This window comes from Anoplopoma fimbria, chromosome 11, assembly GCF_027596085.1.
Source record: "Anoplopoma fimbria isolate UVic2021 breed Golden Eagle Sablefish chromosome 11, Afim_UVic_2022, whole genome shotgun sequence".
Taxonomy (NCBI): Eukaryota; Metazoa; Chordata; class Actinopteri; order Perciformes; family Anoplopomatidae; genus Anoplopoma; species Anoplopoma fimbria.
In genome coordinates this window covers 2,108,937-2,253,115 of record NC_072459.1, presented here as the reverse complement: position 1 = coordinate 2,253,115, position 144,179 = coordinate 2,108,937, and the positions used below count along the sequence as shown (strand labels likewise).

General features: G+C 41.7%; 3 protein-coding genes, 1 pseudogene and 1 gene segment (V, D, J or C); 4 read left to right on the top strand and 1 right to left on the bottom strand.

The window, feature by feature from the left end:
- Positions 1-20,235, top strand: part of LOC129098492 (immunoglobulin gamma-1 heavy chain-like) — a 34,121-nt pseudogene extending 13,886 nt beyond the window's left edge.
- A 95-nt stretch (positions 20,236-20,330) lies between these two features.
- LOC129098491 (Ig mu chain C region-like) lies at positions 20,331-25,132 on the top strand. The segment is given in 9 exon segments: positions 20,331-21,321; positions 21,570-21,866; positions 21,962-22,273; positions 22,390-22,674; positions 22,804-23,130; positions 23,313-23,630; positions 24,030-24,317; positions 24,516-24,664; positions 24,849-25,132. Coding segments are annotated over 9 exon segments (2,274 nt in total).
- A 9,041-nt stretch (positions 25,133-34,173) lies between these two features.
- Positions 34,174-47,592, top strand: LOC129099008 (nucleus accumbens-associated protein 1). 2 transcript variants are annotated; one of them, XM_054608160.1, is made up of 8 exons: positions 34,174-34,580; positions 37,770-37,923; positions 38,986-39,255; positions 40,253-40,874; positions 41,121-41,288; positions 42,121-42,226; positions 42,409-42,506; positions 43,520-47,592. In XM_054608160.1, exons 2-8 carry the CDS (start codon positions 37,798-37,800, stop codon positions 43,828-43,830), a joined length of 1,701 nt encoding a protein of 566 aa, XP_054464135.1. In that variant the 5' UTR covers positions 34,174-34,580; positions 37,770-37,797; the 3' UTR covers positions 43,831-47,592. The 2 variants fall into 2 exon arrangements, with proteins under 2 accessions (XP_054464135.1, XP_054464134.1); XM_054608159.1 differs by having other exon boundaries at positions 41,118-41,288.
- A 5,444-nt stretch (positions 47,593-53,036) lies between these two features.
- Positions 53,037-54,067, top strand: ier2a (immediate early response 2a). The gene has a single exon (XM_054608104.1). The coding sequence runs from the start codon at positions 53,200-53,202 to the stop codon at positions 53,662-53,664; it is 465 nt and encodes a 154-aa protein (XP_054464079.1). The 5' UTR covers positions 53,037-53,199; the 3' UTR covers positions 53,665-54,067.
- Positions 54,068-59,506: 5,439 nt separating this feature from the next.
- On the bottom strand, positions 59,507-129,793 carry cacna1aa (calcium channel, voltage-dependent, P/Q type, alpha 1A subunit, a). The gene is given in 52 exon segments (XM_054607580.1): positions 59,507-60,148; positions 60,151-60,324; positions 61,605-61,728; positions 61,730-61,886; positions 62,376-62,589; positions 65,787-65,900; positions 67,738-67,870; positions 67,979-68,088; positions 70,100-70,203; positions 71,180-71,287; positions 71,849-71,963; positions 76,279-76,375; positions 77,873-78,000; positions 78,285-78,435; positions 78,610-78,707; positions 78,980-79,045; positions 79,240-79,356; positions 80,905-80,907; positions 82,623-82,706; positions 84,246-84,356; positions 84,778-84,942; positions 85,106-85,307; positions 85,404-85,544; positions 85,691-85,851; positions 86,170-86,269; positions 88,074-88,082; positions 91,890-91,996; positions 92,153-92,212; positions 92,524-92,653; positions 92,907-93,042; positions 93,160-93,509; positions 93,711-94,342; positions 94,555-94,723; positions 95,551-95,601; positions 98,129-98,235; positions 98,362-98,429; positions 98,688-98,805; positions 99,227-99,299; positions 99,418-99,549; positions 99,644-99,756; positions 99,918-100,030; positions 100,562-100,768; positions 101,622-101,705; positions 101,829-101,873; positions 102,784-102,899; positions 103,071-103,174; positions 104,747-104,934; positions 105,440-105,592; positions 106,214-106,305; positions 113,497-113,636; positions 114,146-114,251; positions 129,465-129,793. Coding segments are annotated over 52 exon segments (7,548 nt in total). The 5' UTR covers positions 129,791-129,793.
- Between the last annotated feature and the right edge of the window lie 14,386 nt (positions 129,794-144,179).

Below are 144,179 nucleotides of genomic sequence, written 5' to 3'. Positions count from 1 at the left end.
GTGGAGTTTGAGTGTGTTCAACAAAACTTTCTAATGAAAAGCAGGGATGTAGAAATATTGACAATTATGTTATCTTACACAAATTGATGCATCAGGCAACGTGGACTTAAAATGCAATAAAGTTTCAATATAAAACGCTAACAATGCACTGTATCAGGTTTTTGTATGGGCATGTGGCACTGTGGATGGGATGGCAACCACAGTGATATGTGTTAATACAAAAACCTGTCCTGAATTTTACCAAAGTCACTGTGCCTCAAAAAAGAAGATAAGACCAGATCATTTCCCAAAATCATTGGACCCTGAAGAAAAGGTATACTCAATGGCATTGTGGGAGGTTAATTACAGTCTTGTACAATTCTATTTCATTCCTTTTTTTCGGTTTAAAATTGGAACAAATCCGGAAAAGTTTGACTAAAATGTAGGCCTGTTTTATTAGAATATGTCATTATCATGATTGTGTAGGACTTTAAAAACATGATCAAATAAATAAATAAATAATAAAACAGCATCAGCAGGCAGTCAATGGCCTTAAAAAACAGGCAATAAAAGTGTTTTGAGAAACTGTGAATCACCTCAACCACGAGAGGCCCTTCACATAAAATAATACACAGTTTGCTGCAGCAGCAAGATTAGCTGTGGACAGACACAGAGGTGCACAGTCACTCACAGACACTAACATACACAAAAACAATTGCATGATTGTCCTGGCGGAGATAGAAAGAATAATAATTAAAATGAATATAAAATGTATTTAAACATCAGGGAACATTTGCACTGCAGATTCCTTTTAAATGATTAAACCTTAACAATTCTTGTTGAACTAATGTGAAAAACACACGATAGATAATGTAACAGCATGTGCATGGTGGAGTTTTTGTACGGAGTTTTATCACAGTGCAATTTCCAGCAGTGGTTATGGCAGCACAGTGATACATCATGAGACAAAAACCTCCTTTCACTGAGAAGGAAATGCTGTGTATGGTGCTGATACAGAAAAAAAGTCTGGAAGTAAGACTGATTTCTGCTGCTGGTACGTATCCGATAAAACTCTTAATAAACATGTTTAAAGACTGAGAATAATGTAATATCATGAGCTTAAAAGTGATATCTCTTCCATGGGGATCAGGTTAATATTCACAAGGTGTAAAAAAAATCAGCAATAATTAGTTAATTCAGATTAAATTTGGTAAAATTACAAATAAAAAAAGATAAAAAGTAGGATGTTCTTTCAGGTTTTCATAGTTTTATTGTAGAAAGTAACTGAAATATAGTGAATATTCCTGCTGAGTACAAAGAGTACAAAATACTATCCATGAACCATATCAGGCAAAGGTTTTTGTTTGTGTATCTTGCACTGTGTATACGGGGGGAACTGGCCACAGTGAAATATGGTAATACAAATACCTGTCCTGAATTTTACCAAAGTCACTGTGCCTCAAAAAAGAAGATAAGACCAGATCATTTCCCAAAATCATTGGACCCTGAAGAAAAGGTATACTCAATGGCATTGTGGGAGGTTAATTACAGTCTTGTACAATTCTATTTCATTCCTTTTTTTGGGTTTAAGAATAGGAACAAATCCGGAAAAGTTTGACTAAAATGTAGGCCTGTTTTATTAGAATATGTCATTATCATGATTATGTAGGACTTTTTTTGAAAAAACATGATCAAATAAATAAATAAATAATAAAACAGCATCAGCAGGCAGTCAATGGCCTTAAAAAACAGGCAATAAAAGTGTTTTGAGAAACTGTGAATCACCTCAACCACGAGAGGCCCTTCACATAAAATAATACACAGTTTGCTGCAGCAGCAAGATTAGCTGTGGACAGACACAGAGGTGCACAGTCACTCACAGACACTAACATACACAAAAACAATTGCATGATTGTCCTGGCGGAGATAGAAAGAATAATAATTAAAATGAATATAAAATGTATTTAAACATCAGGGAACATTTGCACTGCAGATTCCTTTTAAATGATTAAACCTTAACAATTCTTGTTGAACTAATGTGAAAAACACACGATAGATAATGTAACAGCATGTGCATGGTGGAGTTTTTGTACGGAGTTTTATCACAGTGCAGATTACAGCAGTGGTTATGGCAGCACAGTGATACATCATGAGACAAAAACCTCCTTTCACTGAGAAGGAAATGCTGTGTATGGTGCTGATACAGAAAAAAAGTCTGGAAGTAAGACTGATTTCTGCTGCTGGTACGTATCCGATAAAACTCTTAATAAACATGTTTAAAGACTGAGAATAATGTAATATCATGAGCTTAAAAGTGATATCTCTTCCATGGGGATCAGGTTAATATTCACAAGGTGTAAAAAAAATCAGCAATAATTAGTTAATTCAGATTAAATTTGGTAAAATTACAAATAAAAAAAGATAAAAAGTAGGATGTTCTTTCAGGTTTTCATAGTTTTACTGTAGAAAGTAACTGAAATATAGTGAATATTCCTGCTGAGTACAAAGAGTACAAAATACTATCCATGAACCATATCAGGCAAAGGTTTTTGTTTGTGTATCTTGCACTGTGTATACGGGGGGTGGACACAGTGATATATGGTAATACAAATACCTGTCCTGAACTGAGCCACAAAGTCACTGTGCCTAAAGAAAATGGAAATATTCACAAAACCAGGCCATTTCACAAATTTATTAGACTACGAAGGAATGTAATATCCAATGGAATAGTTGAAGGGTAAATGTTTGTTTGTTTGTTTTTCAGTTTTATCCTGGAAACCCTTTTTCTTATGCTTTGTATCAGCAAAGATTATTCCACATACTGAAAAAAGCAATAACAATATTTCTACGTGTTTGTTTCATTGTATCATTATCATATTTGTGAAGCTCTTTTCTTGAGGCAGTGTCTTTTCACAAAGATAGTGCCAGTGTCAGGTAGTTTCCTAAAATCACCAAATTTTGAAGAAAATAAATGTTGCGCTCATACGGAAAACAAGTAGTTGAGAGTGTGTTCAACAAAACTTTCTAATGAAAAGCAGGGATGTAGAAATATTGACAATTATGTTATCTTACACAAATTGATGCATCAGGCAACGTGGACTTAAAATGCAATAAAGTTTCAATATAAAACGCTAACAATGCACTGTATCAGGTTTTTGTATGGGCATGTGGCACTGTGGATGGGATGGCAACCACAGTGATATGTGTTAATACAAAAACCTGTCCTGAATTTTACCAAAGTCACTGTGCCTCAAAAAAGAAGATAAGACCAGATCATTTCCCAAAATCATTGGACCCTGAAGAAAAGGTATACTCAATGGCATTGTGGGAGGTTAATTACAGTCTTGTACAATTCTATTTCATTCCTTTTTTTCGGTTTAAAATTGGAACAAATCCGGAAAAGTTTGACTAAAATGTAGGCCTGTTTTATTAGAATATGTCATTATCATGATTGTGTAGGACTTTAAAAAAAAAAAAAAAATTGAATAAATAAGTAAATCATTTAAAAAAAACCATAATCATAGAACTTTTCCACTTCATCATGCGACAAAACAAAAAGAAGGAAAAGCTTTGCATGGTGCTGATACAGAAAAGTCAGAAGATGAGACTGCTTTCTGCTGCCTTTTTACAACTGTTGTTAAGAAAAGCAAACGTGTTTAAAGACACACACAAAGGCGTGTGTGAGGACATCATGAGCTCTAAAGGGACAGTTCCCTTAGCAGAAAGGGGAATATGCCCATATTCACAAAGAAAAAAAGAAAACATCAACTATAAGGTTTCAACGGGTATAATTTCAAATAAATTGTAGCAAAAGTAAAAAAAAAAAAGTTCATGAAAAGTTCTGAAATATAGTGAATACTCATGCGGAGTAAAAGGAGTCAAAATAACTGGCTACATATGTTTCATGATTGCCCCTGCTGAGAACAGTAAAACTAGCAAAGCTCCATATCAGGCAACAGTTTTTGTAACAGTATGTGACACTGTGTATGGGGGCAACCACAGTGATATAGAGTAAAACAAAAACCTGGCCTCAACTGAACTGAGGCACAAAGTCAATATGCTTCAGGAAATAGAGGAGATCACATCAATTCCATATGACTATACTCAATGGACTGGTGGAAGGGTAAATAGCATTCTTTTTAAATAGTTATTTGTCCATTATTTGTCTGCAGAATGTAGATCAATAACAATATTTCAATAAGTTTGTTTAATCATATCATTATTGTAATTGTGGTGTCCTTGACAGGATTGTGTAACAATATGACCATATAAAAAATAAATACTTTACTTTTTAACTAATATGAGAAACACTATAGAAAAGAAACAGTGTGTCAAGACAGGCAGTGTGCAGGGTGGAGTTTTTGTATAGAGTTACATCACAGTGCAATATAGCAACAGCCACAGCGATACATCATGTGACAAAAACCTCCTTCCACTGAGAAGGAAACGCTGGGAATGAGTCTGATACAGATAAGGGCCGATCTCCACCAGGTGTGTCTGCAACGACCACGTCTGAGTGAATGAATTCAACCCTGGGCTGTAAAGCCGCGTTCATTCAGACCCAAACAAGCAACAATGTATGCAAGAAACTGGATCAAAGATGCTGTACAATACACTTCATACAATCTTGCCAAAAACTAAATTAAACTCACCAAGCTGTCTTGTACAGCACAAAAAATGAAAACTGTTTTGGGATGGTTAAGAGCAGTGAGTGAGGCATCAGCAGGCAGTCAATGGCCTTAAAAAACAGGCAATAAAAGGAGTTTTGAGAAACTGTGAATCACCTCAACCACGAGAGGCCCTTCACATAAAATAATACACAGTTTGCTGCAGCAGCAAGATTAGCTGTGGACAGACACAGAGGTGCACAGTCACTCACAGACACTAACATACACAAAAACAATTGCATGATTGTCCTGGCGGAGATAGAAAGAATAATAATTAAAATGAATATAAAATGTATTTAAACATCAGGGAACATTTGCACTGCAGATTCCTTTTAAATGATTAAACCTTAACAATTCTTGTTGAACTAATGTGAAAAACACACGATAGATAATGTAACAGCATGTGCATGGTGGAGTTTTTGTACGGAGTTTTATCACAGTGCAGATTACAGCAGTGGTTATGGCAGCACAGTGATACATCATGAGACAAAAACCTCCTTTCACTGAGAAGGAAATGCTGTGTATGGTGCTGATACAGAAAAAAAGTCTGGAAGTAAGACTGATTTCTGCTGCTGGTACGTATCCGATAAAACTCTTCTTAGGAAAAATAAACATGTTTAAAGACTGAGAATAATGTAATATCATGAGCTTAAAAGTGATATCTCTTCCATGGGGATCAGGTTAATATTCACAAGGTGTAAAAAAATCAGCAATAATTAGTTAATTCAGATTAAATTTGGTAAAATTACAAATAAAAAAAGATAAAAAAGTAGGATGTTCTTTCAGGTTTTCATAGTTTTACTGTAGAAAGTAACTGAAATATAGTGAATATTCCTGCTGAGTACAAAGAGTACAAAATACTATCCATGAACCATATCAGGCAAAGGTTTTTGTTTGTGTATCTTGCACTGTGTACACGGGGGGTGGACACAGTGATATATGGTAATACAAATACCTGTCCTGAACTGAGCCACAAAGTCACTGTGCCTAAAGAAAATGGAAATATTCACAAAACCAGGCCATTTCACAAATTTATTAGACTACGAAGGAATGTAATATCCAATGGAATAGTTGAAGGGTAAATGTTTGTTTGTTTGTTTTTCAGTTTTATCCTGGAAACCCTTTTTCTTGTTTCTTCGTATAAGCAAAGATTATTCCACATACTGAAAAAACAAGATACAGTAATGTGTCTCGTTCACATCAAGTAGATATCATTTGTTTATAGTTTTACTGCACAATGTATAGCAATACAAATATTTATATGTGTTTGTTTCATTGTATCATTATGATATTTGTGAAGCTCTTTTCTTGAGGCAGTGTCTTAAATAGTGCCAGTGTCAGGTAGTTTCCTAAAATCACCAGACTTTGAAGAAAATAAATGTTTTTTGGACTAGTGGTGCATTCAATTAATGAGGAAATGCATGATTTTCAGTTTTATCCTTCATTCTGACAAACAAATATAAAAACTACTACTATTTTGATGTCAGGCTTATTAAAGTATGTTGTAAATGTGAAACCTTGGTCACAAAATTAAGGATCTGCTACCAATAACTTTAAGAGTACATATATACTTACACACATATTGTTGAATTCAAATAAAGTTCAACTTTAATTAGATATGCTATCATAAGATAAACGAACATGTCTGCACATTTTTGACTTTTGGTTATCAACATCCTTACTGGTTAATATTTATGTAACACAGAGGAAACAATCTTCACCACAACAGGTGCTTCCCCATCCTGTTAACAAACTGAAACTTAAGACTGAGAGCCTTAAGGCTCACAAACCAGCGCTGAATAACCTTCATGATAATACATTGCACAAAATAAGGCCAGAGAAAAGGATTTGTACGTTTTCAACATAAAAATAATTAATCAATTCTAACTGATACCATTTGTTTACACCAAAGCATAGTCTGACCCAATACCATTGAGTAACAACAAATTAAAATGAGTATCAGAAGCACTAAAAGTATGCTGGTTAAAAACCATAGTAACCGGAAGAGCTTTGTAAAAGAAATCATCCTGTTGAGTTCGAAGCTGGAAGGTTGGTTTTGCAGCTTCAGTTCTGGCTTGATATCCCAACCATTAATGAAACAAATATATTTAAAATGATTTCAAGATTTCAATATTAAATGCTCCATTCAGAAAATGTGATTAGCACATAGCAGCTTTGGCTATCATACTTTCATGTCATAACATAACTTTTAATTCTTCTTAGATACCCTCCCCCCACCCAGACCTCCCTGCCGCTGCAGCCCCCATCGTCTGCACCCCCTGTGGATTACCCCCCCTCTTCTTCCTCCTCCTCCACCCCCTTTTCCACAACACTCGGCTCCCCTCCACACTCCTCAAACGCTGCACTCCACCAACACCCCACCCCCACCCCCACTCCAACAACCTACAGCACACAGCCCCCTTCCCCCAACGTGTCCCTCTCAATTAACCAGGTGAGAAAAGAACTGAGGAGAATAAAGGTGAGAAAAGCCACGGGTCCGGACGGCATCAGCTCAAGGCTCCTCAGATCCTGCGCAGACCAGCTGTGCAGGATAGTGGAGCACATCTTTAACTTGAGCTTGAAGCTGGGGAGGGTACCACAGCTATGGAAGACGTCCTGCGTGGTACCAGTCCCAAAGACCCCGGGGCCAAGGACTTCAGCAGCTTCAGGCCGGTGGCTCTAACATCCCACCTGATGAAGACCCTGGAGCGGCTGGTCCTTGTGCACCTCCGCCCCTGGTGATCTCATCTTTGGACCCTCTTCAGTTCGCCTACCAATCTGGCATCGGGGTGGATGACGCTGTCATCTACCTGCTACAAAGATGCCTTTCTCACCTGGAAAAGGCTGGAAGCACTGTGAGAGTCATGTTCTTCGACTTCTCCAGTGCCTTCAACACCATCCAGCCTTTGCTTCTGAGGGACAAGCTGGAGCAGACCGGGGTGGACCACCACCTCACTGCATGGATACTGGACTACCTCACCAACCGTCCACAGTATGTGAGGATAAGGGAGTGTGAGTCAGATCGGGTGTCCTGCAGCACGGGGGCCCCACAAGGAACCGTTCTGGCTCCATTCCTCTTCTCCATCTACACATCAGACTTCAAACACAACTCTGCTACCTGCCACCTGCTAAAGTTCTCTGACGACTCTGCAACCGTCGGCCTCATCTCCGCCGGCGATGAGAGGGAATACAGAGAACTGAACCAGGACTTCATAGGATGGTGCCAGAGGAACCGCCTCCAGATCAACTCTGGTAAAACCAAAGAGCTGGTGGTGGACTTCCGCCGGGGAAAACACTGTCCTCCGGAACCAGTGAACATCCAGGGACAGGACATTGAGATTGTGCAATCTTATAAGTACCTGGTGTTCACTTGAACAATAAACTGGACTGGACTAATCATACAAAGGCACTTTACAAAAAGGGTCAGAGCAGACTCTATCTGCTGAGGAGACTGAGGTCCTTTGGAGTGCAGGGAGCACTCCTGAAGACCTTTTTCAACTCCGTGGTGGCATCAGCCATCTTTTATGCAGTGGTCTGCTGGAGCAGCAGCATCTCAGCAGCAGACAACAAGAGACTGAACAAGCTTGTCAGGAAGGCCAGCAGTGTGCTGGGGTGTCCACTGGATACGGTGGAGGTGGTGGGAGACAGGAGGATGATGGCCAAGCTGTCATCCCTGATGAACAACACCTCCCCCCCATGCAGGACACCCTGGCAGCTCTGTGCAGCTCCTTCAGCCACCGGCTGCTTCACCCCCGGTGTGAAGGAGAGTCAGGTTGCACAACCAGCTCTGCTCCCAGCAGACCACATGACCACATGACAATAATAACATGACAATAAAAACCTGTGCAATACATTACACATTACACTGTGCAATAATAGTTAAAAAAGTTAAAATAGTTAAAATAGTTGTTGTTTTTTTCTCTGTCTGTAAATATAATATTTCAGTTATTGTTGTTTTTTTCTACTGTTTTTTTTATTGCTTATTTATAATACTTGTTTTATTTTATTTTTATTTTTCATTTTTTATTTTTTATCTTGTCTTCTTCTACTATGTCTCTTGTGTGCACTTTACTCTACGCTGTTGTAACCTGCAAATTTCCCCGCTGCGGGACTAATAAAGGATTATCTTATCTTATCTTATCTTATCTTATCTTATCTTATCTTATTTTATTTAAACAAGAACTTATTTTCGTTATGTCTTTTTATATGACAAGAGACTTCTAATTATTAGCGATAGCTCCCTTTGACCTTACAGCCATTGATGATACAAGTCATGAAGTTGTAAACGCTAACTCGATACGGTCTCTTTTGGCTATTACTGAGCTCAGAGGGTTATTAGGTTGAATTATGTTGAAAGCACAGTGGATTTTGAGGCATCTAGCGGTGTGGTTGCAGATTGCACCCAACTTATTTCCACTCCGCTCACTCCTTCCTGTCCAAGACTGTGGTAACATGAGCATCCCGGTGCAAATCATAGTAACGCCATTTGCCACGCTCAAAGGCCATCCTAATATTATAACACTACATTAAGAGCAACGGAAGTCAGACAGCGGTTGTAGTTACCCGCTCTTTGGTAGTGACCAAGGAAGAAGAGTGTATTGTTGTGTATGGGTGTGTCTTCAGGGCCATGTTTTCGCTACTGCAGGTTTACAAGCGTGTCGCAAAGCTACTGTGGCCTTCAGGTAACGTAAAACAGCCAAAGGCTCAGAGCCAGTGTTTGGTTTGTCAGTTCTGGGCTATTGAAGAAAAATGTTGGTGAAACACAGCCAGAGGCTGTATATAACAAGTGCAGAGTCAACGAGACGTCACCCTTTGGTTGGTGGACTACTGTTTTGAAGCCTACACTGTAAAGAATTTTTCCGTTAAATGACGGTAAAGTGCTGGCAGCAGAGACGCCAGCAACTTACTGTCTTTCTACAGTAGTCATAGTGTTGAACAATTTCACAGTCTCTTACAGTAAAAATTAATGCAGTATATTTCTGTGATTATTTGAATTTACAGTAACATTCTGGTTAGGGGTTGGATATCTTTAAATTCAGTTTACTGTAGACAGGCCAAATTGATAATACAATAAGTAGATTAGCATATCTAAAATATCAATCTGCAATGCAGTTAACATTAGAACTTTATGTTCTGTGGTCTACAGACATATGTATTATTATGGAAATTATGCAACATATGCAATAAACAACTTAGAAAGGATATAATTCAAACAAACTTTTATATAACAGGGCAGTTTCAACATAAAAAAAACCAACACTTGGACGACCGATCGAAACAAGCCAAAGAGGTTTTGAGTAGCAAAATAAAAACTGTGAGATAGGCTTAGTTTCCCTTTTGAAAAAGTCCTGTGAGGTAGGCTCGTGTTTTGCCTCTTAAAGGAGTCCTTTGAGCTAGGTGCATCAGCAAGAGTCTGGGTGGTGGTGGACAGTCCTAATTCCAAGAGGATTCTTCTGGGTCAGATAGAGATGAGGATCACCTTGCTGGTCGGTGTTCATCTCCACATATTAATTCCAGTGTTGATATTGTAAAACAGCAATAAACAAAAAAAATGACAAAATAACTCAATGATAACAATGCCAAATCATTGCTTATGAAGCTGATAATGCCAATGTCTCTTGTGGCTCAATGTGGCAACGTCAGTCTGTCAAAACAACATATGGAGTGAGAGAGAGTTCTTTTAGCGATATGAAGTCACATTTAAAGTCAGGAGGTTCTTCAGTAGTGTGGTTACGTGTATTGACGGTGATAGACTTCTTCTGGACGATCACACCGTCTTCTTATAGGCAACTTTGTCCTTTGTTCCTCTCTTTGGATTAATACCAATGAAACGTCTAAAATCACAATAGTCTAAGATCAGAGACTGAATGAAAACTATTAGGAACACTTTGTAGTCTTAAATGGGTAGTTTGGGTTTTGTAACACAAGGTGATATTACTACTATAATCCCCCCACCATTCACACCTTCAAGTTTGTTTAGTGTATTTTTGTGGCATTGGAAACTATTAACAAGGGGCAAAAGGATATCAGATAGCTAGCTAACAACCACTGCTACAAATCTTAAGAGCATTCTCACATGATAAACCGTTAGCATTTGATTGAAGACCGTGAATCCAAAATGCACGTAAATATTAATGTTTGAGCTGTTTAAATCTCAAACCTCATTGGTTAGTAACATTTTAAAATCATAGACTGGCTAGCTAGACAGCTTGCTGAGCATCATTTTGATTGACAAATTGTTTACAGTGTAGAGTTCGGCATCTTGGCAGTCAGAATCTTGTTTTTTTGCCATCTTTTTGCAGTTTGACGGTTGATGGCAGCTGAGAGTGTTGGGAATGACATTAGTTTTGCAGGTTGTTTGTGATAAACCAGAGAAGCAATGACTCTCTCCACAAAAATATTTTCCATGCAGACAAATTATAGTCATCATTAACATTAACATGTAATATTTCCGTGTTTCACCACAAACTTGTGTATTTAAAAAGGATTTAAATTTTCATCGAAAACATTTTTGGACGTTGTTACATTTATATACAAACTGTTGAACATGTATTTACAAACTGCTTGTCATTTGTGAACAACGTTCTTTGAGACTCCCCTGATGTCCCTCAATTCATAAATGCATTTTCTATTCAACAGGGAATTATCTGTAGCCAATCAGATGTCTCCTCCATTTTCAATCAAACACATGAGCAGGCCCCCAAGAGGGATGTTTTGCTTTTACAGTTTTTACCATCTTAGTTGAAATTGTTTTGGCACAAAAAACAGCTGAGGCTAACAGGAATGCAATCCGTTGCAGGGGTTCAGACAAGAAAAGTAGAACAAATAAGAACTTTGACCTGCTAGGGGGAATCACCAAAGTCAGCAGAATTCATCTTGAGATAAACACGAAAAATCTGTATCAAATGTAATGGAAGTGACACATTTCACTCGAAACCACAAATGTCTACCTTATGGTGACCCTAAAGGTAAAGTCAGGGGATCACCAAAGTCCGTAGGATTCCTCTTGGGAACTTGAATTTCTGTACAAAATGCAATGACAATCTCCTCAATAGCTGAAAAGATATTTTATGACCAATGAGGTGGACAAATCAAACAACAGATCATCATTGACAACCATATAATCAGAAACACTAAATCACACATCTGCAAATCAGCCCAGCCTGTTCCTGTATTATGTAGGCTTGTTATGTGTGTCTCATGTAACTAGAACTTGAAGACAGGCAGTGCTCTTAATGCAAAGAGCTGGATTTTTCTTTTTGTTGAAAGCACATTTTGGCCTAAAAATAAAGTTAGCCATTTTGTTTTTATTGTAAATTATAAGAAATGTTGGTTGATAGTTTGAAGTTTAGGGCCACTGACCAGTTTATTTGAAGAGATGGGAGTGAGAATGTGTTGTTTTTTTCAAATGTATTCTATTAAGAATAGATTAGACAATTTATAATTGCTCATCGATGCAATTCATCATTACACTCCTAGTCACTGAGCTTGTGAGGAGTGTGTCATTGTTAAGTCTTTCTGTACAACTCATAACTTTATAAATGTGATTTGATGGTCTTGAGCTGCTAACAGCTCAGGAATTACTATTTGTGGTTCGGTCATTGTTTAAGATTGAACAAAAAATTGACAGCAGTTGTTACGAATGTGACATCGTAGCATAGCCTCAACTTGCAGGCTGTTTACTTCCTCAGAAAAAATGAATAAATAAATAAATATAAACAGTGAAATTCTAATATGACATATATGTTTTATGAGAATACAACCTGCTATAAGGCCTCCTATATGCAATATTTGCACTGACATGTAAAAATTGCAAATCTCTCAGTTTAGCTTTGACTGTTAAGTAAAGGTGTGTATCCTTTAAATTTGTTTAGATCCAATTTTCACATTTTTTTCATGTTAAAATATGTTAACTTTCATAGTTGTGTTCTGCACATTAAAACTTAGGGAATGAATTCTAAAACATGTGCAATTTGTTGAGCACTGAAATATATACATGGTGTGCAGGATAGTTAATAGGTTAATGTAAAGTAATTTATAGAATCAAGTCCATGCAACAGGAACTGGAGCTGACAGGGGGTCTGATACAGAGGAAGTGTTTACTAACTGTTGGCAACTCACATGTACTTTTATATAACCTAGACCACAGGAAATGTATATCTCAAGGGATGTGGTTAATAAACAGCACAGTGGGAATTGCTCTGCCAGTGAAACATGAAGGCTTCCCTGGTTTAAATTGTGTTGTTAGTATTTGTATTAGAAGATCACTGTTATATTTCACTGTGATGATTACTTTGACTACTGGGGGAAAGGAACACAAGTCACAGTGACTTCTGGTGAGTAAAAATCTAATATATTTTGAGTGAAGACAATTCTATGTTTTTTTTCTGGTTTAATATTCAATTTATGTAGATTTTAACTGCGCTTAAACTAGGATGTAATAGACATAGAAATGACAGTAACAGCAAATAGGATGGCAAAACGATCAGGGTAAACGGTAGGTATGCACTAGTTGCAAATTTCCCCGCTGCGGGACTAATAAAGGATTATCTTATCTTATCTTATCTTAACTGAATAAGTACAATCATTTATTAGATGATAGAAGGTGTTAACTATTTGTGCACTAAAGAGCTATTGGAAATCAGTCTAATAGTTATTTGCTTCCTGGGGAAAAGGAACAATAATGACCATCCCAGGTAAACAGGTAAAATATGCTTTGTTTGTCTTCATATTGGCAATTCAATTGCCATATTTAGACCTCAGTTTTTGTATGTTGGACGTGTTGACATATTACACTGTGACGCTGCTTTTGATTACTGGGGGAAAGGCACAATGGTAACAGTCACATCAGGTAAGCTACTCTTTTTTTTCTTTCTCTGACGTAAACATTTCGATTTATAAACAGTATTGATACCTTTTTTGTGACACCGTGCAGTTCCCCAAATTTTTGGGATACTGAATGTTAAATGTGTTATAAATTGATGGAATCAATTTAAACTTCGGTGGTGAATATCATGTTTAGTTCCATCTTTTGAAACCTTATATACAAAAGTCCAGGTTAATATGTCAGAGGGTAGATCGTAATGAGATAACCAACCATGGAAAGTGTCAATATCTGGGAACAGGTTTTTGTATGCAGTGGTTAATAATTTGTTGAACTGTGACTATGGTTTTGACTACTGGGGAAAAGGCACCATGGTCACCGTCACCTCAGGTATGGAATCTTAATATTTCGTATTAGAGAATGAAATTCCTGATCACATTACTTAATTATTTATGATCATTTTCATGTAGCCACAACTGATCACCATTGCTTGGACAGTAAACATTATTTTGTAGCTTGACAATGACTTTGTGAAAGGCTTGAAACTGTTTACTTCAGTCGGAAAGCAAGTCTTTCAAAAACTGCATATTATAGTTTGATTTCAATCGTTGCCAAAACCAGACTTTATGACATTAAGTAATGGGATATTAAAGTGATGAGTTTTTGTGAGAAGAGTAAACTGACTCTCTTAACTGTGACAACTGGGCTTTCGACTACTGGGGAAAAGGCACAATGGTAACAGTGTCATCAGGTAAGATTTGTTCCATTTAAAAACGACATCAGGGTACGTTTGAGTGTTATATTTAAGTTAACTTCTCACATGTCAATTCTCACTTCAAAAGTAAAATGTTTTAATATAGCATATCTTCTGTAAAAGTCGGACAGCGATATTTTAAGTATAGGACAGAATGGTTGATATTTGCGGCAAGTATATATTACTTTGTTTATTCTTTTTTATATTGTATTTTTAGTCGTGGGATTATTTCAATATAAGGCAGACGTTTTGCGCTCGCTATTAGATGTAGCCTTTTAATACAACCAGCTACGTAGATTCAGCACTGTGCTACTATGATGCTTTTGACTACTGGGGAAAGGGTACAACAGTAACAGTTTCATCAGGTAAGAATACTCTTTCATTTCATAGATAACTGCTGAATTTGACATAAATGTTTTTGTAACAATATGACTGCAATAATGCCATCATAATGGATGGTTACTGACTTAACACTTACATTCCATCAATTTAAAAGAATATACTAATGAGACTGTCAAAGTTGTGCATTTAAAGTAATTTACCATTTTATATACAGAATAACCTAAATAATTACAACAAATAATATAATTGAGGGAGGTTAATTTGGTGAAAAAAATCATCTAATGACATTTAGAACCATAGAGGTCGGGGTATTGAGAGCATTTGGAATTTCCACATTTAACAAAACTGTGCCTTGTTACACTATTGACTCGTTCAACTCGAATTTCTTCCTTCTGTTTTAACTAAAACTTTGTGAAAATGTCTGTTATCTTGAATTTTATTTTTGAATTATAATTGCACGTTTGTTTTTTCCTTTCTTAGTCACTTCTTCCGCACCAAATGTGTTTCCTCTGATACAATGTGGTTCTGGGACTGGAGCGACAGTCACTCTTGGCTGCTTTGCCACCAGCTTCACACCCTCCTCACTGACCTTTGCATGGAACAAAGTAAATGGTGATGCCTTGACAAACTTCATTCAGTACCCTCCGGTACTAAAGGACAACCTTTATTCGGGAATCAGTCAAATCGAAGTGAGCAGACAGGAGTGGGACTCAAAGAAGGCTTTCCGATGTGTCGCGAAACATGCAGCAGGAGATGGAGAGAGAATTTTCGTAAAGCCAAGTAAGACTCATGGTTTGTCATATATAAATGCCTTTCTGTAGATTATTTAATATCTAGTAGATTAACAATGTGGACATATTAACATATTCTATAATTGCAACAATATCAAGTTTGTTTTATTACATTAATGAATTACAAAAAACTGTTTAAATTTGGTAATTACTGATAAATGATATACTTAACCTACTTAATTGGGTGACTATTGCCAGTAAATTGAGGCAGAGTTCTGTATAAAGCAGAATATCCTCAGTCAAAAAGTTTTACATTTCACAGTGCAATATTTTATTCACACAATTCATGTTTTATTGAACAGAATTGAATTGAAAGTTTAATAATTGCGTAAAAAGTTTAATAAGTCTACTAAGTCTAAGGTTTTAAATTAATCTCTATTGTTTGGTTTTATGCTTTTTTCTGAGCAAAGTTATTCAAGGCAGCTTCTACTACATCTCTGTAAATTTATACAAAGCCATTATGTTTACACAATTGAATTTATAAACATAAAAGAGAGGAATAATTAGTTTAAATATTTAAGAAACAATATACTCCAATCTGTCATTTGAAAGGAACATCAACACACAGAAGAGCATAACAATAAACTGTTGCTAAATGAAATAGCGTTACATATCTTTTTATACTTTTGGTTTTATAATAGGCCTCACAGTCAAACCAAACAGTGAGGTGGAACAAGAAGGCTGAAGCTCTGCTGCTGATTATACAATTCTTTGCTTATATACTGTATGTCCTCTGCACTCGTCTCACAACAGATTAATGCAATGTGTTCTGCTTCTTGCCATCTATTTGCATAATCCTGGTTCTTCTTGATGTCAGTCTGCCCCCAATTCCACTCTTTGTTGATTATTAACATTAAATCTGTGTTTGCTTGCCCGAGCAGTCAATGTATATGCAGAAGCGAGCATTAAAGCTCTGCTGTTCTATTATGTAATTTTTTTACTCTGAAGATCTTATTTTCTCTTTATTTTTTCTTCACAATTTAGTAACAAGCTACAGTAAGTGTTAATCTGAGGAGTGTAATGACAATGTGCATTTGTGCAAGATGCACAGTACAAAGAAAGCAAAGTCTATAGTAATTCTAGCTTACATGAGCATTTTAGCACATTTTTCACCGTTGCTTCTGCATATATATAAATGATTCCCTGCTTCTGCATACATATATATATTTGTGTATATGTTTGTTTTTCAGCTGTGCCTATTATTTTGCCAACTCTTAATGTGTTGGCCTCCTCTGGTGAGGAAAACGAGGCTTCCTTCTCCTGCTTTGCCAAAGACTTTTCACCAAACAGTTATGAGTTCAAATGGCTGCTAAACGACAAGGAAATCCCCAACAAAGTATTTCAGACCAACACCCTTTCTCCTGCGGAACCAGAGAATGAGAATGGAACTAAACTGTTCCGTGCAGCAAGTTTTCTCAGGCTGAAATCCACTGAGTGGGTTATTGGCAATGAGTTAACATGTGAGTTCAAGGGGAAAGGTGCAACATTCGTGAATTCATCTGTGACTTACAACCAACCATCCATTTGTGAGTACATCCTACTTTTTCTTCAACAATTTGAACATGAATGTCATTGCATTTTCTGTTTTGCAGCTATTTCTATTCAATAATTCTTCATTAATTCCTTACTTAGCAACTGGATGTCCTGAAGCCGATGTGGACATAACGTTTGAAGGCCCCTCAATGGAGGACATGTTTTTAAACAAAAAAGGAACCATAAAATGTAAAGTCATGGTGAACAAACCATCCGTTGAAATTATTTCATGGCAGAACCAGCATGGAAAGCCAATACCTGGAGCCTCAATATCCCCCCCTAAAGGACACAGAGGCATGATAAGTGTTCCACTTGACATCAATTATGACGAATGGAGCCAAGGGACAAAGTTCATCTGCAGTGTTGAAAATGCCAATTGGTTTGAGCCACTTAAGAAATCCTATGGAAGGATTACTGGTAAGAAAACAAAACAGCAACTGTGCACTAAAAACCTGCATTTAATTCCTCTTGTTGTGCCATCAAATATGTTATAAGTGTCATTTATAAGTGTATTTTGAAACAGAGATTTTTTACAGTACTGTAAGTACTTTTATCTGTGACAGGAGCTCTAAATGTTCTCTCACGCTTGCAGGAGGAGCAACTCAGCGACCTTCAGTGTTCATGCTGCCTCCACTAGAGCAAACTAGAAAAGAAATGGTGACCCTGACTTGCTATGTGAAAGATTTCTACCCCGGGAGGTTTTGGTGTCTTGGCTTGTTGATGACGAGAGAGCAGACTCAGCATACGAGTTCCATACCACAGAGCCTGTAGAAAGCCAGGGATCCTATTCTGCTTATGGCCAGTTAGCTCTCAGCCTTGATCAGTGGAAAAACAATGACATGGTGTTTAGCTGTGTAGTTTACCACGAGTCCGTGGCTAACTCAACTAAAGCTATTGTCAGGTCCATTGGGCACAGAACATTTGAACAAATCAACATGGTCAACCTCAACATGAACATCCCTGAAGCAAAGTGCAGGCCTCAGTAGATTAATTATGTGTCGCTGTGTCTTCTGTTGTTTGTTGTTTGTTGCTTGTGATATGACATTGTGATTGTCTTTTTAATGCAGATTCAAAATCAAAATAAAAAAAGCTCTTTGCAACTCTGTTGTCTGATGTATGTCGCATGCTGTTCATGTCTTTATTTTATTTTCAGCAACATGTTCGTTGTCAGTGTAGTGTCACAGTGCTTTCCTAATGCAACACTAATTAGGTGTAGCTATTACCATGTTTGATAACAATATATCAAACTTACCACATCATACTGTATTAACTAGAATTACACCACCACAACCCACTAACTTTAGGCAACACTTTAACTAAATATATTTTCTATCTGTTCATTGTTATTTGTAGACAGTGCATTGTTTGTATGACTTGTCTTTGTGTATGTGTTTCCTCCACTGGGTCTTGCACCCCTTTCACAAAAAAAGACGATTGTTTAAGGTTTAATTCCAGCTCTGTGGTCTTTCCATCAAAAGATGAATATATTAATTCACAAGCCAAGTCATGCCTGCCACACCATTAATGGGGACTTTCAAAAGCAATTCAAGATCATTGTAGGACGACTTAAATCAACATAATCAACATTTTAGAGGGACATGCAAAACAATTAGGTCTTATGATGCACTAATAACAACGTAATAAGTAACAAGACAAATGCCAATACTATTCTTTTAATTTGTGGTTGCCTATTTCATCCTTGGATTGATTGACTAAACTTATTGATTTCCTGATTAGATCCACGCTGACCTGCTAGGTTATAAAGAACATTACCCTACTACAGGACATTAATAGAATTTTGTCATTGATACAGTTCGGTCAACGACTCATGAGCTACTGTTCAAAGCTTTGTTTGTCCAAAGTGTTAACTGAATAATTACTGCACACTACATCCAGATTTCTACCAGTGGTACAATGGAACAATGGATGCAGAAGAAGATAACATGGGAAGCACAGCCCTCACCTTTATCCTTCTCTTCCTCTTCACTCTGCTGTTCAGCATTGGAACCACTGCTTTCAAGGTAATGATGAGTTTTTCAGTTAGAGTGTTAGAGAAAAAACAACTGAGTAAATAGTTGTATGTATTTCACACGACACAGATGTGTTGGCAGAAATCTCCTCTAGGAAGAAGAGTGACAAAAGGTTCATACAGGGCATCGCTATGATGAGAATAATCATCTACGGCAGTAAATAACGTTTGACCACATATTGTATTATAACTACTTTATTTATCGTGGCAATTTTAAAGATTTTAATTTAATGAAAATTAAAATGAAGTCACTATCTATCACTGAAGGTGGCAACACAATGGTGATTGAGCCTGTGTATACCTCCATTGTATACACAGAAAACGGAGTACACAATTTTAAAAACTTGAAGCTCATGTAAGAAAAAGACTGGACTGAATCATAAGGATTGCCCCTTCAAACTTTTTTACATATTGCATTTTTATACTCAATTCTAAAAGTGTCTGCAACAAAAGCTACTAACAATAAATAAGATAAGATAAGATAAGATAAGATAATCCTTTATTAGTCCCGCAGCGGGGAAATTTGCAGGCTTACAGCAGCATAGAGTTAAAGTGCACACAAGAGACATAGTAAGAAAGACAAGATAAAAATAAAATGAAAAATGAAAAATGAAAAATAAAAAATAAAAATAAAAAACAAGTATTATAAATAAGCAATAAAAACAGTAGAAAAACACAATAACTGAAATATAATATTTACAGACAGAAAAAAACAAAACTATATTAACTATTATTGCACATGAGACATGCATGTTAAGGAGGTGAACACAAAAACAGCAGTGCTTGTGCAATTTAATGCTAAGCAAATTGTAAAAATGTAAATAAAAGTCACCTTTGTGAAGCACAAAGTGTGACACAGACTATACGAGAGAGGTGTTGAATCCACTTATTGGTAACCTTTGGTATACAGAGTTGACACCAAGTTAAAGTTTTGGGCCCAAAATAAATGATTTAAAACTTCACGGCTATTATCGTGAACTGAATTATATTTTACACATGTTGGTGTAAATTTGGATCATTGGTTATATAGGCTAAATTAATTTATCAAAGGACTACAACAAACAGAAGGCAGTTGTAACATTTTGTTTATTCCATATGTTGATACATTTATTTTATAATGTTACTAATCCATATATTTTTTTCTGTCTTTACAGGTTAAATGAAACAAGGTGAAACCTTTGCTTAAAAAAAAATAATTTCATTAATTTCTTCTCATATACTCATAGTATCATGTAAGTAATCACAATTGTTCCTTTTCATTTTAAGTTACAAGAGCTTTCTGTCTTTTTTGAAAATAAATCTTGAAATGAAGATAACATTGATGTTACAGTTGTTTCTTCCATTATTTTTTCCTACAAAATTGTTCCTACTGCCTGTAGTCTTACCTATAAACGATCACTAGTAATACTCACAACAGTACTTTATTTATTTTTTTCAAGCATTTTATCTTAATTCTGCACTATGTTCTTATGTCCGTCACCTCCCTAGCACCTGGAATCATCAGCCCATGTTAAACTTAATATGAAAATGTGGAGATTTACAGTTGGTAAGTTCTCGGGTCTAATATTAACAGAGCCGAGAACTGAAACCCGAAGCAATGTCATTATAAGCCATGTAAAATCTTTCTGAAAACATGTAAAGTGATATGAGACATTCAAATGTGCACTCTGTTGCTCTAACTGACACAGCCACACCTCACACCTGGTGTCAGTGATGCACCATTGCTCCTTGCATTGTTTCACTTCTGTAATTTGGTACTTTTTTGGGACCTGGGTGTTACTCAATGCTTCCGCTTGCTGCTAGCCCCGATCACTCTGTCCTGCCATGCTGCAACATCTGTGCAACAGCCTCAAGCCTTGTCTCCACCTGACTATAAGACACCAGACACTGTAAAAAGTACAACTCTGCCATCTAGCCTAAATACAAAGATATTATATTTAGAATTGAGACAACACAGGTTACCTGATCAAGATCTGAAGGTATGTAAAACTGAAGGGATGAAATCCGCTCATATTTTAAAAATGTGTACATACTATGTTTAAAATGAGGCCAGTAAAGACGTAACTTTCTCCTCTTTATCTCAGAAGAGCGGGTTGTGTCTCCAAGCATCACAATGAGCCCTGTCTGGGCGGGTGAATTCGGGATCTCACCAGTCAAACTCATCTGCGCCATAAGAGACTTCTTTCCAGACAATCTGGCCTTGGAGTGGAAGCAGGACAGCCAACCACTAAACATTGTGCCAATCCAAAGGAAGCTGCAGAGTATGAAGGAGAGTGACAACACCTTCAGTCTAATCAGTGAGATTGAGCCAAATATGACTGAGTGGGCACAGGCCTCAAATTTTACGTGCAAGGCCAATCACAACAATCAGGAATTTATGAAAACAATAAGTATTTGTCAATGTAAGTATGAATCGCTACTGTCTCACAGCACAATATGGAAATGCTGATATATGTATCATTAATGGTTTAGGACAAAAATCACACATAATTTCAATGTTTTGAATTAGATTAACAATTATGACCAAACACTTTTTTTTTTTTGCAGATCATGCAAGATATGATGTCAACTCAGTCTTGAAATATAAAAAAAGTTTGCTACATGCAGGAATTTGTGCTGCTTCATTAATCTTTACCTTGTTTCCTTTCAGCAATTTCAAGGGCCCCTCCTTCCATCCATGTGGAGATTCCCAGCTTTCAAACAGTAATGAATGCAGAATCCACCGTTAAAGCAACATGTTTGGTCCGCACTGTTCTTGATGCCAAGGTGACCTGGCTGATGAATGACACGGTCACAGAGGGTAGCACAAAGAGACGGGACAGAAACACAACTCATTTAATCAGTGAACTGACCGTTTTGTCAAGTCAATGGAAACAACTCCAGTCCATAACATGTAAAGCTGACCATAAGTGCTTCTCATCCACCAAGAGGACTGTGAATATTGCAGGTAAGACAACTATACACCATGAAAATCAGGTGTCTTGTGACAGCAAAGTGCATTAAATAATCCATTCTGCTTGGTTTTCTTCCTGTATCATCCAGGGCCAGAAAATACATCCACAATGGTTGTTATCAGGAGATCTCTCAAAGATTTGCTGAGAGGAGGCAGTGCTGTGCTGGAGTGTGATGTCACAACACCCTCATCACATGACCTGTACATCACCTTTCAAGCCAACAATGTTGACATCTCTGGCAGACAGTATGTTGAACTTCCTGAAGCCACAGGCCTCCTTTCAATCAGTAGAAGTTTCCCCGTTCCTTCAAATCAATTGAAGAAAGACACAAGTTTCACCTGCAAAGTGAACCAAGGATTCTCCAGCAGCTTTGACTCAAACTCCACAGGCAATTTTTTTGGTGAGAGGAGTAACTCTTCTTCCCTTAGTGGCAGTTGATTTCATGTTTCACACTTAATGTATCTGTAATACACACATTCATTTATTAATAAATGCACTGATTCATCTCTCATTTAGTGGATCCATCAATGGAACTTCTTCTGGCCCCCAGTGAAAAGTCAGGACCTCAGAGACTCCTATGCTTTGCCTGGGGCTTCAACCCGCAAATTAAATGGTCTTCTGAGTCCCAGAAAATACCTCCATCAACTTATGACATCAGCATGGGTGAAGATGGACGTGTGGCTGTAACCAGTCAGCTTCATGCCTCTCAAAAGGAGTGGAAAACAGGGAAAATCTTCACGTGTGAAGTATCTGACAAGTCTCTGAATAAAAATAAGAGAAAGGACATCAGCCTCTGCTCAGGTAAAATGAAAACATAATTGGTAGTGAATGAATACATTCATCTTCCATAAAGCATTAGACCTTTTTGCTGATAATCATTATTTGATGGATGTTGCATTTTCTACCACTATTGTCACATTCTTTTTTCAGTAACTCCTGCATCATCTCAGATAGTTGGCGTATATGTTCAGGGCCCACCACTGGAGGAGCTTCAGAACAAGGGACCAGTGACTATCACCTGTCTTGTGGTCGGCCCTTCTCTTGATGATTTCTCCGTCACCTGGAAAGTAGTTGGGAACAATCATGCCCTGAATGTCCAGAAGGAGCCTCCAGTGAGTCACAGCAATGGGACAGAAACTTTGCGGAGCTCCCTCAGTGTGTCAGCGGAGGATTGGCATGCATTTAAACAAGTGTCTTGTGAGGCCAAGCACCGTTGTTCCAACCGGGGCTACAAGGACCATGTAACCAAAAGCAGAGGTAGTGGTGTGCAGAAAAAGCATGGATTTGTTTCTTTGTGATTGCTTATAGCTGTTTCTGAATTATATTATTCATAATAACTTAAATGATGTTTGTGGAGGTTGTGAGAGACTTAATGATGAGATTGAAATGGTAAAAATGTAAAGCTTAATTTCCTTTTTCTTATTTTTGTGTTTCTCAAGAGCTGTATCCACCAGCAGTGAAGATAATACAACCAGCTGCCCATGACCTTTCTACCTCAGACGTCGTCGCATTTATTTGCCTCGTCTCTGGATTTTTCCCGTCTAATATATTAGTGTACTGGGAGGAGAATGGCCAGAGACTCCCTTCAACTCACTTCATCAACGGTCCAACATGGAGATACACAGGGAGCAGCACATACTCAATGAGCAGCAGACTAAACACATCAAAAACCGAGGACAGGCAGTCTACGTATTCTTGTGTTGTCAGACATGAGTCATCTGAAACGCCTTTTGAAAGCTCCATAAAGGACGTGTTTGGTGAGCTGTCAATTAGCATTAAGTAAATTACAGTTTACTGGTGTAGATCATTTCATCGTAGATAGAGATCAGTATTGAATCAGGGCCAATACAGATTTATTTAATTGATTGCATGAGCTAAAATAAAGACAATCAAATCCTATCTGATACTGTATACTACTGTGTTTTGTCCACCTCAGTCTGCCCTTAATGTTAGTAGCTCAAAGGCAGTAGTGTAAGCACCAAGCTAAAGTAGAGAAGAAGTAGAACGCCTTTAGAACAATTGCTCTCACATGATTCAATTGATAAAATGTGTCTCCTAAAGCATTTAAATACAAATGTTCCTTATTTTTGTCTCGCTCCATAACCTTTCCCAAAACAAATGTATTAACAAAAACCTTTCATGGCTATTTCCTCCAGCCTCGGTGACCTACAGCAAACCTTCAGCCACCTTGCTCCAGGGCTCCGGTGAACTTGTGTGCCTGGTCTTCGGCTTCAGCCCTGCATCCATTAACATCACTTGGTTTCTTGATGACACCAAGGAACTGTTGGACTACAACACCAGTGAACCCCACAGAGGCCCAAATGGAAAGTTCAGCATTCAAAGCCACCTGCGTCTGTCCCAAGTCATCTGGTTACCTGGTGCAACCATCACCTGCAGGGTGACGCATGCAAACGTCACCCTACCCCAGAATATTTCTAAACCAGGTGCTAGTTTGTTCATTGATCCACATCTTTCTTGCACTTTACAGATTGCACATATTATGTTAACCACCTATTTCACACATTTCTGAGTAAGTTTGGTAACTGCATGGATTATTTAATTAATATATCTTCCAAGCTCCCCTTCCAGTGTAACACAGTCTAGTTAACTTTTAAATCTTACACGTTTTAATTCATTCACAGACTCCTTGGAGAACTGTGATTTCCTAGATGACATCATGCATGCTGAAGTGAACGAGGACACGGGTGTGGAAAGCTGGTATATGGCTTTCACTTTCCTCATTTCTTTCCTCATCGCCATTATCTATGGCGTCTTCGCTACCATGATGAAGGTAAGATACAACAGTATTGGTATGATATTTAAAAGTAATCTTCAAGTAACTCAATTGTAATCTCTTTATGCTCAAAATGATATGGTTTTAATTTAGCTTATAAATATATATATATACATATAACACAAACTAGATCAAAAATGTCACCAGATCCTGACACATTCCCTATGTTTTCTCCTTTTAGACTAAATGATGATGATCCCAGTACCGATCCCATTTCCTGATCCAAATGTGGACTTTTAAAGATTTTAATGGCGTTTGGCTTTTGTAGTTTTGAAATGTAATTGATTCCTTTTAATATGAAATATTATTATATGTTATGGAATTGGTTTATACTTTAGGCCTGTTTGTTTCTTTTCAGTTCTATATTGTAAATCGTTTCTTTCAGTTATATATTTGGTGTGGCATGTATGTAGTCCAACTGTGTAAGAGGAAACATGACAATAAATAAAAATATTTAAAAAATAAGTTTAAATTTCTGACTTTAAGATTCAAATACCAATGTTTTTAACATATTACATCATGGGACTCATTATTGCATTTAGAAAAACATTTATTCAAATATGTAAAACAGAGAAATTTACCACGTTGATTACATTAAAACAAATGATGACACAAACAGTATTAATTGTCAGGAAAGGGCTTAGCAATACAGTTTACTACGTCACAATATCAGCACCACTGTATTACTCAGATTGACCACTAGAGCGAGACAAAGCTCCACAAACAGCAGTGGTGATTTGCAAACTCTCTGTGAAACAGAAGTTGTGTCTTAATTTGAAGATACTGACAGGCCTGAACTGGACTTACTAAATGTGTGATACAGAGGTGCATTCAGTTAAAAGCACAAGCAGATACTGTTTATATCTCTTCTCCTTTCCACACACACACACACACACACACACACACACACACACACACACACACACACACACACACACACACACAGTCACTGTAAATGTGCACACTCTGCCTTTGGGTTAGAGCTGCATGTTTGTGTCTGCATTTGTGTACCTTGTGGGTTTCACGGAATTCACATCGGGGAGGGACGACACTAAGCACATTCAGGCTTACAATTGGCTACCTCTGGTGTGATCTGGCACCATGTGTGCTCTGATTGGCTGGGGACCCTTTGGCACCCTGCCCAAATATGTGACGCTGTTGCTGGGATGGAGTCACAGCATGCTGCTGCCAGTCTAAGTGTCAAGGCACCAGTAACAGAGAAGCAGGGCATCGTGCCCAGCAGGCTGCCTGAGAGCGTCTCCCTGTCTGACTCCCCCATACCCTCCCATCCTCCCATGCCAAGCCTCCCTCCTCCTGGGTCCTTGCTTGACCCCAAACATCTTCACACATCTAGGTGGGTGTACTGAGCAGCTCCCGATAAGTGGAACTGATTGTGAAGTAGTGCAGTGCTGAAGAGAGAACACATGCTCAGCCAGCTTTACCTAGAATATAAAGATTCATCTTTATCTTAAAGTAAGTGTAATCTTATCTTATCCTATCCTATCCTTAGAGTTATCAAGGACGAACCAGTCTGTTGAGCATTCAGACCTTCCTGGACTTTCTTAAACCAGATCAGTTTAAAGATTAAAAATACAATTAAAATATGGGAGCAGTGTTATCACTATTATCATGTCATGATCAGCATAATCTTAATGCCACCCTCAAAGCTCTCACACAGACACACACACACACACACACACACACACACACACACACACACACACACACACACACACACACACACACACACACACACACACACACACACACACACACACACACACACACACACACACACACACACACACACACACTGCATATAGGCCTGGTTGCAGACATGGTCCACAGTGGGAATTATTGATCAGACTGAGGCTACTTTACCAATGTCCATCTCTATTTTTCTACATAAACAGGCCATTCATTCAGGAGGAGGGGTATTCATTGTAACAAATGATGTGTAAAACGTGCACATTATCATGAGGCATATAAACCATGGACATTCTAAAATGCATTTTCAATTAAATTACTAAAATAAAGGGAAGGGGGAAAGCCAGAGCATCGAGATCTCAGTACTTTCTCTGTCCTTCTCACTGTTACAACTGCCTCAAAAGAAAAGACAAGATGCACTACAGTAAAGCTAAGCACACAAGCCTTAAACACCACACCAACCACATTAGGCCTCTGTGTGTATTGTGATAATATATAACATTAATAATAATATGAATATCAGCTGCCATCAAATTGATGCTAACATGTCTAGAGGCCCTACTACCAAAACAATATGCAAAGGCAAAAAAAGACTTTTTGCACCTGACCCCAAAGACATAAAAAAGAAGACCTCTGGAGCAAAGTTTCATAACTGTAAAGAGTTGTATGACCAACATGACATGACCTTTCACAGTCACACACACATTGTTTTAGTTCATCCATTCGGTCTGTAGGGCAAGACAATACGTTCTGTGCTATCCCACCACATACAAATACTCAGGCAGACAGTTTCAATCACCAAACCACAACACAAGCATAGCATTGCACTGGTATGGATGTGATGATGTGGTGTCTTTGCTTAGCAACCAGAGAGTAGTTCATATTATGGCCTGTTTAGATATCTCAATAAATATTAAAATCACAGTTGTAACAAACAAAAGTAACATATTAAATTATATTGCAAGTCATGTGCATTTTCATTATAAAACACTTCCAGCAGGTGGCAGTATTCTACTATTTATATTAACCTGTAATGTAATGTCACCAATAGGCCTTGTTCACATTTGACATTTGTATATTTGTCACAGAAAGCACTGGTGTAAATAATCAAATCAATTATGGCTGATTAGCATTTAACTGTTTCAGTCTGAGGATCCTGATATTATGCATGCTCTCTCCATGAAAAACAGAATTATCATTAATCGTACTAGAGGAGGAAGAGGAGCATGACATTTAAGATAGCAAACAGTTAAGCAATTGCAAACAATGTTAGCGTAATGTTGCAGCTCCTTAGCAAACCATCACATGAACAGAAACAAACAAAACACCAGATAAAACAAACATTTTGGAGAAATAACTGCAGTGTGAATTTAGAATTTAAAATCTTCGCCAAATGTCTTCAAGTTCCCCTTAGCGTTACTAAACTCACTGGAAACCACGGCCTCTTGTGGCTTATTGCTTAATTCTACTTTAAGTTTATCTATTCACCATAAATAATGTACATCAGAAACGGTTAACTCATGGGCAAGGCGTTACCTGTTGGTCCCCATTCACCTGTGGACAGGATAGGAAGGGGAGGGGTCGGACCCAGAATGATTTCCTGTTCCAGTGGTGGAATGTAACTAATATAAGTACATTTACTCTAATATAAGTACATTTACTCAAATATAAATTTGAGACATGTATACTATACTTCATTAGTTCCTCCTCATAACCTTCCTATAAATATTCTGTCTGTATATATAATATTTTCAGTTATTTTTAATTATTGTGTATTTTTTTTTTACTTTTTTTGCTTATTTAATATTCTTTCCTGTTTTATTACTTTTATTACTTATTTACTTATTTATAATACTTGTTTTTTTTTTACTATGTCTCTTGTTTGCACTATCTCTCTGCTGCTGTAAATCCTGTAAATTTCCCTGCTGCGGGACTAATAAAGGATTATCTTCAGATCTACTTAAAATCCACTATATTTCCGAGGAAAATCTTAACTATTTACCTAACTATTTATCTGACAGTTACGTTACTTTTCAAAGTCCAATTTTTACATACAAAACAAGTTTTAAATAAGCATATGAAGAATATACAATATTATGTTTTGTTACAAATTTAAATAACTAACAGTATATACAAGTACATCTAATTAATCGTTAAGCTCATTGAGAAAATTTGCTGGAAACTTTTTTGATAATCAATAAGGATTTTCTCTCACTCTACCATTGACTCTCTTCTATTTCTACTGGTTAACCTGACACTTAAATGTCTGAATCTTCCTTTAAGTCACAGGGTCGATGTCATGCCAGGCTAAAATGGAACATGGAGTTTGTAAGCAGTGGCCGAGGAAATTGGGGAAATTAAACGTATTCTCTCCTGCGTTAAAAATATTTTGAGAGAATATAATGTAATTTAAAATGTAGTCTTGCTGGGACATGCCGTGTGATAGTAGTGAGCAAATATAACTATATTTTGACCACAAATATGCCCTCAGATCCAGCTAAGTTAATAGCATACAAACTTAATTTATTTAGACATGTATATACTGCAGCAACAGCATATTTGGTAATGTTTGTTATAAGAGCATTTCTAGTAAATCACAGAACTTTTCTACATCAGCTTTTCTTGAAAGCGTAATACAGAAAATCACAACCAGGAGAGGGCACTGGTTTGGGTGTTTTGCAGTTAATGTTTTGGCAAATGCATTGTTCCAAATACAGTTTAACAACCAGTACATCATCTTTTTCCAGATTTCTAAGAGCTATATCTCATAAACTATATTAAAAGATAAAATACAGTACCAGAGTTGTTATTGTTCATAAGCTGATAAAGCATCATTGTCTATGGCAGAAAATAAGCTATGCTGTTATGTCCATTCCATCCTTTATAATGAATAATGGAAAAAAGTATAAGCAAGCGCTGTATTCAAAATGTAAATTATGTTATACCAGACGTTGTCTTAACATTAACACATATGACCAACCTGAACGAACCTCACTGAACAACTTGTGTGTTCTGTGATCTTATTGATCAGTTTAATAAACGAGTATTTAATGCAATAAGGAAAGGTGATTATTACGGCCTAATAGGAGTATTTTCATTGAGGACATTCTGCGACCTCTAAAAAACAACTGGCTCCATCAGTGACGACTTTGATTTGACACAGTAAAGGGTAAAGATCTGTCTCTTTGAATGTAATGCCATATACAGACAGCACTGCAAGACATTCAAAAGGCCATGCTACATTTAATAGCTACTGATTGAACGACATGATTGTGATCTGAATTTATTTTTTATTGTCTGTCACTGTTTTATGTTGTATGTCTGAAACTTTGTTTAATGTGCTGCTGCTGTCTTGGCCAGGACACTCTTGTAAAGGAGATTTTTAATCTCAATGAGGCTTTTCCTGGTTAAATAAATAAAAAATTAAAAAAATAAAAAATTGGGACAATCACTAATTTGATTATTTACACAAATAGGCCTCCTTCTATCCTGGACACAAATGAGATGCAGTGAATATATGCAAAATTTGAACATTTTGTGACTTCAATGGATGATACTGTAGTGTATTTTATCATATTCTGCTGTACCTTACTGTAATGAAACCATGAAGTTATTACATACTGTATGATGTTAAGAGTCTAGGTTCTCAGGAACTGCCCTCACAATGAACTCATGACCTACGTACGACATGACAACCTTGTTTATAGTGATGTTTACACAGACGGAAGGTTCTAGGTTCTCAGGAACGTATTTTAAAAAGATTTCTGAATGATGTATGTACTGCTCCATATGTTTTATGCCTTTGTGTACATTGAGGGGATGCACAACACAGATATGAAGTTCAGGCTGAAGGCTGAGAGCCTCGGTCCATGCTGAATCTCTGTGTGGACTCCGTTCTGCGCAGAATGACTTCAGATGCATTGATTCAATAAAGAAATTGTTGAAACTGCATCAACGGACCTGGACATCTTCCTTCATCCTTTGATATCAAATTGTATACTACAATACCATGAGTTGTCACAGTTCAATAAATCACTTGTGGGTTATACTTTCACATTAAAATGAGCATCATTTGAATTGAGGACATACTACTGTGGATCTTTAGAGTATGTTTTCTCCAGATTAAGAGCCTTGTGAGTTGCATCACCAGTATTTTGACCTCTGATCAGCCTTTGCTTGAATGGATACACGGTATAACAGACAGGCATAGAGACAGCACAAAACAATCACGTCTTTATAGTTACTCCAACTCCAAACTGCAGTGTGAGATGTTTGGTTCGCTGACATAAGCACAGAAAATGATTTGTGACATACATGACAAACAGTAACAGTCTCCAGTGGCAAACATATTTCCAAATAACACTATTTAATGTAACCAAGGGTTGGTTTCTGGGTCCTTCTGTTCAAAGAAAGTCAGAGGTAACGTCCAGACACATGATGGCGTGCTATTTTGAAGACATTTAATCATGCATCCATACCGAAAAGTGAAATATATATGTGCACTGCTGACACATGAAACGTTATGGTATATTATTATTATATTCCTTTATTGATCCCCATGGGGGAAATTCAAGTGTTGCAGCAGCTCAACTACACAGACACAGACAATAAATACACATACTATACAACTACACAGACAATAAATACACATACTATACAACTACACAGACAATAAATACACATACTATACATACTAAATACACATACTATACAACTACACAGACAGACAATAAATACACTATACAACTATAAATACAACTACACAGACAATAAATACACATACTATACAACTACACAGACAATAAATACACATACTATACAACTACACAGACAATAAATACACATACTATACAACTACACAGACAATAAATACACATACTATACAACAAAATAAAGATAGAACAGGAATAAAAATGTACAGTATATCTGTTGTGCCAGCAGTTTGACAATAAATGCATGGGCCTAGATACACAGATAATACATAGAAAGCTACTTATTCTTGGACAGCGTGGTGAAGCAGAGGCCTGCCACACAGAGTGGTTTACTACTCTACTAGATACTACGATGGGCTATGTGAGGTGAGCACAGGTACGTGCAGGTATCACTGCCAGCTGTCAGAGCACCCTGCGTTTGGAATAAAAGCTTTTACTTGTTTACAGGCAACAAGGGCGCGTCTGTATCCCTACTATTTATATGCGCGCACCCAGTTCACTCAAGTTAAATAAGTTCATGCATTAGTTCATGTATTAGTTCATGTATTAGTTCATGCATTAGTTCATGTATTAGTTCATGTATTAGTTCATGTATTAGTTCATGTATTAGTTCATGCATAAGTTCATGTATTAGTTCATGTATTAGTTCATTAGTTCATGTATTAGTTCATGTATTTCATGTTCATGTATTCATGTTCATGTATTAGTTCATGTATTAGTTCATGTATTAGTTCATGTATTAGTTCATGTATTAGTTCATGTATTAGTTCATGTATTCATGTATTAGTTCATGCATTAGTTCATGTATTAGTTCATGTATTAGTTCATGTATTAGTTCATGCATTAGTTCATGTATTAGTTCATGTATTAGTTCATGTATTAGTTCATGTTCAGTTCATGTATTAGTTCATGTATTAGTTCATGTATTAGTTCATGTATTAGTTCATGTATTAGTTCATGTATTAGTTCATGTATTAGTTCATGTATTAGTTCATGTATTAGTTCATGTATTAGTTCATGCATGTATTAGTTCATGTATTAGTTCATGTATTAGTTCATGTATTAGTTCATGTATTAGTTCATGTATTAGTTCATGTATTAGTTCATGTATTAGTTCATGCATTAGTTCATGCATTAGTTCATGTATTAGTTCATGTATTAGTTCATGTATTAGTTCATGTATTAGTTCATGTATTAGTTCATGTATTAGTTCATGCATAAGTTCATGCATTAGTTCATGTTTAGTTCATGTTCATTTAGTTCATGTATTAGTTCATGCATTAGTTCATGTATTAGTTCATGCATTAGTTCATGCATTAGTTCATGCATTAGTTCATGTATTAGTTCATGTATTAGTTCATGTATTAGTTCATGTATTAGTTCATGTATTAGTTCATGTATTAGTTCATGTATTAGTTCATGCATTAGTTCATGTATTAGTTCATGTATTAGTTCATGCATTAGTTCATGTATTAGTTCATGTATTAGTTCATGTATTAGTTCATGTATTAGTTCATGTATTAGTTCATGTATTAGTTCATGCATTAGTTCATGTATTAGTTCATGCATTAGTTCATGTATTAGTTCATGTATTAGTTCATGTATTAGTTCATGTATTAGTTCATGTATTAGTTCATCATTAGTTCATGTATTAGTTCATGCATTAGTTCATGTATTAGTTCATGTATTAGTTCATGTATTAGTTCATGTATTAGTTCATAGTTCATGTATTAGTTCATGTATGTATTAGTTCATGTATTAGTTCATGTTCATATTAGTTCATGCATTAGTTCATGTATTAGTTCATGTATTAGTTCATGTATTAGTTCATGTATTAGTTCATGCATTAGTTCATGTATTAGTTCATGTAGGCTATAAGTTCATGCATTAGTTCATGTATTAGTTCATGTATTAGTTCATGCATTAGTTCATGTATTAGTTCATGTATTAGTTCATGTATTAGTTCATGTATTAGTTCATGTTAGTTCATTATTAGTTCATGTATTAGTTCATGCATTAGTTCATGTATTAGTTCATGTATTAGTTCATGTTCATGTATTAGTTCATGCATTATGTTTCATGTATTAGTTCATGTATTAGTTCATGTATTAGTTCATGTATTAGTTCATGTATTAGTTCATGTATTAGTTCATGTATTAGTTCATGTATTAGTTCATGCATTAGTTCATGCATTAGTTCATGTATTAGTTCATGTATTAGTTCATGTATTAGTTCATGTATTAGTTCATTAGTTCATGTATTAGTTCATGCATTAGTTCATGCATGTATTAGTTCATGTATTAGTTCATGCATTAGTTCATGTATTAGTTCATGTATTAGTTCATTTATTAGTTCATGTAGTTCATGCATTAGTTCATGCATTAGTTCATGTATTAGTTCATGCATTAGTTCATGCATTAGTTCATGCATTAGTTCATGTATTAGTTCATGTATTAGTTCATGTATTAGTTCATGCATAAGTTCATGCATTAGTTCATGCATTAGTTCATGCATTAGTTCATGTATTAGTTCATGCATTAGTTCATGCATTAGTTCATGCATTAGTTCATGTATAGTTCATGCATTAGTTCATGCATTAGTTCATGCATTCCCCCACTTCTCTCCCTCTCATGCAGGCAGAGAGGCGGGCTATGTTTCCTCTTCCAGGCTGCTGCTCTGCTGAGCCAATGCGCACCGGGGGATCGGTCTCCGTGAGCCCGACGCAGCGCTCGGAACGATCATGCCACTGAACGACGAGCGCGTCATGCTCCTCTTCTTCCTCCTCTTCTTCCTCTCGATCAGTGGCTCTGTGTTCCGCAGTCCCCTGGGAGACTGTACCGCCCTCGATGGCTCTGCTCTCTGCGTTTGGAGAGCACTGACTGACTGACTGACTGGCTGACTGAATGGCTGCCTGGAGCACGGAACAGCAGGGCCAGAGAGCGCTGCGTCTCCTCCTGTGAACCCAGGAGGCTGCATCCACATCCCGACCCGGGGTGAGTGTCCTGGCTGGAGGAGGAGGGAGGAAGAGGAGGAGGGAGGAGGAGGAGTGGGTTTGGGTTGATGATGATGAACGGGCCACTGGAGACGGGACAATGAAAGTTTGGCATAAAAGGTCTCCTCCTCTCAGGGGGAAGGGTGCAGCTCTGCACTGTCCCACACTCCCCCCAGCGTCCCACAGTGGGATGCATCACTGTGTCAACTTGTCTGCTCGTTACATTGTCATGTGAGTGTAGCCTCGCTCCTGTTTCTGGGTCTTGGCACAGCAACACTTGCGCCTTGTTGTGCGCGTCCCCCTCCGCTCCGTGCCGCACTGGTTCCGTCTGGCCTGCCCTCAGCTGCTGCTGCTGCTGCGTGTCCTGGGATGACCTGTTGATGTCGGTAGAATGGAGAATGGCAGGGGGAGCGATTTCCCCCATCACCAACACATTTAAATCTGCAACATTTTGGGCTTGACAGCCGGCGACGCAGCACCGCTTCCCCCGTCCGCTCCGCCAGTAAGTGTCCCGTCTGCTTTTTTTGCTACATTTGCGGAAATGCTTTTTTTTGACATTGTGCAGCTGAGTGTGTGCATGAGGTGGATGGTGCGCAGGGGCCAACCCCAAATGTTTCACAGCAGCTTTAGCTTAGCCATTAGCCAGATCCATAGGCCTGCTGCTGCGGATGGGAGAGGGCATCGAACCTTTCTGGTGAAGGCTGCCAGCCGCAGAGGAGGGAGGAGAGAGGAGGGAGGAGAGAGGAGGGAGGAGAGAGGAGACACTTGAATGTGCTTTTTAACGGGAGCACACCGCCGCCTGCAGCCGGGGATCACCGAGGCTGGCTGCCATCATGTGTCGCCTCCGGTGCCAGCAGACAGTGGAGCCCTCAGGCGCTCCTCCTCATCTGCTCCTCCTCATCTGCTCCTCATCATCTGCTCCTCTTCATCTGCTCCTCCTCATCTGCTCCTCTTCATCTGCTCCTCCTCATCTGCTCCTCCTCATCTGCTCCTCATCTGCTCCTCATCTGCTCCTCTTCATCTGCTCCTCCTCATCTCCTCATCTGCTCCTCTTCATCTGCTCCTCCTCATCTGCTCCTCCTCATCATCTGCTCCTCCTCATCTCCTCATCTGCTCCTCCTCATCTGCTCCTCTTCATCTCCTCATCTGCTCCTCTTCATCTCCTCCTCTGCTCCTCTCATCTGCTCCTCCTCATCTGCTCCTCCTCATCTGCTCCTCCTCATCTGCTCCTCCTCATCTGCTCCTCTTCATCTGCTCCTCCTCATCTGCTCCTCCTCATCTCCTCATCTGCTCCCCCATTCAGTCAGTCATAGGAGACTCCAATAGGACATCCACACACACACACACACACACACACACACACACACACACACAGCATGGAGTTCAGAAGTTTAGGAGCTGTCTATGTCTGTGCTGCTCTTTATTCATAGAAGAATATTTGCAAACCGGGCCTGTTCATATGTCTTCATTTGCAGGCATGGACACATGAGAACCAGGAAATGCCTATAGAGAGAAAGCATTGTGTGCCAGCTGCACCAATGACTCCACAGTAATCAGGCATATCCACAGCATATCCATGCTTTTATTCAAATGGGGAAAAACTGGACAAACTGGAAAGAAGTCAGACAGTATAAGTTCCCAAATATGTTGAAAGCCGTCCTATCATAACACAACATAAGGCCTTTGAATGTGGGCACAACAGTCCCCATAAAAAGGCTCAGGTCTTAAGTATGTTGTGAGTATGTATGACCTACTTTCCTCAGGCTGGTTGCTTTCAGCCACAGGGTGAGTTGGGGTGAATTTCACCCGTTCACGTGGCTGCGCTCTATATATTTAATGGAATAAGGACCTGAGATGATCCCTCTCATCTCTACAGGCCTCACTGCCCCTCCTTGGTGCATACAGACACACATGCACGCACGCACACACACACACACACACACACACACACACAGTCACATTCTCTCTCACTGCCAGGGTAAACTGTGCAAACACACCCTGCTCTCAGCCCCGCGTTTGTGTGTCTTTATGCGCACGCATGTGTGCTCGCTGCGGCTCGCCAAACTGTAAACAAGCAGTATTGTCTCATGTCTGTGTGTGACTCAGTGTGCCTTTTGTGGGTTTGTTTGAGTTTGTGTGTGCGCATCTGTGTTTTAGTATGAGGGAGATGGAGCTTGAGTGAGACAGAGACAAAGAGAGCATTTCTCTTTACCCTGGAGCTTGGCGAGGTCCCAACTCAAAGGCTTTGGATATGATGGGGCGGCTCACTCCAGCCCTCACCAGTCACTCGCACCAAAGTTGGTTGTATGCCTCTCACAGAGTGGGCTTCAATCAGTTTCTTCTCACAGTTTCAGAGATTGCCTTTGTTTGGTATGTATCATCACATGTGTGTGTGTGTGTGTGCATCTGCAGCTTGCACCCATGCAACACTTTTCAGTGGTAAAACATCCGTCATGAAAGCAGCTTTATCTAGGCCTGTACACTCATCTGTGTATATCTGGTATTGTGCTTTAAGTAAAGGTTTATGGCCAATAAAATGCCACCACATGGGCTTATCAATGGCTCTGTTGTCCGGGCTGTGATTGTGGAGGTGATATGGTGGTTGTGGGTACAGAGGGCATATAATGCGTATGTGAATCCCGGGAACAAAGCTTGATCTCACAGAATCGAGCTGTATCAGAGTCTGTGCACAGGGTCCATATCCTCGGCAGAGCAAACTTTGGTTCACTTTAATTTAATATTGACATTCATAATATAGGAATCTACGTGAGGGTGCAGGGCAAATGGGTATGTTTGCCTTTGACTGTTTAGAGAGGTGAATGGAAACATGCTATGTGCTGTTTGTTTAGGCCACACACTTCTGCACATAGAATAACAGACCATGGCCCAGTTATCTAAGGACACAGGGTTCATAGGAGACAGAAAATAAAAAAGGCCTTTACTGAGCCCACTACTGGCAATAACAACCACTGCAAGGCTAAAGTGACGTATAGGATTAATGCAACGTAGATTATCCCTGGAAGCTTCAACAAAACTTTGTTTCAAATATCAACGTCCTGTGAGCCTGCCAGCGGCCTTCAGTAGGACTGTGTGAAGAAATACTTGTGGTCCAAGTCAATTGGATATGCCAAGGGATAGAATGCTTATTCTGGACTTTTTAATCTAGAATAGATAGTGAATAATTTAGCCTGGTAGTAATACAAAGTCAACTTCCATTAGATTTAGTGTTTGTTTGGTATTACTTTGTCCTGGTGGAAAACCGTCAGCCGGTTTATTGTGTCCATTAATGTAAGAGTCTGACATTCCTCACCTGTTTTCTTTTAAGTCCCTGAGCTTTCTGTCTTTTAACACAGCCATGTTAGATTGCACCTCCTCCTTGCATTGCCTCCTGCTTCTTTCACAAAAGACAAAGCCCAGGGTAAATCAGTGTTTGTTGTTGTAAATGGGCATGCTCGGCTTATCCCACCCGGGAACATGACCCTACTCATGACCATAAACCAGTGTAAACACTAAAATACAAACCCTGTTGAGCTGTGACAGCATCAACTGATCATTCCGAGTGAAGCTGAACCTCTGTTTAATAACCAGTGTTTATAACGTATTTATTACAGTTTTGCTGACTGTAATTGTGTCGTTTCTCTATATTCCTTCTCACACTTTTCAATTCTTTCTGTTTTTCTTTCCCAACTAGACCCTTTGGTGGTGTGCGTCGGCGCACCATGGCCCAGACCCTCCAGATGGCGATCCCAAACTTTGGCAACAATGTCTTAGAGTGTCTGAACGAGCAGCGGCTCCAGGGCCTCTACTGCGATGTCTCCGTGGTGGTTAAGGGCCATGCCTTCAAGGTACTGGTGGGACAGCGAGTTATTTTTGTTTTTAAATGGAAATTACACTCGTATTGAAAGTCCAGGCTAAATTAAGAGATGCTCAGGCTTGGGTGTAAACAATTAGTCCGGTTTCTCCATGGCAGCCTGGTTGGATGGAGGATGGAATGCCATTATACTTCAGAAGAAGTGTTGTTTGGACAGTCTGAAAACAGGGGGCGGTCATTGTAACTTTTGCAACGTGTGACTTTTTTTTTGGAACTTTGTAACTGGATAGTCCAACCTGGAATGATGATACACTTTCACAGAGAGCAGCTTTTCCTGTCAGTATGATTTTGAGAGAGAGATTTTACTAAACTCTTCCTTTTGTAGCTGAAGGTTTGGCGATTAGTTAAATCCCCCGTTGTAGTCTTCACTTTAAATGACAACAGCACTTTAATAGCATGTCATTTCCCTCCGTCTGTAAAGGCAATGGGTTAGATTGCCCCCAATTACATTGCCCAGAGTCTTGGCTGGATGTTATTCCTCACTCTTATCTTGGCAGATTTTCTTGACCTTGTCTGCCCTGTAATCTTGTTTTAAACTCCCTCAATGACCCCAAAACTAAGAGAGCTCAGTGTCTTCACTTTGCTATGGTTTTCTTTGGGAGAATTTCAAATCAGCATTTTAGGATTCATATTATGTTAAAGACCTATTTAATAAATGCATAATTAATGGTTGGGGTTAGAACAAATACTTAAATACTGATTACATTTATCTATACTTGGCTCCAGATGCTTGCATAATGGTTAACATCTTAGTCTTTTATTACATGATTTCATTTATACTTATTTCATTTTAATACTTTTATTTAGGCTAATTCTAGTTTTGTTGTGGTACCAAAACAGATTGGAATGATATCCAGCCCATTCAGTAAATTAGTTCATAAGAGTCTCTTAGGACCGTGTCCTCAGAGCAAGGAACCCTCTCTGATTTTAAATCATTCAGTGAAAAGAAGAGTACATACCTAAAATCTTAAATCTGCCATTTAATATTCTCTTCTAAGTTCTAATGGGACGCTTTCTAAATCTGCTTTTGTCTCAGGCCCATCGAGCTGTGCTGGCTGCTAGCAGTTCTTATTTCCGGGACCTTTTCAGCAACAGCAATAGTGGAGGTGGTAGCAGCAACGAGACGAGCCCCACCGTAGTGGAGCTCCCGTCGGCCGTGCAGCCCCAGAGCTTCCAGCAGATTTTGTCTTTCTGCTACACGGGCCGCCTCAGCATGACGGTGGGCGATCAGTTTCTTCTCATGTATACTGCCGGCTTCCTGCAGATCCAACAGATCATGGAGAAGGGCACGGAGTTCTTCCTCAAGGTAAGGCTGAAAAAGTTTACAGTTGGAACTAACACAAAGCAAATAACACAGTATCTGAGACAGATTATCTGAAAAAGGGACAAGAAGCCTGTTCAGCTTTTTAAATGTGTAATGCTTTGAGCACAATAAACACACAAACCAAATGTCATTCACTTTAGGGGACAGCAGAATCTCAGTGGCAGAGAGCCCAATGGGTCAAATCAACAGAAAATTACTGTTAAGGGTTATGCGATTTTTTTTTGTGTGTGTGTGTGAATTGTCTGATTCAAATGAAGTGTGTATTCCAGTTGGAACAATTCTGAAATATATTTTGGCTCAGGTGTTTGGAATGGCAATAATAAGAGGATTATCTGCAGTGGCGCATGTATTAGCTAAAGGAATTTAAGATAAATCTGCCCTGTAGTTGTTGAAATACCTTTTCATTGTTGAGAAGTAGAGATGCACCGATGCCGACATCGGATCAAGGTCCGATACTGGCTCAAATAGCTGGATTGGTCGGTGACAATTGGCGCATCTGGTATCAGATCCCGTTATTTCAGTAAATATGAGTTCTGTACATTTAACTACTAATTTATTATTTTTTTTACAAAGTTAAGAAAAGTAATGTTTAAGTCAAGCTTATTGTTTCCTTACAGTTAAAACAATGATCCCGGTCTCTTCCACACAGTGAAATACAGCTTAATAATGAAACACTGGTACTCAGTACTCAGTAAGGGTCGATACCCAAAGCCCAGGTATCGGTTCGAGGTCTAAGTTTGATTTGAAGATCCCAGTTGAAGTGCTTGTGGAAGTTAAAGTGTGACATTCTTTCTAGTTAATAAAGGGGGGGCACTTAATTATTAATTAATAATCATACAAAATATGAAGGGAGTCTGACCAATGGTTGTTGAGACCGAGCATCCTTCGGCACAGCCACCAGCGCAGCCAAACATATCTGTTGGTACATCAGTGTGTTCATGTAAGCTGACATAAAGTTAATGTATACTTTCATTTCTAGGTCTCCTCTCCCAGCTGCGACTCACAGGGCCTTAACGCCGAGGAGGCCCCGCCTTCGGAGCCCCAGAGCCCCGTAACGCAAACCAGTAACAGTGGAGGCCGACCTGCCTCATGCCTGACGCCGCTCCCTCTGGTTTCACGGGTGAAGACAGAGCAGCCTTCCAGCCAGCCGGAAGCAGCCACTCCTTACTCAGTGGTCTGCACTCCTGTAGCCAAGCGTCTGTGGGAGGGTGGCAGCAGCCGAGATGGAAGCGGGTCAGGCTCAGGGGGAGGAGGCGGGGCCAGGAAGGCAGCCCGTTATTCCCAGGAGGCAGTGCGGGGCAGTGCCATTCAGAGCCCTGGAGCGCTCGGACTGGCCATGGGTATGGGTGCCAACGCAACCAGCCTGGCGGGCATGGTGGCCAGTGGCGGGCTGAGTGGCACCAACGGGAGCTCTGCCGCAGGGCTCGGCACGTCAGAGGGCGCCAGCCCCGGCACCCTGAGCACCTACGCCAGTGACTCACCGATCAGCTACCATGACGATGAAGAAGAGGAGGAGGGGACGGATGAATGTGCTGAAGAGCAGTACAGGCAAATCTGCAACATGTATACCATGTACAGCATGCTCAACATGGGAGCCGCAGGTAATGGACATGAGACAGAGCAGTGTGTAAAGTTAAACCTGTAAGACAGAGGACAGGGGTCATGTGGCCTCAGGTTAACACCCACTTATATCTTTGATGATAGATTCCCTGTTTTATTTATATTGCTTTAATAGTAATTTGCTGTATTTCTGATTCTAGCAGGCGTTGTCCTGTGCACTCTATTTTCTCTGTGTGTTAAAGTGATATGGATTTATTCTAATCTACAGCATTGTTTTTCTCCAGCAGCTGGTGAGCGTGTTGAGGCTCTACCAGACCACACAGAGACACGGGGTCGCATGCGAGGCAGAGACCTCACATGTCTCCCTGCAGAACTCATCGCTCAGATAGGCAACCGCTGTCATCCCAAACTGTACGAGGAAGGAGACCCTGCTGAGAAACTAGAGTTAGTCTCAGGTATGGTTGGTGTCTTCACCAAAACAGACTTTTACAGAAGCGAGTTGGCAAGATGCACAGAATCTTTCTTCTACGTGTTAATGAAAGCCTTTAAAAAATGGAAGACAAATGTATTTGAGGTATAAAATATACATGCATCAAAATACCAATGTCAGACAAGGCCAATGGCATTTATATGTATGCACATATTTAGAGGAAGCTGTTCTCTAATGACTGGACTTACTTATACTTTGGTATACAGATCAAGTGGCAGTACTACATATTCAGCTTGGTGTGTTTATGCCAAGGACATCATCTGGGTTAAATACCTCTGAATATATTGTGTGACTGAGAGAGAGTCATGAATAAAGAAAGTAAGCGAGGGAGGCAACATACACCGAGCTGGTATTGATGGGTAGTTTAAGGCAAAAACTCAAGAAAAGACATGTATTGGGCATACCATAATAATATTAAGATTATACCGATTATGAAACCTGTGACACAGATGTGTATATGTATCTAGAGAGAGCATTAAACAGAACGAACAAAAAAGAAAAAGAAGTTTAGGTTGGCAAAGAAGCATAACTCTAAACATACAAGGACAGCCTCCTCACACCGAAATAACAGCTGCAATGCTTGATATGAATCAGACTGGCTCTAGGTAAACAGATTATCAATTCCAGGAAATCAAAGTGAAGATCTTTCTACTTTCTATATCTGAACCATACAATGTTAAAATGAATAGATTACCCTGTTGCGAGACAATAAATAAGTCACAAATGGTGACACGTACTGATGATGATTGCTGGTTCATTTGTTTGTTGGTATTCATGCATATATGCTTTCTTTGCAGGTACTTCTGTGTTTATATCGCGAGCCCAGCTAATGAACTGTCATGTGAGCGCGGGGACCAGACACAAGGTGCTGCTCAGGAGGCTGCTGGCTGCCTTCTTTGACAGGTTTGTTCCTTCTGTCTGTGTCTATTTCTGCAAGTGTTTCATGTAAAGTGAGCAGAGCTTCCTTTTTAATACAGAGATTAATGTATTTTTTTTTTTATCTGCTGGCATTAGAGGGATATAAGAAAAAATGTTGGCATCTGTTTTGTTTTCTGTGCAAATCATTGTTATTTTTGATGTTTCAGGAATACTCTGGCCAACAGCTGTGGAACAGGAATCCGCTCGTCCACCAATGACCCGAGCCGCAAGCCCCTGGACAACAGAGTTCTGCATGCGGTCAAATGTGAGCGGACATGTTTCTCTGTCTGTGGGTGTTTGCCCACAAGCATGCAAACAATTTCCACATTTGCTTGTGATGTTGGGTACAGATAGAGGGGGATGTACATGCATTCATATTTTACATAAACATATACATGCATGTTGTTGCTGAATTGAATTATTGGCTGTTAAACATCAACAGTTAAACATGCCTGTTTTTAGGCTACTTTTGAATGGAAGTGCAAATGGAAGGATATTTGCTTCCTATGGCACCCTGTGATTAGCATTAGGTAATAACCCACAGTGACCACTAGATGGCAACATCCACCTATGTTCACATATGTGTGCGTGCGCATAGGTCATAATGTGCTCACACATTTATGGAGAGGGGAAACTTGTGTAACTCCTTTGATAGCTCAGTGAAGTCTGGGTTAACTTTGTGAAGATGAAAAAAATAGTCCATACATCTGGTTAGTGAAACGAGAGAGACAGCGGGACATGTTTAAGGGATCTGAAGAACGTACATTTACAAACCAATGAGAGGGCCTGTAAGATATGCAAAGATAATCTCTCTTTAAATGTCCTACTTTAGGGAGATTTATACAGTATTCACCATAAACTAAAGTGTGTATGAACGTTGATGTCATTTTGATGACTTTGAATTTTACATATACAGTTTAATCTTGGGATGTAGTCCCAGACTGACCAGATGCAGGAACAATAATGTGTGTTGCTTTGAAGGAGGAGGCGGAGCTCTGATACTTCAGGCTGTTTGAATTCTCCATGCACCTAGCAAGTAGGAGATGTTGTGCCAAGTGGGAAAACATTTAAAAAAGGATAAAATGAATGAGTACCATACCACACATTACTCCTTAAGTATGTATGTGTGTTCCACTTACTTAACATTAAAAGGTGTCCCCTGAGCACTGTGTCTGTTGTTTAGCTTCCTGTCTGTTTCATGACATTAGTTCTCAGTTGTAGTTCCCAGCATGAGGTCCAATCAGCCTAACGTTTTGTTTTTTTCCTCTTCCGTGTCAGTTTACTGCCAGAACTTTGCCACCACCTTCAAAGAGAGCGAGATGAACGCCATCGCAGCCGACATGTGCACCAACGCCAGACGCGTGGTCCGTAAGAGCTGGATCCCCAAGCTGAAGCTGCTGATGGCTGAGAGCGACGCCTACACTGCTTTCCTTCCTGACGGCGTCAAGATTGAGGACGACACCCTGGGGGCGGATCCAGCCTTTGACCCCGCCTCTCTGGAGGCCGCCGGCGGTGTTGGCATGGAGTCAGGTGGCTCTTCAGGTGAATCGCTACCAGGTGTGGGCGGTGACGGAGGACCGTTATTTTGAACATTGTGGCCGGGGAAGTTTGAAATTTGGTGACACACACACACACACACACACACACACACACACACACACACACACACACACACACACACACACACACACACACACACACACACACACACACACACCAGTATTCTCCAGTTCTGCTTGCCTCTACACTCTTTGGCCCACGCTGATCTCTCACATCTGACTATCTATACTACACTGCTAGGGTCAACAGTTGTTGTCACCCTGATGTAACCAGGACATGAAAACTTTAATTTTTTGCTTTATGACTGTACAATGGAGCTAGTTGAGTAAAGGGAGAGAGTGAGAGGGATTTTCTCCTAACTGCCCTCTGCCTCCCCTTGTCTTTTTAATGTGTGTAAGTGTATCCACTGTTGCATATTAAATACATTCCCTTAAATGCAGGTGATGGGGTGAGTTGCTAGTGTAGCCTGAGGAGGAAGGTGTGGCTTGATAGACGGGCTAGGAGTTGAGGTGGGGAGTATTCTGAATTTAAGTGTCAGTGGCATTTTTCTCTATGCAACCCTAACATCTCGTAGTCCAGCCTAGAAAAAGAACTCAATTTAAAATGGATATGGTCGTAAACATTAACACTACCTGTTCTTCCTCCCCTAACATCACCACCCTGCAAGTATTCTTCACCACATCGTCTTTCTCGAGACCAGAGATTTGCACCTGAGTGTTTCACTGTGCAGTGTCTTATAGAAATTTATCTCATCTTTCTCTTTTTTCTAAATTTTTAGCATGTTTCTCCGTCTATGAACTGAAAAAGTGATCCAGAGAGAAGGGTAAAGCTTTTTACTGAGATGATTGTAAAGAAAATTTAAAGGGCAACAGGTTATCAAAGATGGTCATATTTTTAGAAGAAAAACTATATTTATACAAGTGTCCATGCCTAGAACGGTGTGAGCAAAGAGAGTGAAAGGGATTGTTTTAAAATCTCGATCTTCATGTTTTATTGAAAGAGGTCTTGTCAAATAAGGAAAAGTGCTATTTTTGCATAAAAAGGAGTTTAATAAAGCAGTCTTATCACAAGACCCACAGCCATTTATTTTTATCTTAATTTGAAAGTGCAGAGTGATGGAATGAGCAGTTGAACTGCTAAATTTGAAGCATTTCATCTTCTGTTCACTAGCACAGAAGGAATAAAAAGACTGATTCAGCTGGCTTGACTGTTGACTATGAGAACCATTTCTTGTTAGGTTGTGAACCTGCAATGTTTGCCTCCTACGATAAAACATTGGCCCACGATTTCAAAGATTACTGGTAGAAATATAAAGGATTTATTGATCTGACAACTTGAATAGTTTATTCTTTGTACTGAAATTATTGAATAAATACAATCTGCTGACATGCAAAAGTCACAGGAAATAATTATATTTGAATATATTTAAATGTGCCTGGTGGGTGCAGTGATGTCACGAGGAGGCAATGTTGCTTGAAGCAAATAGATGTTATGGTACTATCCATGTGTGTCGAAGCAGTTGTTTGGTAAAGAAGGAGAGCCTTTCTGTGCGGCTGTGTCTCTTTAGTATGTAGTTTATTCATGTATCTAAAAAGGAAATTCAAAATGGCTTACAGTTTTATTTTAAGAGTTTGACATGATTTCGCACCTTCTGTGGGATTGGAGGTTCCTGCACCTTAATGAGAAGAACCACTGGTTCACGCACCTTTTGAGAAATGTTGTGTAGCAATTGAACCCCTGTAGGTGAATTTGTCTTCTTTCTTTTTTTTTTCATGTCTGCATGTGTTTCTTGTTTAGAAGTGGCACAAATTCCTACTGTAAATAATCAAGATGACTGTTGCGTTAAATCCCAAGTGTTCTTCCTTTCTGTTGCTGGATACATATGATTATGAAATGTCAACAACGGACCTATTTTTATGTGAAAGTTAGTGTTCGCTGGAAGCTTCTTGAATGACCTGTAAGAGTTTAGCAGAAGGGATTCATCATTCCTGGTGCAGATGGATTGAAGGGGAAATGGTCTGGGTGTGATTTAGGAACGTGGAATGCTCTCACAGACGACTGATTACCTTCTGCTTCTGGAGGGGCATTTCTAACGAGGTTCGATTTTCTGAAGACAGGTACAGGGTGAAATCCGAGAAGAAATTGATGTGTCTTATTTGGGGCAGTTGAGTCAATCTTATTGAAGAAATAACGTGACAGATGAAGCTCAGCCTATTTTCATTATTGATTCAAATCATGATGAGTTTACTGAACTGGTTTGACCTGATGATATATGGACAGAACAAAAATGCAGTACCTTGTAAGTATTCTCTAAAGGGTAATGACAACAAAACCTCAGCACGCTCTACATTTGACTGTTGCTGCCACATGAGCACCCCTCCCCCACATACCTCCCCCGCATACCTCCCCAGTGTCTGTGAAGACTGCTGTGCTTCCTGTCCTTCATGCAGCTGGTGTCATGTTTCACTTCCACAAGTTTATTCATCTGTGTCAGAGAGAGGCAAAGCAGTGGTTTTAGGTGGTTCAATACAAATTCATAGTATGCACATTTAATTGGCTCAGTGACTTTTAACTTGGCCAAGTTTACAGTTGAGATCAGATTAAACGTTGTTGTTCTCGCCCAATATTTTCATAAATTACGCCTTAAGTTAGTGCATCAAAATGAATCCAGTATAAGACATTCAGATGAATTAAATTCTATCTTCTTCATATCTTGTTTAGCATGATGGCTACTAAATCTGGCAATGTTCCTGCCTAAAAATACCAGGTATGACAATAGTCAAATCACTGTTCAAAAGTCTGGATTTAGTTCCATTATTACAGGGCAGTTATTGATTGTGTCCTTTACAGAGGTATTAGGGAAATCAGAGTACAATACCATTGATACCCTTCAGAAAATGTAAACAATAAAGAAGCTTTTAAAGCGAGGAGCAACTTAGCTTCTTACGGTGACCTACTGAATGAAATGACACTGACTGAAATATCATCAGTGAATCAGAGTTCATTTTAATGCCATGTTAGTCTGCTGTCAAAACACAGCCGCCCGGCCCAAATATATAATGTCCTTAGCATTGACCCCAGTTATAATATTGAGCCTATAGTAGAATAACTATGGTTATGGTACCTCTCAATGTTATGTTCTCTGTTGTCCAAAAGTAACCTCACTCACAACCTTTTTGCAAACTGCTTCATCTGCAATAAGTCTGTGATCAGCTTGTGTTATGCTTTGTGTGCGTTTGAGAATAGAATGACGTCATGCTTCTTTTTTTTTCAGTACGTTTTAAACACATTGCAAATTCTGTACCTTCAACATATGTGTTTACAAAACATGTAGACCTACACACTTGAATAGATAAGGTGTGGCACGGCATGGGGAACCTTTTGTCACTAAACAGTACATATATAAATATGATTATACACATGTATAGATAAATACTGTATATTATATATAGACGCACACATAGAGGTCAGATTGTTTGTTGTGCACTCGCAGCATGAGGTATATATTTACCCAGAAACGACGCTTCTTCACAACCTGTGCAGTAATTGGTCTGCCCATGTCTTCGCCCCTGCTCCTTGCCCTCTGTAACCCTGTAGCGACAGTGGACATCCTGTACTGCTCATCCTATTTCTATCTGTGTTCCAAGTGCCAATAACTTTGTGAAAGCCCTGTAACTGTGACCCAACATTATCAAAGGTAATTGCACATTAACAACTGTAAAATAAATAAATACAAATCATAGAGAAAATGTCAAAAATGGATTAAATAATGAATATCTTAATAAAAGATTTGTAACAATTTCTTTTTGACTGCGTTTTTACTGGGACGTTACTGTTCAGAGGCTTGTTGGGGAGCTGGTTGTTTTAAATACAGTTTTTGTTTATGAAAAAATAAATATGTAGAAAAGTGTTACCTAGTATTTTTTTATTAATATAGAATTTGACCATGAAATTGACTATTGCCTTGAAAAAAAGGCAATAGTCAATAGCAATTAGGTTCATTTGCATGCTGAATTCTTAATCTAAATCGAGAAGTCAGTTGTTCATGCATATTTCTCTAGAGAACTCTTTATCTGAAATAGGTAAATGCAGTTTACTGAAAGCACTTCTCATAAACCTACAGATGAGTAGTTTAAACATGCAGGCTGGTTTTTTTGGTTCCTCCTCATGCAAACATCAGTCCTCACACCTGGAAAGCTGCCACGTGTGACCAGTTTCTTTCATGCTTTGTGAACATATCAACCCACAAAGTAGTTTCTGCCTTCATTTGGTTATAGTTTTGCTTTCACTCTTGATATACAGTACAGCTGTCTCATGACTCCAGTATTCACTGACATGTTTCATATTCTACTCGACCAAACACTTGTGAGAAAAATGACACAACTCAACTCTGGGAAAAGATTGTGCAATCAGGCTTTATATTGGCTAAAAATGCACATTTATGTCATCTATCTAAACAGTGATTATGCCTTCCCTAAAGTAAAGACCTGTTATTGAATAACTACGTTTTACATCAGTTACTAATTGTCAATAACTTTAGCACCAATTCAAAACAGCTTGGCTAATGTAATGAACTGAACCATTAACAGTGATTTGATTATGGTGGTTATGTTTATCATGGTCCGTCTATATGAGATTATTTCTGATGTAAATATGACTAGATCAACATACAGCGGGTAAAATAAGTAGTGAACACGTCACCATTTTTCTCAGTAAATATATTTCTGAAGGTGCTATTGACATGACATTTTCACCAGATGTCGGTAACAACCCAAGTAATCCATACATACAAAGAAAACCAAACAAATACGTTCAGAAATTAAGTTTTGTGTAATAAAATGGAATGACACAGGGAAAAATGATTGAACACATGAAGAAAGGGAGGTGCAAAAAGGCATGGAAAGCCAAGACACCAGCTGAAATCTATCAGTAATTAGAAAGCAATCCTGCCCCTTGTCAGTGCAAATGAATATCAGCTGGTTCAGTCCCAACTGATGGCCTATAAAAAGGTGTCTCATTACCAAGGTGTCACACAAGAAACATCTCATGATGGGTAAAAGCAAAGAGCTCTCTCAAGACCTTCACAACCTTATTGTAGCAAAACATACTGATGGCATTGGTTACAGAAGGATTTCTAAACTTCTGAATGTTCCAGTGAGCACTGAAGTGGAAAGAACATCATTTCACCATAAACCGGCCACGACCAGGTGCTCCTCGCAAGATTTCTGACAGAGTGAAAATAATTATCAGAAGAGTTGTCCAAGAGCCAAGGACCCCTTGTGGAGAGCTTCAGAAATACCTGGAATTAGCAGGTACAATTGTTTCAAAGAAAACAATAACTAATGCATCAACCACCGTGGCCTGTATGCACGCTCACTGCGCAAAAGCATGTTGAAGCTGGTTTAAAGTTTGCTGCACAACATTTAGACAAGCCTGTGAAATACTGGGAGAATATAGTCTGGTCAGATGAGACCAACATTGAACTCTTTGGATGCCATAATACACACCATGTTTGGAGGTCAAATGGCACTGCACATCACCCCAAAAACACCAGACCAACAGTGAAGTTTGGAGGTGGGACATCACGGTGTGGGGCTGTTTTTCAGCATACGGCACTGGCAAACTTCATATAATTGAAGGAAGGACGAATGGAAAAATGTACAGAGACATTCTTGATAAAATCTGCTGCCATCTAGCAGGATGATGAAGATGAAGCGAGGGCGGACATTTCAGCAAGACAATGATCCCAAACACACAGCCAAGGAAACTCAACTGGTTTCAGAGAAAGAAAATAAAGCTGCTAGAATGGCCCAGCCAATCACCTGACTTGAATCCAATAGAAAATCTATGGAAAGAACTAAAGATCAGAGTTCATAGAAGAGGCCCACTGAACATTCAAGATTTTAAGACTGTTTGTGTGGAAGAATGGGCCAAAATCACACCTGAGCAATGCATGTGACTAGTTTCTCCATACAGGAGGCGTCTTGAAGCTGTCATTACCAACAAAGGCTTTTGTACCAAGTATTAAATACATTTCAGTAAGCGTGTTCAATACTTTTTCCCTGTGTCATTCCATTTTATTTCACACAACTTCATTTCTGAACGTATTTGATTGGTTTTCTTTGTATGTATGGATTACTTGGGTTGTACCGACATCTGGTGACAATTTCATGTCAATGAAAAATGGTGACGTGTTCAATACTCAATACTACCCGCTGTGTGTCAAATGATGCACTGTATGAGGTACTCTCTTCCTTTTCTTTGCATGTGTGACCTCCTTAAACCAGTCAACCAGCACTGCACAGCCCAGATCAGAATCCAGTAGTCTTTGTCATTTCTGTTCTTAGTGCACCACCCAGTGTTGAAAGGCTGATAACACAAGTGACTGCAGGACATCGAGTGGATAACACTGCACAAACAACTTCAGATTTTCCAGCTCGGCAGTTGAAACCTAAACCTGTTATGATGTTGCTTAATTGGCACTGAAGGGGACACGATGAAATGTGAGCACACATGTATCCATTGTGCTGGAGGCTGTGCAGTGCACTGGGGATTTCTCCAGCAGAGGACACAGATGTCCTGTACAACTCACTGACATATGTACTATTCAGCTGTTCACTGTGTTGCCAGATAATTAACTGTGCTGTAAACTAGGAAGCAGTTTTGGAGATTGGCTTTTGCGGTGTAATTTAAACCTGCATTAATCTATATTTTTGTGATGGCAAAATTGTTGTTTTGTTTTTATTGCTTACGTTTGGTTGAATCCGAGCTGTTTTCAATAGGCTTACCCAGCAGCATTAGCATGTACAAATAACAAAAAACTTTTAGAAACCCAATGCACCCAGACAAATTGGAAAAACAAAACCACAAAAGAGCTAATATGAAATATGGAATGAGATGAAGTTGCTGTGCATCTGTCATCTTGTTGAGGTGCATTACGGCTCACTATTGGAAATACATTGATTCATATATGTTTAAGGCATACTAGAGTTCATTACAGTTCAATGCAGTTGTTACATAATTGTCCTGGGTGTGTCCTGATGATGATGTCATTGATGTCAATATTTAAGTGGGATCCCGGACAGAAGGGCAGTGTATTACCTGATGTAGGTGAAATGCTCCCAGGGTGTGGTATCTAATGTGAAATACAGGATATATAATGGATAGTAGATTTAGAGTGGATTAATAAAACCATTATTATTTATTACATTTTCCAGTCTCCACAATTCTGCTTCAGTTCTATTTTATGACCACAAGAGGGCACCCTTCCATCTATGAACACAATCAACTCGTTTGTTTGAGAGAGGCAACTGAGCAACTCTAAATAAAGTAAGGAGGGTTGGTCATAAAGGATTTATCATTGTCAACAAAGGAATTTCTATTTGCTTTTTTTCTTCACCTTCTTCTCATGTGCCGCTTCTACATTTTGATGCATTCAGAGAACATAATGTATTTGTTTCTGACAGTCACATACATTTTTAGAAAGCAAACGCCAGCCTGTTATCCTCTGCAGCTGCTTGTTCTGTTGTTGACCTGCAGCCCACCAGAAACAATGACCTGCATACCACGAATTCCTCTGGAATCACAGGGCAGCTTGGAGGGGGAAATGAACCTCTTTTTCTGTTTCTCATGAAATCTGCTGCTCGGGGGTCAAATGTAAAGTTGTGTGCGTCATATCGATGTGATGTTCAGTGCATACAGGTCAAACTGTACATTTACTTTAAGGCTACATTGCAGTTTCTGGTCAAAACATGGAGGAAAGGATTCCATTGCCCAAATATGGGCTTAGGGAAGTGGCAAGCAAGCCCTGACGCAATCAGCACTACTGTTACTTTAAATGGCTTCAGGAAACAAGGGCTCCCACACACGTCACGGGTTTTCCTCTGCATGTGCCACAAGAGCAGGATGTGCTAAATATGGGCATCTATTCGAAAGGAAGTAACACACACACACACACACACACACACACACACACACACACACACAGACACACACATTGGGGGATGGGTGAGAGAGGAAGAGAGCACAGAGACTGTTTTAGACATTTCTTTCTTCACTGTTCCAGACAGCTACAGCCTTGGAATGGTATTCATCCCCGGAGTGAGACAGTCTTTAAATAGATGTCTATCAAAGGTTAGAATGTTCCAGTTTAGTCAAACACACTGTGGTCAGTTGACAATGTTTTCATTTTTTTTTAAACACTTCCTGACATGTATTTTTACTCTCCGGATGAATTAAACAGCAGCCTGAAAGCAAATTAATTTGGGATTTTTTTGGTTCATTTTTGGTGTGGTGTGAGTGATGTAACACCCTGTATGTGGGCCTCAATGTCATCATGTTCCTCTGAGATGTTGCATTCGTTTAACCACACCACCGGTCTGGCTATTAAAGCAGCAGCCAAATACATTTTCCATCAAAACAGTCTGCATCCCATCCAGTGCAAAGACAGGAGCGTGTTTGGCCTATTTCTGGAACACTCCTGTAAGGTGGGGGGGGGGCTGCTAGTCCAAAGTTCAAGGCTGGTTGTTTGTGGCAACCTGTTTACGTAACCTTTGTAGTATAGGGTTACGACCTGAAAACTAAAGAGATTAGAACTATAGAGATCAGAACTATAGAGACTAGAACTATAGAGATCAGAACTATAGAGATCAGAACTATAGAGATCAGAACTATAGATATTAGAACTATAGAGACCAGAACTATAGATCAGAACTATAGAGATCAGAACTATAGAACTATAGAGATCAGAACTATAGAGATCAGAACTATAGAGATCAGAACTATAGATATTAGAACTATAGAGATCAGAACTATAGAGATCAGAACTATAGAACCAGAACTATAGAGATCAGAACTATAGAACTATAGAGATCAGTTTAAAAGGCAGGTTACGGTTTCATGACACAACATAAAGGCACAAATACATCATACTATAAATTGCCCTAATGCACGGCACTTATGTAGCATGTGCTAAAAAAAAAAAATGCATGATTCAGCGTGCACAGTGTCATTTTATAAATCTAATCCAGCATCTAGCAGCTGAAGCCCAGAAATAAACTCCTGTAGTCTGCTCTATGTCTGGTGGTTGTGGAATAGCTGGAGCAGAGTGCTGCAGCCATGTTCACCTGTTACCTCACCTGTCCTGTTCACTGTGTACCTGAGCACTTATGTGCATATAGTGATGGGTTAAAAATAGCCTCAGCTGCCGGACCAGTTGTTAGAAGCAGCAGAACCGGTCTGAGGCCTGAGGGCGGGACTCGATCTATGACGCTGAGGGAGTGACGTCAACGAGATGATAAGTAGCCGTCCTGCAGGCGGTGTGTGTTGCGTCTGTGTGTGAAGTCAGTCAGGGAGGAGACCGAACCCACAAACAACAAGTGGACCAGCAGGTTTGTGCCATGGAGGTCAGCGCAGAGGCCAAGAGGATCATGGTGGTGGCTTTGGGGAAGCTGTACAGCTCCCGCACCCAGAGAGGAGGTCTCCGTCTCCACCGGAGCCTCCTCCTGACCCTGGTGATGAAGTCCGCCCGGGACATGTACCACGAGGCTCAGGCAGGACGGCATGCTCAGCAATCCCCATCCGAGGAGGTCCCAGAGCCTCGGACCGGACCCCTGGAGGAGGTCGTGGACTCCGGCTCCGTGCGTAATTACGCACGGGAGGACAAGGAGAACCGGTGCCCGAGCAGCCCGGCACCGCACTCCAGGAAGAGAAGAGGCAAAGCGGCCACGGAGCCGGACTTTCTGCCCTGCAAGAAGGCTAGACTTGAGCAGACCCTCCTGCTGGGCTATGGGAGCTGCAGCAGCGGACTGGGAGCGCTCCCCTCCCCCATCATGCCTCTCCACAGAGCCGTCGCAGCCTGTTAAACCCAGGGGAAAGGCAATGCACTTTATGACACAGCCTGGGAGCCTGAACTCTCCAGAGGGGTGGTTTTGGATCAACACCCGGGCTGGTGCGTTCTGAGGAGCCCCGAGCAGGACCAGGACCAGGTCTGGGGATGCTCCAGGAGCCCGGCTGGTGCACAGCAGCAGCCCCGGTGACTTTTGGCCTAATTACTGGGCCACAGCTCCCAGTAACAGGCTTGAGCTGGGAGGGGCGGGACCAGAGGCAGTGGTTCATCCGGCTGCCTTAATGAACATGTACTGCTCAACAAATGTGACATTTTGTTAGTGTGGGGACCAGTGCTGGATGGAGAGTGGGAGTGTGTTGGGAGGAATTCACATGTAAAGCATTCAATGACTACCTCAGTATTTATTAAACATGTTTGTACTCTGACTCTGGACTGATGTGTGGTATGTGACAGACGCCTGGAGGAGGCAGAGCAAGGCCGTAATGAGGGTTCAGTGCAGGATGTCTGTGTCATGGTGGTTAAAAACAAGCGGCTGAGGCTTTGCTTCGGGTGCAGGTTTGTGTGGGTGTCTGTGACAGGAAGCTGCCTTGGGTGTGAAGAAGTTTGCTTCCTTTCCCCCACATCCCCCACACTGATTTGCAGAACAAAAGCAGGGACAATTCAGGAGATTTTGCTCCAAAGAGTGAGGGGGAGGTCGCAAAACCATTGTGTAGGCAGACAATCGGGACCCCCTTGGCTTTTTCAAGAAGTGATCTGGCCCAAGTACTGTAAAGATATGTGTGTTTTGGTTAAGGGTTCAAAAGGTTGAGTTAAAAAAAATCAATTATTTGTGGAGTAGAACTGATAAATGTGGGTAATAATCAGTAATCTATTAACACACTGAGAAGGGAGGATAAGGGAGTCTTACAGAGAACTGTAGTCCAATCTAACAGCAGCTGAAGAGGGTTTTTCAAATCTCACATCATTAAAACTAATTGATTGGTTACTATGGTGACGCGTCAGATATGTTCGCATCCATCAAAATAAGATTGAGCTTCTAGATATTTTCATATTAAAGCAGGCTTTAAGTTTTAGCATGCAAGGCCCCCACAGACTTTAGAGTGGGCACTACAGGGATTCACCGGTGTTTGGTGGGTGGGGGTGGGGTGGGGTGGGGTTTAGCCCAGGAAAACAGAAGAAGGAATGTGGGGGGAAGTGCCTGTGTGAGCCCTGTGAGGCCCCAACGGAGCTGCTTATTCTTCCGGCTGAAACCAGAGCACCCTGTCTGTGTACACAGGGCTGGAGGAGAGGCCGGAACCGTCTGGACATGTCTGAGAGAGGCTGTCCTAACACTCACACACTTTCTTTATTCCCGTTCACTTCCCTATTTACTTTTTTTTTTGCACATGTAAGCTCGTTGTGAAGGAATATGCTGCCACATTTCTGCCTTCTGCATAACTAAGCGTATGGTACATGCCATTTTTCTAGAGGATATTTAGTCATTTCCAATCTTGCAATTATTCAAGCATCACAGAAACGTATGCGCTGAATTCACACAACTTGGATGGTTTAGAACTACTGTTCCCTAGACAGCCCATTAGGTTTGTTCTCTTAAAGCTGAGCCAATGAATGCTTTCATACCAACCATGGATTCACTGCAGATTATAACCCGACTCTGCAGCTCCTCTCGTGTCATTTTACAATTCATCCTTTGGGTTGAAGCCCTCGTCCAGCTTGTTTCCAACAGGCAGGTGTTTTCAGTTGTACACTACGCTACCTGCCCTGCACCAAACAGCAGGGAGACAAAATGATCAACTAGCAGGTAAATATAGTGGAGCATACAGCAGCAGAAGAGCCAGTGAAAAGGCCAAAAAGATTGAATAGTGAAGCTTCCAACACCATTTAAAAAAGAAAATAACGTCACTGTTGTATTTACAGCCTGTTCTGCTCCCCTCAAGTGGCCACGTGAACAAATCAATGCAGCTCTAAAAGGCACTCTGGAGATTTTTTACGAGTGGGCCCGTCGTTTTGTTTGTCCTGTGCAATACACATTCCTGCCAATGGTTTCACACCATTCCACTGATCTACAGGAGGCTGCAATGCACTGAGAAATGAGGAAGGATATGAGCAAGCAAAGACAGAGAAGGAAACGGCGAGCTAATAAACATAGACGTAAACAATGCTCATTTCTAAACCGTTTTGGTGAGTAACTGTGTGTGTGAAGGTCACACACACACACACACACACACACACACACACCCACAGCACACATGGTCACAGTTACAGAGACGCCAGCAGCAACGTGGACAAGAAAAGAGGCAAAGCGGTGTGCATTCTCTCTGGATTTTATTCTTTAGGAAGAGTTCTGTTTGGAATTACAAAATGCACTGGTAGAAATAGCGGTGAGACAGCTTGAGAGTGCGACAGATAAGAGTGTTAGAGAGAGAGAGTTAGAGAGAGAGAGAGAGAGAGAGGGAGTGAGTGAGTGAGAGATCAAAGGTTCCACAGCCAGTTATAATGAGATCATCATCAGAACTGGCGAGCTCCTGCACCCCCTGACCCCCCCCACAAAAAGTAGAAGGAAGAATACACCATCTGAACTGTACTTACTATTCTTTGTATTTTTTTTTAAAACAGCTCTTTTCGTGGTGTCCTGAACATGGTTGTGTTGTGCCTCAACCCCATGTAACAGAAGAAAACAAACTCTCACCAAAGTGTCTTTTGTGTTTTTATTCTTTAGACATTTTTTTGGTAATTTTTAACCTTTTTTGTTCTCAAAAATAGAAGGAAAAAAGGAAACGTTGCTTTTTAAAAACATCTATCTATCTATATATCATTTTTTTTTTTAATTCCTCTGAATTCATTAATCTGCTTTTTTCTTTTATGTCCTGAAGATGACTGTTAACCCACGGTGTGGCATGCACATAGCACATGCATTTCTGGAACTAGATATTTTTTCCTTGTTTTTTAAATCTTTTGTACTTAAAAAAACCTTTTTTTTTTTCTCTTCTCAGTAGCGGCTTTACATTGCTTTTTGAAGACTTTGTGTGGTTAATCAGCGTGTTCGTGGTTTTCACTGCAGCATAGACACAAAGATGGATGGTGAATGTTTGGGGCTTTGCATGTTTCATCCAGGGGGTTAGTGACATCACACACACACACACACACACACACACACACACACACACACACACACACACAAACAAAGAGTCAAAGATATCTAAAATGATTTGACAGAAACATCTTAAAAAGGTGTTTTCTCGAGACAAAAAATAGAACGCAAAGTCAGCACAAAAACAAAACACCAAAAATGTATCTGAAACACACTCATCCATGTACATACGCACACGCACACACATACATACACGCAAAAACCCCACTTACACACACACACCACAACCAGGAGCTACATACTTAGTGTGCTTTCTGATGTGAAAAAATACTTGTCTGTGACATTCCACTGAGGTTGGAAAGACACTAATAGGCAGTTTTTTTTCTTTTTTTTCTTTTCTTTTTTTTCGGTGCATTCTCTGGTCAACATGTGATAGGCCTCCAGGTAAAACGTAGGCCAAATAAATCAAATAATAATCAGAATGTGGGGGCTGACAGTGGTGTGCGTTAGTGACAAGTGTTAGATTGAGGCACACAGAGAAACACACACATAGAAATAAAAGATATCCAGGAGTGATACACACAGAACATAGATGTTTTCCAGGACCATGACAAGGCCCAGACATCTTTTCTCCAACCCATCTGAACCGTGTTTACGCGAGGTGAGCACAGACGAGGTGGTCTACAAGTGAGAGAATGAGCTAAGCTGTAGTCCTTCTGAGCTGAAACTGTAGAACAACTCTGAATCACAAGTGAAGTAAAAGGAGAGGTACAAAAACTAGAGGGACACTGTTTGACATACAGCGCCACTGGAAGGTCACAAGCGGTGGTGGAACTCTGCTTTAGCGTCTGCAGGAGAGAAGACAGATCCCTTTCAAAGGCAGAAACCTGTCGGAAACTGCTGTGATTGACAACGTTTTAAAGGGGACTCAGTAAAATCCCCCCAGTGTCGAAATTCTTTATAGGCTTTGAAAAAGAGTGACAAGAAAGACAGACCTATTGACTGCTACGGATAATCTCTGACTCATGCTTGACCCCCTGCTGACTCATTCTCCCACAATGCAACTGTCGGCTAGAGCTCCACCTCAGGGTTGGAAAAATGATAAGCTTAGCTCAAAAGAAAACAAACAGAATATATCAAACCAAACATGGAGAATCTGTCTCGTTATCACGATCATCATGATCATTAGAAGTTATTATATCATCTGTTTATCCATCATTACGGTCAATAACAGAAAACAACGATGAAGAGTTTCTCTCCTTTCTCCGCCTTTCTATTGGTCTCTTTCTCTCGGGTGTCTCTGTTTTTACCCCAAACCCTGGAAGACTTTGAGATGTTACTGATTTATCGGACTTGTTCGCCAATATCGACACCACACCTTTTATCCACTTTACCCTGCTTCCCGGTGTATCGTTGTTTCACTTTAGTTACAAAAAGTTAACTCCACAAAAAAATATGTGCAATTCCAGCTGTATCAGTGGCAGGCATCTCGCACAGAACATACAGACAAGCAAGCAAAAAGGTAATCATTTTGTTCCTTAGAGATAAACATACAGTAACTAGCCAATCTCCCTATGGCCTTCTGTCACTTGATTTTAGTGCTAATGAAGGTACAGTGAGAGGAATGTCGTACAGAGAGAGAGAAACAGAAAGGCATTTTTACTCAAAAAGAGAGAAACCCTGCAGACCACAACAGAAAGGACCAATAAATGTTCCCCCCACATACAGTAGATTCTCATTGATGCTATTATTATTATTATTTTCTGTATCATTCATGCAGGATTCCACAGGGTGTACAACTCCGCAAGTCTAAAAAACGAAGCTGAGTGGGGTGCAACAGAAGATTGAAGCTTCAATGTTTTGAAGAAGTAGAAGAGAAGGAGGAAGAAGAAGCAGGAATAGAAGAAGAAATACTGCAGAAAACAGTTATTGGTTTGTTTTTTGTTTCTTAAACCCATCTCCACGTTTTTGTTTTTCTTCCCTCAGGTCGTGGGTTGAGGTTGGTAACACTGTTTGTTTCGGGGAGGAGGGTGTTCTCCGGGATCCCAAAACACCCATCCCGTCCTCTGGGTTATGACCAAGGGACTCGTCAACGCCGGGCAACACCCCCCAACTGTCTCACCCACTTAGCCTCCTCACCTCATACAGGTGGAGGGCTCGTTGTCAGTTTTGTTCTTATTTTAAAAACACAGATGATAAAACTCATCAATATTCAACTGGTGGCTGGGAGGGTTGGATTGGATTCTTTTTGCAGCTAACTTTACTGAAGTTAGCCTTGAGACGCAAAAACAGTGGTCGTTCTGTTGTCTGTGACTGTAAAGTGTCTTTTGTCGAGTCGCAACTCTTGACATCTTGTAAGTGGCTGTAGCTTGTGGCCAGAGGCAGAATTTAAGACACACAACGACTAGCGTCCATCACCCCGCCTGCCTGCGTCCTTAAACACTGCAGTTTGAGGTTGGTCTTATTTGGCATCAAGATATGAATGCAACAACAATGCAAGCAGAACATGGAGCTGGTTTCCCCGTACACCCATTGTTTCTCCAGATCCTGCCTCAGCATTCTTGTTCCACCCGTTCATCCTGAAACCTATCCCTTCATCTAGCCCACCGGCACTAGGACATGCCAAGCAGTGGGGGAGAGGAAAACATTGAACAGGCAAGAAACAAAGAATCACGGTTTCCTTTGGCAGTCAGAGCCTCCCATCTTCATCCTTTGGTCCATCTATCAATTCCTTTTCCTCCTTACGCCCCTCCCCCATCCCCAGAGGCTAGCACCAGTCGTCGTCCTCCGTCTCGCTGTAGGGTTCATGCAGGCCCTTGCGGGGACCTCTAGGATGCCCAGCCGGAGGGGGGACCTTGTGAGGCCCAGTATGTGGTGGTCCGTGGAGATGTGTGGATGGTGATGAAGAGCGGTAGCCGTTGGGTAAGCGTCGCTGGGCGGCAGGCTGCATCTGGCCCTGTGCAGGCCCAGTCAGGGCGGTGGTGGGGGGGGGCGCATGGCCGGCAGTCCTAGGTGAGGTGCGACTGGGCTGCGGGTGGGGCGGTGGATGAGGGTGGGGGTTGTTTACAGGGTGGGGCTGGGGTGGAGGGAGGGGATGGGGGTTATGCGGCTGTGGTTGTGGGGGAGGCGGCAGTGGGTGGTTGGCCAGAGAATGGGGGTGGGGGTTGCCACCTTGCATGGGGTTCTGCTCATAGGCAGGTGGTTCATGATGGGGCTCAAAGTCCTGGTAGTCCTGGTTGTAGAAGCAGCCATCCCCTTCAATGGAGCCGCCTCCTCCGCCTGAGTCTCCCCAGCGAGGTGGAGGATGATGGCCTTGGCGGGAGGTGCCGTGGTGGGTCATTGGGGGGCCTTGGGGAGGAGGGCCCTGGCCTTGGGGAGGCTCAGGAGAAAAGCGGCGGGGGCAGGGCCCGGGGCTCGGCCCTGTGGGCCCCCAGGTGCTGTGGGCATGGCCTTACGGACCACAGGGGAGTAGGTAACATGCGGCCGGGGGGTTGCAGGGGTCTGAGGCAACTGTCGACGGCCCCGACGTGGCGTGCTGGTCCCCGAGGTGGAGGGGACGGGACTTCCGCTGACCGAACTACTGCCCTACACAAAAAGTGAAATAAAGCAAATAAAAAGAACGAACCACAAATCCAACGACAGAACATGTAGAATAAAGAGCATGGGAGAGATAGAGTATAAAACAAAGAGAGAGGCAAAGAAAGAATGCAAGGTAGAGAAGCAGAGCGAAAGCAATAAAGTCCAGATAAAAGAGCAAGACAAGAACAAGAGTTAAAGCACCAGTCATAATGTGTGTGGAGTGGAGTGGAGGAGAAAAAGGCAGAAATGAACAGAGGATGTGGACAAAAAATAACAGCACCATACACAGAGAAGCAACATGTCATGCAGAGGAAAGAAAATAAAAGACGACAGGAGAAAAGAAGGGTTAAGGGTTGAATTCTGGAGCAACAAATGAGGCACAGGGTAAATATGATGACTAAACGTACATAAGGTGTCTTTGCTTTGAACGTATTGTCAGTGAGCTGTGGGACACGTATGCACCAAGCTCCAGAAGGGTTTTTTTTACAACACAAAGGCCAAAGCGAATATGTTTGCTTTAGTAAAACAAAGTTATAAAACCAGAAATCAATATAAGGCTGAAAGGTGTGCATCACAGAAGTTTATCAGCAAAGATAGATAATCTTCCTATTTTTATAGAAAAAGTTGAAGATTATGTGGAGGATGCCATAAAAGGAAAGGTAGTGGAGGGAACACGAGAGAACATTGGAAGTCTAAAAACATTAAGGCAGTCAGGTACTCAAATATACATGTATGCATATTTGTTTGGCTGTTGGAACAGTGATTTGATAGCAGTGACTTCATTTAACAAACATTTACTTGTAATCACATGATTATACCCACACAAATGAAGTCAAACATATATGTTTATACAAATGTACATGAAGGACCCATTCTATCTTTGCCGGTTTGAACTCAACTTTGTGTTGTTAAGGACACAAGTAGTCCTATAATAACTCTAATCTCTCTATTCATTATCTTATCAAATACTTTCCAGTTAACAGTGAGTTTGTAGTACTTGTGAGGACTTTTTTAACTTACGCAGACGTCCCCCAGATAACTTTCATAATAGAAACACATCAGAAACGTCACAGCGAGCGCAGCATTAAGTACAATGTCTCTTTATTTCCAGAAAATAAGCTTTTTAGGTTGATAATACCAGTTAACCACCATCAAACTAGAGGCCCTTGTTTGATCATTTTCAACGTAACAATGTAAATGTGGTCATATCCCTGCTTTTTATACTAAACAGCACATGTGTTGCTTCAAACTAGGCACCACATGCACAAAAGTACCCAGAAGCCCACCTGTCTGTGCGTCATGCACTCGCGACCCTCGCTGGGCGATCTCGACCAGCGCCGGTCCCTTTCTCTCTCCCTGTCCCTGTCTTGCTCTCTGTCACGGGAGTGCCTGTGTCCGTACTCGCCCCCGCTCTGCTACGTAGCGCTCCTTGTCCACGGAGCCGTGGTGGTGGTGGTGATGGTGGTGGTGCTTACGGTCTTTGGACCGGCCGCGATCTCTGTCACGATCCTTGTCTTTGGACGTGAGGTCGCCTGACTGGGTGGTTGTGCTCAGGTCTGTGCCCAGGCCTGATGGTGGAGCAGAATGAAGTTATTATCATATAAGACATCCCACTTAAGCAGCTCTCCAAGGTGGCACAAAAGCTTTTGTGTTTTTAGTCCATATATTTTAATCATTTTTCCTACAATGTTGCTTCTATTCTGTGCAACTGTGTTCACACAGCATCTATCCAACCATCATGTGATTGTTTCATATTCATGTGAAGTCTTATTATATGAATCATTTATGTCATATACATTGAATGTCTAAGATCATGCTGCTCATTCTGTACACATGACATCTATTGCATTCTGTCCATCCTGGGAGAAGGATCCCTCCTCTGTTGTTCTCCCAGAGGTTTCTTCCTTTTTCTCCCTGTTGTGAGGGAAGGACAGAGGATTTGTGATTGTAAAGCCCTCTGAGGCAAATTTGTAATTTGTGATTCTGGGCTATACAAAATAAACTGAATTGAATTGAATTGAATGTGGTTATTTGTGTGTGTATGTGGTCTTTCCCACCTGTGTCACCCTCCGTGTAGCGACAGAGCGACCTCTCAGATGCACGATGACCTCGGTCTTTTCGCCGGTGTCCATGTCTGGACGTTCTCCCCTCCTCAGGCACACGCTCCATGATGTAGTCGTCTGCACCTCCCTTGTCTCTGTGGCCCCGCCCAGACCTGCTGTGGCCCAGTGACGAGGCTGAGCGTTTCATGGGACTGCTGTCATTGATGGTCTGAGAGAGAAGAGGGAGAACCCACCGAGGAATGGAGGGAGAGAGAGAGGGAGATGCAGAGAGAGAGGTTTCCTTTGATTGTCTTATCGGTGTTGTCGGCGACGGTTGGGAGACATTGTGTGTATGTGTGTATGTGTATGTGTGTGAATGGCGTCTGTTTCTTAAACCCGAGTGAAAGCCCAATCGCCGTCCTCCCACATCCCCTCCATAATCATACACTCCCACATTAGTAATATTTCTCCAATCATGCTACTTCAAAAATGTGTACAGATTAAAGGGCAGGGGTCGGCAAAGAGCAGCCCATGGGACAGTTTGGTGCTCCATCAGAACTATTTGTCCCCTAGAAAACATATCGGCATCTGATCTTAATTATCCATCTCTTCTTTAAAACCCTCCGTGGTTCTGCACCAGGCTACTTACATGTGAAGAGCTCCTGGTGCTGAAATGAGGTCTCATGAAATGCCCAGAGTAATAACTAATAGAACCAATTTTTAAAATGAAACTATTTATGACGGTGTTATGGATCCAGATGAATATAAGAATACATATTTGAGGTATTCACATCATAGGCACTTTGTCTTAAGAAAAACTGTTTCAGGGCAGAACTGTAGCAATTGCCGACCCCTGATCAAGAAGAATAAATAAGTATATAAGAAAAAAGAATAAGAAACAATAAAGTAAAAGAGATGATGGCAAATGGCCATGCCTTCCATGCTTCTATAACTTGCTTTGTAAAATAAAAAAGGAGATAGAAATGTCAGTACGACTTGCAACAGTCCTCCATCCTCACCACCCATAAGCCCCACAACATGACACATTCCAGCTGCACAACACTCCTCTATCTCCTCCACTTCCCTCTAGCCATGCAGGTACATAGGGGTTGTCCTGAGTCCTCTATTCACACGAGAACTTCCTCTGCAGTGGTGAGGCCTCGTACTCTGAGGCTGGACAGCAGGACAGAGCCTATGGTGCCACAAGTTGCTGACCTGGGCATGTAAACCTGATCAGGTTTCTTCAGTGCTAGATCCTTCAAGCAGCTGAGCCGGCCAGTTTTCCAGTTATTGTGCGTTAGACAAATCTACCGACATGTGACTTGTTGGCGGATGTATATTTAACAGCAGTTTATCTGGCCTCATAGGAGTAGCACTGAGAATCCCAGCAGCACCTCATTTACACGAACATAAATACCCAAATCGCTTCTGTCTCTCATCTCACACACACATAATTACACTCCCACTTAAACGCATTTCAACAAATTTCTTGCATGCAGGTGTGAATGGAGACTCGGACACAGGCGGGGAAACATTGACAACATCACTTTAGACTAGCACACAGGCATGAGAACACAAAGCAACAGAGCACTAGCAGCAGCTGAGAGAGAGAGAGAGAGAGAGAGAGAGAGCGACAGAGAGAGAGACATAGACACAGAGGCCACGGGACAGCGTGGCATGACTGTAGATAATCTCAGGGGACGTGCAGAGTTCAGCCTCTTTCCAAACCCACTGAACCCACACGCACTCTAGTGCATGAGAGAAGTAAGCTAAGAATGCAGAGTTCAGTTTAGAAGCTGCGCTGGCATCAGATTTGCTCATGCCAGAAAAGGTTGTCCGAATCAATTTGAAAGAAAACCCCTGCCACGATAAAGAGACAACATGGAGACATGACAAATGAGGCAAAAAGAAGATCCAAGAGAGCGTCAGAGTGAAAGGTAGAGAAAAAAAGAGGAAGAGAGAGACGAGACAGGGAAGACAGGGTACATACACTGAGGTTACTGCAACGTTGTCTCCCTTTCCTCCGCTGCTGTATGAGCACAGAGGAGACACACACATACACACACACACACATACACAAAAGGTGAGGTCACACACCGAGCATTCACACAGAACCAAGAAGGGAGGAAGGGTAAGGGAGACAGGGATGGATTGATACATAATGAGAGAGAAAGGGGGTACAGTGGAGTACAATTAAAAACCAAAAGAGTGTTAGGTGGAAGTCCAGCCCAATAAAAGATGGGGTGCCACAGTGGAGAGAGGAAAGAGAAAGACAGAGAGAGAAGGAGGGACAGAGAAAGAGAGTCTGATTAGACACCGAAGCAGCAGTGAAGGTGGAAGAGAAACACTTACCACAGAGACTGGGGGTGTTTGGAGCCAAAACAGGGTTATATAGACAAGGTCACCATGAAAACAGCAATACGGTCACAACAGCAATGATGACAATCAGCAAAGTACACGCACAAATGGATATGCATACACACAAACACACAAACACACACACTATTACACTTGAGTCAAACAGATGACAACAGAGTGACAGCAACAGAGTGAGTTTTTAGGGCACAGTAAGAACTGCTGAACACACACATATGTAACACACACACATATGTAACACACACACACTCACACACATATGTAACACGCAATATCATGCTGGTTCCAGTCCTTGTTGAAAACAACTAAAGTCCACAAAATCCAAAATGTTCAGCACAGGCAAAACCTTTCACAGGAAGGAAGAGATAGTTTAGTACCAAACATCAAGAAAAGATAAATAAATCAGGGTCTTGACAAAAGAAGAGGAAATAATGGCGGGCAGAGAAGAGTGTAAACTGTATATATATATATATATATTGTGTATGTGTGTTCACATTTGTATTCATAAATATGTTGTGCGCATATGACAACCAGAGCACTCACCGAGGTATGAAACAAGATAAAATGGATGAGTGTGTTGGATGGAAACGGGACACCCACGGATAGATATCAGCATGCAGGAGGCAGGATGAGAGGAAGAGATGACGACAACAGGAGAGGAGAGAAAAGGGCAGAAGGTCTCACTTTGCCTTGCTATGGTCCTTATGAATTCAAGAATGGAGGTCAACATTTCCGGCCCAAGCATTTCCATGTTGAGCCGGAAATAATGTTAGTCATATTATTGGTGGTTCTTTGGCTTAAAAGAAATGTACTTACAAAAATATAACCTTTTGTTCAGTACACCAGTGGTAGTAGGAATTCTTCATTAAGGCCCTTTTGACCCCGTGTGAAAACTTTCTCCAACATGGATTCCAGTAACCACAGCAATAAATATTTGAGCAACGAGTCAGACCTTTGAGGATATGATCTTTTCAAACAAAAGGAGATGAGGAACAGAGACAATGGGAGGGGGGAATAGAACGAGAGTGGAAAGGTGAGAATGCTGCTCACTTGGTTGTCGCCTGGGAGGCGGGGCATGGAAGCGGCCCTGCCATGGCCTTCCATTGGTGGAAAGTGCTCAGTATCCGAGTAACCATCCTGCCCCATCTCTCTCATCTCTACCGTCTGAAAACAGAGCAGGAGAGCAGGAGATGGTTTGACGGCTGCCATGAAAACTGACAGGGAGTAGGGGGGGTAGGTGGGGAAAGTTTGTTATCCAAAGAAAGCAGAGAATTGAGGGTCTCAGAGAGGTAAAAGTAGTCAGTGGGAGAATTTGGTGAGTGTGTGAGTGTGAGGAGGGACTTTTTTTCTTTGTTAATTTTTGTTTTGTTTTAAATTGTGCAATGAATGAAAAAAGGAATCGATTGTTTGGGTCTGAAGGTCATGAGTATACTTCGTGTTTGCAAAGGCTGCTGTCTAAAATGGAGCGTAAAGCAAATGCAGAGATTCTTTGTTTAATGGCTTTAATGCCAGATGGAGAAGCTTGGGATGGATTTGAAGGAAAACCCATATGCTGCTCAAAGGACATGTGAAAAACAAAACGGATCACATGACAGTGTTGGCAAGGTGCAGGCGCTGATGCAATGTGGGCAGAACAGCGGGCTGCTTAATATTCAAATTCCTTGGTAAATATGCCAAATTCTATTCTGTTTGGAGTACACCTTGACAAGTGAAGCTGAATCTGGCAGTTGAGGTTCTTTAAAACAGAAGTGTGGCACTTTTTTGTTGTTGTTTAAGTTTGCCATTTATCATTAGCAGAGATGGAGTGCCAGCTACTTCATTAATTAAAAAAAAAAAAGACCACATACAACATTAAATGTAACAAAATAAAAACTCAAAATGATGGAATGCCAGAACATTGCAAAACCACTCATTGACTCAGTCTGCCATCTCATTACATCTCAGCGTTTGGGTGGTGTTTTTCCTCTAAAGGCATTTGTTCACTAATATCTCATGACGTTGTTTTCATTTGCTTTATCTAACTGTAGGTTATCATTCAAACTAGTTTGAATGAAGCCGACAGCCACTCTCTTCTATCCAACTCCTGAGTTCAAACTTCTCCAGACCTCTGTGGATTGAGATGGAGGTGTGGCTATGTTATAGGGCTGACTGATGCAGAGAGCCGTCAGGCCCTCCAGGAGGTCTACAAGCAGAGAGGTTTATGATGACAGAGACATGAACCACTCTGGAGACAGAGGCCAGATAGACTCTGAATGAAATGTGGAAACGTACGGTGAAGGGAATTTCAGTAAGATAAAACATTGTGTGAAGAGACAGGTTTGAGAGAACTAATCAAAGAAAGGTTTAATGCAATGTTAATGCTAACTTAAAAAAACAAGATTAAGAGAGATCATAGGAAATGAAAATGACCTTCTGAGTAGAAACAATAAAGGCAGCAAAGGTGGGACAATATGAGCTCTGAGCTTCTCTCCTTTGTGCCAAGGTGGCTTCAGATTATACAGTACTGCAGTATAATGTTGTTTATTTTCTCAACTACTGGTAAGAGTACCCTCAACCATAAGCACAAGTTAATATTACTGATATTAATTTGAGTAAAAACATGAAACAAGAAAAAAAAAGTCAATGCCCTGCAGTATTTCTACTTTAACCTCAGTTATAATGAAGGGAAACACAAACCTGATGCTCTTATGTCTTCATCAAATTCATGTAACACACAGTGGTTATGAATAAAGGAGACACATCTTTCAATGGAGATGGATTTGCAACCTGTAACTACGTGAAGATCATAGTTCATTTTACCATTCAAGTGTCCTCAATGTTTCTTTGGGAGTTCATTTGGTAGCAATGATATGAAAGTAGAACACAAATGTTGAATGGGTCGGTCGTTTGAGTACTTGTCCACACAAGCTTGCTGTGCGACAACGATGTCTGTTATCTGTGTGGTGTGTGAGTGCTGTTCGACGTGGTCCTGGGTGTGTGTGTGTGTGTGTGAGCCTTCTACCTGAGAGTTGCTCATGCTTCCAAGGCCATCCTCAGGGTGTCCCTCAGGGCTCCAGCTGCCGGCCTTCTGGGACATCTCCTGAGCACGAGCTGTCACCCATGACTGGCTCTCCGAAACCCCCCCCTCCACCGGCCTATGACACACACACAAACACACCATCCCAGGCACACCTTCATTAATTGGTCTGCTTTCCATAAACCACCTCCTGTAAAGTTAAACATGACAACCACGACCAACTCACAGGCTGTTGTCTGTTGTCTCGGGAGGAGGGAGGGTGTTGTTAAGTCCCGGTCCCCCATCCTGGGTGGGGGAAGGAGGCACCACGGGCTGAAACAGTAATGGCGTTCGATTCTGTGTAAGATATACAACATGGCCGTCGCCAGCTATCAGGCAGACTGGCAGGGAATGGAGGGAGAGGGGGCAGAGCAGGGAACAGAGGGCAGGTAGAGAGGGGGGGGGAGACCAGGCAAAAGACGTAATGAGGTAAAAGGGGAATAAATGTGAGGGAGGGAGTCTTGAGCAACCGTTGCCCAGCAGCTAACAGAAGGTGGACTAAAGAGGGCGTTCTGGGACCTGCCAACCCTTTGAGGGACCCAGGACCAGGACTCCAACCATTAGAGTGCTTTGTGAGGTCCAATGAGGACGTGGAATTCACCCACTCAGCCTGGAGCTCAAAGAGACTGACTAGTAATCATTCTGGGTTTCATCTGATGACCAGTTGTCATCTGATGAAGCTCTAAATACTTTTACGTTGATAGAAAAACAGAAGACCGATATAAAAAGGGGAGAAATGAAAGAGTGGGCCTCGTTTAAAGATGGACGGAGGACATCATGGCAGATAAACACTGCAACAATCCTGTGGAGGGGAACATATAGCAGGTGAAATGCATGATGGGACAATGCTACGTTAATTGTCATTCATTTACTAGTCATCTACTTAAAAAGTCTCAACAGCACTACCTAATAACCACCACTTACACATGTTCGTGAGATGAACTCCAGAGCTTGTCAAATGTTATCGTTCACATTCAATTTTTGAGCTTTGTGATTTTAAAGAGTCATTCTTTGCTTCTCTTTACCTTTATTCAAATCAAAACTGTGGCAAACCTTCCTTCTATGAGTGCAAACACTCATCATAATATAATGTACGACATGTAAAACACACTTTTAATTTGTTGCGTGATGGTATCTGCGCTAATGTCACTTCTGGATCATGAAACACTGCAGAGGTCTGTCTCTGGGTGTTACTACAACATATGTGAGGTCGGCCCTGTTTCACCAGTCAGGACAGGCAGCAGGTGGACCGGGGAGAGGGCATGATGTACGGTATGAGGGGGCAGGAGGGACAAAGAAGTGGGGTAAGTTAAATAACGGGTTGAGTGTAGAGCTCTGTGTTTGGCCAGAGGACTGTGACGGAAGGACGAAGAGAAAAAAGTGCATGATAAAGCAAAAAGAGGGGGAAGAAGGTCTGCTGATGTTCGAGAGACATTGGAAGTGTCTCTACACGTGCAATGTTTTATCAGGTTGGTGAGCGTGCTCAGCAGCATGCAGCTCTTTACATGTTTATGGTCCATGCTGGCTGCATAAACCTGATGAGAACCATTACATATTAGTTCTGATAAGATATCATCTCATGATCTGAATCACTAAGATAAAACACAGCAAAATGAATGTGGAGGGTGGTCACCTCTGTCGCTGACCTGAAGGGTAGGGTGCAGGAATATCATAATGCAAATCTTTAAGTCAGGTTCCGAGCATATGTGATGGGGAGTGAGGAGGTACAGTAGCTTTACAAGCAGTCCACACAGGGAAGAACCGAGCTCAGTAATAGGAGCCATCGTGTGGGCTCCTACGTTGTTCAGGCATGCACACCTTCAAGGCTCTGACAACACTAAAGACTGCTCCAATCCAAACCCAGCTTTCTCAGGAAAACTGCTAAATAACTGCTTCACTTTGATATAAATCATCTATTAAATAAGCATTTTAGATCTTGTTAAAACTTTACTTGAACCATAAAATATGTTAGCATTTTGTCTCTGCCAAGCTAGAATTACTGTAAAAGCAAGGAGTAATACACTTTGCCCAGCAGATGGCAGCACTGTTTTGGCTGTTAGAGAAGGAGCTGCATATAGGAGAGCATTAGATTTGTGTTTTCTGTGCGAAGTGTTTGCTTCCTCTATGCAACCTTTTTGGTGACTGTCCACATCCTTATGTCAGTCCTTTGTCAGAGGTTGTCACAGCCCAGGCTTATATAAATGGGACTACAGCCCTGCAGCCCTGATTTCAGTGCAGTCAGTTTGCCTTTGACTCTAAAGGGTCGGATGCAGGAAGAGTGGAGTGCTTCCCCTTGAGGCAGCAGTACCTGCTCGTCACGAAGAGCCTGCGAGCGCTTGATCTTGCTCTGCCGGTAGTACTCCATGATCATCATGGCTGCGTAGATTTTCCCCACTGTCAGGTCTGTGGCTGCTGAGAGAATGACAAGTTACCCTGCAAGATTAGACCTTTTTGGTATGGACCCTGAGCGCGAGGAATGGTAGAAAGGGGTGAGGCATGCACACAAACAGAGAAACATCTCACACACGACATTGAGCAAATAGTCTTTTCACAGACAGATTTTTTTTTTTTTTTTTTTTTACTTAATCTTAATTTAGTTTGACTCTTTATAACATTTATATTTATCACAGGTAAAACCTTGTTATCAAAGCATCTCATCTCGATATAGGTAATACAAAATTCAGTCGCTCCAAGAATCTACTAATAACTTCATAAATTCAACCAAGTCGTCAACAAAAATAAAATAAATAGAAATAAATGCTGTGATATCTTGACTTCTTTGGACTTGGTTGCAAATGTAATGCTAAAAGCACAAAACATTCTGATAGCAAATCTCATGCATTTCACAAACTAAACTATTATATCATGCAACTAGTGCATTAGCACCTGTGCATTTGTTCTCAGTGTAATAAGACTAGAAATATACACTGTGTTCTATCAAGCATAGCGAGCCTAGGGCACACAGCTGACTGCCCCTGGAGTGAAAAGACGTCTATAGAGGGTTGATCTATAGTGAGGCACCCTCTGATCTGAGGCACAGAGAGGTTGAAAAGGGTTGGAGGGGTCTGAAACTGGTGATGGGTGCATTCTGGTGAGTGTAGTTTCTGTGGCTAAATGAAAGGACAGCAGTTAGGGCATTGTGTGTCTAGTTGTTCTGTGTCTACCTTGCAGCCCGTGCTTTCTCAGTGCTTCTGTTTGTGTGTGTATGGGTGTGGATGTGTGGGGTAATGTGCCAGCTTTATCAGAGGGTGCAGCAGTAAGAGAGAGACTGGCTGAGAGAAGCGGTCCTCGGGTGGTGGAAGAGAAACAACGTTGGAGCACTTGGCGGCACACAGGGTGGCTGCATCCGAGCCACATCGCTGCGCCTGCACAACACTCTGCAACTTACACTTGTGTGGTGTAACCAGCAAATCCAGAGTCTTCTGCGAGAGGTTGGGCCAGATTGCCATCATCTCTTTCCTCAGCTCTGCGTCCATCTGGTGCTTGTCAACACCCCCTATGCAGATTCATCCATCACGCGCATTCACATATATACGGATACACACGCACATATATAGATACATGGACATTCATGCCCAAGAACATGGACACAAATTCAGGCACCAGCAGAAATGTATATAAAAAGCAGTTTACACAAAGATACAAACCATTCATACCCATTCAGATTGATAGAAAAAGGTAAAAGGGAGGACATACAAACATGAAAACAATGACAGACAAAAGAACACAAGATTTGCATTAGTAAGGTTAAATGAATTGCTATGATCAAATCCTAACTGCACTGAAAAACGTACAGAGGGGATTCAGTTTTTAAGTGGAATTGAAAGAACCTCGATTCCAGAAGATCTCAGCTTCACACACAACATGCTACACACAGGATCTACCACCATAGAAGTCACGCTGTACTTAAGCTACTGTAGGAAAGGCGTCAGGAAGAGCCGAAGGTTTCGGGGTTCAGCACAGAAATAGCAGACAGCACTGCACTACGAGGGAGATAAGAAAAAGGAAAAGAAAGCATGTGAAAATTGGACCAAAGGAGGAAAGAGGGATTCCAAACCTTCCGCACCCTTGGCGATCTTGATGTCCAGAGCCGTGCGGATCAAGGCCATGAGGGTGGAGTTGAAGTGGACTGTGTTGTCATCGGCCACAGGCAGATCCATACGGAGCAGTCTCTGTGGGAGAGCCAATCAGGGTGAGTGGTGAGAAAATGTGGAAGCAAGTGGAGTGGCATGTATGTGGAACCTCCAGGTGAAGAAGGGGGTGTGGAGAAGGGAGGGGTCTGGGTACAGGTAGGTTGGAGGAGCTTTGCACAGCATCTGTAGCAGGCTCTGACTCTGTCTCTCTACCTTTAACACATGGCTCAGACAGGCATATTTTATAAAAAGTGCTGCAGTGACGACAATTTTCATGGATTCACAGATTTGAATCTGTTTTGTCATATGAGAGAACCTGTGAGTGCAAAGGTATCAAATGAAGGTTTTTTTCAGATTCGTCCCTCAACTTAAATATGAATTTATTTAATAAACATAATGTCATGTATGTATGTTTGTTGAAATCCAAAAGACCTCACAGGTTGGTTAAACAGGCGATCTTGAGCCTTCAACAAAGAAACAGGAGGACAGGCTGAGCAGCAGCTACTATTATCCAGAGCTCCCCCTAGGGGTTTGGAGGTTCACAGTGAACACAACAGAGACCAGATGACAGACCAATAAACAAAAAACAACCAACAGAGCGGTCTAAGGAAGGGGAACACTTTGGTTTTTGTTTATTGGTTTGATCCTTTGTAGGTCTTGTTGGTTTATAATTGAAACAGACAGTACAAAGAAACACATCAACTCACAGATGACAGAGTGACGTTTGTGTGTGTTTGGTGACAAAAGACGGCGACAACCCAAACATGCAGCAAATCATGCCTCCACCCACATCCCGATTAACTGCCCCTCCTTTAATCCATCCATCAAAACTTTCTTTAAATCTCTATTCCCCCAAACCCTTCTTGCACATCCCACCCTCATGCAGCATGCCATGCACACGCAGTATGCCTCTCAGGACAAGCAGCTGCACAGCCGTACACAGAAAGCATCCTCTGTTGGCGACATTTAAATGAGTTGGTGAGCTGTTTTAACGTGGCTGTTATTAAAGGGTATAAGTCAATTTGTAGAAGATGGGGCTAGGTGGAAATAATAGAGCATCTAGCTCTATCGCTAATCATCTGATGTCTAACGTGTGAAAAATGGGCACAGACTTGGAGGGTTAATAGGTGAGAGAGAGCAGCATTCTGTGGAATAAGAAAGAATAAGGAACAAAAAATGGCCTCCATGGAAGTATTGTTTTGGTGCTAAGATGCAAAATGATTGTTCAGGCGAACATAATCCAGGTGTATGTAGAAAATATGAGGTGAAGAGAAATATCTGTTCCGCCAGAAAAAAAGACATAATAAGAGTTGATAGGGAAGCTTAAGGGGCAGAGATGATAGAGAAATAAAAAGCCATATGCTGATAGGTTATGAGCCAGAACATGTAAAGAGAAAATGTGACCAAAAATAGACAAACAAAAGAAAAAACTAATAAAAAAAAAAAAAGGAACATCACCAGACTTAGTTGTCGGTGTCTTTTAGAAAGCAGTCCTGCCTGAAGGCTCTGCTGTCTCTCTTCAGGACAGAGAAGATCGAGGGTTAAAACCAGTGGAGCTAGATGGGTCATTGTTCTGTGGACTGGTTGGAAGGTCAAAGGTAAGGTTTGGATTTCTCTCATTGGCAAGGAGCTTTGGGAAAGTGGTACGGGAGGGGTAAGGCATAAACACAGAGAAGGCGGGCCTTCTGGAAAATTCTTCCTGGTTAAGGGTTAGATCAAGATGTTAAGGAAGCCAAACCCATGCATGTAAAGCATGTTAGGTTGTTGGTCAGGGGGGTAGAGGGTCTGGCTTTTAATTCAGGGAGGAGGCTTTTAGGAAAGATGTTTGAGGGTAAAACCAAAAGGATGAGGAGGGAAAGAAAGCATCAAATGTTGGGTTTCAAGAGAAAAAGGCAGGGCAAGAGGTGCAAAAACCTGGGTCAAATAATACATCTAAGTCCACACATTAGCATAATTAAGTGGACATCAGAGATTTAAATTTCTTTATAAGAAAATAACCTCAGATTGTAAATACAAATGAGTGTGGGATACCTTCCTTGACTGGCCACATCTTTAGAAACTGCACTTATATTTAAGCCTGATCCATATGGAATTGTTGATAGTATGAGATGTCAGCACTATTTGCCCCAGGTCTGCGTGAGAAAAAGAAGGGAGTTGGATAAAGCAATGGTCAGCGATGGAGTGATCTCCTGTGCCTACAGGCTGCTTGGCCGGCTGCCCCCTGAGGCTCACAGTGATCTGCCAATGAGACTGTCACGTCGTTCACAAGAGGCGTTACGGGAACATGTGGTGACATAGAGGTTAATATGTTATCATTCTGTATGTTTCTATTCTGATAACAATTTGTCTAAGGTTAATTGTGTCAGTGCTGATTATTTGACAAGCAGTGGTCTGTGCATGGGGTTGCTGGTGGTGGTTATCGGCCATGCAGAAGGCAGGTGAGGGAGTGTACATGTGTGGGGAGGGGAGCAATATGCAGAGATGAGGGGGGGCTGGAAACAGAATAGAACTGCATTGACGACAGAACCAAAGGACAAAGAGAAGATTGGACTTGCAGATAGAAAAAGGCTGCTTGGGGGCTTTGAGCTGCTACATGAAGGGTGACAGAAAAAGAAGTGCTTCTGTATGGCAACCGAAGGCTCTCTGAGGAAAACACATCCCTGAGACAAGCCCTTCTGCTCTCTCTACCATTAGGAATAACAGATAATATCTATGTGTAGGTTCATATGACTTCATTCTGTTCGTGTCTGTGTGCACGTGTGTGTGTCTGCCCCATCCACAGGACGGAATGAGTCAGAGGACGTAAGTCTAGCGGACCTTCCAAGCCCTGCTGCACACGCATGTTGCTGTGTAGGCGTATGTGTGTCTACATGAGTGAAATGTTTGCCTAATAATATCTTGTTGTACCTAGATGTTTCAATAACTGCATTGATGTATATATTCATGATAAAAAAATGACACAATGGATTTTAATGTGCATGGCTTTTGCATGTTTGTGTAATGAGCTCGTGTGTCCATCGTACGCGGCACAAACAAGCTGAGAAGGTCCCTCTTTTTCGTCCCCTCCTGTGGATACAAACCCCGCCTAACCCCTTCACCCTTATTCTCTTGCTACCCCCACCCACCAATCCCACACCACCACACAACGCCACAACACCGACCAGCCCACCCCCACTTTTCACGAAAAGAAACAGAAACAGAACTAAAGGAACAACGACACTAAATTTTACACCACGTTGAGCGCTTAAATCACTGGCCCCTCCCTCCTGGACCCCCCAAAACCACCCCGACACCCATAGGAGACTCGGGTGAAGATGGGGTCCTTTCTGACCTTGTAGGCCACCCGTGCCGGACACCTCTTCCCGAGGCCTAGTGGAGGACACATGTGCCTCAGCATGTCATACATTTCCCTGCAACTGATCCTGCCACTGCATCATCAGCCAGTGCCATCACCCAGTTAACAAAAGCACAAAAAAAAGGGAGAGATGGAGATATTGAGAGGGGGAGAGAGACAAGAGTGGAGGAATTGGGGGACAAAAGATGTAGTGAGGGAGAGATTGAGGAGACGATTGATTAGAGGGAAGAGTTGAAAAGAGAGATGAGGATCACAGTGTCAGAGATTGAGAGAGAAAAAGAGAGAAAGAGAAAAAGACCAAAACAAAGTAGAAGAACAAAACAACAGAAAGACAAGGTTATTGGGCTGTATGGAGAGACTGTGGCTGTGTGGCTTCTCTATGAGCTACAGTACCCTCTAAAAGTTTGTCAAAAAGGAGAGGGAGTAAATGACAGAGGGAGGGGAGACAACGAGAGGATTGGACTTTTAGAATTAAATGTGCTCTTGTAGTATCAGAAGACAATAACGGCATAAGCCTTGTATGTGTGTGTGAATGTGTGAGCAGGGCAGAGCTCGACATGAAGCACCAGAGGGGAGGAGGAGGGAGGGGTGTCAATGCAGTTTCTGTCTTTCCCCCAACCCCCAAAAACCAAGAACAATGCAACACTACAGTGAGCAACCGTAGCTTGCTTCATTATAGCCATAGCTCCAAGCAAAAGAAAAGAATATTCAGGAAAAAAGATATATCTATATGTTAAAAAAAAATAAAAAATTACAAAGTTCTTAATGTGGATTTTTTTTTTTCCCAGTTCACTTAATGCATTTCACATGCTTCCCTGGGTGTCTGCATTGTCCCGCACATTCTCATAGCAGTTCAGAATGCAAGTCGATAATGGTGGAAAAGAAGTTGTAAAATTGAAATGAAAAAGAAAAAAAAGAAATAAAGCGGCATTCACTCCATTCCTGGATGCTGTGGCTAGCAAGTGTGGTTGAGAGATTTTGTTTGAATGGAAGTCAAACCTTGCAGGCCACCCTATGGGGGCATTTCTTGCCTAAGCCGAGAGGCGGGTCGATAACTCGTAATAAACTGTACATGTCCTTATAATGAATGCGCCCGCTGCAAGAAGAATACAGGGTTAAGAAACACACACACACATACACACAGGGAAAAAAACACACACACATCCAGAAAGAAGAGAGAACATTGGGAGGAAGAGCACAAGATTGACACAGTACACAGTATCTGAAAATACTTTGCAACATGTTTACTTTAAATAGCTCTGTAGACACATCTGCATCTGAATGAACCTATGCAAACTCTACACACACTCTACGCACTTCACTGCATGTCACACATTAGTAAATGTGGTCCTTAGCACTGCCAATACAGTGCACTCTTAAAAGATCTTCCTCTTTTTTCTGTTGTTTTTTCATCCTTCGGCCTTCCCTTCCTCTCTCCTACCCCTATCTTGATGTGTGCACAATGTAATTAAGGAATTGCAAACAGAGTAGAAAAGTGTGTGCTTGGTAAACAGCTAAATGCTTAATAGCCGCTTGTGATGCGCAGATCCCCTCCCTCTTAAATATGTGTTCAATGTCAGCCGAGTGTCTTTGTTCCCTATCTTCTGGTTCCTGTGCAGTGGTGTCCATGTCACAGTGAGGTCGGGTTGAAAATAGCATGTTAGTTTAAAGAGAAGGGAACATTTTCATATTGTTGTGGAAACACAGATACCATTTTTTACATTTCTAAAGAATATCTATTGATTTCTAAGGCATACAAACCATGTAGTTTAGCCTTTGACAACCAGCAATATACTTGTGCTTCTTCATTTTTTCAGATAACTGTTTTCTCATTTTAATCTTTTATCCATCTTTCCGGTAGAATTGATCATGCCTTCCATTCTCTTATTTCTTCTTCCTTTAACACTCTCCCTGTTTAGAACTGTCTATAAGCAGTCTACAGGACAGCATGAGGGCAACACACAGGCACTGGAATACAGATACCATTAAACATAGCATGTCTACAGTAGACATTTAGACTACAGAGTTGGACAGGGGAACTTTGTTTGGAGTGTAGACGTTGCCACATTTAGTTTTTTTAAACAGTATGCAGATTCCAGAGGAGTGAAAAGGTTTGGGAAGGAGTGAGGGGTGTTTCCGGACACTTTACAGAGAGGAGGAGGAGGAGGAGGAGGAGAGGAGGGGGGGTTGTACGGTGTGAGAGAGATAACCAGATGACTCATGAGGTTATGCTCAGATCCGTTACAGCCCAGCTTTGTTGATCTTTCGTCTATTTCCGGACCATCTTAAACAACTTGTGCTGATGTTTTACACAATTAAAAACACACACATTTACAGAATTGTTGAGAAGTAACAGATTTCTTGTGTATTAAAAAAAAAGCACAAGCAATAGACAGGTCTTCAGTAATGTTTTGTGGTTTTATGTGGACTACTGTTGCAAACAAAACCAGATAAAACTTTTGCTTTCACTGGGTTATTAAGTAATCATAAAGGGTGCATCATGTCATGGTTAAGGCCTGTCAAATTCCTGTTGGGTGTAGGTATGTGTGTGTATGTGCATGTGCACCATGAGTGCATGCACATGACCTCTCACCAGGCAGCAGGATCATACTCGGCCCATATCCTGACATACTCATCCAGGTGGTGAGGTCCCAGTATGGATGAATCTCTGGTCAGGTACTCAAAGTTATCCATGATGACGGCTACGAACAGATTCAGCATCTACACATGAAAACACACAACAGTAGGAAAGGTCAACGTCTGATCTGACAAACAGAGCCACTCAAAACTGATTTCACAAAATCAGCAGTGTAATAATTAATAAGAAAATATTGTTTTTTTATTGAATAGCACAAGAAACATGTTGAGATGTCAATTGGTGAATTACTGACTTCCTCTCCGAGCCGTAACTAAGAGCCTCAGAACAACTGGAGACACTGGTTAATGGCATATCGGCACAGTTCTTGTTTATATTAAAGACATTGCATAATGTAACATGTACTCACCAAGAACGAACAGAAGAAGATGAAGGACACAAAGTAGAGGTATGCAAACTGGCTGCCACACTCCGGCTCCGTGTTCCCCGTCAGAGGGTCACACTCCTTGTTCCCCAGACACGAAAGCATTATCTCGTGCCACGCCTCTCCTGTTGCACTCCTACAACACACAAAAAGGAACGTGATTTATGACACATTTGGAGTATTAAGTCTGCCAGGTTTCCGATGTTTGTACCAGAATCCCATAATTTGTTTAGCAGATAACAATGATTACAAATGAAGCAAATAAACACTGTATATAAACAGATTCACACACGCTCACACACACAAGCACCTGAAGAGCAGCATGAGAGCCATAACGAAGGTCCTGAAGTTGTTGTGCTGGTTGATGGCACTCTCTCCTTCTTCTTCAATAACGATATTCCCAAACAGCTGTTGAATGCATCACACAGTTAACACTTAAAAACACAGACGAGACCTGTTTATTTGTGAATCAGGGCCTAAAACCTGGAACACTAAATCCTTTTTCTGCACACGAGCCACTTCCATAATCCCCCTCACATTATGCATCCAAATCCTTGTGACCATTATCAACATTATCATTCTCCTTCTGCACATCTTCTTCAGCATCATTATCCCACAAATATATATTTAATGTATCCCAAAAGCACTAGAGCAATTTTTAGGTTGAGGCTTTCACCCACCTGCATGCCAATGATGGCGTAAATGAAGAACAGCATGGCAATGAGGAGGCAGACATAAGGCAGTGCCTGAGGAGAGACGGATTAATCGTTTGGTATTAGGTTCGATACATATGAGTGCACTGTGCACGGTATACGAGAGTGCACCTGGGCATTGTCTATGAATATAAACACAATATTGGACATGGGTTGATATTAAAATCTACAAATGTGAATGCACATGATTTGTGTGCGTGTGTTATACAGTATAATTGGGTGGAAACCTTGAAGGACTGAACGAAGGTCCAGAGTAAGATACGGATGGTTTCTCCCTGCCTGAGCAGCTTGATGAGACGAGCTGCCCTGAACAGCCTCAGGAAACTTAGGTTGATGAAATTATTCTACATTACCGCCACGACATAACCACAGAGAAAGAGCGACAGAGAGAGGAGGGGTGTAAAGAGGATTGAGATTGAAAGTTGAAGATAGGAAAGTAATGAGAATGGGAAAGAATACAATAAGGAAAGAGAGGGGAAAGGAGGATAGAAGGATTTGGGGTTGGAATAAAGGGAAACAGTAGTTAGTTGTAATGCAGTGTGCAAACAATTTTCCTTAAACAAACAAAACATAAAGAATTAAAAAAGGACAGTCAAAACCAAACTGAGGGAGATTCAAACTCAACACAAATAAAAGAAACAGGAGCCAAACAAGTCAAAGCAAACCAAACTCAAATCAGCAAGGCTCCAACAAGCTTTTCATATCCATTAAGTTAGACAAAACCAAACAAAACAACACAGGGGAAGGGAAATCATCCAACTCTAACTAGTTTCATCCAATTGGGTTACATAGTAGTAATTGTGGTAGGAATGGTGATTAGTTAACAGTGCAGGGACGTCAGGACATTTCCTTAGAAAAGACAACCAAATGCACTAATTCTCTCAAGGCAAAATATGCAATATTTTAAAATGAAGCAAGCACACAGCATGCAGATGCGCAGTAACACAAGGCAAACTGGTTAAGCTAATGGCAGCCGATGCACCATCCAATAGGATTGGCTGCCAGTGTCCAGTGACATTCTGATGTGATGTCACAGACATAAAAGAGCACCAGTGTGGTTGAAGCATCAATTAAGGTCATTACATCATAAGTAATTTGATTTAAGTTCATGTATTTTCAGTCTCACTATAAAACGTGTTCCTATGTGGCAACTAAACAAAGCTTATCCTTTTTTATTTTCAAAAATCACAAATTATTATCATCAATTCGTGTGAAATCTGTAATACAGAGTTCTTCAACCATGTATCACAGTAAAGAACAAAAGATGTGCAATTGAGGTGAGTTTAAGTGAGACGTGAAGTGCTACAAAAGGGAGCGGCAGCATGCACATGCAGGTTCTATATACAATACAGCATGTATTACATCGCTCTGAGTGTGTGTGTGTGTGTGTGTGTGTGTGTGTGTGTGTGTGTGTGTGTGTGTGTGTGTGTTGTGAAAATAAAAGGTTCCTTCCAGAGACATGCAAAGGGCAGCATGCATCACTTGTTCTCTCTGCCACGGGCAAAGCAGGAAACACTCTCCCAGTCACTGTCATATGTGTGGGTGTGTATGTGTCTATGTATGCACATACAATGGATGGATAATCTCAATGGATATATGTAGCAATCAATTCTAGTTTATACAATCCAATCCTTTACAAACTCAACACTTGTTCTCAGTAATGGGTGTACAGTGTGGGTAGGATTTACGGCTGTATAAAATATATGAATTGATACAGTGACTGGTAGAGGGATTACAAATGAAAGTTTTTACAAATTTAGAGCTCACTCTGAGTTAAAAAGGGTTCAGTGTGCTGGGGTTCAAGCAAAACATGCACATTTCACAGCTATAACATTTGCTGGGATGCAGATAAAACAGATGCAGTAAAATAAGATCTCCAAAAAATTACAAACCATCTACATGTGGATGTTGCAGACATATGGTTTATAGCAGCAAATTTTTGGATTTTTGGTTGGTTCGAAGAACAACCAGAGAGATTGACCAAGCCGGTTGTCATGGGTGGACACAGAGGATTCATAGTGCATTTTGATTGGATGGAATCGCAGGAAGTAGTAGGTGTTGGGGGGAGAAGGGGGCGGGGCGAAGTAGTTTACAGTAGATCGTCGTTAAGTTTGTGGACGATTTAAAGAAAGCATGTAAAAAGATAAAAAACAAGAAGGAAATCAACAGTCATTACAGAGACAAGTTAACACAGAAGCAGGTTTTGGGGTTTCTGCAGATTTTCTACAATCATTTAGCAGGGATACCAAGGATCAAGGCCGCAAGGGATTGTTAGAAAAAGCTATGAAATCCAAATAATCAAACATTACTGTATACCAATATAAAGACCAACCAGTCAGAGAAATATTTACAAGCATCTGGCTGGAGCATCAATGCTTTAAGAGGGCTTGAATCATTGGCATCCCTTGCTTCCTCAGACAGAACTTGTAAGTACAGCGTTTAGGTCACAGAGCTTCATAACGGCTACGCAGCTCTTGAATATGATCTTGTGAATACTGGACAAATTTGACTTTGTGTGTTCAGACAGAACATAAAGCTAATTATTTATCTTGTGTTATTCTCAGGGTGTTTCTGCTCCAAACAGGCAATTTACCAAATGCCCAGATGTTAGCTCAATGCTAACAAACACGTGTATAAGTGAATTTTTTGTCTCATCTTTGTACATTTATATGTAGATTTATAAAGTCCCAGAACAAGTCTCAATTGTTATGTTAAAATTGAAATATTTTGTTCTGTTCGAATATTTGTAGGATGAAAGTATCATGTGACCATTCGCATCTTTACATTGATTTATATAATGATTTATAATATCAGCTCATGTTTGGTCTGAACACACCTTTAAAATGATTTCTAAATAAAAACATCTCTCTATATATGCACATTAACATACAGACTAGTACACATAAACAGTTTCATAACCATGTGCTACCTTGTTTGTGTTTCAGTTTGCCCTATATGTCTAACAAAGCCACATAATGTGGTCGGATAAATGTTTAGATATGTTGTTGCTTAACAGAACTACCTAGCCATCTTGGCATCACTGAGTCGAAGTAACGTAATGCACTGTGTAGCAATAATGTAACTAACACTAATCTAGTTATTCAGACCACTTACTTTTAGCTATGATGTTGAAATATTTCTTAGTTACTAACAGATGTCGGATGCATCTGTAAAGCCTCTATTGGACAACCTGAGATGCGATCTGGTGATTAGATAGGCTATTAGCCTGACTCGCTACAGAGCACCAGCATGCTTTCTGCCTTCCTGTCAGAGGCTCAGGGCTGGAGTCTGGTCTCTTCTAGCCCCACCAACTGGGACAATTATATAAGACTTTCAAGAGATGTTCATGCGTGACTGAGCAATGCACGACTCAACAGTGGCCTCTAACTCATGCTCTCCCCTAACTTCTTGTCTTCTCTTGTGTATGTGTTGTAGACAATGTGACAGATGTATAATTCCATAGACACATACTGAAGCCCACCTAACAAATAGTCACAAAAGCTCAACAAACATTTCTAAAACAACATCATGTCTGTCTGTTTACAGTTTTGACTCCTCAGTACAGATTACTCACATCTACACAGAAAATGGATCAGATCCTTCTACTTACCCCAAGCTCCGTAACCAGGATGTCAGTAATGCTGCCCAGAACTGTCACACAGTCAAAAATATTCCAGGCATCTTTGAAATAATTCTGTGAACAGGACAAGAGAGAGACAAAAAGAAGAGAAGCAAGAGGGAGGATGAGGACGAAATAGGGAAGGTGAGAAGGTGATGAGGTGATGTGAGGAAATGAGACAGTACAATGTAGGAAAACATGGATGTGGCAGGGATAGATGGGAGAAGGAAGATGGAATATTGACAGAGAAATGGACGATGCAATGCGATGAAAGCATAGACAGATCACATTGAAATAACAAAAAATGATATGGTAGGTTAGCAGACATATTAAGAACAACAAGATGTAGAAAGAGTGAGAAAATGAGAGAAAGAAAGAGAGAATAAAAGTCAGACAGAGAGAAAACAAGAAAGGGGAAAAAAAGGCATGTCAGTGTCCGACAGGAACAGGAAAGAAATCAGATAAGACAAATGGACCATCAGTGACGGCATGTTGGATGGATGCCAGCAGACAAGCTAGGGACAACTTGTGCTGCATCAGAACACTACACCAGCCATCAAACATCACATACTGTAATACCCCTGAACCTCATAAACCAAACCAACACAAAGTCCTGCTGAATCCATTCTAGTTTCATAAACATTCCTAAAAAAACAGACTCACATTTCTTTCCTTTGTGAAACTAATTCAAATTTAAAAGTACAGCGACTCAGAGAGAAAGAGCTCTCCTACATATTGCCTGCAGCCAAACTGTGCATTAGACAAGTGGAGGGACATGGAGAGGGCGGCTGTTAAAGTGAACCACCTTGACAAACACACACAGACGTCTCTTAGGCCCGGACTTTTTTTGTGTGTTGGAGCACACTCTCCCAGATTCAATTCCTACCCTGCTTAATCTCCACCCTCTCTGTAATCATTGCTCCACTTTCTACCGCCTATCTGTCAATCACTCTTTTTTCTATACGACAGTTCCCCCTCTGTCCTGTATCTCCTCCCAACATTCATCCCTAAAGCATCTCTTCTATCCATTTCACCCTCGTCCGCCTCCCTCCCTCCCTTTCCTCTGCAGCTCCGATGACTGCACACTTTACTGCTGACTTCTGGCAGTTTGCATTACTCGGCATATTTGCTTTACTGCCTTTAATAGCTCATTATTTCCCCACAGTGTCTCCTTAAATATGTAAGAAATAATGCACGACAGAAAATGTGTCCCAATTTAACTAAATAATGGATGGGGCTGCCTAAACGACATGAAACAGAGTGTCACTTCATTTGCTGAGTCCATTGTTTTCTACATCCGAGTCTCTTTTAGGCCATTGTTTTGGTTATCAGGCATGCTGGCATATTGAGTCTTTCTGTTCCCAACAATAATTGCTTGGACTAGTTTTAAGTACTTTCTCTTAAGACTATTCATTCTAATTACTCAAAAACACAACATAGAACAGTTTTCCTGGGCTATAAGGCAATACATATGAGGTGTTACTGTCATCAGTTGTTGTTGGTCAAGCACTGATCTTTTTGTCCACAGTGACACCATGTAATAATAAGATTTTCAGCACTCTCTACAAACATACAGTAGAGCAGTACATCCTCACCACAGACGCATCCACTCACCAGTACTCCAAAGGCGATGATCTTGAGTACACACTCCATGGAGAAGAGGGAGGTAAACACTATGTTCAGGTTGGCTAACACAGCTTCATAGGTATCAGAAGCTCCGTCATACTATAAACACACACACACACACACACACACACACACATTCATACCAACAAACCAGTGTACAAATACAAGAGGATGGATTGCCATATACACATACAGACAGAAACACACACACACACACACAGACACACAACCACCGCCGGGGACAGAAAGGAGGGCGAGTATAAAGACATATAAAGAGACACACAGTTCAGCAAACCCAATGGAGAGTCAGACATATTCATTAATATGTTTTTATCACAGGAAATAGTGTAAACAGCAACATCTGAGTGAGTCAGACCTAGTGAGTGCTTATGTTTTGTAACTGAGGTGGAGACAGCAAGAAATAAATGTGCAACAAGAGATAGTAGTTAATGTTATTTTCTTTGTGTCTATGTTAATGTGTTCATAATTGTTTTAATGTTTGTAGCATAGAAACGTTTACCTTCATCATAAGCACGACGGTGTTGAGCGCGATCATCGCCATGATTGTATATTCAAAGGGGGGCGAAACCACAAACTCCCACATTCGGTATTGAAAGCTCAGCTTGTTCTGAGGCATGTGGCGAGTCAGGGGTCTGGCGTTAATGGCAAAGTCTATACAGGCTCTCTGCAAGACACAAACATGAAAAAGTTATTGTTCTTATCCCTCCTTTTCTAAATCCAGCCCTTCTCCTGTACCCGGTAGTTCCAACCCTCCCTCCTCCTGCCTTAGCGTCACCTTCCCAATACTCTTATCTCTATCTTCTTCCGCTCTCTTCATCCTTCCTCACCTCATTCTTTTCTAAACTATAGTCTTCCATCATCTTGTCTCCCTGCTCTTGGAAGGTGATGATGATGAGAGCCACGAAGATGTTGACGAAGAAGAAGGGGAAGACCACGAAGTACACCACGTAAAAGATGGACATTTCCATCCGGTACCCCGGGCTCGGGCCCTGGTTCTCATAAGTCGCATCCACTGAATGTTTCAGCACCCTGCGGAGGAAGAGAAGGAAACGGTGGAGGGTTATAGGTTGTCAGAAGGCATGTAGAGTGTGCTGCATGTGACCGTGCATATTTAAGTATACTCACTGCGGCCACCCCTCTCCGGTAGATACGGTGAAGAGGGTGAGGAGGGCCCAAGCCACGTTGTCGTAGTGGAAATCGTACTTCTTCCACTCCCGCTTCTGCGCCTTCACTTCGTTATCACGTTCATACACCAGATATTCGCCCCTGAAATACACGAATCACATCACCAGCATTACGGGAGCGTTTGCTGAGTAGATCAAGCTTTATGCACAAAGGGGCTCGACTCAATATTAAGAAGGCGAATGGAACATCTCAGCTCTCAGGATAAACACAGTTGTGTATTTCCTGACCTGCAGTCGCGCTCAAACTCTTTGGATTCATCAGTGCAGTAAAAGAAGCGTCCCTTGAAGAGCTGCACGGCCACCACAGCGAAGATGAACATGAAGAGTAAGTAGACGATCAGGATGTTGAGCACATTCTTCAGAGAGTTCACCACACAGTCAAACACAGCCTGAGGACGACACACGAGGCATGTTGGTTATTGTGTGAAACAAATGCATTGGATTAAAATGATTTGTGTGTTTTGGTCTTTAATTGTGGTAATTAAAAGTTTAAGATGGTTCATAATGGCCCAATTTGCACTACAGCAGATTAAGCAACTTGAAAATGTCTAAAATACAGTATCTATATTACTTTCAATGTGAATCAATTTAACATGAATGACAATTGATGGATGTCAAGCCTTTATTATTAATTAAAAGTCCCTCATGCTTCCAGAAAATGAAAGGTAACTCTAATCTGAGGTGAAATGCTTTCTATTAAAGCATACCTTGAGTTTCGGAAGACGTTTGATGGTCTTCAGAGGTCGCAACACTCTCAGTACCCTCAGAGACTTGATGGTACTGATGTCTTTTCCCTTACTGCTCCCCCTATATGTGTACACACACGTACACCAACACCAACACACACACACACACACACACACACACACACACACAAGCACAAAAACATTTGAGTCAGCAGGTTCAGGCGGATTTCACAGGCTTAGTCCTCTCAATTCCAAAATGGCTGTCAGCAGCCATTCCTCGGTGGTATTTTAGTCCGAGTTAACTCAACATGAGTAACTGCGTCGGGGTTAAATACATAGCAACACATGCAGCATTGCTATCATATTACGCTCATTACTAAGTGTGAGGTTAGCGTAGTAGCTACATGCTAGAGTTAGGTGGTCATTTACAGCTACAGTACATGCTATGGGATCTACTGTTGTCATTCCTGTCTGAATGCTAACTAGTAGCTACACTTGCTTAATATTTTGGGATGTATTTCAATGCTTTACAAAGACGGCTAGAGCCTCGCCTTGCACATGCCCGGCTAATGGTGATTTATTTCATGCTGCATTGAAACCTTGCTTCCCATGCTGCAATATTTCTTCTTTTAAGCAGCAGGTTGAGTGATGGTGAACTCTATTCTACACAGAGACATTTACAGAGAGAGTTTGAGAGCCATGTTAGCAGCTGACTAAAGGGAGCCCTGTTAGAGTGCTAACTAACAGTTAAATAATGACACAATGAAAAGAAATAGTTAACATAATGACAGCCTAAAAATGCTCCCCATTGTATATTTAAATAAGATAAAACAAACTCTTTGAACTTTAAACAGAAGTCACAACTTGGTAGGGTCACAATGTGTATTAAAGTGTTAAAAAACCTGAATGAACAGCCAAACTCTCTCTTTGATGGCTCAACCAGTTCATTTATGTCCACTTTAAACTACAACCAGGATAAGCAGGTTTCACAGCATTGTTCAAACAGCATGGACTCTTGTCTTGTAGGCCATTTAGGCAAAGACAAAGACATTTTAGCAAGCATTTCTGGATTCAAATGCTGAGCCAAACCTCCTCCTTTTGAAGCACTTTGTAACTTGGGCTTTTCTAGGTACATGTGTGAAGAAAATGGGAATCCTTTGGTTTCAGTTGCACTGAAAACTACAAAAAAAAGTAAGCACTTTATGTGAGCCTGCCATTTAACTGACAATGCACTTAAGTACAAGAATACAGGAGTTAACTGATGCTAACAAAAGGCTTAAATGGAAACTGTTTACTTAGATATATGGCTAACTAGCATTTTGGAAAACTGTGTGATAGTTTTAATCTGTTCCCTGATTTTTCTAAATTTCTGACACATTAGGTGGAAAAGATTAAAGGTCAAAAGTCACTAACAGTTTGAAACTGGGGAAGAAGACAGCTGTGTCTACAGCTGCCGGTGTGTTACAGCTGTTATACCAGATGGTAGACTGCTGGAGGTTTTGTGTGTGCAAGCAAGCACACATGTGGATGGGTGTGTACTCTAAATGTTTGTGTATTTGTGCATGTATGTGAACCCTTTCTAGACTCCGTATTGTTCTTCAGACTTTTTTTTTGGTGCACTTAGTTGTGTCTTTTGCATTTGTTTGGTCACATTTTGTCTTTGGTCCCTGTTGCTTTTATCTTACTAATGATATTTTTAAAATGGAATCTGTGTGATTCAGTTGTAGGACCTGATGCAGGTAAACTTGAGGTTTAGTTGTGTTTGAGTCAGAGCTGTTCCATGGTGAACAATGGACAAAGGGGAAGAACAGACTTGTACAGAAGTCAACTGTGATGGATGAAAAGGAAAGAGATGTGTGATCAGAAGAACAGGCGCTGAGAGTGCAGAGGGAGAAAATGAGGAGGAAAAAGACAGAGAACTTTACCCGCCGCCGCTGCTGCTGGTCCAAACGGAGAGATGAGGGGTGTGAGACAGTGAGACGAATAGAGAGAGAGAGAGAGAGAGAGAGAGAGACAAAAAGACAAAGGGTGGGAGAAAAGAACAGCATGGGTAACAGAGAAAGGAGGGATTTTTGAGGGAAAACATCAATATGAGAGACAGAGAGAGAGAAAAAGAGAACACAGGGCCTTCTTTTTACAAGATCAACCCTCCCAGCCAAACACTATCAACTCTAACACACAAGCACATAAAACGCACACTCAAAATGTAGACAAAAGGTTTGACTCGAACGCTGCACCAGAACTACTGCCTTCATCTCTGACGTTTCATTAGTGAGGAGTTTACAGGCCAGACGCTGCTTCAGGGAGTCATCATTACTAGATTTATGATTATTCACATGGAAAATACCACTATATTCTTTTTAATTAATCGCATTAATATATATTGTTTTAATTTAATTCCATCAAAATCTTCCAAGTCTAGATTATTTCTAGATTATTTCCTTTAAACTTTTAACATCTGTAAATTAGCGGTTCATGTCAAATCCATAGATGAACCGTGAGCTAAAACCTCATGAGTTATACTCCATGTCAGAGCGTAAATCACTATTAATGAGGACTGCTAGAAATACATCAACACGTCCACATATAAACTCCTTTTAAGCACATTCTGCCGGCTGGAACAAACATTGCCTCGTGAAAAACATTGCGAAATGTCACGGTATCCATTAAGCAAACAAAACTTGTTCAGTTATCAGGAAGTGTCTCTGCGTCGGGAGCCTGTCCGGACATGGAGCTCCGTCTGGCTGCAGAAATGTGCAGGACAGCAGCACAAGCGGTCCAAGACACCAGCAGCCCTCAGACCAGACTAATTGGATTAAAGGAGCGATAATCATCTCCATTGAGACTGCTGAGCCTTTCTGGAGTGCTGTTTGATTTCCACCAATTGAATTAAGGCACTATCTGGATGTGTATGAGTCTGTTCTGACTGGTTCGGATCTCACCATCAGCCATCAGTGTCAGGAACCCCCATCGTAGTCAAATCAGACTTCATTGGTTCAACTGGCTTAATTGATTGTTTTGTGAGTTTGTGAGTTATGTTAACATACCATATGTGCCAGCCTTGCCTCTATAATTAAAGCTTTCTCATTTATTACTCAAATTGACTTTCTTTTTTAACATTCATGTAATATAACTGCTTTAAATATATGTGTTTGGTTGCTGTGCTGTTTTTGCATGATCATTTTGAATTATTCTTTTAATTTGAAACACTTGATATGTCATGATTTCATTGTACCACTGCATACATCTATTTATTAGTCCATAGTTAACATTTCCCCAGGAAGTATAGACTCAATCAGAGAGAGAGAAAATATAGACCCACGCATAAATATGTAACAGACAGAGGTTAGACAACAAAGCGTTAAGGATAGAAGCACACAGATATATTCACAAAACACAGAAACGCATACACAACTAGAAATTAGGGGGAAGAGAGTTAACGAACACACACAAGTGATTCAGAGAGAAAGACTGGAGGAAAAGCCAGTCTTAGAGATGGGGCACCACCACTAGAACCCTGGAGCACCTGCCAAGTTCATATGTCTCTAAAAAAGACAAGCACCTTCTCATCTCCACGCTGGCCTGCAGCATTTTTTCTTTCTTAGGCTGAAAACACATAAAAATCTTCCAACTGTTCCGTATTCCACAAAAAGCTGCAAAACCATAACAAGGTGAGACCATGTTGATGGTTACTCAGAATATAAAGCTGATGTTTTTCACTGATGCTACAAAATCATCAATTCAAACTCAACCAGATAAGTGGCAGAGATGCTTGACGACGATAATAATTTACTGTACTCTTCCAAATCAAATCTATTACTCGTGTACACCAAATTGGCGTTTTACTAGTTACACCAATCAAACGATTTATTGAAGGGCTATTCAATTGAAATAGATTTGATTACACAGGTGTTCAAATACCTAATAGCATAAACAGGTTACTCCGTGTAATTCACTGTTACTGGGAAATGAAATGGATGGAGCAATCCCCCCATCCAAAGCCATCAACTTCAGTCCCCCAACACAAGAGGAGGTTTTATGCCATACGATATGAATGGCAAAGCACTCCGGTCTGACGTTTCCAAAAAAGACTGGATTCCCAGTCATGATAATTTACTGTAGCCATCAGCATTGAACTACAAGAAACATTCATTTTGTCTCTGTGGAAAAAAGCAGCAGTGTTTTCACATAATTTCACGCTATTTCTTTTCATTTTTAAACACAGCTCTTTGCTCACTTCAGTGGTCTAGCCTCTTAACTTAATACAAACTACTGCCGTTTGCCTGAAACATGTCGGGTATCATGCTCATAATCACAGAAAGCTTTGCTACGTTCCACCAATGTAGCCAAAGCATTAGCTAGCTTTGTTTTACCATGCAAAATAAATTAATATATTGATGTATAACCATGTCTCGCAATGTATTTCATAAATAAAATAGACATATCCAGTATGTAGGTCATATAGAGACATTAGTATTAAATTGAGACTGGTTAATGACCGATCAATAACTCCTTGGAGTAACTTTAACATTTACTGTCTTCAGCTCCGCATCACCAATGCATCCATAAGAGTCATTTACAAATGGTCACTTACTTGAACAGTGAACATGTGGCAGGATCCACGCAACTATAAAATCTTTTTTCTCTTTTCAGAAAGAAAAAGCAGTATCCAAGGGCCAGAGTATCCTGGTCCCCAAGTGAGGATGCTTCTTGTGTCTGCCACATCTACTATCATAACCCCACACCTTTTCCTACTCAGGTGTAACACACACACAAGACTGCAGAAAATAAACATTTGAGGGGTTTGTATGCACAGACATTGTTGTTTCCTGAAAATATAGACTGGATCTTTAAAAGTCATAAAATAGGATGAAGCACAACCTTAAATTTATGCAGATGACCCGTGAGTATTTGTGTCGGAGGTCAGCATTATCATTGTAAACTTATCATACTAAACGTCTCCAAACTACATCAATACAACATTACATTTAACGTTGACGGCAGTCCTTAAAGGTCTGCTTCCCCTCATATTCTCCCCACCGATGCCAAAGCATGACAGCAAATCTTTAAACCCACAATTCATGCTTTGTACCCTGCACAGTGCTCATAAACTAGGTCCTAACGTAACCCAGTTATGAAAATTGAACTGTATTATATCCTTGCAGTCATGCACATTAAGTAGGGTTTAAAGTACCTGCTTGGCCGTGGAGAAGGGTGCGAAGGTTTTTGAGAGCCAGCTCAGCGTGAACTGGCCAGGCTTCGCATAGGACTTTTAACTCTAGAACTCCCTGGGCACTAAAGGGTTACAGGTGCAAAGGGTGGTCCTCACCTCTCACAGGGGGGAAGGAGAGGTGGATAGCAAGGGATGCTGGGATATTCTTTTTTAACATGTTTGGGCGTATGGGGTTGGTGGAGGGGCTTAGAAATGACAGGACTATAGAGTTGAATGAGAGAGAAAAAGCAGAGAGAAAATGGCCAACTGGAGAGGATTGGCCATTTGTAAGCATAGGTAGGAAAAAAAAAAGTCTAGAAGAGGAAGGGAACAGGAGACAAGAGAATATAGAAATACTGAGAGACAGAGAGAAAACGTGAGAGAGCGTATGAAAGAAAGGACAGAAATCATGGATGGGTGAAGAGTTACAGGTGAGGCTGTACTCCAAGGTACCAGTGAGGCAGTAGAGAGGCAGGAGGGAAGGTGGAGCGAGGAGGGAAGAGAGGAGGACAGCAGGAGGGAGACTTACGTGAAGGCGAAGGCCACCAGAGCACCACTAACCACTATAAAGTCAAGGATGTTCCACAAGTCCCGGAAATAAGAGCCCTGGTGCAAGACGAGCCCCAGATCCACCATCTGAAGGAGCAGAAGAGAGCCTGATTATGAGATATGAACGCCTCGGTATGGAAGTGCAACTTGGGCTTGGAGCGCATTAAAAACTGTCTAATCCTCATTTGGGCTGCGGTTCTCCATACTTCTGGAGGAAGCTGTTGATTCCGCACATTGTCTTACCTTTATGAGCATCTCAAACGTGAATACTCCTGTGAAGACATAGTCGAAATAACGTAGAACCTGGACAAAGAGAAAGAGGGAATGATTTGTTGATGCTGGTGCAAAACATGATGACAGGCATTTTTTACATTGGGTTGTGATATATTTGTAAAATTGTATCTTAGTTGTCTTTATTTAATTTGTCCTCATTAATTGTATTTCAGTTTTATGTGACACTTTATTCATTTATTGATCCAGCTCCACACATGGCTGGAGTGACACTACAACGAAAAAAGCAGCCAGCATGTTACTAAAAGAATAAAAGCAACATTTATTGTAGTAACATGTATACACATAATATTTAATGCATGCATGTTTGTGCACTTTCTTACATTGTTGCGAGGGGACTCGGGCCAGACCGGGTCTTCAGCAGCGAGGGCAATACTGCTCATGGCAATGACCAGCAGGATGCACATCTCAAAATATCGCAGGGTGCAGATGTAGTGACACAACCGCCGAAACCTAGGAGAACACAAAGACAGATTTTTATTTTTATTTTGCATTAGTTCTGTGCAGACCATTATATATCTGTAAGTATAATGTATTTGCTTTGTACCTGTAAGTGTACTCTGCATGTGTTAGGGTGTGTGCACATGCAAGTGTTGTATCTGTGACTTAATGGTAGATTGATTTTCCATCGACAGAAGTTGGGTAAATACCTTGTGTATAGAGGAGGTAAGTGTGGGTGCATGATATTTGTAACAATCCAACTTACGGGTTGGTGGTGGAAAGGATGAACATGGAGCTGAAGGGCGGCATCGGTTTGGGTCCACCTTCACCTCCCTTCTCATCATCATCGTCGTCCTTATCCTCCTTTGCTGGCAAAGGCTCTGTGTTGGCATTCTTATTGACTTGATCAAAGAGGGAGAGGAAAAAAAGTGAGTATATGAAATGAAAATGCAAGTTTGTTATTTAAGGAAAATGTTAAAGAGGATATACAACACAGCACATAATCATTGGGCCCTTACCCTGCAGTATGGCATTGGTGGATGGGAAAATTGGCATGTCTAAAGCTGTGTAGTCAGGGTGGGGCAGCCTGATGACGCTGTTGGTGCGGTGATGGGCAATGCTGCCGTAGCTATCCAATGTGACCAAGCTCCCATGAGTGCTACTGTTAGCGAGATGGAGGGCAGATCCAAAGCCTGGGGCCACAATGTGGCTGGTGACTGGATAAGGGTGACCATCGCTGGGTGGGGTGGAGCCAGACACCAGTTTGGTATTCATGAGGTTGTCCATATCCTCACTGTACTGGCTGTCCTGCCTGGAGAGGCTCTTTTGAATGGGCCGTGTAGTAGAGAGGTTAGGGACACTGCACTCCCTAGAAATAGAGAGCAATAAGAAAAAAAGAAGGGAAAGGCAGAGATCATATCCAGAGACAGGTGTGACAGAAACACAGACACAAAAACTACTGAAAGTAGAAATAACCAGGATAAACTCTTTGAGTCAGAGGCCATCGGGAAACAATTTGCGAATATATAAAAATGTCATTGTTATAATTATCTACAGACAATGGACATACTTCCTTCTGTGCTGGCACATCCTCTTCCCCTCGCCCTCAGTTTGGTTGCCATGGCGACTTCTTCTCGGCCTCCTCTCGCTGCCATCCCCAGCTCCCTCCTGCTCTCCTCCTTCTCCACCTCCGTCAACCCCTTTGTTCTTATGTCTCCCTGTTTTTCCAGCTCCTCCCCCGCCATCCTCACCGTCCTCGGCATTTTTCCGATGTGATCTGGGCTTCCTGTGTTCTGACTGCCCGCCCCCTCGGCTGCCACTGCGGGTGTGGTGATGGCGCCTGGAAGGCCTCTCTTCCGAGCCCGGTCCAGGAATCACCGTAGCATCCAATCGGACATGAGAGCTGTGGTGGTGGTGCTCGCCTTTACGACTACGCCTGCTCTCGGTGGATTCGCCTCGATCCAAGGGAGGCCTGACTGGAGCCGAGCTTCCTCCGCCACCACCTCCTACTTGGCCACTTTGTTCGTGGAGGCGTGTTTGTCTGTGGAGCTCGTCAGCAGGATGGTGCTGGCTGAAGCAGAGGTCTGCATTGTTAGCGGTGGTCTTGTTGGTGTTGTTGTTGCGGTTCTCGTGGGGGTCAACCACCAACGGTCGGTCCAGGTGGGTCTTCATGTCCGGACGGACGTTACGTGAGAAGTTCACCTGAAAGGAGAGGAAAGGATAGAGAGACAGCACGGAGGCAGAAATTAAAGACACGGATATATTACGTTTTAATTCACAAGTCCTTTGAATCTACCATTAACAAATAATGACCTAGACATACAGATAAACAGAAGTCATCATCATCATCATTCCCGTCACTTGTGTACACTGATAGCACAAGTCTATTGGGCTTTGTTTGCCTTGTCCTTTACATTGTTTTGCTCCTCCCTCCCTGTCCTTGCCTTCCAGCGTTCGTCAGCGTCCAGCTCGTTATAGAGGGCCTCTCGGCTGGACACCAGCGTCTGCCTCCTCAGCTCCTTGGTGCGTTGTTCCCACACTGACTTGTTGATCCCCTTATTATTATTCTTCTGCTGCTCCTTACTGCAAAACCAAGCAGGGTGGACAGGGAGGAAGTAATGACAGAATTAAAGACCTGTTTAAAGACATGTACTGCTCTGAAAATATACACACAAAGACATGAGAATGATGTGAAAACTAACACCAAAGTATAAGTACATAAAATAGCCAGGACATAAAAACTCACTGGGGGCCACAGACATTTAAAGGGTAATTTGGCTGGACCTATAGAACGAGGCAGCTCAACAAAACGAAGTTCTGGGTTTTTACACAGTTTGCCAAAGGACCTGACAGGACAGCTCCACTTTGGTAAACCATGTGGAAATACAAAATAGAAGATAACCCTGAGACGTTGTCAGAATATGTTGTAATAATCTACAATTAACCTACACAAACTAAAGTAAAAACTGTTTAATAAACAGGCTTTATGCACCCCAAAATCCCCACCAAGCTAAATTGAAGACATGGTGATCAGAAGAATGATCAGAAGAACCTGTTATTGGTGACTGAGTCGTGTTTATATGTATTTGATAGAGAAAGTCCCAAAAGCTGTCAGTGACCACCTTTCTTACCCACCAAAACTTCTGCCAGTAAATAATTCCCTTTTCTCTCAAGGCCCAAAGTCAACCACAGTAAAGCAACAGCCGTACTGCGAGGAGCAGGCAACAGAAAATCTTAAAAATAAGCCAACACAAATAACAACTAAAGAAAGCCAGGTATGTATTTCAAAAGTTGTGGACAAAGGGGACATGGAAAGGAGGCTTTTCTAAAACAAAAAAAAGAAAGCAGGGAATGGTTGTAAGTCAATAAACAGAAAGGATTCAGAAATGAATAAACAAATAAATAAATACCAGTCCAGAAAGGGGTCGGTAGCGTTGTGACACTCACTGTGTACTTTGTTGCTGAGGAGGGAAACAGCTGGTGAGTGAGATGACACGAAAGAACAGAAGGAGGATTTCATTCCAAAATGGGCTACCCATCTATCATTTATAAAACAGCCAGCCTACCCAGACAAACGCTCGGTATTCAGATTAAATTACAACTAAAATAAGTAAAATATATTTCTGAAATGCAAAAAACAGAACAAATCCATTTTTTGCCTAAATATTGAGCATTTTGGAATGCAACCCTTCACACACAAACATACACAGGCAAAACACACACACACACACACACACACACACACACACACACACACACACACACACACACACACACACACACACACACACAGACATTCACACACACCCACTTCTGCAGTTTGTTTCAACTGTAAATCTGGAACAATCGTATTTATTTTACGCCGTCCTCCTTTCTTTAATCTTTAAAATTGCATCTCTCTTGCATCATTCACTTTTCCTGTCGTGTTCTGATCATTATTCGCTCCTTTCACCAGATCTCTCTAAACTCCTAGCATTGTCTCTGATGTTCCTATTTGTCTGCACAGTATCTTTAATGTTCAAATCTCTATCTAAATGTTTCTAACGTTGTTTTTCCCAGTTATTTCAAGACTGTTATCACAAGCTGCAGTGCATTAGCTACTGAAAACACAGTCGTGAAACTCCTTCAAATCTTTAACACTCAAAACGGTAAAGTGATTAAAAACTTGTTACTGTATTCCTGCAATCTGTTTAGATTAATGGTGCACTGTGCTGTCATTCTGAGAGTACTTGTTAGAGTTATGTAGCCTTACAACTATTTTCCAAGGGTTTTATGTAGCTGTCATGGCAGCCTCCACCCTGAATCTAACATAGAATATCTTCTTAAGAGATTCTTCATGCCCCACTGATGTCCCCAACTTTAAAATCCCTTCTTGGAAAAACAAAGATTTTCTCCACTGGAATTTCAATGTCTTTCCTTTTTTATATTTCATGAATGAGGGATTTGGATTCACACTGATACGGGAAATGGTATGCACTCTGCAGCCCTACATTGCTAGGACTGTGATACACACACACACACACACACATTTCAATGGTTAGCTAAAATATAGTTTAAGACTCAACTGTCGACTCTATTCTAGCCTCTTAGGTTTAAAAGAACAAAGAGATTTGAACAACCTCAGGAAGGTTCAGTTGGCTAATGTTGGTTTTCAAACTAATCCCACACACACACATTTGCGCTCTTACACACAGACACACACACACACACGCATATACATGTGCATAGTATTGACATAAAAATATTTAACCTCAGTAGGACTCCGAGGTAACATCCACTATTACACAGACACAGATGCTCACAGCACAGTGAGGTACGGTACACACAGTAACAAGAAACAGTGTGATTAAGGAGATGATGAACACGTCATCAGCATGTGTGTGTTTAACTCTTGGGCATATCTGCTTATTGCATCTGTGTGTGATAATATGTGTGTGACATAAAGTGGGCGGAGGCTGATGTATCAGAGCGCTAAAGGTCAGAACTGTGTGTACGTGTTTGCGTGTGGTATTTCTAAGCAGACGTGGGCTCCCCCGTTGGGCTTTTTTCACGACAGACCACAGAATGGTGTGGGTGTGTGTGTGTGTGTGTGTGTGTGTGTGTGTGTGTGTGTGTGTGTGTGTGTGTGTGTGTGTCTATGAGTGAGAGTGTGTGAACTTTACCAGGAGTGAAAGGAAAGACCCCTGTGTATACAGAGAAAAGAGATCAAAGACTCGGACTCTCCTGACCAGAGGAGGGCTGGCCCGGATCAATCCAACACTGGCTTGTGTGTGTGTGTGTGTGTGTGTGTGTGTGTGTGTGTGTGTGTGTGTGTGTGTGTGTGTGTGTGTGTGTGTGTGTGTGTGTGTGTGTGTGTTTGTGTGTGTGTGTTTAAGTATACACAAAATAGTGTGACAAAGAGAAATAAAAAGAAGAAAAGATAAGGAGAACTTGACAGAGAGAGGAAGTAGAAAGCGTTCATGCATGTATAAGTTTATCACTATGAGTGTAAGAAACTTCAAAATCCTCTATTCCAAGAAAATAAAAATACTTGTTATTGTTATGATGAAGAATGTTTGTTCAATTTCTACCTAAAAAAGTAAAAAGAATCGCTTTGGATGAGGGTTATTTGGTCAACTATTTGCAGCAGTGACAACACAAACCTTCTTTACAATTAAATGATATCAGGAGGGATTTAGACAGCAGCTATAAATGTCTGGTTCCAAATGTAAGCAACATAAAGAAGTGTGCTTTAGGTCGGTATTTTAATGTAATCGTTTGAAGTGGGCCACGTTCTAAAAGGCTCACTGAACATAACCTGTGATGAAGAAAGTTCTATGAGACAGAGGTTTATAAACATTTTCCTCATTCAAAAAGGTATCTGCGTTAGTGCAGTATAATGCCTCCAAAATGCTGAATCTTGCATAAGTGCTTGCTTTAAAAATGTTCCGGTGTCTTAAAATGGATACCAAAACGAGAGTGCGACGGTTGATAGCGACAGCAACTCACGCTGCAATGGAGAGGTTGGCAGCAGACAGCGGGCTGACTTCAGCCACCTCCTTGGCCTTCTGCAGGGCGATCTTCTGACTGGCAGCCTCCTCTTCCTCCTGTTCGTCCTGCAGAGAGACAGATTAGGAAGGAAGTGGAAAGCAAGAGATGAATTAGAGGAGCATAACTCTATTGATTCCCAGCATTCAGAAAATAAATGGTTATATATTAAATAAAATTAGACTGTAGTGTACCTTGGTCAGTTCCTGTGCGTTGGCTAGATTATCAACAGCGATGGCCAAGAACACATTCAGCAGAGTGTCTGAGCACAGAGTTAAAGGGAATCCAGCATGTAGGAGTTTGTTTGTGCATGGTTATGCATCATGAAATTTATGTGGATTACATAATGAGCTTTTTAAAGAAAAATGATAGAAAAGTGTAAATATCTGTGTAAATTTTCATGGATGTGTATTCAGTCTAAAGTCAGTGACTGAACATAAAGACATAAAAACATATACATATATTTATATACGTGTGAATGCTTTGTGTGGTTTTATGTATTTTCACGGTGAAGGGATACAGTTGCCAAAAAGTGTGAGGACAATGAAGAAGACAGAGAAGGCCATGCCCTTGTTGACTCCGCCCTGAGACTTGATGCCATCGTACATCACCATGTTCCAGTCCTCGCCAGTCAGGATCTGTCACAAACACACACACACACACACACACACACACACACACACACACACACACACACACACATGCCAGTAGTCAGACGAGGCCCATGTTCCCTCCAAGCACATGTCGCTATTTCATTTTATGATTATGCCTTAAACAAACACACACAATATGCATCCATCTAAAATGCTATAATCAAAACACACAGTCACGCTCAGACACATACACACCTTTAACACGTAGGGAAGCTTTAGCACAATTATGTTTTTGATTAATGACATTTAAGAATTAAAAAGTAGCATGCTACATTTTATCTCCCTTCCTCGTGTGTAAATCCTCTTTAGTCCTTAAACCGTTTTTGTCCTAATCCAACCCCCGTCTTCTCCTCCCACTCTGCTTCCCTCCTCCCCTCCACCAACACTCCCTCCTCCCTCTGCTCACCTGGAACACTGTCATTATTGCTGCGGGGAAGGTATCGAAGTTGGTTGGAGGAGTGCCATTTTCAAAATTAAACCTAGCAGGGGGAAAAAATCAAGAGTTGTGTGAGGGCCAAAACACAGAAACATCATATGAGTCGAACAAATGTTCTCAAGACAGAGAGAGAAGCCGAGGTAAAGGAAAACAGCACTGACTGTCCTCCGAAGAGCTGCATGCCCAGCAGGGCAAAGACAACTATGAAGAGGAAGAGCAGGAAGAGCAAGCTGATGATGGACTTCATGGAGTTCAGCAGAGAGACGACGAGGTTACGCAAAGATGCCCAGTACCTGGCAAAAACAAAAAGAACGTTTGTGTTAAATTGGAATAAATGTTATGTCTATTATTTGAAATAAAATATAAACTGTAATAAAGTTGACTCACTTGGTGACTTTGAAAATCCTCAATAACCTGAGAGCTCGTAGCACACTGATGCCAAATGATGTGCCCGGCTGGATGATGGACCACAGCACTTCAAATATACTACCACATATCACCTGATACAAATACAAATACAATAGGGTTATTCATCATAATGAGCTGTGCACACGTTGTGTTTGGTTATGATTTCACATGTGTGCAATTCCTCGTGACTTTGCGCGTATGTTTGTGTTTATTTGTATCTTTGCGTGGCGTCGACAAGAGTTGTTGGACTCACAATGCAGTCGAAGCAGTTGAAGGAGGAGTTGAGGTAGGCCTGCTTCCCCAGGCCATACATCTTCACCATCATCTCCGTCAAGAATATCCCCAGGAAGATTAATTCAGCAAAATCTACATGGAGGAAAGAAGACAAGAAGAGAGGATGAGGAGGATGAGGAGGAGTAATGGTATTGTTTTGTGATAAAAAGCATTTCAGATATAGAACTGTTTTGTATGATTGTCCATGCTACACCATTTAGATGAAGTAGCAATGGGTATATATACAATTTCTTTTTTATTTCAATGCATCTTCTTGTTTCCATATTTTGATCTTTTTTTAATAGGCTTATTTGCATTTTGTTGTCATTTCAATTATATTATTCCTATTTGCGTGCGTCTGTTTCTGTAAATATAATATAGGCCATTGTGTTTAAAAAAGAAAAAGCGAGAGAGAAAAAGCCTAAATCTGTGCTGGTGGAAGACATTGTGTGTTTGGATGTGCTTGTGTTAACTGGTTTGGTCAGCTCTTTCATGGATTTAGTCACATTTACTTAAGAATTTGCTCACCCACTCCCTTCCAGTAATCTGTGATGAGAGTATTTGTGCAGATAATCGGTGCATGCTTGCACAAAGTAAGCATGTATCCCCCTCCTTCCTACTCACATAGAAAATCTGACAGTGGGTCTGGCTGGTCATAGTGCACTACAGCCACACACAGAGTGTTCAGGCCCACCAAGCACAGCACGGTCCAGTAGAAGGCCTGGGACTTAACAACGTGTCGGATGAGGAAGCGTAGCCGTCGCTCCCGACGCTTGAAATCTGATCCTTCGAGCTTGGAGCTCTTCAAGCTGGCACGGGCAAACGGTGACCCTGAAAGGATAAACAAGGCAAATGGTTCAATGTTAGCTTAATGGGGAAGTGAAAACTGAACCATTAGCTTCTTGGAAAAGCTAAACTGTACTCAGAAACACAGTCAGAGGTACAATTAAGTACACAACAAAACAGAGTATGAGGGAAAAGAGTATAGGGAATAAACAGAGTGGGTATAATTTAGGAAAAACAGCTTCAACCTGGATTCACCTGGAAGAGCAGGTGAGTGTAACATCACTCCCCCGAAACTCTTTGAATAACTCTCACCCAAAATAATAACCTTTCTGCTTGTTGGAATATCCTCCTTTCTATACAGTATTCACTGTTGGTTAATATTGGCACATAATTCATTTCCAGAAGCATATGATCTGTGTTCTTTATAGCAGATTATGCTGTCTGTTGTGGTGCCCAAAATGACATGATATCCAGTACACAACATATACTACATAAAAGATTTAAAAAAAATGCAAAAATAGGGAGAGTTGCGTAGTATGGGTGGAGAAAGAGGGGTTGTAGGAGAGAAGTAGAAGGGAGAACAAAAAGGTGGAGAGATGGGGGGGTTGCGTAGAGAGGAAAAAGGAGAACACTAGGAGAGAAGTGCAGAGCAGCAGAGGAGAGGAGAGGAGAGGAGAGGGAAGGAGAGGAGAGGAGGGTCAGGTAATGCTGATATGCAAGATAAGATAGCATCTGTATGTACCTGTGGTTTGCCTTTGAGTGTGTGTGTGTTTGTGTGTGTGTGTGTGTGTGTGTGTGTGTGTGTGTGTGTGTGTGTGTGTGTGTGTGTGTGTGTGTGTGTGTGTGTGTGTGTGTGAGAGAGAGAGAGTGAGAGAGAGACATTGAGTATGTTTCTTACCCACTGCCAGATCTCCCTCCCCCTCCTCTGGGTTGAGGAGCTCAGCTTTGCTCTTATGGTTCTTTGTGGCTCTTCTACGGGAGCCTGTTATTAGAAAAAACATGTTGTGTTCATTCTCTAACACAACAGTACCGATATGTTCAATTTAATAATATCATTTTAAAAATCAGGCACTCACACCACAAAAAAAAATCAGTAAATTCATACCATCATAATCATTTTCATTGTCATCATCCGCCAAGATGACCTCTTCTGCAAAACACACATGAATTATTTTTTAATATGGCACATTTAATAAATCTTTGATGACAACAATATCTATCAATCTTTTGTTATCATCAATTACCATTTCCCCTTTTATTTGAAAGCTGGAAACAAAGTCTCTGGCCTGCACCTGTGATCGCCCCTCATCCCTCCCTCTTTTGTATTTTAGCCTCCTTGTTTTTATGTAGATTGTCTTTTCAAGAAGATCAAAAGGTCGGTGCTTTCTATCTGCCCCTTTATCTGCTCCTTCCAACATCCAACCCTCCATTCCTCTTATCGTGTCTATATCTTCCCTTCCCTCAGCAGATGGGTCAGAGTAAAAAGAAAAGAGAGATAAAGAGAACCACGGACAACAGCCGGCCTTCTCTGTCCGAGCATCAAACAAGAGTCTTTAATCCTTGCCACAGGAATGTAAATTAAATCAAGGATGCACTCTTATATTCAGCTATAAAAGGTATCGGCTATGACTCAAGTTTGTATTACACTGGGAAGAAAGTATACATTATAAACTTCCCTGATAATTTAAACTTGATTATTTATTGTTTGATTGTGCTTCAAACTACAGTACAAAACTACAAAGCTCAAATTTTATTCTTGCAAATAAAATACAATAAAATAGCTAATTATTACCCCAGTGTGGATAGGTCCTTGTTTCCTGCAGCTGCTTCACAGTAAAATCATCAAAACTCTTGTTCATAGGATTTGACTGTGAAGCAGCAGCAGAAAGTGATGAGTTTGCTTTAATAATGTCCTAATATCACATGCACCTGTCTCCATGTATCAAACTATCATAACAATGGAGTGATGATTGAAATCTTTTGGGTCGCGATATGTCTTTATGTTTGTATATTATGTTTTGTGTGTAAAATGAACCACACATGCAGTAGATTGTACATACCAGCTTTGCAGATCCACTCCAGATAACCGTTGAGTTCCCTTTCGATCTGCTGCTGTCTCCTGAGCTTCAGGAACTCACTTCTGTTCTCCACACGCTCTCTCTCTTTGGCAAACTCCCTGCAGACACACACACACACACACACACACACACACACACACACACACACATACACACACACACACACACACACACACACCACGTTCATTTAGATACTTTTAACGTAGCTACTTCGCATTTTTAGCGTGACATACATACAATAAAGAACGAACCCTCTCACACACACTTACCCTGACAATACACCCAGCACCAGGTTGAGCATGAAGAAGGAGCCAATGATGATGAGGGGGATGAAGTACATCCAGTTCCATGCACTCCCTGAGGCATCGTTGCTCTGGAAACACACATGCAGAAACATCAGACAAAAGTAATAAATGTTTTGCTCTGGGAAATTTTTCATAAGTCATAATGACCCAAGACATTAGACATTCTTGCGTCTCCAGAACACGTAGAATAAACCCGTAAAACAGGCACAGGTAGAACGGGTTCAGCTGCATCAATCAACTGCAATGGCATTTGTTTCGGTCTGTTTGTGCTGAAAGTGAAAGGTTTGTTGTCTGTGCACTAAAGAAATGACCGGTGTCATTTATTAAGCCTGCTTGTCAAATTAAGGTGCATTTATTTGCTTCAAGGCACTGCACACATGTTATGTGTCTTACTGTCAAATCAATAGTGTAATAATAAAAAAACATCTGAGTGAACAGGTTAGAAAATGGCCTTAAAGTCATCATTAAATGTCCAGACATTGTAGCTATTAAAACAAATCGAGGTCAATGCACTCAAAAAGTGCCGTCCACCGCTGTTGGAAATATAAACAACAGCAGGGCTGACATGATTTTCCTTTAAGTCATCTCAATAAGTAAATGCATATCTGCCACTCTATTTAGCTGCTCAGTGCAGCGTAAATAATGTATACCAAAGACTTCGGTCCCTCCCTCTCTGTCTCTTCCATCCTCCTGTCCAGACTCCCTCCATTTTCTTTAGTCACACCTTATTGTTTTCTCATTTTGCATTATTCTTTGGGACCCATTTCTCTTGATTTCCGTTCCTTATTTCATTCATTTTGATTTTTGTTCATTATTTCCTTCATTCCTACTGCTTTACCTTTCTCCTTCCTTTTTTTGTGCATTTTTTCCATCCCCCCTCACCTTACACTGATTCGTTATTTCAACCTTTCCCACCTACACCCCTTTTTCTATCTCCCACTTTGCTCTCTACCTCTCATAGCCTCCCTGTCTAACGTCCCCCTTTCTCCTCCTTCCCCCATCTTTGCCTCTTCCTGCATGTACGTCGGTATTGCTGCTGTGTACCCAATGAACCGCAGACCCTCTTTTCTACCATTAAACTTTTATCGCTCCCCTCCCAAGCAGCTGCAAGAATAACTTGGGCTGAACAGGCCTTTTTAAATATAGAGCAGCAACGGGAAGGAGGGACACAGGGAGAGAGAGACTCAGAGTGAGAGGGAGAGAGAGAGAGGGAGGAAGGGAAAAAAAGGGAGGAAAGTGAGCTAAGAAAAAATGAAAATTGAAAGAAAGAAAAAAAGGAAAAGGGAAGAATAAGGCGGACTGAGAGGTAGAGGGGATGGGGAGAGAGACGACTACAGTAACACTCAAAGACCCTCATCTCTTTCTGGTCTCCTAGCAACCGTTGCCATGAAGGGCAGAAAGCTATTCAGTCTTGGGCATGAGTGATGACACTGTTCAAGACCTGCTACCTACTGTATGAGCAGACTCACAGGGTGTACAGGTGAACATCTTTGGACGTTTTCACACTTATCTTGGATGTTTTGTCCCATGAAATCACTATTGAGACGATTGCTCGACATGTTGGGCAAACATAACATTAAAATGCAGCTGTATTTGACTCAAAATTCATTTTTTTCAGATATTGTGTCAGCAGTACATACATAGTAGAGCAGGTCCGTCCAGCCCTCCATGGTGATACACTGGAAGACAGTGAGGATAGCAAACAGGATGTTGTCAAACTGGGTGATGCCATAGTTTGGTCCCAGCCAGTACTGTCTGCACATGGTGCCCTCTGGACACAGCCGCGACGGAGGCTCTGTCCCGCATGGAAACTCTTCTCGGATCTCACCTGAACATGGATGAAAGTGGGGAGGGGTTTCAAGACAATGGGCATTGTTTGATTGGTGAGAATAGAGAGTACTCTCCGTTGGCTGAAAATATGATTTAGCCTTTCTGGAATCAAATGTGTGGAAGGAAGAGGCAACAAAAAAGGTAGAGGTGACATAAAATAGTCATGACACAATAAAATAGGCTAACCTGCTAGAATAAGAGTTGAAATTCATCATTATTGCGCCATAGGACAACAAACATGTTTTCAACCGTTTTAATTATAATTAATTGCAGAAATGATGTATGCAGAAATTACCAATGAATCTGACTACATCTGTGGAAAGCGCCTTTACCATCACATTAACATGAAATGTACAACAAACTATTTAACGGCAAATACTATTTTGTTGAGCTAAATTTCTTCTAATTTTAGTACTGCGAGTATTTCAAGTCTTTCTCAACTGGAAAAGTTAGAAAATGAACCCTAACACTAGTGGCATATACACACAAACAATCTGGTTTACCTGTGTGATTGTCAAAGCAGGTTGTGTGGAATTTGCCCATGTAGAACTCCAGGCCGATGATGGCGAACATGAGGATGGCAAAGAAAAGAAGCAGGCCAATTTGCAGCAGAGGAATCATGGCCTTCATGATGGATTTGAGCACCACCTGTAAGCCTGGAGGACACAGTGTTCAGAACATTATTATCCATCATCAGTTTCAATGTTGATGTGTTTTCAACAATCACATCTATTTTGAGGTTAATTCGACTGTACCTGAATTTTTTTCTCAAATAAAAAGGGTCAACAGTTTCATTTTGTGGGAAATGTTTTTGGGTAACGCACCACACTTTTAAAGCTGTATTACACATCACATATTGGAATAAAACTCTAATTTGGTTTTCACAGGAAGCTCAGTGTCTTTTGTGATGAGTAAGCCTGTGTTTGCCTGTTCAGCTCTGTAGTGGAGTCCACGCTATTAATAACACTGCAGTGGTGCTGGAACACTACTGCCGCTATAACATTTAAAAAAGGAGCAGAGGAGAACCACTTTTGTTGGAACAATGGGGTTGCATTATGCAGAGCAACACAGAAGCTGCATAAAACGTTGACACAAAATGCTTCTCTTTGCTATTTTGATCCTCCTATAAAATCAGAAAGGTATCTGCACATAAAAAGAAATGTCATTTATTCAACTAAGTAATAACAAAGGAGTGGTTTGGGATAAAGGCAGCAGGCTAGCGAAAAACTATAAAAAAGTCTTTACTTTTCAATGTCAAATTAAGAGTTTTGACTTACTGGGAATACCGGACACCAGTTTGAGGGGCCTCAATACTCGCACAGCCCTGAGGGTCCGCAAGTCAAAATCTGAACCCACAGTGGACAGGATCCTAAAGGGATGGAAACAAATGCACAAGAGTGTGCAAAGGTAATCAATATTTAAGCGAGTCAAGCTCGTCACTGTCAGTCAGCCACATTCACTTTTACAAACACACACGCACACACTTCAACACAGCCCCCCTGCCAGGTCATTACAAGAAACTGTGTGAGCACTGTATGTAAAGCCTCTAAGAGCTGAGCCGATCAATAGAGCTGACAAGTGAAGTCGGACTGAGAAGTGTATCAGGAGGAGAAAGGGATGGGCTGAAGGGACAGTGTTTTTTAACAGGATGACAGAGTGAATATAAAATGAAAAAGGAGAGATGGGGAAGAGAGTGACGATAAGGGGACAAGAGGGGGAGGTTAGAAGAGAGAGAAGAGAAAGTCAGAGGCATGGAGAGACAGAGCGAGAGAGAGAGAGAGAGAGAGAGCACTGGCAGACGGTGAACATCAGAGATGCTGACTTGCTTATTTCAAACCTATTTTTATTCCTAGTGCGTTTAAAATGTTTCTCTTCGAGCCGTCGCCAGACTGCAGAGTAAACGTGATGTGATGTGTGTCACAACACCTGTATAAGCTGGATAAAGACTTGTAAACAGCATGCGTGTGTGTGTGTGTGTGTGTGTGTGTGTGTGTGTGTGTGTGTGTGTGTTCTTCAAATGGTAAAGATGTTCCTTTGTGCCGACAGACTTCCAGTCAGTTCCCTCGTCTGACGCACACTGTGAATCATCCTTCTTCCCACTTCTCTCTCTCCCTCGCTCTCTCTCTCCCTCTCTCTTTCGCTCTCTCTGACACATTTCCACTTTCGTCTGTTTCACTAAGAGGCCCAGTGACACAGCAGAGCTTTAATCACAGCTTTGAAGAAAACTATACAAATGGCAAGAAGGGAAAAGTATCACTGACCCAGGATCTATAGGTGGAGGCTGCATTGAATTACCAGGAAGCCCCCTCACCCCACCCCCTCACCCCAGTGGTCGGTGCTCCATCACCGTAGGCTGGGGTCCTTGTAATGACATTGTGTGATATCAAATGCCTCATCAGAGGCTGACTTGTAACTGATCGCAGGTCCCTGGTTTGGTCACGAGGCAGAACTGTGCTTCAGCTGTGTGTTTGGTTACAAATGACAGCGATCGTGCCCTTTGGCCTCTCACATGTACATATGTAAGGCAGAAAGGTGCCAATAAGTAACGGAGATATTGCAGTTCATAAAAAAACAAAGATATTTTTGAGGTAATCTAAAAACCATGTCTCCATTTAAAAAAAAAAATATATATATAGTATAGTATAAATACAACTTCAATTGCTAAGTGATTTAGATAATGCTTTACATAATACTGTGACTGTGCTGCCATATTCAGGTTCTCAGAGTTAGTAGCTTTTTCTTATTACTTTGACACATTGTTGTATTTTCAATAAAAATATAGTGCTACTCTTATAACAAAATGATAGTGTTGAGCACTCTGCTTCAAAGGGAGGTCAGAGTGCAAAATCAGCTACACAACATCACCCACAAAGCAAGGATTTAGTGTTTTGCTCAAGAGGATACATTAGCAGAAAAGATGCTTGGCAACAAAGAACACTGCACCAATGCAATAGAGCATGGAAATAAGGGAAGAGAGGCAGGTGATGTAGGAAAGGACGGAGAAATGCACATTGTATTGCACAAGGGGAAAGAAATGCAATTAAAAGAAATGAGTAATGATAAAGTAACAACATTCAGACTGGGAGATCAGTGGAGAATGATAAATGATATGATGTTAGTTAGCTTTGTGATTTCCATGTTCAAAATGTGGGGACATACAGGATTAAGCTTAAAGCATCATTTTACACATGGAGGTGTGTGGGTGTAGATGCATGTGTGGAGGAACAGTTCAATGGAAGTATCTCACTGTGCGCACACACACACACACACACACACACACACACACACACACACACACACACACACACACACACACACACACACACACACACACACGTTTTGTGTTGTGTGTGTGCGTATCTGCATTATTGGGAATGCAATTTCCCTGCAATTACACATTTTCTTGTAATCCCTATGTAATCTATATCTGTAACATGACTTTGATTATAGCACAAACATTGATAATGACGATGATAATAATAATAATAATAATAATAATAATAATAATAATAATAATAATAATAATAATAATAATAAAAATAAAAAATAAAAATACAGAAATCAGTTACTAAACAGCATCCACCGTCACAAACAGTGTCAAGCCGATGAGGCAGTTCCTCATTCACACCGTCTCCACGGTTACTGGGCCCCTTTCTCATTCATAAGTGTTTCCATGGCAACAGGGACCTTGGCTCATTGATAGAATCTCTGTATCACCTTGGTAACAGGGCCAAGGGAGGAGCCTGATTGATTGGTTTTCTTCTTTCTGTAATGTAAATGCATCACAACTCACACGGACAAACACACACATACACACACACACACACACACACACACACACACACATACAGAAATAGACACATAGATGGAAATAGACACAGGGACACACACACATCTGCACGACAAACAGGCGCTGGTTGGAGATCAAACATATTGAGTGAGCATAATTTTATTCACATATGCACACTAGAAAGTAGGTCATTCGGAACAACCAATGGAGAACTATTTCTTCCCTGACAGGAATGTGGATGCTTCCTACAGTACATATTATACCCTTGAACTAAACACACACACACACACACACACACACACACACAAACAGGTAAATATACCTGCACTGTGTCCAGAGGAGCACAATCACATTAAGCAATATTGCTATTATGCAATCTCCCTACAGACCCGTTCTCATGGGACACCAACGCATTATACAAACAGGATCTTTTCTGCCCGCTCTCTCCGCCTGCTTTCCTGCTGACTTCAGCTAAATGTGGCTAATTATCTCTGTTTACATCACTGACCACATCGCTTTATCCATTCTCAAACCCTCCCCATGTCCTATATGGCTAATGATTCAACTATTGTGTACATACTTAGATAATCGATATCCTACTATTTATTATTATATATTACATTCCTTTTAACATCAGGAAACAATCATAGAAAATGTAAGGTGAAGAAAATGTCACACACACACCGCTTCAAGCTAGTGCCCATAGAGTGGCATATACAGTATTAAATTATCTGAATGTGACAGCTGTTTTTCACAATCTCCACAAAACACATTTTAAACTGGGAGACTTTAAGAGAGCATGATTTCACAATCCTTCTTAAATGACAAAGGAGGGTGACGGAGACATATTTTATGTAAAAATAAGGCAATATTCTTACTGACGTTCTTTTACTATGAACATAGATGAAGCCAATTTCAGTTGAATACAAGGTAAAGGATCCTTGTCTCCTTTCTTTCTCCCCCGCCGTACCAGTGGTATCTAATCAAAAGAACCTGAACGAGGGTATAAGGAGGAGGAACAGAGGGAAGGATGCAAGGCAGGCTGGCTGTAAACTACAGTTAATTGGACTAATAATCAATAGTGGGCATAAAAAACAACTAGCTTATTCCCAGGGCCAAATCACTCTGGCAATTTACTACAACAGATAGGTCAACAATGCACACACACTTGGGCACAGAAACAAGGGTGCACACAAATCCACTGACATCCAACAGGGTTTGGAAGTGAATAGCTAATCCATTCAGACATGTTAAGTGCCATTCGTGTGTTTGTCTTCTTATGTGACGTGCGAGCAAGTGCACTTGGATTGAGTAGGAAATGGAAAGCAATGTTTGAAATGGAAATGCGTGTGCACGTGTATGTGTGTGTGTGTGTGTGCATTGGTCAGTGTGTTATCAAAGGTTTGTCCAGGGGTGGATGGAAAGGCCAAGTAGCCTTTCATCTTCAAAGAGCAGCACTGCTAAAAACACAACCCCCATTCATAGAGAGCACAACAAAGGATGTGTGTGTGTGTGTGTGTGTGTGTGTGTGTGTGTGTGTGTGTGTGTGTGTGTGTGTGTGTGTGTGTGTGTGTGTGTGTGTGTGTGTGTGTGTGTGTGTGTGTGTGTGTGAGTGTAAAATGTATCGACTTCAGTCAGTGTACATAATGCATCATGGGAATGTACAGTGTGTGTGTGCCTTAAGTGCTGCAGCATATTGGCTGGACATCTTGCTGCAGCTTCCTGCTTTGCTGCAAAATGATAACAGCACAGCTGGTGGACACAGAGATGAAGGCCACGGGTCGTGTTGCATGACTGTTGATTACGTCACAAAATACTTGTTTTGTTTGCTTTTCTTTATTTGGCTTCGCTTTTTTACATCTTGCTTGACTTTCTTTACTCTAACTCATGAACTCATATATCTATAGAGCGTCATTTCCGCTGACTTTTCATGGAGTGCCCAGAGTGATTTGTTACTTCTCAGACATTCTCATCTTTTGTTCAGAGGATTGTTAGATTGCAAGAACACTTTAAAAATATTGGGAATGCAGCCTAAAAAGAGTCTAAGGAGTATCAACATACGAACAATGCCCGTGTTTGTCGGCTTCAACGACTAAAGCAGGAAGTCGTTTGCGGTTACAATCTTAAACACGGGTTGTCACTACAGACAGACTTTACTCTCATCTGGACTTTAATTGTGAGAAAATGTGCTGCTTGCATGTTGGATCAACATCTCCACTACAACAGCAGCAATGCCAGTGCTGGAGACACTGATTATTTAACTGCTGTGTCATGCCTGCTCAAAGGGTTTCACTGTCAAAACAGAGGGGGGTGGGGGGATTATGAGAGACGGGGCATTTACTGGAAGTTTTAAGGATCTGCCTCGCTTCCCTCTGCTCTGCGTCTCTTTCCTCTCTAGCATCTCGCTACTTCCTGCCGTCTCGCTGCCACTCGTCTTCACACTCCTCTTCTATCTTACAGTCACTCTGTTGTTCCACGCTGAGATGAGCTTGGCTTCATGATTGCTCTTATTAAAGCATAAGGACATACTGCCAGACTGAGTGCTCACTCACTCAGTGTGTGTGTGTGTGAGTGTGTGTGTGTGTCATCTTTTTCCCCGGTGCATTGTCAGCAAAGATGCACAATGTTTATGTAACCCATGAAGCTCTCCAAATCACCACATGCATGCACAAAAACATACAATGACCTCAACGTATTAATCTGTGCCAGCACTCCCACACAATCATTGCATTGGACACAGTAGCCTATAGTAGCACTTTGCATGTTGTCTAGGGTGTGAACGGCACAGGAGAACAGTATCACTGCTGTCAAAGTGGAGTGACTTACTGTTCACTTTGCTTTTTTAACAAACACAAACAGTGTGATGCAAAACTTGCAAAGTCGGAAGGAAAAACACAAGAAACAAGAGAACCAGGCCTCAAGTATGTTGTTAAAATCTGAAACAGGCATCAACAAACAATTCTTAAGCTTTGTGAAAATCGTCGAATAATTAGATTAAAAGTTACGTTTTGTGGCTCAGTTACATCAGCAATAAGATATTCACCTATATGATAGGCATATAATACTGACTCTTCACTTTTACTAACCATTTCCTAATGATTAAGTCATGTAAATCACATTAATCCCTTACAAAAACTGCACCTATACACCCATATGTGACAGTATGAAAAAGCCTATAAAACTACTTAAAGGAGAAAGAAATGATCTTTAAAGTCCTGTCATTTGGTCACATGGATGGATGGATCAACAGAAAAACAGAACCATCTGGTAAAGACATACAGTGTATTTTTTTTACATCACTGAAAGCCGTTTGCACGTATGTACACGCTTTCGTTTTGCTCCTCATCCCTCTCTTTATTTCTGTCAATCCAACTTATTATCCATTTACTGCGGTCCTTCTCTATGATCAATGATCTAATCGGGATTGTAACTCTATCGTACTTATCTAATCATGCGTCTAAACTTACCCTCGTTGACACCTTGTCTTTGATATTCCTCATTGCTAGCTTCTCACTGAGCGTTCATATCAAATATCATGATTGCCATTTACAGAACTTCACTCATTGAGGTAACTATCGAGCCCTTTCCTCCTTTTCCCAAAAACATTTTTACCATGGCTCTTGGCATCTAAAGCTCACACATTTTAGTGTTGGCCCTTATACACGGTCCCACTGCTGCAGTAAAGAGGTGTCCAAATCACAACTGGAGTCCTGTTTTATGTTGGAGTTTCTGTACTGCAAACCTTTGCTTTTTTCAAGAGGACAGTTTTCTCTCCCTTGCTTGTTTTCCATCACTTCCTGAACACTTCATTTGTCTCTTTCCAGTCGTTCTCATTGCTTCTCTGTCTACTCTCTTTTAGCAACCGACACCAGGGAATCTTTGTACATCCTCCTTTAATACCTTCTATCCAATGCCTCTCCCCTCTGTGCCACCCCTCCCCCCAACCCCCAACCCCCTCTGTCTCTGTGTATATTGTGGTGACATTTGTTCTCTACCCAGGCTGCTGGCGGCCTGCAGTTCCGCTCTGTGATCTGACTGCTGCCTTGCCCAGAATGGGGCCATTCATTAGGGCAAAGGAGCAGGGATAGAACATTCACAAACACACACACACACACACACACACACACACACACACACACACACACACACACACACACACACACACACACACACACACACTACAACACATGATGTGTACAGGGTTCACACTCTTTTCTAGTGATCATTTTGCAGATCTTTTCCCGGACACTTGCAGTGATGATCTAGAGGTTACAGCAAACAGGGTTTGCGCCGTACGCTAATATATTCCTGTCTGTGCAGGTCTGATTTTAAAAAAGAGATGCAGTCTATGGCTGTAGCTCATCTATGAAATCATCTCTTGCTTGCTAAGAAATTACACGTCAACTTTAGCAACACGCTTATTAACAAATGTAACATTATTCGACTATTGGGGAGAAAGAAATGTTAACCTGCATGTGCTACCATGTGACGTGAACATTATTAGGATCGTGACCATAACTTAGGTCTTTCAGATGTCAATGGTTTCTGTTTTGGGGAGCTCTGATAGATAGCCCATAGTTCATTCACAGCTTGAGGAAAATAGGGGAATTTGTTGAAATGAATTTCCTGAACTGACAAGATTTTCCAGGACTTTGTATGTGTTATCAATGACTGGATGATTGGCTATCTTTTTTCATGGTTTTCCATTCCCCTGGCTACACTGTTTAAATAGGTGTGTGTTTTTTCGCTCGTCAATTTCCCGCCACTCACCCTGTGAGCACGACCACAAAGTCCATGACGTTCCATCCATTCCTTAGATAGGAGTTCTTGTGGAAGGCGAAACCAAGCGCCAGGATCTTTATACCAGACTCAAAGCAGAAGATCCCGATGAAGTACGGCTCAGTATCATCCTGAGAAAGAGAGAGAGGGTGGGGGTTAAAGGAAGCAAGGGGGAGAAGAAGGGGGGAAGTAAGAGACAAAGGGAGACACCGATCAGTAGAAGCATTTTCATAAATATGTGTCATCTTCAGTGTGGTTATATAGAGATAGTAGAGAACTTGAGTCCATCTGCTTTGCCTTTTCTAACTTGATAATTGCATACACAGGTTTACAATTGACATAACATTAGCATATGTCCTCGTGTCTCATCTGTGTCTTCATAAACATTGTGTGCATATACTGTATTTTCCTTTGGCATCTCTGAGAATGTGTATTTTAATAATGTGTTGTGCTAGAGCACAGAACATCTGGATCATTCTATTTTTCAAGGTGAAAGAAAATCTTGTTTTGACTGCCACTTCCAGAAGAGTAGCTGCATGCATCTCCACCGAAGTAAAATCAATAAGGAGTCAGAACTGTCACCCGGATTACATCGTGCGTACATATGGCTACCACACTGTATCATGCCTGTTTAACTCACCAGGCGCTCGGACAGCGGCGTTTTGTCCCCGTCAGGCAAATGTTGTTCCAGAGCCAAGACGATGCAGTTGGCAATGATGGTGGCGAGAATCATCCACTCAAATGGAGTGAGCAAGGTCAGTCAAGGAACAAACAGTTCTCCAGAGACGAATCCAAACAGTTTCTATGACAACAATACTACTTTCCAAAAATACAGCTTGACATGACAAGTGATTTTTGTACATATGGCATATATATTCCAAAAAGAGGTGCTATAATAACAATATATTGGTCTTTTTATTTATTTGCATCATATTAATACTATTTGTTTGAAAAGGGGTGCAGGCAATCAGGGTTTAAACTTAGCATGCACATGTATCATTATTGTCAACAGTCTCACATCAAGTAAATGTCAAGATGCATCTATCTATCTCGAGGAAAAGATGATACAGATCTGGGATATAGATTCATTACTACTTCTGAGCAATAAGTGATTATAAAAAATAAAACAGTTACGACAGTTCCTTCCGTCTTGCGAGGAATTTCATGAATAATTAAAAATAATTAGGTAAAAAGATATTATAATTGATGTGCAAATGTGTGCAGCAAAGAACCACACACATCTAATTGGAATATTGTTTCCAATAATGGAAAACTTAAATCCTGCATAACATGTGCCATGTAGGCAAAGGATGTAAGGTCAAATGTGTTCTATGTGGACACAAAGAGTGTACGCAAATCAGACAGACAGCAGGCCTGTAGCTCAAACGGACCAATGACCTCTCAATGCTATGCTGTCTGTTTACATTTACACAGACACACACACACACACACACAAAAAACACAAGTCATCATTATGAGTCAGTTAAATATGCTAAATGTATGATCTGGTAACACATCACACACACACACACAAACAAACACACACAGGCTACATTAAAGTGTTGCTGTGTAATAGCGTGACTGGACACTGGGTGAGATTTATTGTGACATCACCGTTTAGCTCTGTGTACACAACATCTAAGGGCTAGTTCAGAGAGGGAGAGAGACAGAAAAGAAAAGAGGGAGTGTGTCATTGAAAATCTAATTGTGTTTTGCTCTCTCGTTCTCTTACACACAAACACACACACACACACACACACACACACACTCTGCTGGTCTTCTTAAATCAATCTCCATGTCTCGTTAAGGTCACAAGATGAATAGTTACATTTAAAAGAGAAGAGAGAGCGAGTGGAGAGAGAGAGAATGATTGAGAGAAATAACGCAAGAGCAGATAAACGAAGGAGATGAACGAGTGAGCAAGAGAAAGTGAAAAGGAGGAACGTAGAGAGGAGAAAAAAAAGCCAGGGAGAGAAACATGAGAGGTCGACTTCCATAATTAATATTATTATTATTATTATGTGTACATATCATCCACGTTTAAAGTACATATACAAACAAATCCACTCTTTCCCGATTCTATTCTACAGCATTCTCCTCTCTATCCCAGTCTTCCTCCTCTTCTTCACCTTTTTCCTACTTGCTTGATTCCTTCGGGAGCACTCATTCCCATGGTGGTAGGGAGGAAGGGAGGGAGGAACCGAACGGCAAAGGGGGCTATTTATGGAAACATGTATCAAGTGTGCATGTGTGAAACACGTCTGTTACATGCCTCGGTGTGTGTGTGTGTGTGTGTGTGTGTGTGTGTGTGTGTGTGTGTGTGTGTGTGTGTGTGTGTGTGTGTGTGTGTGTGTGTGTAATTGTTTTAATTTTCTCCGCTCATGATCAAGAGGAACTAAAACGCTGCTCTAGCCTGGTGTAAACCCACAATGTGTAGTTCTCTGTGTGTGTGTGTGTGTGTGTGTGTGTGTGTGTGTGTGTGTGTGTGTGTGTGTGTGTGTGTGTGTGTGTGTGTGTGTGTGTGTGTGTTTGACCGCTCTTTACTCACGCGCACATTTACCAGAACACCCAGGGCACCACTCAATTAGCCTCCCTGCCCCCCAGCAATGAGTTTATATAAATATGAGTGTGTGTACACGTATATATGCATATGCATGTGTGTACGTGTTGGGCTGTGAGAAGGCTGAAAAGGGGAAAGAGAGAGAGAAGGAGAAGGAGAGGAGCAAGGAGACAAGAGAGAGAAGGAGAGGAGCAAGGAGACAAGAGAGAGGAGGAGAGACTGATATAGAAACACAGGGACAAAGGGACAAATGTGTGTGTGTGGCGTATTAGAAATGCGGGTTTGGTGTGTGTGTGTGTGTGTGTGTGTGTGTGTGTGTGTGTGTGTGTGTGTGTGTGTGTGTGTGATGATCATTTGGCACATTTTGTCCCTGCATTACGTTTCAATTATGTTCCTCAGTGCTATATATAGCAACGTGACAGAGTTAAAGAGAGGAATCGGGGGTGAGGGAGAAAGAGAGAGATGAGAATATGTTGCTCCCTCACTCATTCTCCCACCCTTCATCTTTTTAATATTTCCTTTGTCCTCCACCTCTCTCTCTCTTTTTCCTCCCATGTGTTTCTCGCTCTACCAATGGTTCTGCGTATGCATTTCTGGTTTTTCTCTGAGGTGTGCGTCTCTGTGTGCGTGAGGCTCCTAAAGTACACCACGCTCACGTCTCCTAGCCTTTCCTTCACCTTGTCCATCAGCGCTCCATACAGTCTTTATGTTCCCTCTCTCTCCTCCTCAGTAAAGCTCCTGCCTCTTTCTCACTGATGTATTTCTCTCTCCACCGGCCTGTTAAGCCTCCTCTCTCTTCTTCCCATACAGTACCTCTCTGCTCTTATATCCCCATCTCCTCTTACATTCCTCTATCTCTTCCTCTCCGCTCTTTTCCCCATTGCTTCTCTGTCTCTCCCACTTTCTTTCCATCTCTCCTGGGTTCACCTTTTCTCTCACTGAGTCCTCCCATCAATCATCCCTATCTCTATCACGCCATCTCCATTCATATCGAATGAGGTGCCGCGTCAGCAAACGCACGAGGACACAGACAGCAGGAGACGGAGTGTGAGGGGGGGATGAAGAAATAAAAGAAAGGTTGGATAGGAGGGAAATATATGGAGGGCCAAATGAAAGAGATAGGACGGGAGGACAGAGAGGTATAGAAAGAGAGAACCTGTCCTGTGGGCACAGACATGACTGAAAAGAGTGAGTGGTGAGGAATAAAAGCGAGAGAAGGGTGGAGAGGATTTAGCAGAGGGAGGAAAACAACAGTGAGGAAGAGAGAAGGACAGAGATAGAGATCATAGGAGTGCTGAATGATGGATAAAGCCAGAGAAGAATGACAGAGGGGTTCGAGTATTGCGGCATTTTCTTCTTCTGAGCGGTGTGTCTGAAAGTAGGTTAACGGCAGAACACACACACACACACACACACACACACACACACACACACACACACACACACACACACACACACACACACACACACACACACACACACACACATACTACTTAGGGAGGGGTAGTGAAAAAAAAAGTGGGTGGGAGACTATACATCATACTGTCACATACAGTATGCAAGTGACACACAGCACTGTATAAAATCACTGCAGCATGCTTCCATATATTGACACACTTTACACATTTCTGCACCACCACATAACCAAATGTGCTTTTTTTCATATATTTCCCAATCCTTAAATCTGCAACGTGGCAAGTACGCACGTATGAACACACACACATATTCAGACACACACGCTGCCACAGAACACTCTCGTCAAAATGTCCACCCATAATTTTGCCTCCACAGCCCTTCCTCTCTCCAGCTCATCCATGCGTGTGCCATACTGTCGTTCCAGCTCACGTTTTCATACACGCACTGTGCACACGTAGACCAACACAAGACTTCACTTCCCTACACTCCACTTGTCTGCCAATAGAGTCCAGACCAGCTGCTACCCTTTGGGAGGGTGCCAGCCTACCTATTAATACAACCAAGCATAATAGTATGGTCCTTTCTCACTCTCACACTCACTAGTTTGTTTCTGCTTTATTATTTTATATTTAAAAAAAATGCTAATTTCATTATCATATTCCTCTATAAAGTTAAATTCAGATAAAGAGTCTGACTTTGCAAATCTGAAAACGAATGGAGCCACAAGGACAAAATATTTGCCTACTAATATTCTATCTTTCTCTCTTTTTGTGTGTTTGTGGTATGAAGAAGGTACTTTAGGTGATTTGGATATACAACATTAAAAATATCTTGTCAACAAACATCAAATATATTTTATGAATAGACTTTGCTCGTGTTGCATGTGAATGTTTTAAAGAACAAGAAAAAAAATAACTCAAAACCTCTTTCCTCCCTTCCTCGTTCCCTCTCCCTTTCTGTCCTGTTACGTTATGCTGCAGAGCCCTGGCAGGACTGCTCAAATGATTACTTCATTTTCTTGTCGTTTTTTTTCCCCTCAGAAGCACTGATTTGATAAAATGAATGGGATTAAGCACTGTGGTTGAGACCTATCTAGCCTAATTATTTTGATAATCAGCAGCCATAAAAGATAAGAGACACGGTTGAAGCGCCTCATTTTATTCCTGCATCATACATTTTTAATAGACTCTAACGGATCACAGAAGAGTTCCTCTACATATTTCAAATATTGCCTTGCATTTTTCACATTTAGCATCGCGTTCATGTTAAATTGAATGCATATAATTTATTGTTTTCCAAGCTTTAGCCAGGAATCTTTAAAGCCACAAAAATGAATATGGATTCTACAATCTGAGATGATTATATGATTTCAAATATATTCATTCCACAATGAGGATATTTAGTGATTGACTTTGCTTGTGTGTCATTCGGCAGTGGAGGACATCCACGGTAAGAAATGAGCGTCGTCACACGGGACAATATTGCAAAAAAAAAGATTTTTGCTGTTGCATTCATTACTGTGATCGAAGCATAACAAGAACAGGGATCAAAACACTGACATGAAACCCAAACCAAACCCGTGCCTCAGAGGTAAAAAAATTAATTATAATAATGATTTTACATTTATCCCACTTAGGCACCATGTTTGACTGCGTTGCCAAACAAACGGGAGTGCTTGAAGGCCAGTTTAGCCCTGCTTGGCCTCTCTCAGTCTGATTTAGCATCAGTCAGTGTGTATAGTCTTTACAGTCGCCCACTTCTGCTGCCTGTTTATCCATACACCATATGCTGTGTCTCTATCTCACCCCTGCCACTGCCTCTCCCTCACCACCCACATATAGCCGAGTTGTCACTTTGTACAAGATGCTGACGGTGGTTTGTGTGTGTGTGTGTGTGTGTGTGTGTGTGTGTGTGTGTGTGTGTGTGTGTGTGTGTGTGTGTGTGTGTGTGTGTGTGTGTGTGTGTGTGTGTGTGCGCGCTGTGGGCTGTGTGTAGAATATCCGTGTAGCATGTGATTTTTTTTTTTACATGAGCTGTATGTTCAAGTGGCGTTGCAGGTGTATTAGTATGAACGTGTGTGTATACCTGACAGTACCTGCTGATTCAACTGTGTGTACTTTGCCAGATTTTCACTGCTTAAGTGTGTGTGTGTGTGTGTGTGTGTGTGTGTGTGTGTGTGTGTGTGTGTGTGTGTGTGTGTGTGTGTGTGTGTGTGTGTGTGTGTGTGTGTGTGTGTGTGTGTGTGTAGGTAGCCTGCAGGTAGAGTGCAGGTTTCCAGCAGGGTTTGTCTAGTAACAGCCGCAGCACGTGACTAAAGAACACAGGCACAAAAAAAATCAATCCATCACAGACTCCCTACTTTTCTCTCTCTCCACGTATCACAGTCCCAAAAATAGCTACGCCCCACGTCACTGCACCCCTCACACACACACACACACACACGCAGACATATGCATTCTCAAAGGCACACACCTAACAGAAACACACACGTCCGAGCTAGCCAGCAACTGAACTGAATTATTCAACAGAGCCAGAATGCACAGCTAAGAGAAATGGGAATGAGAAAAATGCAGAAGGAAAGGAGAGAGAAAGAAACAAAGAAAAATGACAAAGAGAACAATATGTTCTCCTATTCAATGTGAACTGCATGTGTACAGTAAACATGGACGCTGGTCTGTTGCCAACAATTAAAGAACTCAAAGTCAACGAAGAATGACTTTGAGTTTATTAGCATCCGTGCTGACAGTTAACAACTAATTAGAATTGCAGTTGCATTGAATGAATGAATGAATGAATGAAAAAATATAAAAACCCTCTCTGTAAGTCTGGGATGTTTATCTACATATATCAGATTTTCTAATAAATCTTGGCACCATACGACTTGTATTATAAGTAAGCAAACATCTATCAATACCAACATTTCTACTGTGATTTATGTCCTAGTTGCTACACAGCAGATTGTTTACATATTGATTTTGCTTCCATTTCTCAATTGCCACACATGTTACAAGGGCACCCATCTCAGTATATCAAAAAAGCAGCTGACATGTTGCATTCATCAGAATTCCGTGGATCAATTTGCAATCTGAGAACAGTGTTGCTTGTCATTTTCAGTTTCTGTTGGTGAACCATTCCTCCTCAGCACTTCATGGCACTTCCAGTCACTAAACATTTACATTTATTAATTTGGTAAGATGTTAGCCATAACACAGCCAATGGAATATAAATATATGTAGATTTAAGATTATCTCAGAGAATTTCTACTTGGCTGTGATATAAATACATTCTGTGCCATTTTGATAAATGTGAATAAAAGATCAATTCACTTTTACATTACATTACAGTCATTTAGCAGACGCTTTTATCCAAAGCGACTTACAGTCAGTAGTATGTTACATATCATTCACCCATTCACACACTGATGACAGGCTACCATCAAGGTGCCACCATCAGACTCTAACTAACATTCATCATCCAGTCCACACCGATGGCAAGCCTTCAGGAGCAACTTGGGGTTAAGTGTCTTGCCCAAGGACACATCGACTGCCGAAGCCGGGTATCGAACCACCGACCCTCTGATTGGAGAACTACTAGTGGAGAGCAACTACCTTGCTCTCCACTACGTCATAGTCAACAGGAAGAAAGAGAGAGACAGAAAGAGAGAGGGGGAAAGGTAGATGCTCACTACCTAGAGCGACCCCAGTGTTACTCCACCTCTATGTAAGAACACTGGGAGGACAGACAGGTATATTATAATGAAACACACACATGCACACGCATACACACACCCAGACAAGGCAAAGGTAAACCAATGCTGGCGATGAACAATATCACATCAAGAGAAGCTATAGAGATTTAAACAGAAGTGGGTATTTCCTTTTAAATGACCAGATTTTCTTTTTTCTTGAGACTGATTTATCAGCTTGCTTTTTTTCAGACGACAACGCTACAGATGAAAAATACATACGACACATAATGGGAAAAATAAAATGTATTGTCCAAGCGTGAAAAAAAAATAAAGAAAAACAATCTAAATAGATTAGTCTGTAAGTTCAATTTAGTTTCTAGAGCTTGTGAGTGTGTTGTACTTGTGCGTGTGTGCGTTTGTGCGTGTGTGTGTGTGTGTGTGTGTGTGTGTGTGTGTCTGCATGCTCATGCAAACCCCAGTGCCGAGTCTGCCCGTAGGGGCTCAGGATACAGATCAATTCACACATTTATTACCAGACAGTCAAAGGTATGAGGTAGGCAGATTGAGCCCAGAGGGCACACACACACACACACACACACACACACACACACACACACACACACACACACACACACACACACACACAGAATCATAACACATATAGAAACAGCTGCACTTCTTATTGCCAACAATTATGAGCAAACTAAACTACATAAGACTTGCAGCTGTCAGGACGTTTTGCAAAGTATCCCCAAAAACTTCAAACAAAGGCGGAAGCAGCCAATTAGAGCGAGGACAAGCTGCAGTGGAGGGGAGGAGAGAGAAAAAGAAAGGATGATGGATCGGTTTTGAGCGGAAGACTAAAAGTACAGGTAGTGAAAGGTGAGAGGAGTTGACAAACCTTTACTACCAGTTAAAGAGAGAGAGAGGCTGACCTGTAGCTGTTCTGGTAATGGAGTCTCTACCAAACTTATGTAAGTCAAAGCTAGTCTGTCCAAGTGACAACAACAAGTTTGTGTGTGTGCTCAACCCTGAGTGTTTGACTCTCCACCGCTTTGTGTCAAATGATTTATATGCAGACAGGCAGTTTCTCTCTCTCTCTCTCTCTCTCTCTCTCTCTCTCTCTCTCTCTGTCTTCATTCTTTTGCATTAGTCTACCGCTCTCTATAATGTCTCTGTCTTACTGACTTCCCCGCTCTTCACTGTATTCCTGTCACTTCATAGTCCATCTCACTGTTCTGTCGCTGCACTCCAGCTGCATATTAGAAGCAGGAACAGCTTTATCCCTCATCTCTTCCACTCTTTCCTTCATCCTAACAGAACTATCCTTACTGCATTTAACCCAGAACCCAAGAAAGACAAAAAACAACCTTACTATTAACATTTGCTAATAATGAGGAAACACTACAGGAACACAAACAAATATGCTCCATGATAATGTTTTAAACTTTCCTAACAATCAGGTTCTTTCTGTCAACTGGAGAACATAAGAGGAAAAAGGGAGGAGTGAAGGGGAAAAGTATAACGCTCCTGAACACTGCTCTTTTCAGCTCCTGTTATTGATAGAGACTCATGGATGTGACCAGAGTGAGGAGAGAGCGAGAAACCTCACATCAGCAGAGTGTGTGTGCGTTTGTGTATGTTTTTAGTAAGAAAGGGAAAAAACTAGGTAGCATAAGAATGACTGAACCACAGACTTCCATTGACTTGTAAACAAATCTGTAAGAAAATCTGTGCACACACACACACACACACACACACACACACACACACACACACACACACACACACACACACACACACACACACACACACACACAATAAAAACTAAGCTGATGTTAAGTCTGTGTAGTTATCAGCTGACAGTTGCAAGCTGGAGAAAGGCCAATACATAATTTAGATTCTGCAGTGAATGTAGATCACTGACTCTCCACATCCACCCAAAAACCAAAAACACCCAGGTCTCTCTCTCTCTCTCTCTCTCTCTCTCTCTGTTCCTGGTTATGTCTCACTTTCTCCCCGTCTGTCACTCTTAATCACTTATATACACCTTCACTGTGTGTGTCTCTGGACTCGACTCACATTATGCGAAGGAAGTGATGAAACCTGACTTTTCTCTTGGTGGTGGCCTGATCAGGTACACCAGCGGGAAGAAAATAAACCTGCTTCCGACTCAGATACACTCACGGACCAGAAAATATTAGAGCTCCTTGGCAATTTGTTGACACAATCAGGAAGTAACACATACAACACGCTTTACATTGACCTGCATTGTGATTGAAAGGTCAGTCAATCACAATTTACTTAAACTCAAATACTAAAATAAACCTTTATGAGTGACACATCTTATTTTACAGTACATTGGAAACAGAAGATGGAGGCGGAGTCCTCAGTGAAACAGCTGAGCTAAGAGATTAAATGTAGTCTCAAATGGTCATTACATCGGTCATTGATTCTGGGTCTTAGAGATGGAACCACGGGAATTTCAGGCACTACTACTCACTCACAAGCACAAACAACACGCGCATGATCACAAAAAGCATGGCATCTACAGTGAAGAACAAACTCACAGCATGCTTTATAGTTTGTTGAATTAACGTTGTTTTTTTTAGTCAACAGAGTAACTGAACATCTTATGATTAGGAAAGGGTGGTTCATTTATAAAAGCCATTACCTGTATTATATTTCCTATTAAGCTTGTCAGTATAGATAGCTAGAACATATATTGACTTCCTCTCCATTTACAGCACAGAAATACACACTTAAGTGTATGCTGATGACGCAGGCAACAACACCATACAGTGTGTGTAGTGTGTGTGTGTATGGGGGTGAATATGCGTGTGTTTGTTTGTGTGTCCACGCTTGCAGATGCTAAATGTAGTGTCCTGCAGATGTGCACATTGCAGGCACTATATCTACAGAGAGACAAACAACTGAACACATGAAAATCCATTCTAAGGGTCGCATGGTTTACACTCACTCCTGATATAGATCGACAAGGTCGAACGGGCATTTAGGGTCAAAGGTCAATGGGACAGGCAATGCGGATTTCATTTCTCAGGTCCTATGGGATGAGCCACTTAGTTTCAACTTTCCCGCAACATGATACATGATATGTTATTTCTGAGCACATTATAAGGGCCTCAGCACATTCTCAATGCATGGTATACACTTTAATAAAGTATATGCCCTGTGCAATAGTCAAGGGGCATGCAGGCCTATTTCTTCTCAGATGATTTCATATGTACAGCTATGGTCCATCTGATAAAACATGCATTTTTATTTTACATTCCGACACAGAAACACCCCAGAAAACTAGCTCTCCTGCCTCACCGGAACAGTAAGCAGAGACAGTAACACTCTGGATAACATTGTAGCTGGTCTCCAAAGAGGTGGATTGTCTTTGTCAACAGTACCTCAGTTCCAGCGTCAGTGTCGTCCTTCTGAAGTTTGCCGTTTTCCAACAGTGGGCTCATGTCCTTGTAGCTAAATAAAACCACATGGCCCCAGTTACTGCCTTTGACAGGGAGACGTTAGGATATGTATGGTACTTTGGGAGTAACGATAGCTTTTCTAACGTTAGCGTTTCATAGTTTGTGATATTGTTGCACGTTTCCTTCAGAAACCCCTCTACCGAACATGTGTTTGGACAATAATGGTTGCTCCCCGGGTGCTTCATTGCAACCCACTTCCTCTTAAATGCAGACCCCATTGTGGGACTAAAGGATTGATTACTATTATTATTAAATTTGGATACTCATGTTTGTGGTGCCAGATTTGGATATTGTTGCACGTTTCCTTCAGACTTCAGACAGTGTTGGACAATATAGTGCAACCTTTCTTACAACATTGGACTTTTATTTCGGAAAGTAGATGGTTCTGTAAGTACATGGGGGCTAATGGGTACCAGGTGAGGGTCGGCTCACTCACGCGCACATCACATCTTTATGTTTTTACAAAATACATTTTCCCTCTCTGAAAGAGATTTTACAACAAAAGAAATGGAAAGAATATGTTTATTCCATGGTATTATTTATGTAATTCAATTATGCTGAAGCAGACCCACCTGTATAGTAGGCTAATGCATGCACTGATTCTATTCCAAAAGACATTCTGAGATAGGCCTGTATTTGAACACTATGCTCTGTGTTTCTCAGGTTCAGTATGTTAATCAAACTCAGTGTTAAAGATGAATGCTGGTATTCATTTTATTTAACAAGAAACTATTTGCCTACCTCTTGTTTCAAATAAGAAAATGGCACAGTAACACCCTGAACTCTGTAATGCTAATTCTAATTAAACAACCAAATATCCGTCTACTGTAGCTAAATGTGGATGTGAGAGAACAGTTATTTATATGGTACTCCCATGGGTCCAGTCAGTTCACAACTAAATAAAGCTGCAGGTCATAATTCTGCTGAATAGTGTGTGAATCCATTGAGACTCAAACATCTGGTGAATCAAAAAGTGGTTTAAGTCTGTTCAGTGAAACATCAGTCAGTTGACTCAACATTCATCTGGTAACACTAATAATTGATTCACAGTCTTACTTTATATTTTAATGAACTATACCCACAATACCATCGAACGGTCAGTGATGGAGAAATGGCAGATATTGTATGACCACTAAGAAGAAAAGCTCTTTAAATTTAGGATGTTTTAAATAAGTATTATTTTGCCCATAATCTTGTTTTTGGTCCATTAATGTTCAGCGTTTGCTGGTATGAGCCAGATATTAATAATTCCAATATGACAGCATATGAAGTACACATCTTTTATTTATGCTGATGCAGTATTTTTGGTGGTTGGTAAGATTCAGACAGAAAGCTTTCTTGACACACCGGGAAAAAAATGATGAAAGTTCAAATGCAGTTTTCTGTCTGTCAGTAAGGACATCTTAACTGAAATTGGGTGCTACTCTGAGCATTATTATTATTATTATTATTATTATTATTATTATTATTATTATTATTATTATTATTATTATTATTATTATTATTATTATAGTACAGTTACACAGCTACATCACACATGATATATTTAGAGAACGTGTTAAAATAGAAATATTTAGAATATGTTTGGAATTAATATTGCCAATGATAATTCATTTAAGTCTACCTTCACTTGATCTAATATCAATTTTCAGTCAATTATTTGGATTCCAAAAGTTCTAGAAGTACCATTAGAACCAGTTGCGTGAGAGTTCATCAACTGGTGAGACGCTGAACACGGTGACGCCACGGTTTCCTCAGTGGGTCTGGAGCGACCTGAGATGACCTTATGATTGATACGGGCATTGTCAGAGTGAGGACTGCCTCCTCTGTCTCAAGCTTCAGCACGTTAAGAAATTCTGTAGGACCTAATCCATTAAAAGGACCAACAAACGGGTCCTATCATACCTGATTACGAATGAGACCTTTACCAGAAAGACTTTCAAAAGATGCTGTGGGTTTTAGAAATATCAACTGAAGGAAGAAAATCTACATTTTGGCATTTCATTATGAAACCCATTTCTGTTCCTTGAAGCCTCAGTTTGGTTAGTTTTCTCACATCAAGCCACACAGTGACATCATCTGTATCTCAAACTTACTCAACATTGGACAGTAAAACATGAACGTATTCCCTGGTGAGGGGGATGAAATGCGGTACTAGCTACACCTCGCAATTTATTACAATTCAATGAACAACAACACCACAAAGCACAGCTTCAGAAATTACCGATAAATTGAATCAACACCCTGACACAGTCTCATAAAGAGTTATTGCCGAGCTATTGTGTTGGATTATATTAGATTGTACTAGTGTTCATGTTATTGTATCAAATAGTGCTATGATGGTGATTGGACTGTGTACCTGAAAGACCTGAAATATCCCAAATAGATACATATAGATGATATGAAACCCTCCTCAACAGCTGCTTTCTAGACCATCAAAGACCAGTCACGAGGTTCTATGAAACCAACCAGACTCTCTAATGTCAGCAGAGAAGAGATGTTAAATATTCTCAAAATAAACAGCAACTTAATCAGTTTTGTGCCTACAAGTTTAGATAATATGAGCAAACAATCTCATGAAATCTTGAAAATGAACTCCTTGATACTCACAGTTCTACTCCTAAAACTAATCAAAGATTAGATTAACCTGAGAATTGTATCCAGAACAACGCCTCTTAACCCAATCATAGCACAGCTTTGCACAATACAAAACAAATTGTACTACTTCTGTTCATGTTTAAAATAGTACAGCCAAATATCCTGTAAGGAAGGGAAGGAAAAGTGTTTTATGTAAAGAGAAAAAGAAGCTATCTGGGATCAGCTCTATGACAGTTTGTGCAGTACCACATAAGCTTTTTTCACAGCAGAGTACTTGTCGGAAAAGCACAGGTGTTACTAATAACATTACCAACAGCTCCGTTTTATTCATGTGTCACTATAAGCCCTGACAATGTGACAGTGAGTCATTAACAAGACCCTGAAGCTGAAGCAGCAGGATGTTATTCAGCCATCTTTAATTTTATTATTTACCCATTTGCTTTTCCGATGTGACATGTCAAAATGTCCTCTCCAAAAAAGATCTAGCACGTGTTACGACTCACAGGGAAGTTGTTCGAGCTTTAAACTAACCAGGTCCAGCTTTAGCCACTTTAAAAAGCATTTATTTCAAAGGCCGGTACAAAGAAAAACGATAGCTTCCTGTGCTTTCTTCACTGCCTTATATGTTGGATTCCCCAGATCAAATTGCCAGGAGACACTTTTTCTTGCCAGTTTTGTTATTCTTTCTCCATTTTGAAATTAGCACCGTCAAAGTTGAAATCAGTGCAACTACTGTTTTTCTCTCAGTCATTAGTTAGTTTTACATTTATTTCCTGTTTCTTTTTTTCTTGCTACAGCATGTATACAATATCCAACATCACATTTCCTGCACACACTGGCGCTCTCTCTCACTAACGCACACGTCTGTCATTTAGATGGTGAATAGACGTGATTCAGAGGCCCTGTAAGTAGCTCCTGCATTTCACTAGAGCAGCCCAATTAGTCTGTGTAGTTATGTCACGGCTCAAGCATCAGAACTGATCAATACAATCATTACTCCAATTTCCCCTCTTGTCATTAACACTCACACAGAAACTTACTTCCACATGTGCAACACACACACACACACACACACACACACACACACACACACACACACACACACACACACACACACACACACACACACACACACACAATCCTGCAAATGAAAATGCTCAAATCACTTGCCATTTCTCCCCCGAATGGTGCAATACGTGCTGGTTTCATGAAAGATGAAAATGCAGGGAATTGCTGGAAATGTAACACTGTCACACTTAGTGGGTGGTGTACATGCACACACACACACACACACACACACACACACACACACACACACACACACACACACACACACACACACACACACACAGTTTTAAATGGTGGCACATTCATTCAGTGACACCTGCAGCTTGTGTGATTAAGAGGTTGGTTAACATGGGGGGAAAAATTAAATGTTGTGTCAATGCACAAGTTAAAAGCCTACTATATTCACACTTACATACAGGCTCTCTCTCTCTCTCTCTCTCTCTCACACACACACACTCCATATCTAGAAAGACACCTGCATCATGCTGATATGGGAGCTTGTTCTGCATCACTGCAAGCACACACACACACACACACACACACACACACACACACACACACACACACACACACACACACACACACACATAATAGCTTATTTCCCTCTCCCCCTCGCTCTAGGTCTCTCCCACCTTTCCTCCCCTCCCCCTCCACTCTCCTGTTTCTCTATAGCTCTATGCTGAACATGCTGACATCAGCAACCAGCAGCACCACCACCACCACCACCACCACCACCACATACTCAAACACACATTACACACAGGAAACGTATATCAAGCAGGTCCCTCACGACACTGACGTGGAATTACTAACAAATGTGATTGATGGTGATGAAGAGCCTCGTAAAGGCCTCACTGGTCCATGCCCCCCTCCCTCCTCTCCTCCTCTTAATTACCTATAAATTACATGTGCAGCCTTTCTTCTGTAACCTCCAGCAGCTCACCTCACAGGTGCCTCTGCTTGTTACACCTTTGTTATTATCATAACTAAACATAAAGCCTTTGACTCATGCAATAATAAAACATGTGAAGCATCCATCCAGATGTGGAGCTGCACAGTCGGCCTACCTGGTCCTACCTGGTCCTACCTGGTCCTGCAGCAGGAGCTTTCTCTCACTACTCTCTGTAAAGGATATGGCCACTCTGTGATCTTTTTGGCGTATTTTCTGACGAAGTTATCCTCACTGAAGATGAAGAGCGAGCGGTTGACAGTGAAGCAGTTCTGGCGCACAGGGATGGGGTTATAGAGGGCCATGGTCCGGGCTCTCTGCGCCATAGACTGCTTGTACATTCTCTGGGTACCAGGTCCTCCGGGTGGACCGTGTCCATGCCCGTGGCCGTGCCCGTGTCCATGCCCGTGTCCGTGGGGTCCTCCTTGCCTGCTCCCACCTCGGCCGCCCGGGCCTCCTCCTCCTGGCCCTCCTCCATACCTGGACTGAACCTCATTTTCGAACCGCGCCATCCTCTGGACACCGAAAGCCAATCTTCACGAAGCAGCGGAGATGGAGACCAATGCTCAGCTGTGCAGCCACACAACATTACATCCCATCTGGAGCAGGACGGCTCACATGCACAGCGGGTGGTCTGGTGAGTCTAAGATGAACACCTGCACCAGGTAGCCTCCTTCTCTGTGCAGCAGCCAGCTGTGGGTGTGAGGAGAGGGATGTGTGGTCCTCTGGCTGTCTCTGTGGGTGTCTCTGTGGGTGTCTCCCTCTCAGTCGGCTCTGATGTCCATATGAAGACACCGACATGAAATCATGGGGCGACTGGAGCGCGTTCACATGAATGTTTCATGTTCTCCATGCTCTCACCAGCAATTATGTCTTTACTCTCATGACAGAATACAGAGACTATCCAAAAACACCACACAGGCCTCAACACATCTGGAAATAAAGCTCAGTGACGTTCAACTTGGCATTTTGGAGACTTAGAAGCTACCTTTATTTATATATATATTCATATATTTATTTATTTGTCAAACATCCGCAATGTTAGGTAGTGTGTGTGGCAATAACCTGCCTCCCGCCACCTCACAGCCTCCGACAGCCCTGGAGACCTGGACAATGGTGACATCTGTTATTAATGCGTCTTTTTTTTTTTTTTTTTTTTTTTTTTATCAGAGTGCACAATCTCGAGTAGGGAAGAGAAGGAGAAATACCGTGTGCCTTTGAAATGTCGTTGTCATTGTTGTCGAGATTTTTTTTTTTTTTTTCAAACGAATCCAATAACATCCTCCGTCGTTGCATCCATCATCTGCTCTCCATCACCTGAGAAAAAGGAGGACGCACGGCCGGCCTGGTCAAAGACAAGGGTACGACGGCTGCTTCTCCTCCTCCTTGCAGCCTCTCATGATCTTGGTGTTGCTGTTCGAGATGCACCAGAGCCGAGAAAGTCCCTCACATCCCCACCCAGAGGAGTCTACCTCCGTCCGCACCGATAAACCCAAACGTCCTGGCACAGCGTCCTTCCTCCCTCTCTCATTGGAGAAGGGTATTGCGCTCCTGACGGCCTCCAGCGGCCCCCAGGGGAGGAGGAGGAGGAGGAGGAGGGCAATGGATGGAGACACAAATAAAAAAAAAAAGGGAGGAGACCTGCTGTGTTTTGGGATCTCAGGCTGTAGTCTGCGTCTGGATGTGAGCAGTGGCACCGTGCGTAAAGAGGCTGTCTCTCACAGCCTGCTCGGGTCTGATGCCGCAGCACATGACGCACGCAGCTCCTCCAACTTCCAGTAGTGTGTCACGGGTGGAGGCATCGACACAGCCTGTTTATGTGAAGGTGCTTCAGGCTACAGCCCTGCCCAGCTGGACCTCTGAGCCCACCCCCACCCCCAACTCCAAATCAATGACAGATAATGCGTAAAAGAGAACGAGGTGGCATCTGCATCTGTGTTTCTTTCCACCTTTGCATGCTTCATAAAGACCTCATAACTGTGCTTATTGGAGGAGGGGTGTCGGCATCATACATCTGCAACCAGAGATGATGATGACTGCGCGCACACACAGGCGCGTGAGTAAGGAGAGTGCATGCGCGTCAAAGTGCGTGCGCGAGTCTGCCTGTGTTTGTTAGGGAAGGTGGAGGGGGAGGCTATTCTTAGCAACACACATTTGGAAATTAATGGACGAAGAGAGCTCTCCCTCCCTCCCTCCCTGAAACAGTCGAGCATCTTCTTCACTGGCTACCTCTCTTATCCTCTCCTCTCGTCTCTGGCTCCTCTCCTCTCTTCTCCTCTCCTCTCCCTCTCTTCTCCTCCCCTCCTCTCTCCTCTCCCTCTCCCCTCTCCTCTCCTCTCTTATCCTCTCCTCCCTCCCTCCTCCTCTATCCTCTCCTCTCTTATCCCTCCTCCTCTCTCCTCCTCCCTCTCCTTATCCTCTCCTCTCTTATCCTCTCCTCCCTCTCTTATCCTCTCCTCTCCTCCCTCTCCTCTCCCCTCCTCTCCTCTCCTCTCCTATCCTCTCCCTCCTCCTCCTCTCTTATCCCTCTCCCCCTCCTCTCTTATCCTCTCCTCTCCTCTCTTATCCTCTCCCTCTCCTCTCTCCCTCTCCCTCTCTCCTCTCCTCTCTCCCCCTCTCTCTTATCCTCTCCTCCCTTATCCTCTCCCTTATCCTCTCTCCCTCTCCTCTCCCCCTCCTCTCCTCCTCTCTCCTCTCCTCTCCCTCTCCTCTCCCCCTCTCCTCTCCCTCTCCTCCTCTCTTATCCTCTCTCCTCTCCTCTCCCTCCCCTCCCCTCCTCTCCCCTCCTTATCCTCTCCCCTCTCCTCCTCTCCCCTCCCCTCTTCTCCTCTCTTATCCTCCTCCCTCCCCCTCTCCCCTCCTCCCCTCTCTTATCCCCCCCTCCTCCCTATCCTCTCCTCTCCCTCTCCTCTCCTCCCTCTCCTCTCCCTCTCCTCTCTTATCCTCTCCTCTCCTCCCTCTCTTATCCTCCCTCTCCTCTCCCTCTCCTCTCCTCTCTCCTCTCCTATCCTCTCTTATCCTCTTCCTTATCCTCTCCCCTCCTCTCCCTCTTATCCTCTCCTCTCTTATCCCCTCCTCTCTTATCCTCTCCTCTCCTCTCTTATCCCCTCCCTCTCTTATCCTCTCCCCTCCCTCTCTTATCCTCTCCTCTCCCCTCCTCTCTTATCCTCTCCTCCTCTCTTATCCTCTCCTCTCTCTTATCCCTCTCTTATCCTCTCCTCTCCCTCCTCTCCTCTCTCTCCTCTCCTCTCTTATCCTCTCCTCTCTTCTCCTCTCCTCTCCTCTCTTATCCTCTCCCCTCTCTCCTCTCCTCTCCTCTCCTCTCCTCTCTTATCCTCTCCTCTCCCCTCCTCTCTCTTATCCTCTCCTCTCCTCTCTTATCCTCTCCTCTCCCCTCCTCTCTCTCCTATCCTCTCCTCTCCTCTCCTCTCCTCTCCTCTCCCTCTCCTCTCCCCCTCCCTCTCCCTCTCTTATCCTCTCCTCTCCTCTCCTCTCCTCTCCCTCCTCTCCTCTCCTCTCTTATCCTCTCCCCTCCTCTCCTCTCCTCTCTTATCCTCTCCTCTCCTCTCTCCTCTCCCCTCTCCTCTCCCCTCCTCTCCTCTCTTATCCTCTCTTATCCCCTCCCTCTCCTCTCCCTCTATCCTCTCCTCTCCTTTCCGTTTCCGGTGTGTGAGTGTGAGCGGCGGTGGTGGGGGTGCGAGTGGCGCGGAGTTTTGAATTGTTTGCTGTCCCTTTTTTCACGGTTTTCCCTGGTTTCTCCGTCTGTTCTATGTGCATGATCAGGTAAGATTCATTAATATCTTTACTGTGTTGGCGAGTGATCAGTGGTTGTGTCGGGAGGTTTTCGGGAGGAATGGCGTCCCCCGAGACGCCACCTCCGTCTATTCGGCAGGGAGTTAGGATAGTCCCGCCGGATAGTAGCGTTACTGTGGAGGAAGTTCTGTTGGCTGTCGGTGAGCAGGTAGGTCATGTTAAATTATCTTTTGCATCGAGAATGAATAAAGCAGTGGTTGTGTTCCTGAAAGAAGAACCCCTCGTGTATCAGCTGGTAGAGAGTGGCGTGTTTATTAGGGACCTATTCGTGCAGGTCTCCCCGCTGTCGGTTCCCTCCACGCGGATCACCGTGTCCGGTGTTCCGCCGTTTATACCTAACGAGTTGTTAGAGAACGAGCTCCGTAGGTTTGGCAAGTTTGCCGGTGGATTTAAAACGGTGAGTTTGGGATGTAAGGATCCCAAACTGAAGCACGTACAGTCTCTGAGACGGCAGGTGTTTATGTTCCTGGACTCGCCGACACAAACACTCGATGTATCGTTCAGAGTGAAGCACGGTGATGGGTTTTATATGGTGTACGCCAGCTCAGGACAGTTCAAATGTTTTGAGTGTGGAGATGTGGGACATAAACGCTTTGCGTGTCCACATAGACAGCAGGGGGCGGCTCGCTCCGCTGATGCGGCGGACGGCTCCGTTCGGTCCGCGGCTGGCGGGTCGGGTGCTGGGTCTGCGGTTGTCGGGTCCTGTGTTGAGTCTGCGGCTGGCGAGTCCGCGGCCGGCGCGGCTGGCGAGTCCGCGGCCGGGGTCTGCGGCTGGCGAGTCCGGTGGCCGCGGCCTTGTCCGCGGCTCCGGTGCTGGGTCCACGGCTGGCGGGTCCAGTGCTGGCGCCGCGGTCGCGGATGCGGGTGCGGATCCCGGTGCTGTGAACGTGGCAGCCGGTGCCACTGGTTCGGTGCCACCGGTGCCTCATTTTGAGGAGGTTGACTTGGATAGTGAGGAACAGAGCGAGCCTAAGAAACAGCAGGCTCCTGTGGCTGCGGAGAACCTGAGCAGTTCTCAGTCTGCAGGCACTGAAGCAGCTTCCACAAGTTGTACAGGCAGAGATCCCACTGTGATCACCAATGAAGGAAAGGGTATGTTAAGTAGTCAGGCATCCTGTGAAGGGGAGGACATGGAGTATGACTCTGAGTCAGATACAGTATCTAGCATAGGTGAAGCTTCCAATAGGAACACAGATCTCTATTCTTTGGAGGAAATCAATCATTTTCTGGATGTGACATTTAAAAAGTCTGTTAGACTGAATGACTACTTCAGTGACACTGAAAAGTTCATCAGATCGGTTAATGTACTGAAAAGATTGGTCGGTTTTGACCTCTTGGATGAAAAGAAACGCTTTCGCCTCAAAAAGCATATTACAATTCTGAGGAAAGCGAGAAAAGGTAAAACTGCTAAGAAGACTAAAAAGTAACATGATCATGTACCACACGGTGTTTTTCCTCTTTTATTGTTTCTTGCTTTGTTCATTGTATCTGTTTCTCTTCTCTGACCGCTATGCAGAGCCTTAAAATAGGGTCTTTGAACATCAATGGTGGAGGGAGAGACAGACACAAAAGGGCATTAATCTCTGAAGTCGCCACTCAAAAAAGGGTTGATGTGCTGTTTTTGCAGGAGACGCATACTAATCCAGCAGACGAGATAGATTGGGGTTTATGGTGGGAGGGTTCATGTACCCTTAGTCATGGCACCAACCTTAGTGCAGGGGTAGCTGTTCTGTTCAGAAAAGATGCCAATGTAAAGGTTCTATCCTCTACTGAGGTGGTGAAGGGCAGGTTTTTGATAGTCAGGGCAGAAATAGAGGGCTCTGTGTTCTGCTTTGCTAACATTTATGCCCCAAATCGAGGAACAGAAAGAGTGGGTTTTTTCGCCCTGCTGGAAAGTGAGGTGGGGAATTACCAGCATGATCATTTCATCTTTGGCGGGGATTTTAATTGTACCCTGGACTTTACTATAGACAGGACAAGTGAAGAACCCCACCCACAGTCATCCCAGAGCCTTAGCGGTGTCATCGCACACCTGGATCTGTTGGACACATGGAGGGTAAAACATCCCCAATCCAGACAATACACATGGGTGAGGGTCCGCAATAACAGGGTAAGTGCAGCTAGACTAGATAGGATCTACGTTTCCAAAAGTCTCAGCTCTAGATTAATCAAAAGTTACATAAGTCCAGTTGGCTTCACTGACCATCACTATGTCAGCGTAGATTTGGTCATTTCGCCAGGTGAAAGGGTGCGGTCCTACTGGTCTTTTAACAGTAAACTTCTGCAGGACCGTACTTTCTGCAAAAGCTTTGAGAATTTTTGGCAGCAGTGGAAATCTAGGAAAGCAGATTTTGTTTCTTTGAAGCTGTGGTGGGAAGTTGGCAAGGCCCAAATTCGTGTTTTTTGCCAGCAATATACCTCTCACTCGACTGCTAGGATAAAGGCAGCAATTCAGGAGCTTGAAGTCAGTATTAGGAACATTGAAAAGGGGTCACATAGGGTTTTGGATCCCACCACGGGTCATCGGCTGCAGGAGAAGAGATTGGAGTTGAGCTCCCTCCTGCAGGAGAGAGTGAAGGGAGCTCTTGTCAGGTCTCGCTTCCTCCAGCTAAAGGATATGGATGCCCCAAGCTCTTTCTTCTTCAATCTGGAGAGATCGGTGGCACAGAGGAAGCAGATGACCTGCCTTAAGCTTCCTGGAGGCAGAGTGACTACCAGTCCGGGTGAGATGAGGACCCATGCGATGGATTTCTACGCGGACCTCTTTGGGGCAGAGCAGTGCAGCATGGAGTGCCGTGAGGAGCTCCTGGAGGGACTTCCTCAACTCATCCCAGGAGAGAAAGCTGCTCTGGACTCTGAGCTGACTCTGGACGAGTTGACAGCCGCTGTCAATCAGATGGCATCAGGGCGGGCACCAGGGATTGATGGTCTCTCCACTGACTTTTACAAGCGGTTCTGGAATATCCTTGGACATGATTTACATGGGGTTTTATTGGAATGTTTCAGAACAGGATCGCTTCCTGTCTCGTGTCAGCGAGCTGTGCTTTCCCTGCTTCCCAAGAAAGGAGACCTGGCCTTACTTAAGAACTGGAGGCCGGTTGCTCTCCTTTGCACGGACTATAAGGTGCTTTCCAGAGCCCTATCCAACAGACTTAAGGACATCCTGGGAATACTTGTACATACAGACCAAAGTTATTGTGTACCTGATAGGAAAATTATGGACAACATTTTCCTTATTCGAGATATTATTGATGTGTGTAGATCCCATAATGTTGATTTTGGTATTGTTTCTTTGGACCAGGAGAAGGCCTTTGATAGGGTGGATCACACTTATTTGTTTTCTGCACTTAAGGCTTTTGGTATAGGTGATGGTTTTCTGGCCTGGATTGGTTTATTGTATAGTGGTGCTCAATGTATGGTAAGGATGGGGGCAGGGCTGAGTCGGCCAATCCCTGTTCAGCGAGGGATAAGACAGGGTTGTCCTATCTCCGGTCAATTATATAGCCTAGCTATTGAGCCCTTGCTGTGCATGTTGAGAGGTCGGCTCAGTGGTCTCTCACTGCCGGGGTCCATTAATCTTGATCGTCCACTTACTGTTTCTGCGTATGCAGACGATGTTAATATTTTTGTCTCCAGCCAGGGGGATGTTCAGTGTTTGCAGGATACCCTGTCCCTGTTTGAAAAGGCCTCATCTGCTCGGGTGAACTGGGCAAAGAGTGAAGCCTTATTGGTGGGACAGTGGAGGTCTCAGGCAGTGCCCAGTCTGCCTGGAGGTCTTGAGTGGGGGAAGGAAGGCCTGAAAGTGTTGGGAGTATTTTTGGGCACTGAGGGGTTTCAAAACAAGAACTGGGAGGGCGTTAAGGAGAAAGTGGGCGCTCGTTTGTCTAGATGGAAATGGGTGCTACCCCAGCTGTCGTATAGGGGAAGAGTTCTGGTGGCCAATAACCTGGTCGCCTCGACTCTTTGGCATAGGCTGATTGCTCTGACGCCACCGAGAGGCCTGATGGAGGACGTTCAGCGAGTCATCCTGGACTTTTTCTGGTCTGGCCGGCACTGGGTCCGGGCAGCAGCACTCTACCTGCCTGTGGCTGAAGGGGGGCAGGGACTGATTAACATCCAGGCAAAAATTGCATCTTTTAGACTTCAGACTGCACAAAGGCTGCTGTATAATTGCGGGCCAAGCCGGTTTGACGTAGCTCGTTTGCTGCTGAAGAGAGCTGGGTGATTGGGCTACGATAAACAGCTTTTCCTTCTACAGCTTGAGGATGTGGACTTAACTGGACTGACACCTTTCTACAGCTCGGTATTGCAGGCATGGCAGATTTTTAAGGTTGCACGTGCCACAAATGAGACTCCGGGCATGTGGTTGTTTGAGGAACCTTTGTTTTATAATGACCTCATAAGGACTCAAACACTGCAATCTGCCAGCCTGCGAGCCTGTCTTAGAGAGGCTAGCTGCACCAAGCTGGGCCATCTGATGAAGATGACGGCAACATCTGTGGACGCCTTGAAAGAGAGAAGTAACATTACCTCCATCAGGTTGATCAGCAGAGTTGTGGAGGAAGTCTGTGCTGCCCTGCAACAACCTCTGAGAGAATTTGCAAAAGACCGCACTTTGTGTGACCAGTGGAGCGAAGAGGGAGAGTACAGTTTCCCCGCTCTGTATATCACCCCAGTTGTGGGGGAGTGGCAGGAGGGAGGAGGTCAGCTGCTGTCTCTCACAACCCCACACCTGGAGACTTTTCAGGCTGCAGGGAAGAAGGATTTGTACCAAATCTGCTCCAAGGTTTTGAACCTGCGCTCTTTGGCAGGCTTGCAGGAGTCGAGGTGGACAGATTTTTTGGTCCAGACGTTTCCCCGAAAGGCAGCTGGCGGTCTTTGTACAAGCTGCCCGTTGAAAAACGGACAGCAGACCTCCAGTGGAGGATTGTACATGGAGCAATAGCTACCAATAGGTACAGAGCACACCTGGATCCAGAGCAGGGGGTGGAGTGTATTTTCTGCTCCCAGATTGAGACCCTGGTGCATTTATTCGTTCAGTGTCCTCGGCTGACAGTATTGTTTGAGCTTTTAAAAAAGTGGTTTCAGGGTCTAGGGGAGAATTTTTCTTTTGATTTGGTTATTTTTGGCCCAAAGTACTGTGCTCAGAAGAAGAATGTACACACATTGGTGAACTTTATATCGGGTTCTGCCAAATTGGCCATCTGGCTAACACGCAGGAACCGGGTTCAGAGTATCGGTAGTGTGGAGCCGGTGCTGGTTCTGAAGGGCCTGTTGAAGGCCCGACTGAGGGTGGAACATGCCTATTATCAAATGATGGACGATATGCAGGGCTTCAGTCACATATGGGCTGTTGGAGGGGTTTTATGCTCTGTGGGGGGTGAAGGAGAGCTGAATGTAAGCTTCTGACTACAGAAACACGTTTTTTTTTGTTTGTTGTATTTTAGGGATGTTTCTGTTTTGTTTTGTTTTGTTGTTTTGTTGTTTTTTTTTTTTTGCATTGCTGAAGTGATGATGTGACAGTGATCTGTTTTCTCCTTGCAGTTGTGCAATAAAGGGATTTTAAAAACCAAAACCTCTCCCTCCTCTCCTCTCCTCTCCCCTCCTCGAGGCTTTTCCACAAGCTCCACCAACACACCTGTTCAAGGTGCGACCGTATGCTTTGCACTGAAGCCCAGGCACAACAAAGATGTTCAATGACATAACACCGAGGAAAACAAAGTCACCGTGGATGGATGTGAGTGTGAGAGAGGATAAGAACCGCAGTATTTTTCCTTGTGATAACATTTCTATACAATACGCTTATTCTGTGCTCAAATCAGCCATTCCAAACATCTTCAGGTTCAAATTAAAATCTCCAAGGATGCAGTTTCAGTCTGAATACCGTTTGTGTTTCCATTTTTGTATGATTTTAATTGGATTTTCTGGCCATGGAGAGTGATGACATAGTGGGTATTAAATGTATGACATGAGTCACAGTGAGCCACCGGTGCCACGATGTGTTGAGCCCGACAGAAGAGCAGAGGAAGGCCGTAGCCCACAACACCGCAGGACAGCGTGCCTTTAATCTACTGTGTCACCTAATTGATAGTCTCCAGAAACAGCGTCCTCTGTGAAGAAATGATCATACATATCTACAGATTCCAGGGTGACCGGGAGAATGAATACACCTCCCCTAGATGTTGAATCAGCTGAGAAACTTTGCAATTGCGTAAGCCTATCAATAACAGCGCGACCTTAAACAACTCTCCGATATGTGAGAAAGGGATCGTTTTGCTTTGTGTCCACTTAAGCAAGGCCTCCGGACTGACCCCACCACAAGGGCATGAAAGGAAACACAAATCTTATGTCCTCAGCATAACCAGAAAGAGAGAGAGAGAGATACAGAGAGACTGACATTGAATTGGCATAAATACACAGATCTGACACCAGAGAAACAGGGTTCTGACAGCATGGAAAAGTGCTGGACAGCATCACAAAATCAGCACTTATGCTGTAATGTGGTGGACGTGTCAGGACCACGGAGAGCTCCTGAAGGAGGCGTCACAGCAGAACTCTAACCGTGGATAGTAAAACTCCATTAGCATGTAGCTGGTCAGTGTAAGTACTTGTGGGTTGGGGAGGGGTGAGTGGGGAGTGTGAGGGGTGAGTGGGGAGTGTGAGGGGTGACTCTCATGCGGAGTCTTGTCCCTTGCTCACTTTTACTGGATTAAAGATGCCCCGCCTGGACTCCCGTGGTCTCTTTGCCTCTTGAACACATCTGGCTCATGCTCGTCATCTCCAGTTGTTGCCGTGAGTGACGCACCACCCACACACCATCAATGACGGATGCAAGATCCTAAAGCCCTTTATTGCATCACCATGAAAGTAAAAAAATAAACGAAAACCATTAACACATCTAGAAAATCAATAAGAGAAAGGTGGTTTGCAAGGAAATGTACACGGTGTCGTCTGTGCTTATAATAGGATTGTCTTTCATTTTTCATCGTTTGGGGCTGTTTCCCAATTTAACGATGTGTCGAAATGCTGAGACTCTTACAAACTGTCCCCTATCAGGGGTCTAAAAAATACAAATCAGAAAGAAAAAAACACAACACAAACAATTCACAATGCAGTAAGAAAAAAACGAGATGTATTTCATAACAGAAAAATGTCCTCAAAATGTAAAGTCTACTTTATCTTGCGTACGTGTGTGTTCGCAATGTGTGTGTTTACACTCGGGTGTGATGATCTGTGAAATTATCTATTGCCCTTCAGAGCCGGAGCCTTTGAGGAGCAGCAGCCTTCTGTCCAAACCTGTTATCCCACACAGCCAGCACAAGAAGCACTGAAGAGCAACAGCTCCCAGGCCACCCATGCATAAAACATTGTTACCTCACCAGAACACATACACTGTCTCTATAGGAGAGATAGAGACACATGATAATCTCTCTGTATTTATAGCATATTTGGCGGAAAGAAATAATGCAACATGATAGGCCACCTTTGTTCTACAGCAGTGTGTGTGTGAGTGAGTGCAAATAGAAGCCTGCTTTTAACAAGCACTGAAACCACAAACTTTCTTTAAAAAAGGGGAATAAAAGTCCTCTTTGTAATACATTGAATTAAAAGAAATATGACAATGCTCATTTTTGGCAATAGAGTTGACAGTATGTAGATTCTCAGCACATTTAGCATGCATGTGATAACTTCAGGTACGGTTTTACATTTAGTTTGAATGCTGAAATCTGTGAGGAAGCAGTAGCAATAACAATGGCATCTTCTTAAAAAAAAAAAAAGGTAATGATTGAGCACAATTAGATGGAGAAAGTCATTAAACGTCCGATGACTGTTCTCTGTTGTGTTCCTTTCTCTGTCAGATGTTGAAACGGTGGGTAGCTGTGAGGCTGGAGCTCTGAGGCGAGGGCCTAAAAAGGAGTGTCGTGACTCAATGATTCATAAGGCTGAATAATTCAATGGTTGGATGCATGTAGAGCACTCCGCCCCTGCTGAACCTGGTCCTCCGCAGACCCAATGCCGACTTACACGAAATCCTCTGCAAGACTTGTCTTCATCATACACAACATATTGCGGTTAACATCGGCCAATGATATATTACAGTATGTCAAAAATGCTTTTTTTTTGCCATTGTCATAACGTATCTTTACATAACCGCAGTGTAAAGTAAGGTATAAGTGAATATTCAAGTGTTCAAACCAAAATTGGGTCACATGCTGTCTTTAGTTTAACTAAACTAAAGTTTAACTGAACTGGTAAAGAGGCCGTGTAATGGATGTTTACCGGCATTACACCAACAAAATGATACAAGCTTTAGATGATAATGGGATCATATAGTGAATGAATAGAGCACATGTACATATATATCACATACACAGAGCCAGCTCATGACCAGACAAGGACGACGCCTAGCACGAAGGACAAACTGGTCGGACTCACAACTCGACAACATGGGAGAGGAGGATTTCTCTTCCACCTTCTCAGTGCTTTCCTAAGGTCCACCTCACTTAAACTAAAAGAGCACTCTACTGATTTAGCATTTCAATCCTATAACATTGTTGGACTGATAGAGTTAAAAGAAGTGAGACAATTTATCAGATTTCATGCAGCTCCACCTAGAGCCACAAAAAGGCAACTTTTTTCACATATGCCCTAAAACCTTTAAACAGACTTTAATGTGTAAAACTGGTGGTTACTTTCATTTTCTTTCTTCCCACACCCTTTCCCTTACTAATAAACTGTCATTCTTTATGTTGATATTGTCTACAACAGTGTTTCGGTATCTGCACCTCCCTACCAAAGTGCTACAATAACAACCACTCTGTCCTGCTTCATTCATTTTTCATGATTTTATGACGCATAAAGATCTTAAGATGATCCTGTGCCATTCTGACCTCGTGGTGCTTATCATTGTGCAGTAACCTCAGACGGCTTCCACACAGATACCTTCCTCACTGACCAAAGTATATTTCTGGTGATTTTCTGTTTAATTGCGTAATTCAGCAGAATGTACATAATGATGCCTTCAGGCCAAGCTGACCAATGATAATGCAGTGAGTCGTAGAAGCTTTAAATGAGAGCACCAACTGGGAATGAGAATGTGTACCCAAAACACTTATCATGGCTGGATGAATGTAAGGCTGGGGGCAGCAACATGGCATCCAACAATGAAATGGGCATCACATGAGTTGTATGTGTGTGTGTGTGTGTGTGTTGGAGGAGGAGGAGGAGGAGGAGGAGGAGGAGGGGTGAGTTAGTTTTATTGTGGATGCTCACTGACCGAGACCAACAGCAGGCTCACAGAAGGAGCACTAATAATCCTTGTATATGCAATGGATGTGCATGTTCCATGTAGGCTCATGCTCACACTTTGTATCAAAACAACACTTTGTGTGAATACGCCCAAATGAAAAGTTTTCAGCCTGCTGAAATAAGCATAATGCATTTTTAAACATCTCGAATGATTAACCTACTCATAAGTAGGGTAACACAGCTGGTCCCACACAAGCAAAGTCTTCTCCCTCCGTCTGTTTGTGGATCTCCTACTGGCTCCCTGACAGTCACAGGCCTCAGATCTGATCTATCCCATACAGAGTTTAAACATCAGCTTTAAGGTCTACGGATTTCCTGTGAGGGCAAAGGAGATGTCCCACTTTCCTTGTAAACTGATATTTCACTAACAAAGTAAAAGAGGGAGCAGAAGAGAGAGAGAGAGAGAGAGAGAGAGAGAGAGAGCAGTAACCCATCCTTAAGAGGTAAATAGGCCAGTGTTTTTTTTCTGGGGGAATCTCTTGTGAGGATGAAGTCACTACTTTATCTTCTCTCAGAGCTCTCTGTTTCCTTCATACTCAATTTATTTTTCAACCATTCTCATCCTTCAGTTTGTGGGCCAAGGGACATAAAGACAATTGTTTTTATTTTATTCTGTAATTCATGGTATCTAATTATGTTTCCTCTTTTGATTTCATTTGTTTTGGGCTTTTATCTGTTATTGGATAATACATATAGACAGGAAAGGGGGGAGATAGAGGGGACACCACGCATTCAAACCCGGGCCCCTCGGGTAAGAAGTCAGCCTTTGTCCTATCAGGTGAGCTGCTGGGACGCCCCTATTCTTTAATTCTTTAATATTTTCTCCATATCATTGCATTATTAAATTTCACTGTCTTTTACTTGTGTATTTCTTTCACTTTCTGTCACTCAAGTATGTTACATAGTGAACATTCAAGTGACTATCCATTTAAGAAATAGGAGTTATACAAGTAATTCATCTGAGCAAAATCCAGATGTTGGCACTTTACAAAAAGGGTCAGAGCAGACTGTATCTGCTGAGGAGACAGGAGGGAGCACTCCTGAGGACCTTTTTCAACTCTGTGGTGGCATCAGCCATTTTTAATGCAGTGGTCTGCTGGAGCGGCAGCATCTCAGCAGCCGACAAGAAGAGACTGAACAAGCTTGTCAGGAAGGCCAGCAGTGTGCTGGGGTGTCCACTGGATACGGTGGAGGTGGTGGGAGACAGGAGGGTGATGGCCAAGCTGTCATCCCTGATGAACAACACCTCCCACCCCCCCCATGCAGGACGCCCTGACAGCTCTGTGCAGCTCCTTCACCACCGGCTGCTTCACCCCAGGTGGTGAAGGAGAGGTACTGCAGGTCCTTCCTTCCTGCTGCTGTCAGGCTGCACAACCAGCTCTGCTCCCAGCAGACCACATGACACATGACAATAATAACATGACAATAAAAACATGACAATAAAAACCTGTGCAATACAATACACTGTGCAATAATAGTTATAATAGTTTTTCTGTCTGTAAATATAATATTTTCAGTTATTGTTGTTTTTCTACTGTTTCTTATTGTTTATTTATAATACTTGTTTTTTTATTTTTATCTCGTCTTTCTTTTACTATGTCTCTTGTGTGCACTTTACCCTATGCTGTTGTAAGCCTGCACATGTCCCCGCTGCGGGACTAATAAAGGATTATCTTATCTTATCCTCTCCTATCTTTATTTTGTTGTATAGTATGTGTATTTATTGTCTGTGTAGCTGTATAGTATGTGTATTTATTGTCTGTGTAGTTGTATAGTATG

Coding starts and splice junctions, on each gene's coding strand:
- LOC129099008 (XM_054608159.1), top strand. CDS start 37,798: ATGGCCCAGACCCTCCAGATGGCGATCCCAAACTTTGGCAACAATGTC. Junction 39,256..40,252: donor GCACGGAGTTCTTCCTCAAG/GTAAGGCTGAAA, acceptor TTTCATTTCTAG/GTCTCCTCTCCCAGCTGCGA. Junction 41,289..42,120: donor GAAACTAGAGTTAGTCTCAG/GTATGGTTGGTG, acceptor CTTTCTTTGCAG/GTACTTCTGTGTTTATATCG.
- ier2a (XM_054608104.1), top strand. CDS start 53,200: ATGGAGGTCAGCGCAGAGGCCAAGAGGATCATGGTGGTGGCTTTGGGG.